The 104061-nt window shown below is 45.5% G+C and overlaps 2 protein-coding genes across 3 annotated transcripts; one reads left to right on the top strand and one right to left on the bottom strand.

The window, feature by feature from the left end:
- Positions 1-2552: 2552 nt before the first annotated feature.
- nompB (intraflagellar transport protein 88-like protein nompB) lies at positions 2553-85649 on the bottom strand. The gene is made up of 25 exons (XM_084587387.1): positions 85485-85649; positions 85182-85244; positions 83487-83531; positions 72207-72324; positions 69685-69766; positions 63571-63661; positions 59405-59509; positions 56407-56509; positions 52945-53059; positions 48554-48803; positions 45662-45732; positions 44652-44738; positions 42382-42481; positions 42188-42274; positions 36891-36960; positions 35803-35919; positions 34453-34561; positions 33260-33298; positions 31378-31489; positions 18625-18740; positions 12289-12407; positions 11321-11427; positions 10429-10507; positions 9598-9723; positions 2553-2757 (listed from the first exon to the last, which is right to left on the bottom strand). Exons 1-25 carry the CDS (start codon positions 85578-85580, stop codon positions 2633-2635), a joined length of 2532 nt encoding a protein of 843 aa, XP_084443513.1. The 5' UTR covers positions 85581-85649; the 3' UTR covers positions 2553-2632.
- A 235-nt stretch (positions 85650-85884) lies between these two features.
- Positions 85885-93571, top strand: LOC146209323 (NADH dehydrogenase [ubiquinone] 1 alpha subcomplex assembly factor 4). Of its 2 annotated transcripts, none has more exons than XM_084599605.1 (3): positions 85885-86151; positions 88324-88409; positions 90873-92593. In XM_084599605.1, exons 1-3 carry the CDS (start codon positions 86001-86003, stop codon positions 91335-91337), a joined length of 702 nt encoding a protein of 233 aa, XP_084455731.1. In that variant the 5' UTR covers positions 85885-86000; the 3' UTR covers positions 91338-92593. The 2 variants fall into 2 exon arrangements, with proteins under 2 accessions (XP_084455731.1, XP_084455740.1); XM_084599614.1 differs by having other exon boundaries at positions 86012-86151; positions 88324-88452; positions 90873-93571.
- The last annotated feature ends 10490 nt before the right edge of the window (positions 93572-104061 follow it).

The raw sequence follows: 104061 nt of genomic DNA, 5'->3' as shown, positions 1-104061 counted from the left end.
AATGACTCTGAAAGTAAAATCGAAAATTCTGCCAGAATACACTGTAGGCTAACTTGCACCAACAATAAACACAGAAACGCACTATCGAGGATGCTTTTCAGTGTCTATAACACACCCCTGCATCCTCCGGAACCCGAAGAGGCGCAGGATAAAGCTTCCACACTCATACGTAAAGCGGGGTACGTGATACAGGTAGCTTCATCCTCCTAACTGCACCAATTTTGCTTTCTTGCGTCGCGAAACTAAGAACACGACGAAGATCAACAGGGTCACTGGAAACTGCTCGTTACAGCGTTCTAACACTGAAGGCATCACGTGCTCGTGGCCTAAATGCTTCCTCATAACCTTATCTGTCCCCATGCTTCCCCAGACCTCTAGATAATGCAGAAAGTTTCTAACAGCTAGAATTCACAGTTGTCAACTCCTGAGTGGGGCGATTAAAGAAAAAACGTTATTCCTTCGGCAAACGCTTTCCTGCATTCCAAAAAAGATAGGATGAGAGCTCTTTATTTTGCTCTTCACACATTTCGCTTCCTTGCTCCCCAGCCACGTTCTCAAAACGTCATTAGCTTAACCACTTTGGAAAAAATCAAGTTTAGTACCTACACTGAACCAGCATTCTGGCATCGGAAAATTCTCTCCTGCACCATTAACCATGCGCAAACATCAAGATGCTCGCTTTTTTAACTGTACGGAAAACTTTTTCACTGCCATGCTTTCCATTCAGTTCTAAAATATCTGCAGAAAACATGTTTTCTTTACGAATTCGGTTATGAGGTTCATGTTACTGAACATGATTCGCGCCACGTGGCCACATGTCACAAGACCCAACCCTGCTTTTCCTATTCATATCACTGCACAAAGCCGCCCAAGCGCTGGACGTTTTTTATTCTGCTTGCATCATCGCCCTGCCGCACAATCTTCTATCATTAATGTGTGTGCGTGTGTGCGTGTGTGCGTGCGCGTGTGTGTGTGTGTGTGTGTGTGTGTGTGTGTGTGTGTGTGTGCGTGCGTGCGTGCGTGTATGTGTGTGTGTGTGTGTGTGTGCGCGTGCGTGCGTGCGTGCGTGCGTGCGTGCGTGCGTGTGTGTGTGTGTGTGTGTGTGTGTGTGTGTGTGTGTGTGAAAAACTCGGAGGGAGAAAGCTTGAGGTAGCTCGTGGGATAAAATTCCTTGTTTGCGCTTGAGTTGTGCGCGAGATTTGTGCTCGAGATCTCAAAATTTCAAATTATTTCAGCAACACTCACTCATAATTATTAGGTTTTCTATCATACAGTAAAATCGACATTATCAATTATGTTACCTACAACGAATTCTAGCCAATCCCCCACTGTATGTATGTGCCATTATAACGAGGGAGAAGAAGAAGAAAATCTGTGCGCGAGATCCGTCATACTCCGAGAAATTAGTTCTTGTCTGACGTTCCTGTCATCTGTAGTCCCACACTTCAAAGCGTGGGCGATGGTGCACCGTCCAAACTCACACTTGCCGAGGAAAGTGTGAGAGGTACTGCGCCTTTCCTTTCCTGCGAACTAGTTATAATTATACGGTAGCACTGCAACGAACGCCAATAAGAGGCAAGCGATGAGAGGCAAATGATAGAAGAGGCGTAGGCTTTCGACGGTTTCTCTGAAACCGATGCCTGCTTGCTTCCCGCTCTGAAACCTGGCAAGAACCAATGTACACAATACGACGCGCTCTAAAATAACTTATTTAGATTTCCCTAGAAATGAGCTGAATGTTGAGAGTGAGAGAGAGCAGCTTCCACCGCTCTACCCCTTCAATACCCACAAGATAAAGGCTGGACCCGTGTGCTGGAATGCAGGCGCGAGGGATCGCCGCCTCCCTGCAGAGTCCACCGCCGAAAACATCCTATGTCATCCAAAATTGTCTTAGGAGTGGCAATCCTGTATTTTTTACGCCAGCAACATGAAACCGACAGAGCGAAAAAGTACACGAATTGCAGAGAGCTGCTCGGAATATCGGGGAATTCGACGATGTACTCCGCCTGAAACTGAAACGCACGAGGTTGCAGATAGGACTACTATTGTGGATTATTTTTTAGCAATTGCACTATTTCACGGGGCTCAGCGGGCCTTCAGAATGTGCGTCACAGATAATGCGTTTTTTCTTTCCTGTAAACCAATTACTAACAAAAGCATTAATAAGGTAATAAAAAAATTGTGATTACGGTAGTTATAACAAATGAGTATAAAATATTATTCATGACAATTAGTGTCATACATGAAAAACAAAGAAAAATATAAAACCTTGCTGCACGACATGGCTGCCAGCATAGGTGCGCCACGCAATTGCTACGGTACGTCAGACCACGCCAGGATGGCGAGTGAGCATGTCATGTTTGGCAGGCTGAGTTGGAACGGGAGAGCATACGCCGTGAACGGGAAAACGTTGCCTAATGTGTGTATATCCTGGAGCGTAACTTTAAACTGAATTAAACCATGTCTCAGCTGAACCTTACTTGAATGCCTGCTATTTTTTTTCTATGTGCCTTACCAAACGTTTATTATGATAATCACAGTACTCGAAACAGTTATGACCATAAGTAAACGCTTTTTATTGCGCCCGTGAGTATTGGACGATTCCTCCCTCTGAGGCATCGGAACAGGCGGTTTACTCCGGCAGAAGGTCGTCGCCGAGCTCCTCGTTGTCGAAATCATCGTCGCCCTGGTTCCTCGCCCTCGCTGCGGTTCGGGGCCTCTCCTCCAAGGGTCCCAGGGGATCCTCGTACGAGGCATCTGCATAGTGGAAGCCAAGTACGCGTCTTTCATATACTGCGCCCGTCTTCACCACAGCAGTTATGTATAACGCGGCATATTGCCCACTAAGGGCACATCCCGATTTACAATTTTATCTCTAGTACAGCATCTAACCTCAGGCGACTTCTGCGTGGCAACAATGTAAGCATCGTATGAAAATTTTTCTGAAACGTGGGCACTTTCCTTACCCGGTGCACCTATATTTTTTTCCTCCTTAACCGTGAGGAGCGCTACAGATTTGCGCATGACGAAGCGCCCTTATTGTAGGTGGCTTACTCTGTTCGTACAATCGTAATACAGTACCTACGCTTCGCACGTAGATACCTCCGTGGGCATGCAGAGATGCTGCCTGGTGATGTCTTCTCATTTTTTCCCACGTGGAATGTTTTATAAAGTATACCCTAGCCTAATCAGTCACTGCATCCAAGCAGCCCTCGTAAACTAGTAGCAGTTGGAAACAAGCATTGCACAAAAAAGCTTGGAGCACAGCACCTTGCTTCTTTCTCCTTTGCATCTTATTTGAGCTCCAGGGTGTATATTTCTAGAAAGAGCCACTCTATCTTCTACGGGCTATTACCAACATTACACACACGTTGACAGCGTTGCGCAGGATCTACGGCACTGTGTAAAGTGTCTATATTTCTGCGATTATCTTGGGACACTGCGGCGAAGCATTTAGAGGTGAAATGTGCCACTGGGCATCGCTGTTCACCCTCTTGTTCCTGGAAGCCTAAGACATGAGGGCACATGTTAACCCAGCTAGTGTCTAAACGGGAGGCGGTAAAGGGGCTTATGAGGCAGTGCTATGAATTCACTTCTTTATGTGCTTAAAAGGCTAATCAGTTATTGGTATGATAAGCATACCACTAAATTTGGATACACATTACGGCACGATCACCATAAGGAAAACGAAACACCGTCTATTTTTGTGTCAATGCTTTCCAGCAATTAGTTCACATCACACCGCTCAGCTTTACTTTCTTTTCTCTATGTTATGAAAGATGCGAGAGGTGAGGGTCCCCCCATAAAGAGCTCCACTGATATCTAAGTAGCCAAACGCTCAGAGCTTCGTACAGTTTGGGAATATTGTTAGTGCAATTTTAATCCAATAAGCCGCACACTCATGTTTGTTTCTCGCCGTCATGGTAAAGTCAGGCACATTCACAATAAGCAAGACAAACGAGATAGCGCAGCGTTAAGGAAAATGATAGTGGACTGCTTGTAAATGAAGCTAGCTTTGATGAATGAAGACATTTTAGCGCTAGCTATTGGTGTAAGATCGCGTGCCTGAAAGCCTGCATACATTCCGATCCGAAGAGCGTGTTGTCGGGCTAGTTGGTTCTGCATAGTATATAAAAAAAAAAGCGCAACAACTTACACAGGACACAGGAAGAAACACACACAACAGTTCACGTTGTGTTTCTGTTATGTGTGTTTCTTCCTGTGTCCTGTTTAAGTTGTTGCGCATTTCTCTTATATATTATTCCGATCAGTCGACTCGCAGTTCTAAGTACCATCAAGGCCCAAAAAAACAATCCCACAGTTTCTTTGTCATGAATACAGTAGCCATACAAACCACCTAGTTAACCTTATAAGCAGGTCAACTGAAAGCATACCCAGCGATACGTGTGGTAACCTGAAGAAGATTTAATGTCCTTGTTACGCATTTCAGATTCGTTACAGATATAGTGACATGCGCCGAATGTGCTTCTGCCTCCGAAGGCCAATGCAGCTGTCGCTTTAATCTGATTTTCTATTTTATACACTCCATTGATCGAGGGTAACTTTCAGTTAAAGGGTACTTGAGTTCGCTGTCCTCCGCGCAAATTTGCTTCCAACGCCACTCTTAAACACATCTCGCAATCATCCTAACATCCCGTGAACTGTAAACTGTAAGGCTAAGTAAGAGTTCATCGCCCCCGCATGCGTCAGCTCTGTTTCCGCTGCACTAGGCATGCGCATACAGGGAGCTCCTGGATGAGTCAAAGGCGACATAACCATACTTTATACACTGTATAAAGATCCAGAACGTTTGCATGGTTGATTAGGCGATTGGTATTGCAGCTGCTTCCGAATTATCTTATCTTGAGCAAGTGCTAAAACTAAGCTCGCTAGCGCCTTAGCGCTATAATACAATATGACGAGCATCCCTGGAGTTTTGTTGTTGCTGTTTGGCGCTTTGGCGACTTCTTAGAAGACTGTATGCATGTAAAAGGCCTTTTACTCTTGTTCCCAGTCATTAAAGTATATAACGAAAGTTCAATGTTTTAATTCCAGTCGTAGCAACTGCATCGGTTGTGTAATGTTAATTCCGCGGGTTTCAGGCACTCCGGGTGGGGACAAAAGAATTCGGAGCCCATGTATGCGACAAACATCATAGACGACTTCGTTGTATTGGCACGTCATAATTTAGGCACAGTTAACTAATCACTTTTTTATGGCTGTTTCGATGCGATCAAGGTCAGAAAGGATATGATCTTCAAATCTTCGTGGCCCTGATTGCGGTATACAAAAATTACAGTTGTCCAAAAGAAGAGCTCGGTAGAGCCCAAACATTTCAGTGTGCCGTACGGTCTCCCCAATTCAACAAGCCGCAATGCGTATTTTTCATTGGTGTCACACACGCCCTCTGCTGACAGAGAACTTGGAAGCACTAGTATGCTCCTTCACTTTTTAAGTTGCGACCATGCAGTATCGTTCACCGGCAAGAAGCAACGCCCTCCCCAACCCATCCACTGTGCCCTGTAGGCGGGTTTCATAGTCCCTTGCTTTCGTTTACGCATTCACACATATGACATCGTTCTCACGCACGGCGCATTTCGGTGTTGTATAGTTGTTTCTTCTCAATATGCTGCCAGATGGTATCATTTTTGAAATCAGCGCTGTCAAAACAAAAAAATAACGTGTTTGTTAATGCAGATAATTCTGATATTATTCTGCTCGAAACCAAAGAAATTTTCGGTTTTGGCTTGTCCCGAACTCTGTTTTGTCCGTGTCTTTTTCCAGACTGCGCGAGCGTCGTCAGAACTACAGCATTGCCTGACATGACAGCCTTGGCGTTGTGACTGTGATTTCTGTGACAGTATGCGCTAGCGAGAGAAGAAGATCAAAGATGACTTATTTCTTAGTTGTGAGGTGGTTACCTCCTTTTGGTTCATTCCATGAGGAATAGGGTCCGCAGACAGAAGGTCTAAAATACCATATAGCGAAACGTGATGGACGACACGAAAGCTTAGGAGGATGGTGGCGATAGGTAAGACGCATATTTCGGCTCACCATGGAAGATTGAAAAGCGAAGTGCGGGCTCTTATAAAGTAACGCTTGCAAAAAAGGCAATATATACAGCGGCCACTGTCGAGCGACTCGTAACCAGCACCCCTACAAGCATGAAATGCACGCGTCAAAATTGCCTCGACATACTGGTGCGGGTCCACAAGGCGACATAGTAGCGCGATGTTAAAGCTGTCATATCCGTCCTATGCGCCGCGAGCTTCTGTTCTCAGTACCCATTGAGTCCTTCATGTGCAGCATTGCGTAGATTACCGCGTTATATTTTTAACACAGAGACTTTTAGTTTACCGCTGCCACGTGCGGAGTCCGCCGGAATTTGACAGGAACGTGACGCCATCTGTTGCCCTTGGGGTGAACTGCGCATGCGCACTGACGCTCGCGCGGTAGCGGTAATTAAATTTGTATGCAGATGACGGACCGCGGACTGGGCCGCGAAACCGGTGACGTGGTGTCGACCGCGCACCGTCGGGCCCGCGACAGCATCCACACGGCTGGCCACAATAGCAGCCGACAGGCCGGACCACGGCCGCTCAAAGCCACAGGGCGGTCCGAATGGATACACTATTGGTCTCGTAGTTTCGTGAAACGCTCGTAGCACACTGCCTCCCATTTTTTAAAGCATTATTTTACAATAGCAAGCTGGGTGTGCATTTGGGCAGTATTCAGATACAGTGCTTCGTCCACATGGACTCTCTTAGAACACTAGCAACGTATCTACGTTTGAAAGCGCTCCTGATCAGGACCACATCAACATAAGCGGCCGAGGCTCGCCAACTTAACCGCAATTATGCGAATAGCAGTTACACTTGCAACCGTTGCCCCTTGGGCGATTGACGCAAAGCGAAGCTTCACTTACAAACATATTTGGTGCTTATAGCCCCATGTGTTGAGTTGCTTCCGACTTGGGTGTCAATAGCGCGCTCAAGCATCGTCCGATGCACAGTCCCTACAAACGCGCCTCCCACAAGCTGTCATTAACGGTACGGCAGCGACGGATATCCCTTCTGCAGCGTGCGTAGTTTCTCTCGAGTATATATAATTAGGCCTGGCACAAGGGCGTATTCGAATTGACCACTTCGTGAGGTTATAATGTTATAGTGTGAAAACAAGTTTTTACTTGCAGCTGCATAGGCGCTGCCGCCGGTGCAGCGCCGGCTCACCTGCCGGTCTTGTATACGCTAGCTCCTCTACTAAGGCCTCGCCGAAGTGAACATATCTTTTTTTTTTTTTTTGTAAGGGACAGTGGGTAGAGCTTTTTTTATTATTATTGGGCAGACCATTTAGTGCAGCGCTGGTGAAATACAGGCTCCATTCGCTGTGACTTCGATACGAAACAATCTAGGCCTAGCGACGCGTAGGGAGTAGTGAGCGGACAGCCGTCGTACACCGCGCTCGCGGCATTCTGTGGGGTACATACGTGTTCGTTTGGGAACTTCTCTACTTTCATAATGTAGCTGTAGCCGATCTTTGTCGAGATTTTTCCCTAAACACGTCGCTGAAAAGACTCATGCGGGACGCAACGGGGCAGCAGTGCTGCAAGGTCCTACCGTCGGGAGGCGCTCGAAGTTTGTATAAAAACGCCGTTGTATGCCCCTCTAGACACTATCGATGTTACTTGGTGCTCTTAATAGCGTGCTCAAAGTGCACTTTGCTGATGTGAACTACCTGATGTGCTCTAATTAGGCGCAAACACGCCTCCTCCGTTCACAGACGCTGCCAGGTTCGTGGTCTGCGGCCCGAGAAAACATTGTGGTGGTTTAAGCATGCGTTGAACCTAGTTGAACCTGCCAGAAGATCAAATCAGTCAATATTGTCGACCATAAACCCTGACGGCTCATTGGAGGGTCAAATTCTAAAGTTAAACTCAGCTACTTTGATCATCCGATGAGAAGAGAGGAGTCGCTGGAGAAAGATTTGATGTTGGGAAAGGTTGCGGGTCACCGGAGAAAGGGTAGGCAGCAAACGCGATGGTTAGATGGCATCCTCGAGGCGCTGCGGATGAAGTTATGTGATGTTAGGAAGATAGTGAGAGACCGCAAAGCGTGGCGTGATATGGTCCATAGGGTCACGAAGAGTCGGACATGACTGAACGACTGAACTGAACTGAACTAAACTGAACTGAACCTAGTGATAGAGCGAAAGCTGTGAGTGTTGCATGAAATTTTTCTGCGGACACCTGGGTTTAATGTGCCGCCGTCACAATGTTCGAACGAACCTTCTGTCCTAGCAACTCGATGTTGTCGTTCGTCTCTATCAACTGCCAAATTATCTTTCTTCTTCTTCCTCTTTTCTTTCTTGTTTTTCTTCTTCATTTCTCCTCCAAGTACCAGCCCAGCTCTCGGTTTATGCACGTGACAGTTGCTAGGCAACGGCGCAAACGGTGCCTTGGTGCCACACCGGCGGCTTGAAAACCTAGCGCAGTGTAGCTTTCGCTACAAAATGCCCAGCCATTTATCACCCACTGCGGCCCGCGGACCTCATAAACCGGAAGCGGAACGTCACGTGACGCTTGGTCCACGGACCAAAACAGGTTCTTGATCCGTCGTCTGGATGCGTCTTTAAGCGGTAGCGCTGAACTAAAAGTCTCTATAGTCAAACACCAGTTTACCAGAAAAGCCGGTGCCGTCGTTGTCAGCGAAAAATCAATACATGTGCCAGGTGACAGTGGCTGGCATGATCACACACTCATTGGTCGGTGGGTTGTCTGATGTCATCATGAGACCGTTTGATATGGCTGAGCTGGCAGGCGCTGCCAACACGGGCTTCTCGATAGCAACTTAACCCTCGAAATTCCTTGCATCCTCCGTTTGACACGCTACTCCCAGCATACGCAGCTCCGTTTGCAAAGCTTGTTTACAGAGGGCTTTTATGCCTATTTCGGGTGGTATATATGTTGCTGACTAAGTGCGAAATGTAGGTCTAAATAATTAAACTATTGGTTTCGTTTGTTTTATGAGGTTCCAAAGCGACTCAGGCAATGAGAGAATCCATAGCAGCGGGCTCCGGAAACTTTGACTACCTGGGGACCTTTACCTGCCATCGAAAAGAAACAGCACACGGGCGCCTTCCATTTCTCCTCCACCGAAAAGCGGCCGCCGCAACCGGAATCCAACTCCGCATCATCGGGCACAGCATTCGAGCGCCTTAACAACTGCGCCACCGCGGTGGATAGAGGGTTATTCATTATGCGAGTAACAAAATGCATATAAATGAGAGTATATACACAAGGAGAGTCAGCTGACGAGAGCTGTTCACACTGTCTCGTCATGCCACTAAAGGCGGAGATAAGGTTTTACCAAGTTTGTTTTTGCACACTTATTTATCCTGCCATTATCGCCTTTTCGCGCCACCTGCAGCAGCCAGTCAGTTGTGTCTCCACGCGCATAGACGAGCCGTGTTCTACAGCGCAGACTTTCTCCTAAAGACACACGCATCGTCAAATTTATCTATCAAAGCTTCAGTCCCTGCTCGAATAGCATGGCTCGAACTGGCCACCATAAACGTTGCAATTCAGTCACTCCACCGTACCAATCTCCCTGTGTGACGCCTGGTACGTCTCCTCGGCCTCGACCAGCGGTATCTGGGGCCTGCTCCGGCCGCTGCTTGCGGACGCTCGACTCTTGGTGGTAGCATGCTCCGACTGTATGCTGGTGCCTGCGACAAGTGGAAAGAAATGCATGATAAATCACCGCTCCAATCCAATCGCTGCGTAGAAGTGGAAGCGATGAACCTGTAGGCGGGTGCTTTCTCATTCCCTGCTATATTAATAGCACGCACTGTCAACTATCAATATCAATACTATCAAAATGAGTCATGCAAGATACAATGCATTACCTTTCAGCACAATATAAAGGAAAAATGCAAACACGGATGGATCTCAATTAACCTGGTTCAAGAAGGAGCAAAACCATTCCTCGGCTTACGCAAGATTATGAAGAGGTATATCAAGTTTAAGGCGCCAACATTAATACAGACAAAATATGTAATCACGCCGACAGCATTTCAAACACTTGCAGAAATGATCTCAGTTCTTCAGCGTACCAGCTGCGGAACCACGAATTAAAATCCAAACCAGACCTGCGGCCATACTGAGTCGTCGCTTTTGATGTCTCCAGTCAGGCAGTAGCTTTTCTCTTTCCACCATAAGCATATTTCAAGCATCCTTACGTCGTTCATCTGAATGCCGTTATTACGCGATACTAGGCACCGCTAAACAAAGGTTCTAGCCAGTGGTTCTACCCTTAGTAGATACCACTGACCAAGTGCTCGTCTCTCACTCTTCTATAATTCACCATTTGAACGAATGGCTTCCTAATAGTTTCACGAAGAAAGAGAGAGCTGCAGCTGATTTGTTCTTACTGCTGCTGGCAGAGCCGTCTCTGGACAGACGACCGCTGCCTCGGTGGCTTCCGCTCCGGCTACCGCTACTGCTGCTTCTCTGCAAGGCAAGGAAACACCGCTGCTCATCTTTTCGAACGTGGGTTACGTAGCAGCCTAAAAAAGCAAACGCTGTTAACAGCATCAAGCTTCGTGTTATCTTATCCTTCAGCGCACCTTTCATTATTCTTTATTACACCTACTCAGGAAAGGACAGAGGGCAAACGGCATGAGTTACAGCCTTTTTCAAAAGTGTAGAGCCCAGGGAGGGGCTTGCTTCTGAGCCGTGTAGTGGCACTCATTTAGCATTAGTGGAGGTCCCTCCCAATGGACACGGCAAGACAAAAATCTTACCATGAAGAGATTCCGAACACTGGAAATGCATTACAAGCCGCACGAAGTTGTTCAGAAGCAGACCCTTTGGGCTCTACACTTTTGGCAAAGACTGGACCTGACAAGAGTCCTCGACATGACTAATGTAGCACAGCGCTGTCATAGCAAATGTAATACATTTATGCATGCCGGATGCATGCCGGAGTTTTCCTTCTATGAACTGATTTTAAAAAGCCCATGAACGGCGCACAAAAAACTCGGGATTGATCGAAGGTGTATCTAATCCCACGAGTAGGAAGTAAAGCCACACTGCGTGTTAGAACAATTAAAACCAACAGAGTAAAGCTGCGAACCACACGTTGCGTCTTTCGAACAAATATCGTCTTCTGATTAGTCTGCGAAATGTGGCGCGTCCACACCAAGACTGCCGAGGGATTACAGATGTAACTTCAAGGGTACCACGGGCAGTAGCCCATTTGAAAAGTATTTCGATTAACAAGCGCGTCGTTCCATTCTGCTCACTGCATATATAGCATCCCACCTGCTCTTTCATCTCCTTGGCCTTCTCAGCCTTCTTCAGCTTGGTAGCGTACTCTGCGGATTCGCTCAGGCCCAGATCACTGGTCAGCCGCACAAGGAACCGCAGGCCTGCAGACCAACAACACACTTGTTTTCAGAAGCCAAAAAAAAACAAACAGCAGCTGAAGAGTGAAGCAGCCAAATAACAAAAAAAAAGAACAGCAGGTGAAGAGTTCAGCAAACGGGCAGCTGTACGTTGCTGATAAGTTCGCCGGTTTTGCTAGAAGCCAAAAATTGTGTTTGTGCAAGATTTCTTTCTATGTACAAGGCAGAACTTGCTTACTCTACCGCACGTAACGAAAAGGCCAGGAGTCGCTAGCCAGCCTGTAAAAGCTGTAGGTTTTTTGGCATGTAGGCCAGTTATTGCATTAACATCGCAACTGTATTCTGATATAAAGTTAGTATCATTAAAGGTACTCCGTACGCTTGTAACTTCTGTCGCTAGTGGTATTGTACCAGCTTTGACACCAATATTACCTACAACGCCCCGCAAAACGTGATCAGCGAAGAAAGACAAAATGGACGCTCTGAGTCCCCATCGGTCTCCCTCTGCTATTACATATATATTCTCATGTCATATCATGAAATGGCATCCGCACTATTCCGTTTCTCATCCAGTCGCATTAGCGGTGAAGATGTCACTGGGGTGCAAACTACATACCGTGAGGTTCCGGTTGATTGTTCTCTTGGGAAATTTGATAAGGTGTTTACTTTTCTATATTTCGGTGTGTTTGATGATTGTCTGTCTCAGCGAAGAATTCCTTACTTTCTAGCATTCCATTTGGCTACGTCCGGAGCGTGATTGGGCATTAGAAGCCCACTAGGGTGCGTTCAGCCTATCTTGGTACACAGGAGCGGCGTATATTCGCTGCGCAATGAGACGTTGCCATAGAATCGCTGTGCTCTTAAAACCAGCCAACAAGCACGTACACTCCACGTTCTCGGGAAACTTTCGGTGCAGGCTCCGGTACGTGTTGAGCGCCTGTTGGTAGTTGCCGCTCTTGTGGTGACAGCTGGCCACCAGGAGGGGCCACTTCACCTGGGTGGGCCTGCATGCACAGCAACCTTCCTCTGAAGTCCCCTCTTACAGGCACTGAATGCAGCCGCTTTAAGCGGCTCACCGGCGCCACTTAAGATGCATGACACTATTGTGCCCGTGCATCAGTTAAAACAAATAACGCACAGGATAGCGAGCAGTGTACAAAGCGAAATCCATCAACAACTGTTGAGTAGTTTTTATTTGAGCATATATAAATATTTTAGTTTTTCACACTTACTACTCAGTTCACACATCATGGCCTCCGAGATCACAGATTACCCCACGTGCGCCTTTCTCTCTACGATTAGAGCTGCTCTCCAGTCAGCCGGTCCAGGTGAGCGGCGCCACCATCGCTAACCTTCGCCACGGGCGGCGTTTTTCGGAGACGGCACTGCTATATCCCATTTTCCCTCTCCTCCTTTCTCGCAAACCATACCTATTCGCATCTTTCCCTTGATAGTCACCTTCCTACAACTCATTCGCCACACTCGCCTTTTTTGCCCATTGTATTTGTGCTTTCAAAAAAAAAAAAGAACTAGGATTAAAAATGAAAAGGAGCTCGGACCATTAAAAGTTTTAACAGGTATAAAGGCAATTAAAAAATAAAAAACAAAAGCTCAAAATATAAAAAAGTAAAAACGATGAAGTCAAATATATTCTCATGTAAAATGACCTTTTTTGGCAAGTTGGTTGTTTAGCTTCCACATAACTATAGCGCGTGCCGTGCGGGTTGTTTTTTCTGCCTTCCTTTGTGTCCGTCCTTTTTTTTTTGCGTTGCAGTTATGTGGAAGCAAAAATATTCGCACTGGTCATATTTCACTTCGTCCGCAGTAAAGTTCACTGATTACAGGTGGTTCCGGAGAAAACTCCTCTCCGGGTATGCATTGCTAAGCTGTCGCCAGGCCCTTACCTTTCAAAGGTAACCGACCTCCGATTGGTGAACCCTCCTAACATACCCTCTGCCTTTCACGGTAACCAAACTCCAGGTAGTTACGGTAAAACTCATCTAAGTTAATAAAGGCAGGATGGATGGATGGAATATAGGAGCGTCCCCTTTTAAACGGGGTGGTAGCAGTTGCTATAATGCTCATTATTTCCCCCTATATCTTAATATATATTTTATGTTGGTTAACTACGCCACCGTTCTATTTATTGAATTTTTGCTTCTACAGTACTAACACTATGTCACTTTTCTGCTTTTTAGCCACCAATTTTCCAATCATTTTTTGTTAGCTTCCACGGCAAGTTCATTCCCCAGGCATCTCTAAACCCCAGAGCTTCAGGAAGAGTGACTGCGCCTGCATCAATGCACATCCTGATGGATACCATTATATTCGAGTATAATATGGTTAATTCTTCCTGCGGATTCACCACATACTGCACATGTTTCATCTTCATTGTTAAATTTCTTTTTTAGCTGCGTGTTCTAAGGCACCCTGATCTAGCTTCAAAAAGTAAGGCACTGCCTCTTGAGTTATCAAAGAAATCTTCCTTCCTGATCTGCATTTTCCACTTTCGGTATAGTTCCACATTCTGTTTCTATTTCATCGAATTTATCCAACTTTTACCTTCTGTGTTTTTCACCTGTTGCTTAATGCTCTTTATTTCTCCGTCCTTGTTAATAGCATATTTACTAGTTAGTGTCCTAGTTTTTGTCCTCCACTGTGAGTCAACGCTTTTTAAGTACATGCATTTAAATACTTTAGCTGCCCATCTGTTACTGTTCAATTTCCTCAGGCGTTCCTCATATAATAGTTTACTCTGAGCATCCCGTACTTAGAAAGATTCCCAGCCCATATCTCCCTGTGCAGCCTCATTTGTGGTTTTGCCATGCGCACCCAGTGCTAATCGTCCGACGGCTCTCTGATTTATTTCTAATGTCGACTGTACCTCAGATTTTAGGCACAAAACCGCATTTCCGAAAGTAAGCCCGGGCATCATAATTACTTTCCAAATACACCTCAACACCTCACACCTTTTGTATCCCCACAATGCCCTATGCTTCATTTTCCCGGTATTTCTTTGCCCTTTGGCCTTCAGTGATTGCTCATGCTTTCCAATGTAAGCCAATCCTTCGTTTGCCCATATCCTGAGATATTTATACTCTGCTACTCTGGGTATTTCATGGCCTTGTATTTTAAGACCCTGATCAGTTGAGCCGTTGGAAATCATCAGACCCGACTTAACTGCGCTAAAACTGAAGCCTAGAGGGTCCCCTTAACCACAGTTTGCAATTCCTCCTGACTCTCTGTTAGCAGCACAATATCGTCTGTATACATTAAACCGGAGAGGCACTGCTCTACCGCCTTTCCGCCTAATCTATATGACAGGTTGAAACCAAGGTTACTTTCTTGTATCCTCCGTTTCATATTTATTATATAAAGCATGAAGAGCAGTGGTGATAGAGGACAACCATTGTCTTAATCATTTGCATACCATGACAGCTTCCGTACTTCTTATCCCTTCCCACGCAATTTCTACTTTGTTATCCCGGTATATTTCCTGTAGGAACTCCGTTATCTCATGACCAATACCCTCTTCTTTTATTAAGTTTCACAGGAGTTCCCTGTTTACGTCGTCGTACGCCTGTTTATGTCCAGGAAGGCCAAATACAAAGGTGTATTTTCCACTCTAGATATTTCGATGCATTGGGTAAGCACGAACCGGCTATCATATAAGCGCCTATCATTTCTAAAGCCGTTCTGACGTTCTCCGAGTATCTTGTTACTTTCTACTCATGCTTGCATCTTTAATTTCACCGCCTGCATGGCCAACCTGCACATAACAGCTGTTATGGTAATCGGTCTGTAGGATTTTATGTGCATCATTTCTCCTTTTCCTTTATAAATCAAATTCATTTTACTCTGCCGCCAGCTATCCGGAATTCGCTTACTACTCATGACTGTTTCCAAAGCTTTCAACAACGTTTACTTACTTCTTGGACCAAGTTCATTAATCAGCTTGATCGGAATTCCATCTATTCCTGTAGATGTGTTTTTAGGAACATTTTTTTCTGCCTTTTTCCAGTTTATATTGGTCAGTTCTAAGCTGCTTTGTATTCTGCTATCTTGTATTTCTTCCCGATTGGCGATTACTCTAACGTCGCTCTTAAATGAGTCGGCTACAACTGATGTAATGCAGTTAACTACGTTATCTCCCTTTACCAATTTCCCTCGTTATCTTGAATCCGGTCCTGCCTTCTTTGATCCTTTTTACCTAGCCAGCTCATATGGCTCCAGAACTTTCTTGGTCCGCCTCTAGTGGCATCGTGTATGTCAGCCATCCAGCGATCGGTGGACTGCCTTATTTATTTTGCTTTGGACGAGGGCCTGTACATCGTTTCTTTTGTCGATATGATTCCCATTTTCGGTCTGTTTCCTCCTGAGATACCCGTGCTTTCTTTGCCTCTCGGTGTTCCCTTGAAGTTGCCAGTCGTTGTTCAATGGCTTCCCTGATTTCCTTATTCCACCAGCTCCGTGGCTTCCTCTTTCCATCCCAGCGGTTTGCTACTTTAACCTCCTTTTTTTTTTTTTCAGCAACAACTACACGAGCGCCCCCTCTAGGGGTCCAAGGTCAGCGGTAGCAGACGACACGCCGCTCTCTTTCGTGCGTAGCGCGTACTCATGAAACCGCGCTCAGTGCACACATAAACCAGTTAATTCCAGCCACCGAAGTTTTATCTGTTGTAGGCCGTCATTGCACCCGCCACCGCTTAGGTGGTGGACGACAGCTGTTGTTGCGGCGCGCGTCTTTATCTCCCTATTCTCTTTCTTTCTTCTTTATTTTCCCTTCTGTCCACACGAGGCAGCGGAGGTGGCTCAGCTACAGAGCCAGTAGCAGGTCCGTGCATTTTCTTTTCCTTCTTCCTACAGCCACAACAACAACAGCAACACCGGGGGACTCTTCTGTTAAACGAATGATGAAATAGCGTTTCAACGCCGCGCCGCCGGAGCCGGTTGCGGAGGTTACGGTTTCATACACAGGAACGTTTTTTCATATATATATATTTATACTCTAAAACCTTTTTTTCCAGACAACCATAATTAGCATAAGCATACATTGGCTTTCCATTCTGAGCATTTTGACGCATTTGTACTCTTTATCCAATATTTAATTTGCAATTATATTGATTAACCGATGAATCGCACAGACTTAATTTTCATAATAAGCATCATCAAGCTTTGGCTTTTCATTCTGAGAATTTGGACGCCTTTATTGCACCTTTTTGTTTTATTAATATTATTTTCATTAAATCAATAATGCTCACATGTTTCTTGGTTAGCATCAGCCAGCATTGGATTTTCATCCTGAGCATTCTAACACCTTTGCAGCTCACTTTCTTTTTTTTTCAAATTTTTTAAAGAATTCATCAAATGGAAGCTAGAAATTTTAGTTAACATCATCAAGCATTGGCATTTCGTTCTGACACCTTTGAAGCCCATTTTTCTCCATTTTTTTATTTAATCAATCATTGATTTATTTAACACGACATGGCGTACCACATACCAATCAACATCACTAGGCCCGCAAATTGTCGTACGATTTTTCTTACGCAGTTCTCAATTATTTCTGAGATGCGGTGCCGACAACTACTACTAGTACGACTCCGACCGCTTTTCGGCTGAACGCGTTGTATAAGATATCGCTTAATAAAGGGTGCCTACTAGCATCAATGACGAACCAATATCACAAAATGTTTTGCCGCTCTCGTCGCCACGAGGAATGGAAAAGATTTTTTTCCTGTCTTCCGCACGGCTCCGGCATAGTCGCAAGCCACGCGTACGCTTGCCATGCCTACGGGGAGGGGGAAGGGGGGGGGGGGGGAGGCGGCTTAACATTTGTTATTCCCTTCACAGATCAGAGGCTGGAGTTAGAAGCTGAGGGTGAGGCAGAGACTGAGTTATTAGCCTTATAGCAACATGAACTTGATCTTCTCCAGGAACAGAGGGTGTATAAGGAGAGCTATTTGCTTGCATGGATAGAGAGACAGATCAGAGGATGCGCTCCTTACGATATGCAGGGCACGTTTCTATCTCATTCTAACGCCAATCTCAATCTACCACACCAAGGGTATGATGACGTCATAGTTGCCATCGGGCCATAGGTTGTGTTCTATGAAGCAAGACGAGCGCAAGTAGAACTTTTCGCTGCGATAGCTGACGCACGTCTAAAAAATAAAGAAGGGCCAACACGAAGACAAGAACGTTACAGTGACAGTCAGTTGTCAATATGCGCTTGTCCGAGTCACTGTATTGTCTTCGTTTGTGTTGGCGCTTCTTTATTTCGTAAGAGGCACACTTTGGAAAGTTTGAGACCTACACCATCGTTCAAATGAAACCTCCAAAAATATTTTATAAGACAAATTCTTTCTGCATATATTGTGCGACTGCCTTGTGATCGGAAAGCTGAAGCCATGCTGAAACCGCGTCGGTAGAACTTTTTTAATTTTTTTTTCTACAGTAAGGGGCAACCGAGGCAAAAGATTAAAAAAATCTGACGAGGCCTCGGCACCCAAGCAAAGTTTGACAGACCAGTGTAAAAATGCATTATCAATCTAGGCATATACTAACACAAATATTAAACACATATGCCGCAAAAAGATTGTTACACACGTGAAACCACAGCAGAAAAAGAACTACACAACAGAAACAAAATAAACCGTATTACAGACATATACAATAGAATTATAATTGGCCATCCAGTCATAAGCTGCTAACATAGGCGATATATTCATTTGATCCAACCAATAAAATTCAACCAAAGTGTTAAGGTCAACATACCGAAATCTTGAAATGTTAGATTGGAGAAAATTCAATATTGCTTGCAATTAGGTATGCTTTAATGCTACGCTTGAGTGAGTTGCTTCTAACAGAGAGGTCAACATTAAGATTGGGCCTGTTAAGAACAGTGGGAACCTGGTAGGTTAGTGTTTGTTTGCCGTAGTTTGTTCGAACTTTAGGGGCAAGTTTCTTGTGGGTTCGAAGTTCATGTCTCGCTAGGCTATGATCTGGTATTGATGCATGTAGCCTGTTCCGATGTATGTGTTTTAACAAGTGGAAATAATAAATTGATTGGCTTTTGACATTTCATGCTTGATGAATAACGGTGCAGTAGACAAATGTTATGGTCTACCATAATACCCTTCAATCACTCTTAGAACCCTATTTTGAAGACCATTAATCTTCCAAGGTTTCTGAAGGTTGTCGTACCCCACAGCACATACTCACTGAAGAATGGCTGCCTTCTCGAAGTACTTTATGGCCTTCTCGTACAGCTGCGATTCGATGTAGTAGGCTCCCAGCCAGTCGATGATCTCTATATTCGATGGAAAGTACCTGTAGGACTGTGCGAATTAACGAATAAATCTCGACGTGCGTGTGACACAAATCACGTGATACGGCATATATACATCTCTATCCTGGCCGCGGCGGCAGCGTTTCAATTGAGCCAAGCGGCAAGATGCAAATGTGATGTGCGACGTCAGTGCACGTCAAGAACCTCGGATGCGCAAAATTATTCCGGAGCCCTTAACTACAGCATCCCTCGCAGCCCGTGTCGTTTTGGAATATTAAAACCACATGTGTACATCGTTTAGAGAGAGTGCGGGTGGTCAGAGACACTCAGGGACACCTACGTCGCATGGACGGCTTTGAATCCACATCTGCCTTTTCAATTATTTCGAGAGTGAATTAAAACTTATTTTTCTTGTAGAACGAGACTTTTGTTTCATTTGTTTTTTCTATATAGGAATGTGAAGGTCTTGTATATTTGTCTAGAAATACGAAAGTATCACTGCTATATGCAACAAGCCTACCAGTGGTTTGCATCGGTCAGTAGAAGTGCTCGGGGAAAAGAGGAGAAGAGGGGACTGCGGTCAAGGATAGTGCACAGGCTATGGGAATGAAAATTCAGGCGTACCAGACTCGTTAGTTCCTCATGTCCGTCACGCATGCTCGCACTACGTCACCCTACGTGTATTCCAGCAACAGAACAATAACCTCGCGCGGCGTAACCATACAATCATTGGAGAACGGAAACAAGATGGTTAAGAAACCGGCCTATTGATTTAATCCATTTCTTTTATTGGCTTTCTTGTCCGCCGTGTCCTGCTCCAGCTCCCATCTCTTCGCTTTTCATTCAAATAACGTATTAGGAATTTGCCGCAACGTTCTCAGTAGCCGCTATAAGGGTACATTCCATTCCTTAGCAGTGAGCATACCGTATCGCACAGTCATGCGCACAGCGTACCATGAGAATACCTGAGCGTCTAAGCAAGCATATAATTGGACGAAAGACCTGCTTTTCGGGAAACCCGTGTAATGGCTCGCCGCTACGTTAGCCTGGTTGCGTCCGTAGCGTTTTTGATTCATCTGCGTTTGAGCACCGATGCTGATAACGTGAGGTCCGTCGGCAGTGCGAAGTCGGCCGAACTCCTATAACAATGCTCATTTTTCTGCTGCCATTTTGGGAAGTTTAAAATGCTTTTATTCTTACATATTACATTTTGAAAGAATGACCAGGAATAACAAACAAAACGTTTTATAGCCTGCCTTAAATCGAATTCAAGCCAAGAGGACAGCCTCTGCAGTAAAACTCAGCTCTTAAGAGACTAGTCACAGCCACAAGATTGTCCAAGCAGTATAGACTTAGTAGACTTTTCGAAGACGGTAGTATATATTTAAACTCTTACACTTTTTCAACATGAACGCACGACCGTCGACATCCGAGTCCAGAGTGCCGTATAAAGGACTACAATGCCGAAATACGGGCGAATACGCGCTTGCTTCAAATGAACAATCCGGCACAAGTGTCCACTGACAGGCTAATTCGAATAACGAACCCGCCGATATATTTTTGAGTCCTCTCGTAATCGATTTCTGTTCTCATTTCCGCACGCCGCTGAGAAGAGGTTACACACTTGATTACGGTTTTCCTTCCTGCAGCAAAATATAGTGCTGTAAGTAGTAAGCCATATTGTCACGTAGGGGTGACCAGGTCGATAACACAAATGAAGGGTCGATGATTGCACTAAAGAAACTTTATTTGGGGCTGACTTGCGCCCGCAAAAGAACTAAGCAACTCGGTGGCGGCGATAGCAAACGTGCTCGTCGGTCGTCGGACAAAGAATGCCCGTCACACTCGGCAACGCTCAATTTAAAGGCTGCACAGAACACTCTAGATAACGTCGCAAACAGCTCCCAGCACGGGCTGGAACATTGTGGAAAGACACCAGAGTGGCCGGAACCTTCGAGACAGATCTCGGTGCATTTTGCGCTACAACAAAACTGATAAAGGTGTGACTCGCGACATCGAGCATTAACAAACAAATATTACGGAACTGATACGCGGTCCAGAATCAGAGTGATAAGCCTGTATGCCGGCGGCTGTTAAAGAACAACAAATACTGTTTTGAAGGTTTCGCGGCATTACCCCCCCCCCCATAAAAAACCATCGCCTAGATGTTCCAAAACAAAGAAACTTAAACATAAACACTGCAAAGTTTAAACACCACGGATTCTTTAACGCGCGTAATATGGCTTCAGTCGTACAACATGTAAAATTTCTGGGCGTGCGCGTCGCCGCTTTGATGCTGACGTTGCGTCGGGAATGACTTCATAGTCCAGTGGCCCGACGCGGCGAAGGATTCTGTATGGCCCAAAGTATCGACGCAACAACTTTTCACTTAATCCGCGACGGCGAATTGGTGTCCAAACCCACACTTGGTCTCCTGGATTGTACTCTGCGTGGCGTCGTCGTAAATTGTATCGTCGGCTGTCGGTGCGCTGTTGGTCTTTAATATGCAGCCGTGCGAGTCGTCGGGCTTCCTCTGCACGCTGCAGGTATGCGGCGACGTCAAGGTTGTCTTCGCTGGTTACGTGCGGTAGCATTGCGTCGAGCGTCGTCGTGGGCTCCCTGCCGTACACAAGCTTAAACGGGGTCGCTCTGGTCGTCTCCTGGACTGCCGTGTTATACGCGAAGATCACGTACGGCAAGATGGCGTCCCAGGTCTTGTGTTCAGCGTCGACGTACATGGCGATCATGTCCGCGATAGTTTTATTCAGGCGCTCCGTAAGGCCATTGGTCTGGGGATGGTACGCAGTTGTTCGTCGATGGCTTGTATGACTGTATTCCAGGATGGCTTGCGTCAACTCTGCCGTAAACGCCGTTCCTCTGTCCGTGATGAGCACTTCTGGGGCGCCATGTCGCAAGAGAATTTGTTCGACAAAACATTTGGCGCGTTCTGCCGCGGTACCATTTGGTAGTGCTCTTGCTTCGGCGTAACGGGTAAGGTAGTCAGTGGCCACGATGATCCACTTGTTACCCATAGACGAAGATGGAAAGGGGCCGAGGAGATCCATCCCAATTTGTTGAAAGGGCAGGATTGGGGGCGGAATCGGCTTTAGTAGTCCTGCTGGTCTGATCGGCGGCGTCTTGCGTCGTTGGCACTCACGACACGTCTTCACGTAGTGGGCAACTTCGGCAGGCAGTCGCGGCCAGTAGTACTTCTCCTGGATTCGACGCAATGTGCGCGCAAATCCGAGGTGGCCTGCTGTGGGCTCATCGTGCAACGCCTGCAGAATTTTTTGCCAAAAGGTTTTAGGCACTACGAAAAGCTGCGCGGTCTTGTTGGGTGCGAAGTTCTTCTTCACAAGGAGGCCATTGCTTAACGCGAAGGATGATATTTGTCGCCTGAACACACCAGGAGGGGAAGCGGTCTTTCCTTCCAAGTAATCGGCTAGCGCTTTCAGCTCAGGGTCTGATCGCTGTTGTTCTGCGAAACTGCTGGCGCTTACCGGTCCCAAAAAGGCGTCGTCGTCATCGTCCTTCGGGGGAGCATCGACGGGAGCGCGGGATAAGCAGTCTGCGTCGGAATGCTTCCGGCCCGACTTATAGACTACAGTCATGACAAATTCTTGAAGTCGTAGGCTCCATCTGGCAAGGCGGCCGGAAGGATCTTTCAAATTAGCCAGCCAGCAGAGCCCGTGATGGTCGCTTACCACCTTGAATGGTCGGCCGTATAGGTATGGACGAAACTTAGAAGTGGCCCAGATGATTGCGAGGCACTCTTTCTCGGTCCTCGAGTAATCGACTTCGGCTTTTGTGAGGGACCTGCTAGCGTAGGCGATTACTTTCTCCTATCCGGCACTCTTCTGGACGAGAACGGCTCCTAGGCCCACACTGCTCGCGTCGGTGTGAATTTCGGTCTCGGCGTTTTCATCAAAGTGGCCAAGTACAGGAGGGCATTGCAGGCGGCGCTTAAGTTCGTCGAAGGCTTCCCCTTGCGGCGCTTCCCATTTAAAAGGTATGTCAGCCTTTGTAAGCTGCGTCAACGGTTCGGCGATGCGCGAAAAGTTTCTGACAAATCGTCGATAATAAGCGCACAACCCAAGGAATTGGCGCACAGCTTTCTTGTCGACAGGCGGTGGGAATTGTGCGATTGCAGCTGTTTTCTCCGGATCTGGGCCAACACCATCCTTACTAACGATGTGACCTAGGAACCGCAGTTCTTCGTAGGCGAAGTAGCACTTCTCTGCTTTTAGCGTTAGTCCCGATGACTTGATGGCTTCCAGCACTGTCTGCAGTCTTTTTAGGTGGTCTTCACAATTTGACGAGAAGACAACAACGTCGTCCAAAAATACCAAACAAATTTGCCACTTCAAGCCTGCCAGGACTGTGTGCATTACTCGTTGAAACGTGGCTGGTACCGGAGCAGAGGCCAAATGGCATCACCTTGAACTCATAAAGGCCGTCCGGTGTGATGAATGCGGTTTTCTCGCGTTCTCTTTCGTCGACCTCAATTTGCCAGTGTCCGCTCTTCAGGTCCATCGATGAGAAGTACATTGCATTGCTGAGCCGGTCGAGCGTGTCGTCGATGCGGGGAAGCGGGTAGACATCCTTCTTCGTTATGCTATTCAAGCGGCGGTTATCAACGCAGAAGCGAAGCGTGCTGTCTTTCTTCTTGACCAAAACGACTGGTGCCGCCCAGGGGCTGTTTGATGGCTGGATTATGTCATCACGCAGCATCTCATCAACTTGATCGCGAATGGCCTGCCGTTCTCGCGGCGATACACGATAAGGGCTTTGGCGCAGAGGTCGGTCATGTTCGTCCGTTATAATGCGGTGCTTGGCCAGTGGTGTTTGTCGTACCTTCGATGATGACGAGAAGCACTCCCTGTAGTTTCGAAGAAGACTGCGAATCTGGTTTTTCCTGCTGTGGGTCAATACTGGGTTGATGTCAAATGTGGGCTGACGGAATTGGTCCTGTGCGTCTTCCAGTGGTTGGTCGTGGAGGGCGAATACGTCTTCGAGGTCCGCTAATTCGTCGAGAAAAGCGATGGTCGTGCCCTTGTTGAGATGCCGGTATTCTTCAGTGAAGTTTGTTACCAGCACCTGAACTTGTCCTCTCCGGAATTTCGCGATGCCTCTTGCGATGCCGATACCTCGTTCCAAGAGCAAATGGATATTTCCTTCGACGATGCCTTCAGCGGCTTCGATGTCTGTGCTACCTACGCTGACGGCGACGCTTGATCGGGGCGGCACGGTCAATTCTCCGTCGAGGACGTTTAGAGCGACGTGTTGCGTCGAAGTCGTTGTAGCAGGTATGGCTTTGTCTGCAGAGAGCTTGACGAGCTTTGATCGGAGGTCGATGATAGCCCTATTTTCATTTAGGAAGTCCATGCCTAAAATCACGTCGCGGGAACACGGTTGCAAGACCACAAAGCTGGTAGCGCAAGTACGCCCATTTACGGTTATTCTTGCAGTACATCGTCCCGATGGAGTAATCAGGTTGCCACCTGCGGTGCGAATCAGCGGGCCATCCCAAGCGGTTGTAACTTTCCTGAGATGGGAGGCTAACGGTCCACTGATGACTGAATAGTCAGCTCCAGTGTCTACAAGGGCAGTGACTCTACGACCGCCGATATCAACTTCAAGGTCACTTGTTCGCGTCCTCGCATTGCACGTGGGCCTTAGTGTCCGATCTCGTCTCCGTCGTTTCTTCAGGTCATGGCCGGGGCATACCGTTGTTACTCCGCTGGGCGGCGGTGTCTGCTTGCACTCTGGTCGTGTCGTCGTCGATGTCGTCGTGTGGAGCGGCGATGAAATGGTTGCGTCGTCGTTAGTGGTCGTCGGCGGCGGAGGATCTTCGTCTTTTCGCCGTTGAGCAACCTCACCTCCAAAGGTTGCTGCCTTTAGTTTCCCCTACGGGGGCTAGGAGACCGTCCTTGCACGTAACCGCGGCCCGGCGACGCAAATCGGGCATTGTACGGTGACGGGGAGCGTGACAGATGCCTTGGCGACGAGTGCTCTCCGCTGCGCAGGAAGTCGATTTCCTGTGGTCGCTCGCCAGGACGGGGTCGTGGGGCGTCGACAGCGAAACCACGGAGGCCGATCCGCCTGTACGGACAGTGACGGAGGATGTGTCCTGCCTCACCACAATGAAAGCAGAGCGGTCGGTTGTTAGCTGTCCTCCAGGCGTCGCACTTTCTGGGGCTTGGGGGTCCCTGGTAGGCTTGGCGGGCGGGGACCAAGGAGCGGCTTTCGGAAGCAGGATGGTAGCGACGAGGGCTTGGGAGGTCGCGTCGGGGTGCAGGACGACATAATGCAGCTGCATAGCCCATCGCTGCTGATTCATGCTCTGGAGCCGTCGGAGTTAGTCGCTGTAGGAACGCCCAGCCCTGCTGAACTTCTTCACGGACCACGTCCGCGAGCGTCGCCACCTGGGGTTGTTGCGATGATGGTAGCATTCGGCGGAGTTCCTCTCGCACGATCTCCCGGATGAGGTCCCGAAGGTTCTCTCCACTTGATCTGGGGTAGTGGCTTGAGTAGTCTGGCTGGAGTGGTCGCTCGCAGTGGCGCATCCGGGTGTACAACGTCTTCTCGATGGCAGACGCTTCCGTTTCAAATTCCGCCACGGTTTTTGGCGGATTTCGGACAAGATTTGCAAAAAGCGATTCTTTGACGCCTCGCATTAAAAATTTGACTCTCTCACCTTCAGTCATGTTAGGGTCGGCGCGGCGAAAGAGGCGCTTCATCTCTTCAACGTACGCCAGGACAGGCTCGTTAGGAAGTTGAAGTCTTCACTGAAGGAGGGCCTGGGCTCTTTCCTTTCGGACGACGCTTGAAAAGGCAGTCAAAAGCGCTTCCTTGAAAATGTCCCAATCCTTCATAGCTGCCTCATGATTTTCGAACCAAACTCGGGCCTGTCCTTGAAGAACAAAGTAGACCTGCCTGAGTTTCGCAGCTTCGTTCCAGCCGTTGAATTCTGCCACACGGTCGAAAAGGTCCATCCAGTCTCCAGCATCTTCATCCGGTCGTCCATGGAAGCAGAAGGGCTCTCGGAGTTGGACGAAAACAACCGGTGCTGTAGGCTGGGCCATTGTCAGCGTCGATGCCTTCCGAGATCGAATGGGGTCAGGCAGCAGACCGTGTTTGGGTTGTAGGCCTTGAAGTCGGCGGTTGGCTCGGTGACCTGTAGGCTGGTCTTCCAGGGCGACAGGAACACGGCTTGGGTCTTCGCTTGAAGGATCAAAGGCAGCACCTCCACCAGATGTCACGTAGGGGTGACCAGGTCGACGACACAAACGAAGGGTCGATGATTGCACTAAAGAAACTCTTTATTTGGGGCTGACTTGCGCCCGCAAAAGAACTAAGCAACTCGGCGGCGGTGATAGCAAACGTGCTCGTCGGTCGTCGGACAAAGAATGCCCGTCACACTCGGCAACGCTCAATTTAAAGGCTGCACAGAACACTCTGGATAACGTCGCAAACAGCTACCAGCATGGGCTGGAACATTGTGGAAAGACACCCGAGTGGCCGGAACCTTCGAGACAGATCTCAGTGCATCTTGCGCTACAACAAAACTGATAAAGGTGTGACTCGCGACATCGAGCATTAACAAACAAAGATTACGGAACTGATACGAGGTCCAGAATCAGAGTGATAAGCCTCTATGCCGGCGGCTGTTAAAGAACAACAAATACTGTTTTGAAGGTTTCGCGGCATTACCCCCCCCCCCCCCCCCCTAAAAAACCATCGCCTAGATGTTCCAAAACAAAGAATCTTAAACATAAACACTGAAAAGTTTAAACACCACAGATTCTTTAACGCGCGTAATATGGCTTCAGTCGTACAACATGTACAATTTCTGGGCGTGCGCGTCGCCGTTGTGATGCTGACGTTCCGTCTGGAATGACTTCATAGTCCAGTGGCCCGACGCGGCGAAGGATTTTGTATAGCCCAAAGTATCGACGCAAAACGGAGAGGGTCACGCGACAACAAGGGCGACGTAAAACCTATGTCACGACTACGTATTGCCATCCTGGTCGTTCTTGCACTCTCAGCATGCTTATTCTTTCTGAACATTTTTCCTCGCCTCTCTGATGACCGGGTGGAGAGAAAATGGGGGAGTGGCGCATATCCTTGCCATCTGCATTATTTTTTTTTTGTGGGGGGGGGGGGGGGGTGACAGCAGACGCTCCGAAACTTGTGCTACTTCTGCATGAGCTTTTGATTTTCCTTTACTTTTTCCCCTCCTTTCCTAGCTGCCGTAGTTCAAGCGTATGGGCAGTCTTGAGTAGCCTTGAGAGGCGGCGAATTTAGGTGGCCGGTGACACGGAGGTATCGCTCGTTTCAGAAACTCGGCTTGACGACCTACCGTTGTAAATGAAAAGCAGAAAATCTTGCCAAAAGTAAATAAGCCCGTAGGCGTGGCCCCTCCTCGAGCTGTGCTTACTACTCGATTTCTACCACTTCTCTCCGCGCGTAGTAAATTCTACGTGGTCTTTCAGTTTGAAAGTGAACGATATCAGTTAGCGCAAAAAGACGATTCCTTTCTTCTCTACTAAAGTTGAAAATTGCTTATCGGCATTACATATTCCAAAAGGATGTAAGTAGAACAGAAAAACCGTCATTACTCCAAGACCAGGGCTTTCGACTGTTGTCAGGCGGAGCAGTTTTTCCGTGATTGTTGTACCGTGATTCTTGTCCTCAACAGCGCTGCAGCAGCTTGCGGAAAGAACGCCACGTCTGCTCGCCTCAGTATCCAGACGACCATTGATGCACGACCGAGGACCGACGGACTCCTTTTTCCGAGGTTCGGATGTCCGACGGAAATCTGTTTATGTTCGACATACGCACTGCGGACGTCCGTCGGACTATCGACTCCGGAACACGTCCCACGGACATCCGACGGAACTCGGAGATAGATATTCAGTCGTTCCCGGAAATTGCACGCAGGCTCCCTGTTGGCAGAAAAAAATTGCTAATAACATTCATGCAAAGCTCAGCAAGCATGCGTCATGGAAATTTCAGTTACATACTAGTGCTTAATGCTTTTGTTTTGAAAGAGTAAAACAGACAAGAGATTATGCAACAGGTATTTAACTTTCCTGTTTTCAGCTGTACTTTCATTAACACAACGAAGTATTGAACAGAAGTGATCAATTAACTCGGCCGCCGAATTGGGACGTCCATCAGGCGTCGTGTGCCGTCTGGGTAAAATCTGTTCACGGCTCTTTTAAAGCATATTTCAATGTGTACTCCAATGAAATTCAAAGCGGACCAGCGAAAACGAAATGAACAATGGAATAAAATATTTGGTCACGTTTCATTCCGCGTATTAGAGCGAAAAGTATGGGCCCATGGCCCAGGAGGGGCAGGCGACGCGGTGGTTGTCATGGAAATAACGTAAAAATTAAAATAACAATCTCAGTGAAGACAAAATGAAAGTTCCTCAGTTGTATTTTTGCAAATTTGAGCGAACAAACTTTAATGATAAATGAAATGCATGAAAGCTTACAAGCGAATATGAACAGAGGGTAACGTAATGGGATAACGCACTGACCGCTCCCGCTTTTTTCATAACTTCTTTCCCACCAAACTTCCCATCTCAAGCAAACGGAATAAACTTTTGCCTAGTAAAGACACCTGTCACCTGCTCGCGAGCACGTCTTTGCGCCGTTTTCTCTTGCGTAGTGTGAACGAGTTCGAGTTATTCAACGTGTACGTGCTGAGCCGCAAACGCAAAGATGAGCGGCACCAAGAAAATGCAGCTTGCTAGTTCCGCGCATACAAAAAAAAACGAAATGAGGATGTGCTATCAACAACGAAAAGTGAGCTTTCCAAAGCGCACAGCCCCTCCGAAACCTTTTCTCCGGTAACTACACACACGCATGCGCATACACACGTGCACACGCAAGCACAGAGAAGAAAAACATTGGAGCAATGAGTGCGCAGCAGTCGTATACGCTTCCTCCGTCAGACACGCGGGAGAAAAAAGTTGAAACAAAAACAAAGCCTGCTGAGAGGGCAACGGGGACCAGGATTACAATACTTAACCGTGACGTAGTTTCTACGTCGCCCTTGTTGTCACGTAATCCTCTACATCCGACGTGCAAAAATTCAGTACAAGCGCTATCATGTGGTCTAAGCTTCTTTATGTCTAGATCGGTGGCAACGCTAATATCTAAGCTTCTTTATGTCTAGATCGGTGGCAACGCTAATAAAAAATGCTAGGTGCACAATCACCCCTAAAATGCGATGAGGCGAAAGCCTTTGTAGCGCGGGGGTCCGAAACCCTCTACTATGGCACCTCTTCTTTTTCTTTCTTTTCTATTTTCTCTTCTATCTGCCCGAGGCAGCGGAGGTGGCACAGCTACAGAGCCACTAGCAGGCCGCCTTTTCATTTCCTTCTTCGCACAGGGAGAGGTGTTGGTGTTCCTGGCCCTACGAGGCTGGGACTGGTAGGTCAACGCCGCTTGCGGCAGGGGCTAGCCTGCCACAGAATTTTTATCTGTTGTAGGCCGTCGTCGCTCCCGCCGCCGCTTAGGTGGTGGACGACGGCTGTTGCGGCGCGCATCTTTCTCTCCCTCTTCTTTTTCTTTCTTATCTACTTTCTCTCTTCTGTCCGCACGAGGCAGCGGAAAAATCCCCAGGTGGTCGAAATTACTCCGCAGCCCTCCACTACGGCTCCTCTTTCTCTCTTTACACTTTCACTCCCACCTTCCTCCCTTCCCTTACGGCGCGGTTGCGGTGTCCATAGAAAACAAGTGAGACAGTTACCGCACCTTTCCCTTCCTATAAAAAAATCAGTTATATAAAGCTCAGCTACAGAACCAATAGCAGGCCCGTGCATTTTGTTTTCCTTCTTCCTACAGCCACATCAACATCGCAACAAAGGCACTTCTTTCACTCCTGCGCCTTCCTCCTTTTCCTTGCGGCTAGATTGAGAAAGGAATGAGACAAGGCTGCATACTGTCACCCTGCCTATTTAACCTATATGCAGAGTGCATCATGAGGAAGGCCGGTCTGGACGAGTCTCTAGCTGGAGTGAAGATGGCTGGAAAACGTATCAACAACCTTAGATATGCGGATGATACAACTTTAATGGCAGAAAGTGAAGTGGAACTCGAGACTTCTGATGCGCGTACAGGAAGAGAGTGAGAGGTTTGGGCTTAAACTGAACATTAAAAAGACAAAGATCATGGCGTCTTGCCCTATGAAGTCCTGGAGCATCAAGGGACAAGAAGAAGCTGTGACAGAATTTCTCTTCTTGGGCTCCAAGATTACCCCGGAAGGAGACTGCAGCCATGAAATTAGGGGACGTCTGCCTCTAGGAAAGAGAGCCACGGTTAGCCTTGACCGCCTAGTAAAGAGCAGAGACATTAGTCTGCCAACCAAGATCCGTATAACTCGTGCTATGGTCTTTCCAGTTGTGATGTATGGATGCGAGAGTTGGACTGTGAAGAAGGCTGACCGCCAAAAAATTGACGCGTTTGAATTGTTGTGCTGGTGGAGTCTCTTGAGAGTTCCTTGAACTGCCAGAAGATCACATCAGTCGATATTGTCGACCATAAACCCTGACTGCTCATTGGAGGGTCAAATTCTAAAGTTAAAGCTCAGCTAATTTGGTCATCTGATGAGAAGAGAGGAGTCGCTGGAGAAAGATTTGATATTGGGAAAGGTAGAGGGTCGCCGGAGAAGGTGTAGGCAGCGAACACGATGGTTAGATGGCATCATCGAGGCGCTGCAGATGAAGTTAGGTGGTGTTAGGAAGGTAGTGAGAGACCGGAAAGCATGGCGTGACATGGTCCATAGGGTGACGAAGAGTCGGACACGACTGAACGACTGAACTGAAATTTAGGTGTCCGCGGAGAATTGGCAGATACGGCGCCTTTTCTTTCATGTAAACCAATTTGAAACGACGTTGATGCCTACTGCACTGTGCCTATTTCTATATGCTGTATGGTGCGGTGTTCATGGAAACGCAAAATGAGAGGCGCCGCACAGACGCCTGGAACGGACACGCGGCGGGATCAGCTTCGTATATGCATGAATTGTCTTGTGGCGTCATGACCATTCGTGACGGCATGACCGGCTGTGCCGTCATTATGACGTAAGTTCCAAATATTATGCATCACCAGACGTGACGTCACGACGACGTCAAGGCCGATGACGTCACCATGTGATGGCGTCATAGTGAGTCACCTCTGTCATTAGTCATGACTAGTCATGACTTATTAGTATTAGAGTGATTAGTACTGGTTAGTGACTAGTTAGTCATTGTTTAATACTGGTTACCTACTAGACGTCACCAAACTAAAGCGTTACGGACCGACGGACAGACACGATCGTGGCCGCGAGCTTGAGCCATTAAAGGCTTTCGCCTTAAAAAAGAGAGGAGGAGGGCACATAGACGTTACAAGAAGAAGCATGAGTTAGGTCTGTTTCCCGGAACAACCCCGCCGAGGTCACCTGCGCTGGACTGTTCACTAGCGGACTGAGGCGCCCCTTCGGCACTTGTTCATTGTTTTATGTTGTCGATGGCCCCACATTCACGCCTTCTGTCTACCGTGGATACTACAGAAAAAAATGTTCTCGAATCCCACGCTTACCTTACTGACTGTACTGTCAGACTCTGTTATAATTCGTTCTGCGGTGCGAGAGAAGACCAGTAAATGACAATGAACAGCGCTACATACGTCCGACTGGTACTGGAAAGCCAGCTGCTTGTCCCCTTGTGCGTCGTATAATTCTCCTATCTTGGAGAGCAGATTCGGATCCGTGGGCACCAGCGTTACGAGCTGCTGGTACCTGCACACAGAAGGCAGTGCTTAAGAAAGAATTAACCAGGCCTATATGTACAGAGGAAAACACTGAAGCAGACAGGAACGAGGTTGGATCCTGGCTCGTTAATTCTTTCTTCATGCAAAGCACCAACTAGCCCAACAAAGTGTTCTACTGAAGGTGGTACTAGTTCCCGGTTTAGCTGATTGCGTTTAAGCGCTTTTCGCATCTTAATATTTCAGCAAATCGATGCCAGGGAGGCGGTAAAGAATGCACTCTGCAAGCGTAACCGTGATACAAAATGGCTTGCCGTCAAATATTACGACAAAAAAGCGCTATCTAAAATTTATTACGAGTAAGACAATTTAGCTCTTAGGAATAGCACAAGGGTATGGAAGCCGAGGGGTGCCTTCAGGGTGAAATATTCGCACACCTATGTATATAGGTACCGTCTGTTGCAGAAGTTTGCAGCCCAACGCGCCGGGCGGAGGAGCAGTATCGCTCCCGAGAGGCGGCGCTGCGCCCGCCGGTGCTGCCTGGTGACGTAGCTATAAAGAGTGAGGAGGCTTGTTCTCTTCCCCTTATCCCGCAATTGATATCGCACATCTTTGCTCTCAACCGCGGGATGAGGGGAAGAGAACAAGCCTCCTCACTCTTTATAGCTACGTCACCAGGCAGCGCCGGCGGGCGCAGCGCCGCCTCTCGGGAGCGATACTGCTCCTTCACCCGGCGCGTTGGGCTGCAAACTTCTGCAACAGACGGTGCGTCCAAATAAAAGGTAAACAGTGCTCGCCATAGGCGACACACTAAGCTTTTATGCCACTTATATTTACTTAGTTGCTCGGTCATAAATTGTTTTGCGAAAGTTCACTATAATGTACAAATTGCGCCATGCTTGTGTAAGGCTAACACCCGGTGTGTGATCTGCTCCGTCATCGTGTTTGCTTCTGGATGGTGCAGCCGCTAGCAGAAAGCTTCATTTAGGGCACCGAAACCTAGAGATGTTGGCGCTAGTGGGCTTGCAGTGTCATATTGTTAATAAATAATAAAGGATCAGTGGTCACATCTGGCACAGGCCCGGCTTTTAACGCAGTAGCATTAAAGGCCCCGTTCTCAGGACATTCTGCCTTCGGCGCTGTCAGCGCTGACAGCAAATAAACATTGGCTGTGGTTTGACCAATGACCATCCCGAGTAGAATTGCGGAAGCAACATCTACGGCGAACGCGGCGGCGGCGGCACCTCAGCAGCGGAGGAGTCGGCGGCGGCTCCGACGCGGCTCTCCAGCTGTGCTCCATGTGACGTCCCTCGCTCGTCGCGCATGCGCGCCTTGGCTCATTGGGGGCTCCGCGAAATAGCTCAGCGGCGAGCGTGTTGCTTCCGAAACAACATCAAGCTCTATGCCAGGTGGCAGATGACATGCACTGACAGGTCATCGGGCTGTGTACCGTCAAGAGACCACATGGCGTGGCCGAATGGGCAGGCACTGCCAATCGAGTGCACTCCATGCCAGGACACGTGGACTGCGACTTCCTGTTTCGTCCGCTTGTTCGTTTCGAGTGCTTGTTTCGTCCTTGTACTGCATTTATTGTGCTGTTCCTCAGTATGAATGCATACCAACTCGCCCAAATTTCAGCTTTACTAAACCTGATCTGGCGGACCAATCAGGAGTCAGAAATAAGCTATGACGACTGCATGAGTGCCCTCGCATTAATATATACCATCTCGTTCTCCATATCTTGTCAATGCTGCGCGAACACTGCGTATTTACTGCCACTGCCTGTGGTGATGGTGCTTACCATTCGAGAGCTTCGTCCACGTTTCCTTGCAGCTCGTAGCTTTATGGCTGTTAAGGAGTTTAACAAATGGCGTGGCATGAGAGAAGCACTGCTTGGAGCTGGTCCAGCGCCTATACTTCACATGATGCGCACTCTTACATTTCCGAGCATGGTTACATGAGGTCTGACAACTGAGCCTTTTGAAAATAAGAGAGAAGAACATGTAACTTTATCGGCTGCGTTCGGTGTTTGCTATGACCCCCTAATCCAAAATGTAACAGGATCATCAAAGGGGCCAATAGAAGCGCCAGTCCCGGAAGACAACGTTTCGACATAAGGACTTACGTTAATTTCAGATGTTAATTTCCTTGACACGATATGTTCCATGGAAACCTTCGTGATGGCAAGGTTGATATATATAGTCTTTGTCAAAAACTCCGAAGGGGTCTGCTTCGGAGCCACTTCCTGCGGCTTGCAATGCATTTCCGGTTTTCCTTATCTCTTGATGGTAAGAAGACATTTTGTCCTATCCTCTACAACTGGAAAAACTCTAAATCAGAACCAGAAGGCTCAGAAGCAAACCCCCTGGGCCGTACAGTTTTTACAAAGGCTGTACCTACCGTTCGACACAGTAATACTCCATAGGGACCAACAAAAGGCGCAGGGGGAAGGTTTTTCTCCTTCATATGTGCTCTTAGTATGCGATAAATTATATATGTGCATGTGCATGCTGAATTCCCTATATGCTTGCGAACTTCAGCGACTGAAAATACGCTTATTACAAACCACAAAAAAAGAGATCCCCCTCGCTAGCCTATGCTTCAACGACCAAGTCTCTCATTTTTCTTTCTCCTTGACATTATCCATGGACTACCTGCGGCTGCTTGGAAGCTTTCATTACAGCCCAGGAGAACCTTGTTGTGTCCCTGAACGACCGGCTGCAGTGTCGGAGAAAAACAATCGCTTAAAGATATAACTGCTGCCCACAAGGCTGCATTAATTACTCAAGACAACTAAGAGGGAAACGATTGGTGTTAATTGTAAATGTGCAGAAAACGGGTCCAGTCGGGTAACGAAAAGCATAACACATAGGGATGATTACGCAGACGAAGCGCGCCCTTGAGTGTCTCGCAAAATGCTGCGTTAGACATTATTTGCCCTGTCTCCAGCCTGAACATACACGGACAGTTCACCTTCAAGGTACTTAAGGATACGTTCGACCGATCTGGTAGACCACTTGCGGGATGGTCTTTACGATTGTCCTGAGCTTGAAGAAGCAGTCTAGGGCCTCTTCCAGGGAGCCGAGCTTCTGGTAGGCAAGCCCTGCAGAGATGAACACCCGTCAAATTAATATTATGCGGCCCAGTTGAGCAAGAGGGAATCGGAAAAGCACATTGGTTGAAGCAAATCGTTATATGAACACACTCTCCCCGACAAACTTTAAGCTAAAATCACAAATTTGTCACTACTCGCTAGGTGGATGTCTGGTGACATGATGTGGCACGCTTGGTACAACTGGGGCCCGACCATTGTCACTCAAGGCGCCTGCGTTGGCACTGTTTTGCAAGGCATTACAGTAACTCAGTTAGCATTGCTTCTCTGCAAAGCTAGGAGAGTGGGGAAGGGGAGGGAGAAGATGAGCGGTGCCAGTTTATAGATTCTGTATCATGGTTCAATAGAACACAGTAATAACTAGGTTACTTTTGTGTTTCAGATACTAAATTTCGGAGCTCTTAACTGACTCCAAAAGAGCACAGGACGCAAGTACATACTTGTTTGATTTAAAATGATTAAAACTTCGTGTAATAAACCTCCGCGCACATGCACACCTCAGTTTCTTTGCACCGCTGATCATAAAGGAGTACTTCCGGAACGTATGCAAATCGCATCTGCCATTCTGTTCAGGTTTCAGCAATGGACCATCCTTGAATTCACCATTTTTGTTTTCTCGAATAAAGTGTTCAACGTGAACGCAGGCCCTCCTCAGATATCCACGTTTAGGGACAAAGTAAAAATAAATGAATAAACTATAATCAGTGCATCTATGTTGGAATATATAGCAAAAATATTTCCCGTAATTGTTAGAAAAAAGCGATAAATTTTTGCTGTATGACCCACTGGGCTGGATCCTGGAGATTTAAGTTGCCTCCAAGGCTATCGATAATACGCCGTAACATGGTCGCATGTTACGGTCACATACGGGACCTGTTTAGCGGCTGTAACAAAGCTTCCCGGCTGGTTCATCAACATTTGGTCTAATGTAATTTATTTTTGAAGCTCTTTCGGGCAATAATACAAAAGCATAACCGGGAGCTATATGCGGAGAGTTTGTAATAATAATGTAGGTAAAGCAACGGCAATGGCTGTCTCTACTCCCCGACATGCACCCCGAATGGTTCATGTGATGAAACACAAAAAAGGACCCTGTCCTTCTCTCTTTACCGATCTACACCAAACTATTACTTCCCGTATAAAAACAAACACACTTATATACGTTTTTTCGCGCGTACCCTTGTCATCAGCTCTAAATTAGACCACCAGTGCCTTCAGCAATGCTTTCTCACCCTGGTTGTAAAGCGCCTCCACGCAGCTGGCTTCGGTAGTTAGGGCCTCCCTGTAGTACTCGACGGCCCGTTCCATGTCGTTGTTTGCGAAGCAGCAGTTACCCTTATTGACGAGCGCTGGGGAATTGCAAAAGACGTACCATGTATTACAATCAGCCACAGAAAGCAGCGCTCGCAATGCGCGGTTTCGTTGAAAGCTATCAAATACGGCGCAACGGCTTGAAACGTATATGTCAAGAGTAAGAAAGACGCGAACGCGTACTTTTTAGACGCGAACCGTAAGTAATAGGTTCAACTTTTGGGCACTTGCTTATTCGTTCTATACGATCCTTGTGCAGTACCACGGAAGGTTATTTGCTTGATTCACTCTTAAGCGCTTACGCGATTTTTCCCGTCCACCTGTAACCCGTCAAAATTGTCCTTCACTGATCGTGGCAAAAAAAGGATTAGCCGAACCCTAAAAGAGGTGTAACACAGTTAAAAGTGACCCGTTATTAGGCGCTGCAGTCCCTGAAAATGCGTTGCTTCGCTCATTGCGAGTGACAGATACTGGAAGGGTTGCGCTATTTTACACGTTGACAGTCAGCCTCTTTCTCAGGTTGCTTCAGCCACTTATATTTGCTACTACCGGAAAAACAACTAAAATTATGTGGTTATTTTACGTAACGCTCGCTTGTTTGTGTTTTCTGGTGCTGTGAACATAGGAAGAGTTTCTCCTAGAGATTTGTTCACTTAGATGGCAAAGGCGCTATACATGTTTAACAAAAACATGTTCAGCTTTCTGTTAATGAGATGAGCGCGCACTTCCGGGCTACACTCTAGCATATGTGAACGTCGTTACTATCAACGAATATAGATTCGTCGCGAGACGTACTATATATCGACTGTGCTGCTGTCACCACGCACTTGACATCAGAGCGCTAACTTTGTTTTGCTTTTAAATGGAAACAAGTGATCAGGTGCTCTGTATTTTTTAATTTTTTTGATGAGCCTCCACAAGAGTTGTTTTTGGGCTAGTTGGCTTGAATCATGTAATGCCATTAAGATGAGCCGATCATTCATGGTTTTGAGTTTCGTTTAGAACGTACCTCCGGCGTTGTATCGGTCTGCTTGCACTGCCTGGTCCGCGTACTTGTCCGCCTGAGTGAGGTCGCTTTGCTGCGAAAGTTTCAAGAAAAGGTGATACAGGACAATGTACCGCTCAACGCGCACAAAAAGATTGATGCTAAAACACGTCACAACTTCAATTTTGTTTCCAAGTAGTTTCCACAGGCACGGTAGTCACTAAGCGCGGAATGTGTGTGATATGTATGTTTCAGTGTAATATGTAATCCCTAATAGGCGCTAAGCGCTTCATCACTACCTCGCACTACTCTACGTGACATGTTTCAGTAGCTGTTGCAGAGCTTGCAGCACATTCTTATTGTCAGTGACTGGATCATGTCAATACTTGTACTGAATATGTGTGAAGCTTTTATAGATTTAATTCGCCGCAAGCAAAGGTTCTCCTCATTTTCACCTAAATGAAGGACCCGGTGACCTACAGGATGAGGCATTTATGCTGCCATACCTTCGCTGGATCATGGAAAAAGCAAGAGAATTCCAGAATCCCATCTACTTCTGCTTTATTGATTATGCGAAAACATTTGACTGCGTAGATCACAGCAGATTGTGGCAAGCTCTCCAAGAGATGGGAGTTCCAATTCACCTCATCTGTTCCTCAGGAGCCTGTATGAAGGGCAAGAAGCCACAGTCAGAACTGGGCATGGTCTTACTGATTGGTTTCCGATCGAGAAAGGAATCAGGCAAGGCTGCATACTGTCGCCCTGCCTATTTAACCTATATGCCGAGTGCATCATGAGGAAGGCCGGTCTGGACGAGTCTTCAGCTGGAGAGAAGATTGCTACAAAACGTATCAACAACCTTAGATATGCGGATGATACCACTTTAATGCCAGAAAGTGAAGTGGAACTCAAGAGACTTCTGATGCGCGTACAAGAGAGTGAGAACTTTGGGCTTAAACTGAACATTAAAAAGACAAAGATCATGGCGTCTTGCCCTATCAAGTCCTAGAGCATATGTGGATAAGAAGTGGAAGCAGTGGCAGATTTTCTGTTCTTGGGCTCCAAGATTACCTCGGAAGGAGACTGCAGCCATGAAATTAGGAGACGCCTGCTTCTGGGAAAGAGAGCCATGGCTAGCCTTGACCGCCTATAGTAAAGAGCAGAGACATCAGACTGCCAACCAAGATCCGTATAACTCGTGCTATGGTCTTTCCAGTTGTAATTTATGGATGGTGCTGGCGGATACTCTTGAGAGTTCCTTGGACTGCCAGAAGATCAAATCTGTCGATATTGTCGACCATAAACCCTGACTGCTCATTGGAGGGTCAAATTCTAAGGTAAAGCTTAGCTACTTTGGTCATCTGATGAGAAGACAGGAGCCGCTGGAGAAAGCTTTAATGTTGGGAAAGGTTGAGGGTTACCGGAGAAGGGGTAGGCAGCAAACGCGATGGTTATATGGCATCATCAAGGCGCTGCAGATGAAGTTATGTGATGTTAGGAAGATAGTGACAGGCCGGAAAGTGTGGCGTGATATGGTCCATAGGGTCACGAAGAGTCGGGCACGACTGAACGACTAAACTGGACTGAACTGACTTGCTGCTAGTGAGCATGTGAGGCACATGCTCAGAGGCGTACATACAGCGGCAACATGCTTAGCATGACACAGGCCTTTAACAGCTGCTCACACGCTGTGTTACAAAAAAAAACCTGCACTTCGACGACGAAAATGTTTTTGTTATTTAATAGAAGCAGTCAAGCACATGCTATCACGAAAACGTTTAAGGTTACGACCAAAACGTGCTTCTCACAACGCTTAACGCTGAGAGCTGAAAGTCGTAGCAGAAAACATTAATGCATCATGAATTCTCCGGATAACCTCGGCTCGTAATAACGACAGCGATTGACTGTGATGGTCGCCATGCTTCTAAACAAAACGCCACTAATTATAATTAGTAGTACTGAATGTTATCTCTACTTGACAAATTATTCAGCCTCTATTCGCAACTTAACGTAAATGAAGCCAAGTTGTTAAGGCACTCGACTGTGCTCCCGAGGCCGCGGGTATGATTTCAGCCGCAGCGGCCACGTTACAGAGGAGACGAAACGCTGGGCACCTGCGCACTGTAAGATCAGTGCGCGGTATCTTCATTGTTTTGTAAAAGAGCTGGTTCAGGAGCAGCTATTCGGCTTACCAGCAATTCAAACAGTACTCCTATTCAGTTGAAGCCATAACGCGATGCCGCGATGCATTCGGAGCTGAATCATTGTGCTTCCGTGGTTTCTTATGTTTCGCTTAGGTTTCGCGTGGACGTTGTCAGGACGGTCATTGCATTTGATGCCCTGGCATGACATCCCCGTGAGCAAAGAGGTGGCCAACCTGTTAGTGGGTTTCAGAATCTAGTGTTTGCGTCTGGGAGGAATCTAGGAGGAGAAGCTTTACTTGGCTTCCGGCAGGGCTTAACGCAACCGGGTCTAGGTCTCCCACGTTGGAGCGTCGAGATCTTGTCTTCGCCGCCACGAGGGCCTGCTGGATGGCCCAGAGTTAAAGCTGGAGCTGCGCAGAGCGGCGGACTACCTCGACGAGAGAGTTTCAGGATTAGTTCCTGTCAGTTGTGCCTTGCACTTTCAGAGTATGTACTTAAGTGTTGCTGTTTGTCTTGCAGATCTTGCATGCGTTGGTGTCGTATATTTCGGGGTAAATCCTGTTCTGCTGCAGCCCGTTCGGGTATGTATTTGTTTTTAATTGGCTCTAGGCGACTGCCTGAGCTCTGTATAGTTCGCTGCTAGGCGGAGGAAAGGTCCGGCGGGCCAGGTAGAAGGCTTTGGTTAAGTCATTAAAGCTCGTCAGCCTCTGTCTCTCTCCCCTTTTTCGTCATGACCCTCTCCGGCACGGTATGCGAGACCTCGTGCGACGGAGTGAGCAACTTCGTTGAGGTTGGTGTGAGGCGGAGAGACGTTCCCCATATGTGCAGGGAACCAAACTAGCTCGACCTTGTTCCGTGAGAGTTTCAAGTGCTTGATTAATCGGCAGGCTTCCACAGATATTCTCTCCTTGGCGTAATTCTTTATGGCCGTGCGGGAGTCATTGACAACGACCCCGCAATCGGGATCAGATATGGCACGTGCGATGGCTAATTCTTCGGCCACTTCAGCGTGTCGGGACTTTACGCTGGCAGTGTCGACGACTGCGACAGCCGCCGGGGCTTAGATTATTGACTCGCAGTGCTCGAGGAGCGCTCCTTTTACTGAAATTACACTCTGTCCACTTTGTCTACAAGTCGGAAACGTAGAAGCGCTGTAGCCCTTATTTAAGTGTATTTGGGCACTGTGATGTGCGGTGCAGGTACTAAAGTCACCGCCGTCAACTGGACAAGGTGACACTTTGGTGGCAGACGTAGAAATACCCCCTTCATTTGAACGTGAAGCAACTTGCTCCTCCGGCATTGCCTCATGCTGCTCGTGGCTGTCCTTGACCTACAGTATGTCTAATTCTTAGTCTTTCGCTTACCGGGCACCTTTCTTCACAGGTACGTATAGAGCATATAGTGCACCACATAAGGTGCGGCATCTTTTCCCCCTCACGGATGTGACCAAGTGAGGCAAAGAATTTTGCCTCCTTTGATATATTTGCAGTTCTGCTCGATAAACTCCTTATCGAAATAGCGCTCACGCACAATAGAGTGTGGCTGCAGCCTCTTTTCCGCACGATGAAGAGAAAGCTCCAACCTTTTGTATAATTCTAGATCCCGTGGCGCAAAAAATAGCAATCCTCTCGGTCCCTTTCTTGTTGACTTGAAGCAAGATTTGCAGAATGTCTTTCTTGTCTTCATTCAGATCCCTTCTCACAAAAAGAGCATCACCACGCAGTTGCGTGTGAACAATGACAAACAGCATTAACAGACGAGAAAAACACAAAACACAACAGTAGCGTTCATTGTTTCAATGCCGGAGTCAATCATCGTCATCAGCGGAACTATACCCACTACAGGGCGACGGCCTCTTCCATAATCATCCAGTACTAGCTGTATCCATTTGACCCCTGAAAATTTATTTACCTCATCCGTCCACCTCACTTTCTGCCGCCCCTTGCTGCGCTATCCTTCCCTTGGAATCCAATTCGTTACCCTAAGCGACCATCGGTTATACTTTCTTCGCTCCATATGGCCAGCCCATGCCCATTTTTTTCTTGCTTTTCACGAAGATGACATTAATTGGAGTAATTTCTTTGACCCATCCTGCATGCTTCATATCTCTTATCTCTTAATTTTTTATTCCATGGGTATGTTGGTGCGTTGTCGTCAACGTAAGTAGACCTTTTTTTGTTAGCTTCCACGTTTCAGCCCCATTGGTAAGTGCTGGTAAGATACTTTCCTCTTGAGCGATACCGGTACGCTGCTGGTAATAATCTGGAAGAGCTTGCCAAATCCGCTTCATTCCAATCTTATTCTCCCAGTTATTTCCCTTTCGTTGTCTGGATCTGCGGTCACTACCTGTCCTAAGTTGACATATTCGCCTACAACTTCCAGTGCTTCGCTACCTCTTGTGTACTGCTGTTCCTTTCGATGTCTCTTAAGAATTCATTTCTTCTACATATTTATTTTCTGCTTTTCTGCTTTTCTGATTTTCCTGCCTATGTCATCAATCATAATTTGCTGTTCGCCCTCTCAATTAATTGGCAAGGCAATGTCAGAGCGAATCGCTGATTGCAATCTGGGAATCGCAATGCCAGAGTGCAAAAGGTTAAGTTTCAAATGCTATTTCGTGCGATAATCCCTGAAACAAACAATGTTTTTGAACAAAATTGAGATTAAAAAAGCTCGCGACGCGACTGAAACAAGTAGAAGATGATGGCTTAGCAGGGAACAGCAGCACTAGTTTTGTCGTCATAAAGCAAAGGCGCACGAGTTACGCTTTGTGCCTTGTCAGTCGGCACGCCAATTCATCTAGACACCGTACAAAAAACATAATTTATGGATGCGTAGTGCAGCCACTGGGCTTCCTTCAAACACGATTAAGTTCACAGCATGAGTACATTGGACAACCTGGGTTGAAAAACTGTTTTAGAGTAGTGCTCATTGCATTATTTTTATTTCATTTTTGGACGGCTTTGATTTCGTTCAGATTGGCTTGCTTTCTAGGATGTAATGCACCGAAGCGACTCAGACTTAGGGACGCCGTCATAGATGACTCCAGAAGCTTCAACCACCTGAGGATATCTTTAAAATGGTCATTGCCTCAAGCGCATCCACGCTCTCGCTTTCACTGGTTTTTTTGGCTTGACTCGCCGGCATGCATCTCGTTGTCAAAATCCGTGTACTTACCAAATAATACAGGAATGATAAATTGGTGGCAGCGGTGCTTGCAACCTTGGTGTCTTTCTTCTCGAACGCCTTCAGGGTTTCTATTGCCTGTAAAATGCGAGTGCATACGTTCACTACGCCGTTGTGCACCGCCACTCCAACTCTGCAGTCGACAGAGGCGGGAACGATGCAGTCATCAAATAATTCCTGCCAACCTGATTGAACTCTCGCTTTCTCAAGTAAGCGACAGCCTTGCTTATTTCCAAGTCATTGGCAATGTACGCGTAAGCAGAAGACTTGATCTGCTCCAAGCACCTGAAAAGAAGGCAAATCTTTTCCAAATGCAATTTTGACATGACGGTCTACGAATACTAGGCATACAAAACGAAGTCTACGTATGATCTCAACCAGTATTTAATTGAAACACCAGTAAAGAAATAGCGTAAGGAGTACGTTGCCAATAAGTGCCCAGCGTGCTAGAAAAAAAAATATATATATGAAGGAAAGAAGCCAACAGTCGGCGAGGCCGAGGAAAGCGTTGAGGATGGTACTTTTATGTCTTTTTTCTTTTTAATGTTTACTTGGGTAATCACAGAAATTATTAATGTAATCTGATTAGGGGAAAGATAAATAAACGCAAAGTAGAAGAAAAAACAACGTGCCGATTGTGGGAACCGAACCCACGACCTCCGAATATCGCGTCCGGTGCTCTTCCAACTGAGCTATACATCGGCCGCTGTCCCCCCTGCTACTTGGGTCTTTATGTTGTCTGTATACGAACCTTGAGAGTGTTCACCAGCTTACGGGGGTCTCGGTTCTGGCAGTCTTGAAGCCATAGGTAGCGAAGAGGGTTCTAGCACAGCTTTCGCCCTCGCTCTTGATCACGTTCTACGTGACGCTGGCGGTAACAAAGGACGTTCCACGTCCGCCGCTATGGTTGAGGGTGGCGCTGGTGAACACTCTCAAGGTTCGTATACAGACAACATAAATACCCAAGAAAGTAGCAGGGAGGACAGCGGCCGATGTAGCTCAGCTGGAAGAGCACCGGACGCGATATTCGGAGGTCGTGGGTTTGGTTCCCACAATCGGCACGTTGTTTTTTCTTCTACTTTGTGTTTAATTATCTTTCCCCTAATCAGATTACATTAATAACTTCTGTGATTATCCAAGTGAAAATTAAAAAAAAAGACAAAAGTACCATCCCCAACGCTTTCCTCGGCCTCGCCGACTGTTGGCTTCTTTCCTTCATGTATTATAACAAGCACCACGAAAACTAACGTATGAAACAATTTATGGACGTTTCGGCTGTGGAACAGCCTTCGTCAGAATGTCAGTACTGAAATGGATGTTACAGTATTTGTAGCGGCAAGATACAAAAAAAAAATCGCACGAAAAAGTGTAGACGCATCGGGCACGACACAACAGGGCGAAATGTGGGTCACTGTAAGAGGTGATAGCGTTTGGAGTATTGTCGATCTTATTACTATTAGAAGCCCAGAATTAACGAATGCACAATCAAGACAATTTTAAACATATGGCGGTTGGCTAGTGTCCTGAATCGGAAACGAAGCTGTTATGCATGCCGCCGCAGGTTTGAATCTGACTCGAGGAAATATTATTAACTCTTTTTCTGCTTCACACCTTCACGACAAAAACTCCTGGGAAGTTTTGAACACGTTGGCCCATGCCTTTCCAGAGCTTTCTGGGTAGTGTTCGAAGTAGAAGCACTACACGCATAAAACGCAAGTGTTCGCGCTGTCACATATGTTCCTTTCTTCGAGGCATCACGCTAACACCCCATCTCAGTATGTTTCAGCTACTCAGTATGCTCGACCAGTAAGAGCTCTGTTCCCAAATGCAGATCATTCGCTGTGATATAATCACTGATATCAACTTCTCCGTATCTCCTATTGTTGCTTCGAATCATGCCGTTAAGCAGTTCTACAGGCAACTTGGTTCGAACTTATTACAGTTAGGCGTTCTTCAATAGCTAGAATACATCGCTTATCATGAAATGTAATAATGCGGTGCGATATATTTGGAATAAAATGAAGGAAATATCACGAGAAATGTTTCGGTTATCGGCAAACATGCGAATTGTTTTTTTTTGTTTTTTTTTTCTTTTAGCGTTGATAAGGGAATTCTGAAGTCATGTTTCTATGCGGCCAATATTCCCGATAAGTGCGATCTGAAGACACCAGGCGTATTCGTCATGCGCTAGTATAACCTATCCATTCTTTGCACCGCGAAGAATTGGTGCCTCGAACTGACACAAATTCTGGCATATAATGAGTTGTCTGCAACATGTCTTCAGTTCCAGACCTTGCACGGTCACTGATTTGCATCAATAATCCGAGTTACATGGCTATAATATTGACTATATGGCTAAACAGGAACCGATGTAAACTTTCAGTGCTCTTCAAAAGCGTTGTATTGAGGTAAACGTGCAAAGACTGTCAATAGGTGTAGTCCTTTCTCTGCTTACCACTCGTAGCCTTCTGAAAATGAACTGCTGATTACGGGGGCTATGAGCTTGGCGGCGGTTGATATGCACCATTCAGCTTCATGTTTCCTGCAGACAGACAAAGCATCATGCAGCACCATTACGGTCTCAAGAAGTGCGGGTCTTAACAAAACTTGTATTACTTCCTTACAACTAGTGAGGAGCTGTTTTTATATCATTGTACGAATTTCTCCAATGTCAGACCTTGCAGCTTAATCAACAAAAATCAAGCTGGCATTATTTGAAGCTCATCAGACAAAGCTGTCATTATGCGGTAATAGTTTGCGGTTGTGACTAGGCTCTGGGATGCAGCTCAGACACTCTCTTGCTGCGAATTACAACGACCATATCAAAAAAGCAAAACGGTACCCTATCACGGCATATCATAGCGTTAGTATAACTGTTATGCTTACGGGCTTATGTGCAGTGCAGAATAGTTGCTAACCGGGAAATAACACAGCGAAGTCCAGACGCCAGCATTTCATCCTACGCTCTTAACACATCGTGAAAGGTTGCTAAATGTATATGCTCAAAGATACCTACTAATGTTATTCCGATGATATTGTTCCGAAGTTTGTGGAAGGCAACTGTTGATAAGGCACGGGCGATCGTGATCGTTTAACTCATGAATATATGTCTACACCTTCATGTGTTGAGAAAAAAATGGGCCGATCAGGATGTCTTGTTAAAAATGTTTTGCCTTGTCGTCCAGTACATGGGCTATATCATGCTTTAATTCATATAAAGTGACGACGAACACGACAGGGGATCAGACACCGCAGAGCGCGCTGTGGCGTCTCATCAGAAAGAAATGCCAAATCGCCCAACAACTGCTTTTAGGTACATTATGGGTCATTCAGTTTCTTATCTTGAACAGATGTTTTTAAAAACTGCACCTGAACCGAGTATCATACGACCAAACCGCATATAGGCCCAACTCCGGTTTGACTATGCTGAAGTTTCATAGAAATCAGTCCCCGGCTCTCGCTCACCTTTCCCGTTCGATCTGCTGGAGCGAGTCGTTCTTGATTTCCTCGTAGTATAGCATCTCAGCCGGGTCATCCTGAAAGCAGGAGACAAGCCACAGTGATGAAAAATGTGTGAAAGATGAGCAACAGCGCTCGTGATCGTCTCCGTATGCTTCCCTGCCTCACACTAAGAGTCACTGAGTAAATTTCCTGGCAGCAGAAAATAAATTCAAATGTAAACCCTATAAGCACTACATAAGCTTCTTCTTTTTATTTATTCCAGAATCAACATTACAGATGCCGAGGACCGTGAACACAATGCCTCTAACTGGGCTTGACGGGGTTCACGGTTCCGAAATTTGCCGTTAACTATAAACGACTGTACAGACACAATGCATCAGACATAGAAGGACCTGGTACAAACATCAAGACATAAGCAAGGACAATTACAAGATAAAGTGTTCAACGAAGTATAGAGTGTGCGGTGCAATGTAAAAGAAGGCAAAATGTGTAAGTATACAAGACCAATATTTTGGCTACGAAACATTTCGGTTGGTTAGAAGCGATGGAAGGATAGCATGTGGCAACCATAGTGCGTGCTCGAGGAATGTGCCAGTTCTTTACAGCGGCTCCTCCGTGCTTGTCGTTTCCGAGTCAGGTTTGCTGCGCCACCTAAAATGGTTTTATTCTGTTTAACCACGTTAGCACAACGGATAATAAGCATTGTTTTAAAATTTCAAGAAGTGTGATAATGTTCAATACTTTGAACAGAGGTCCAGTGTGGTTATCGTATGCAGCGTTTGTTACTATACGAATTGCCTTTTTTGCATGATGTGAAATTTAGCAAAATTTGACAAAGTAGTTGAGCTTCACAGACTAGTTGACAGTAGTTAATATGCAAAATCAACAAGGCATTGAAAATTAGGCGTTTAATGCTAACAGGAGCAAAATGTCACAGTTTGCGCGGGATATCCATAATACCCGAAATTTTAGTTGTAGCGTCATCTGTGTGAGCATCTCATGAAATATTTTTTTTTCCAACACAACATTGATACATTTAACTTGAAACACTGTCTGAATATTTGCAGTGGCGGGATGAAGTATTGGTTGGGTATCTATCTTAAAGTTTACCAGCCCCAAAACACATTGCGTTTGTTTTACTGCGGTTTACGGCAAGCGAGGTAACGATAATCCAATAATATTTTATTTAGCGGGAGATTTGCGCTTGAAATATGCCGGCATATCAACAACGTATATGATATAATTTGCTCTCTTGTTAATGTGAACCAGGTCGCTGATGTAAAAGAAAACCGCAGAGGCATCAAAATAATATCCTGAGGAAGTAACCCTGCTCTAACTACTCTCACATGAGACAATTGGTTTTTGATAACAATTCGAGTGTGAGTTTCCTGCCCCGAATTTGACCACTATTTAATAAAACCGCCATGAAATGTCCGCAATAAACGCTTTTTATTCATGCTTAATGAAAGGAGGTCAGTGCCCTTCCTCCAGCTCACGAACTACAGTAGTCGCATCTCCACCTCCAATACCAAAAAAAAGGATCTAAACAAAAAGAAGCAAGCAGGGTCACAAAGAGAGGGCATCATGCGACGCTTCCGCCTGTTTGTAAGCTCCATCTTCATTTTGCCTACAGCAATTCCAAGGCACACACGGGTAGCGATGTCAACACACATCCTGTTAGTGAATGATGGAGCCACGACCTGTGTTTCGTGACGTCGCCGCTGCAGGCACCACACCTCAATCAGTGATAAGTTAAGCATTGTTCGCATGCTGTGCACACCTGACGCGAGCAAGTCTGTGCTTGCGACGAAAATTCAAAGAGAGGAATGCCGCGCAATAATATATTTCTTGCTTGGAAAAAAAATACGGGAGGTCATGGAGACCCACCTTTGCTAGCCAGCGTACTCTGTTTTTTCTTTAAAAGGCCACGCTACCGCAGCTATGCTTTCACATGAGTGGGAAGCTTGGTGAGGGAGCCGTTGGTTTCGAATGCTGTCTGACACCAGATTCCTCCAAGGGCTCTTCTACCAAGCACGTAACCCAAAGAGAGCCGAGCGTTAGGCCAGAAAGAAACATCGTATTGAAAAGAGGTTCAGATATCAGCGGTAGCATTCAAAACAAGCCCATCCCAAATGCGGGAAGTATCTTCAATATTCACAAGCCCAGCGGTGGTCCAGTAGATGATCTCATAGCACTATATAACATCTACGCCAAAACCAAGTAGTATCTTACGAAGAGTCAAAGCGCCCCGAACGCATACCCTTGCCCATACCAGGCTTCCAAGTAGAGGCTCCGCGTTCATTTTGAGCACACATGACTATGCTGCACTGCGCATCCCAGCATATAAAAGTGTTTTGCATTTTACCTTTTTCGAAATGATGCCGTTCCAGACGAAGAATTTCGGCCCTGCCCATCCTCCTTCCTTCCAAACGACGCGGCCAGAACGCTCAATTTACGACAGCCATTATGATTAAATTTAGTTTCTTCATTAATGACTGACTGCGGTAATATTGTGGTGTAACTGTCTATAGTTCCTGCCACTTTTCTTAACTATGTCTCCTGCTCAATCACCCCACTCTTAGAAGGGCACTTCTTGTTAGGAATAATGTTTAATATTTAACATCCCAGTAAGCTAGACCCTCTGTATTCTCTGCATCTATTTCTTTTGAGTGCTCTTTTGCTTACCAACAATGGTAAAATTTAAATTTTTGCATTCCGCAAAGAACTGGATACGGCCCTCAAACTGCGCCTCGCGTGCATAGAAGTGGCAGAATTTGACTATCCGTAATGACGCCTGTTATCCATTACTACCGGTCGAAGCAAAAACCTTGCGCGATAGACCACCGCGAACCGGTCGCGTCAAACAAGCCAGCCGGCGAACGAGTGGAGGCCCACCTGATGTGGTTCAAACTTTTCGAACTCGTCCACATGGTCGGGCGGCACGTCCAGCAGCTTGAGAAAGCTGCGCCGCACCTTGTCCGCCCCTCCGGCGCCGGCGACTGCCAAGTGGTACTGGCAGGCGACCAGGTGCAGGGCGGTGCGAAAGTCAGCCTTCTCGGCCATGATGTACTCGAGTGAAGTCACCGCGTCCACTAGCTGACCCATACGCACGAAGGCCAGAGCGATATTCTTCATGATCTTCAGCCTGCAAGCGTCGGCATGGCTGAGAGATATACTATGGGGACACTTATCGCATCGTGCTATCTGCTCAAACGGCAATTAATAATTGAGAGGATATTTAATTACGTGTACAACATGCGAAACTAGTTAAAGTCTGGAGTCTACACTGCCTGCTTCTCCACCTCTGTCATTCCTGATCGCCCCACGCAGTCAGCCCGTGTAGGTTCCCATGCTGCATATTCAGCGACATACTACTGCAGTCGTCCTCTCCGCTTGTGGGATCTCCCACTACAGTAGAAACAGGCGGCGTAGGTTCTAGTTCCATTCCAACCTGAGATGTTACACAAGTCTGCACCCAACCATGAGCATTTCTCAACTGACATGGAACTTATCACCATGCCCGGCCGCTTCATCTGATCAGCGCACCTGCCAAGTGCTACCTTTTAGCGCACCTGCTATCTTGGCCATGTCACGTGGTCTCGAGATGTCACAGAAATCTTCGGCCAATCCGCGCTATATTATGTCACATGGAATCATGAATGACGTCACAGCCCATAAATCAATCAGCGTAATATGACATATGCGACGCCACTGGACGCCGCCATGTTTTAAGGCCCGCCAACTCCTCTCAAAATTACGAAATAAGTGCTGTCCAAGTCTAACTTCAACAGTTCTTTTTTCTCCAATGTGGCTGTTATGCTATCGGTTTATAGGAACCACTGCAGCCGATGCTAACAGTACCGCCAAGAGCGCGGGATCTTCATAATACTGTCCGGTCATAAATATTTCGGTGAGAGCTGTATAGTAGCTTCGGTTTATTTTCTGCTATATATACGCTCTCTAGAGGAACGAAGCATGCTGTTTACACGATATTCTATTCTGCGTTCAGCTTCTCGTAAAAAAACTACTGAATCTCGCCAATTTTTTCTGGCTAGCATTCTTACACCAGGCTCGTAAGTAAACAGTAGTTGATAGAAATGTTACTATGTAATTCGTGGAATCTAAAGCACAAAGGCAATCATCATGAGTGGGCACGGTGGATCCGGCACTGCAACGATGCTGACCAGGCAACTGTTCTTCGTTGTGCAGGCTTTGCTGGGAACCGCCGCAGTATCAACGGCTTCGAACTTCAACTGCGCAGATCACCATATCAGCATCGCAAGAGCGAACTCGTGCGAACCATCGAACACTTTGCAGCATCAGCTTCTCGTGGCCCTGATCTTCTGGCGACACCTTTTGGTCAGCGCCGCGTGACGTCATGTGTAGCCATACCTATAAAAGAGACCCTCTGTTGCTTCAGCCTCAGTGGGCACGGTGGACCCGGCACTGCAACGATGCTGACCAGGCAACTGTTCTTCGTTGTGCAGGTTGGTCCTTCTGTGACATTTAGCAGCGTTCGTAGTGACAACCGTTGCATTGTGGTCCTGCCGTGCCCACAGCAGTGTGCCAGTCTTGCTTACGAGTGCTTTCTGGTGTGTAAATTAGTTCTATGCGGCGATGTAGAAACAAATCCAGGACCAACGCAAAAGGAATTGTACGAACAAATATTTGAGGGCCAAAAAACTATTCTTGATGAAGTAAATGAAATTAAAACACACCTATGCAGCATTAACAATGTACTTGCCACCCTGCAAAGTGCAGTAAAAGAAATAGACGCTAAATTACATCAGTCTTCTACAACCGAGTTCCAAGCTGGTCAAGTAGAAACGACGCTGAAATCTTTAGAACAAGTGATGTCCTTTCAGACAAAGAAGCTAACCAATTTGGAGGACTATAGCAGGCGTTCCAATCTGATTTTATATGGAATTAAGGAGTCGGATGATGAAACAGAATCTACGATAAAATAAAAAGTAGTTAATGAGGTATTTCAGGACAAGCTGGGCGTGAAGTGTGAGTCAATTGGCCGAACACACAGGCTAGGAAAAAACAAGGAAAACCGACCAATAATTATCCACCTTCAAGATTACAACGAAAAGAAGGCGATTTTTGCAAACTGCAAGAAACTAAAAGGGTCTAATATTTATGTCCGGAATGATTATTCTCCATCCACATTAAAAAAACGAAAACTTCTCTGGGAGAGTTGTAAACGGGAAAGAGATCTTAAAATAAAAGCTTCACTAATTCATGATAAGCTTAAAGTTGCTAAAAACACTTTTTATTGGGATGAAAGTTTAAACAAACGTGTACAAATGTCCCTAACAACCTCTCCCGGAACGGACGTGTCTAGCGATTCCTCAAACATAAAGGATTGACGGGACACTGAAGGACCTCTTAAGCAGCTCAGGCTTATAAATGTCAATGCCCGCAGTGTGACAAATAAAACTGATGAATTAGAAATGTTATTACTGAAGCATGATCCTCATATTACAGTATTAACGGAGACTTGGCTAAATGAAGAAATAGGTGACGATGTGTTTCCTTCACGCTATACTGTTTTCCGAAAAGATAGAGGCACCAGAGGTGGCGGTGTAGCCATCCTTATCAAAAATAGCATATCTGCCTATCAGCTGGAAGATATCCCTGACCTTGAATGTTTGCGTGTCAAGATAAAGTGTTGGGGACACAACTTTATTGTTTATGCTATCTACAGGCCACCCGATGCCCCTGTTGAATATTTGCAGAATTTGGAAGAAGGAATGGTCAGACATGCGAACAATAATATTGTATTAATGGGAGACTTTAATTTGCCAAATATTGATTGGGAGCGCCTTAATGCAGGGAATGTGCAGAACAAAAACATTAGCCTTACTTTCAACATTGTGCTGCGTTACAACCTAACGCAGGTGGTACATGAACCAACACGTGTGCAAGGAACATGCAGCTCAATTCTGGATTTGGTTTTTGTTAGCTGGGATTTCCCAGAATATTTCGTTTCTATAGAACAAGGACTGTCTGATCACTGCATGGTGAGCGTCACCCTTCCACTTATGCAAATAGCGGAAAACTATTCTTCAGTGCTTTCTTACAAAGATTATTCTCATGCGTTAAAATTGGCGAATGCAGCTCGGCCATTCTTCCAGTCACGTCGGGGGTGCCCCAAGGTAATGTTCTGGGTCCCCTGTTATTCCTGATATATATTAATTACATCGTGAATGTTGTGAGTCCAGGTGTTCAAATCAGACTGTTTGCTGATGATTGTATTTTGTATAAAGATGCAACAACTCCACATGATCACATTGTCCTTCAAAATGATTTAAGCAACATATTAAATTGGTGCAGTGAATGGGGGGTGTTGATAAACGCTGACAAATCAGTATTCCTCCGTGTTACTCGTAAGAAAGCCCCGCTTGTTTTCTCTTACTCCCTTGGTTCTTCAACACTGCGCAGTACTAACAGCTACAAATACTTGGGTGTTACCTTAACTTCTACTCTGTCCTGGAGCTTACATATTAACACTATCTGCTCCTCTGCCTTCCGCAAACTCAGTTTCTTGAGACACAATCTAAAAAATGCACCCTCTTCCGTAAAGTTACTCTCTTACATCTCTTTCATTAGACCTAAGCTAGAGTATGCATGCATAGCATGGGATCCTCACACTAAGTCAGATATCAAGCACCTAGAGAAAATACAAAGAAAATCAGTTCGGTTTATATTTAATAAATTCGCTAGGTTTGACTCACCCTCTCAAACAATGATAGAAAATTTTATTCCCACACTTGAATCCCGCAAAAAACAGCTGAGGCTAGAATTCCTTTCTCTCCTGATAAATAACAAGCTTGCAATAAACCACTCCCCTTATATATCTCCTGCATCAACACGCTATACGAGACATCATCATCCTGACTCACTGACACCCTATTATGCTCGAACTAACACGTTTATGTTTTCCTTTTTCCCTCGCACAATATCAGATTGGAACACTAATTTACAGATGGCTATGCATTGCGATTAATATTGTATAATTTCTTACTACTTTTGTTGTTGTTCTTTGCTCTTTTTTGTACTCAACTATGCCCCTCTGCTTGGACCCAAGGGTCTGCAGTATGTAATAAATAAATAAATCATATTCTCAGTTAAATCCGCTTTACATGGAAATTTTCTTCGCTATACGTAATTCTCTACGCAAGTGCTGCAAATCGAGTTCATGTGCTTTTACACGTAAGAATCGGGCAATTCGGCGTTTCGATGCAGAAAGAGTGATTGCAGATTTCTTTCCCTCTGTTCACCTCATATCCTTGTGGGTATTGGGCACTTGGTCCAGCGCCATGCGAAAGAACTTGATGGCCTTGGTGTAGTTGCCCTGGTAGAAGTAGATGTTGCCCATGTTCAGCTTCAGCCGACCTGTGACCAAAGCAAAGCACCGTTGCCTGGGTAGCGGTTTCAGCATGTACTACCTATACGTTGCCGTACAATCCTGTTGTGTGCTGTGTTCTTGAAGAAGACGAAGCAAAACGAATAATGCTTAAGGGGAAGCCTCGGTGCGATAGTCAATGTTACGGCAAGAGGACGTGGCTCTGGGCACAGAGAATTCAACACTGGCGGGAGTTTAACTGCGACTTGCACTCGGAAGCCTTCGGCAAGGGGAAGGAAGATGTGACACGAGAAGGGTGGTGGTATGGAAAAACGTCCACAGAAAGGGTGGACTTAAACAGTCAACAAGAAAGAGGAAGGGTTTAAAGATTAGAGAGAGTGAACATGGCCTGCAAAGGCTTTGAGTCAAGTGCAGGTAGTGACAGCTGACAGTGCAGCTAGGATTTCAGGGTTGTTTTGTTTAGGTTTCTTTTTTATATAATGTGGCAACGCGAGTTTGGGAAAGTTCACCTGCCGGAATTCAAGAAGGCGTCGATTTCCTTGATATCTCTCTTCAGTTAAAAAATCGCCACCATAAACTAACGCTATCAATACAGACAGCAATACTTACATTTCCCAAGCATCATACGAGAGGCTATAATCTAGGCATATCTTCAGAGCAAGCAGCGCGCCACAGAAGAACATGTAGCGACGATTGCGACTACTTGAAACCCCATACGTTTTTGGCACACACCCTCGTTCAAGGAACCATCTCTCGAACTCTCTGAATAAGGCTTTAGAACAAGCAACCAATCTAAACATTATGTACAACGTTTAAGCCCCGCGGTAGGTTTGGCTACCAGCCCATATAAAGCCCCGATTTAACCAAGCCGTATATGAACGTTCAGCAAGGCTGTTTCTAAGGCTATTTGGTGGAGTTCGCTCATTTTGGAGGAGTCTGAAGTGCAAAGAAAGCCATGTACTTGAGAGAGACGCAGGATAAAACACCATGTCACGCTTCTCTCTCACGTATGTGTCTTTTTCTGCTTGCTTGAGTCTCTGCCGTATATGAACATGCCTGCGTGGTCATATCATTACAGAGGAGGAGGGGTATGATATAGCCGAGGGGAATAGGGTAGAGTAGGCTATCAGCCTAGTGAGTTTTCGCTCACAACGTCAACGCCGACGCCGAATTTTCGGTGAACGGAGCCTTAACACTGTCGCGTTAAAACTAGACGGCACCCTCAAACGATCAAAACTTAACATAGCAGCCCCCTTTACTTGTGAAATATTCAAGCATTCTTTCACACCTAAATATTTTAGAGGAATTATTGCTCTATCTTAAGTATAGCAGCGGCCCGGCCGTCTCAAGAAATTGTTTCTTAGTGCGACGCACAGACGAATTGATAATATCAGAGATAAGCCAGAGCAAGCAAACATCGGTAGCAAACTACGCCAACAAATTCATGCTCCTTGCCTAGATGTAAGAACTGCAAGCATATAGATCAGACACTGCTGTTATAAGCATGGCAAGTGATTTATCTTCGTAATAAATGCCGGCTTTAAGTGCACGTCGTCTAACCGCATATACATGCATCAACGTTCCTTCTACAACAATGCATCCGAGAAAGTAAGAACGTTCCAAAGCCGTATTTAAAAAATATTAATCAACGCGGTCATAACATCGACGGACCTAAGCTTGAACACTAACAACCCTTATCTCCTCGCACCCTCCCCTTTCGCAACGGCTGCCTCCTCGGAGTGAAAGAGCTATTTAAACCACCTCCACTACTCCACTCCACTTCCCTTATTGAAACATTGGCTAACACCTGAGTCTTTTCCTCAACCATTCTTGATTTTGAACGTAAGTATGAACCATGTGGAGACGAGTTCATAATAAATAATGGACATTTATTATGATTATTAAAGTTGGACAAAAAAAAAGAGAAAACTGCTCCTCCCGATTTTATGAGGAAAATGTTTCTGTACTGTCGAGTTCCATCTTGGAGGTCATGTTCTTATTGATTCCTTACGTAGCTAGATTCCCAAAGAAGCCAGTGTTTTAAGGATGCTGCAAATATTCAAAGTTTTCGAGGCGTTACCACAAAAACGACAAATCGCCACCACAAATCAGAGTGAAGTCAATTGCACCTTTCATGGGTGTATTTTCATGTTCATTACTAAGACCACAGTTCCGCAGTGTTCACTCGTCACGAAACGTCTCGGTAATGCTTGGGAGAGCTTCATATACCGCTCGAGACTGTCGCGACGCGTCGCCACTCTACACAGAAGGGCATCGTTAGAGGCGCAGGGCGTTGCCGCGGCCGAGAGGGAAGCCCTTCGGCCGTCCATTTGCCGGAAACAGTCGACGTGTGCTGTATATTTATGCCCTCGGCTAATGTAACTGGTGTGTATGTGACCATGTCGAGCAGTTCTTACAAGTTGGTACGCTGTTCCGGGCTTCAGAGGCGCGACAAAAAAAAAAAGTCTCGCTGGTTCCTTGTCCCAGTCAAACAGAGTCGCCGAGAAGAACGCAGAGGGAATTAGCGGAGCAGAAAGAAGTAGCTTCGCCTCTGCATTGAAATATGTGGGCGTTTTCGAAGAACATTTAATGTTCTCAGGCCAGGATAGCCTGGTACTCTTGGAAAGGAGCCCTGCCCTTTCCGCGACTGGTAGACAATCGAATGGGTTTAGGATTCACGAATGCGATTTTGGTGATTGTTCGGAGCGAATTGAGAACTTTTGTTGAATGAAAATATAAACGCAGTGTGGTACCGCCCTCTGGGACACGGAGGATGCGCATGCAACTCGCAAAGACGCCGCAGTGACCCAATCTGGCAAGCAGTGCTGAAAGCGGCTGTCAGCTCTAGTTCGAGTCTTTTACGAAACACTTGCTTAGAAGCTGCTAGTCATAATCTGTGAGTGCTTGCCAAATGCGCTCAATCCCAACCTTATTCTTCTTGTACATATACACCTTTAAAAGGTGCTTGGAAGTATTATTGTCATTGGCTTGCGAACATTTTTCCCAAAAAGGAAAAAAAGAAATAAAGGCGCTCTTATTATTATTACAGCTCTACGGGTGCATTTTTTACTTACTATGTGTTATACATATAACATGAACCCCAAATATGAAATATCCTTTAACGCCAACAGCCCAGCCCAGCTCAGTTATCAATGATATACAAGGAACCTATACATGCTGCTCAGTGATCATTGCAGAATGCATTATTTCCGAACCATGACTTAAACTCGGCTATAATGTGGCCCAGCAGTTCTTGAGCAGCATTCATAGCCCTCAGAGGGCAACTACTCGTGAGGCTACAAATCATTAGTGTACATGTGTAGCACCCACGTCATATTCTATATAAACGGGACCAGTTCTGAACGGCACACCGTACCTGCGTTCGAGAAAGCCTTGTTCTTGACGATGACCTGGTACGTGCCCAGAGCCTCGGTGTACATCTGGTTGTTGTTGTACTGCACGGCCAGGTTGAACAGCGCCTGCCGAGAATCCATCCAAAGCATTGTTAAGGCAAAGGCCTTTAAAGCCTCTTACTCACGGCCGCGTCCGGCGTGCTGAATTCAGGCAGTTCGGAAGATTCAGAAGGTTTTTATTGTAGCTATTTCCTGAAAGCACTCATTAAAGTAATGTCCAATGGCATTCATATATTTAAATAATCTGTACAAATTAAGCTCCCCTGTCCTTTCATGCTATCGCTGCCGTTTATTTATCCTCGCTATCCTCTTTCGATACTTATTTTTTATCCCCGGCTGCAGCTCAGGTGCTTCATATATTAGACAGCAATTACCGCGGGAGACAATATTCTCTGCTTTCTCTTTTTGTTTGTTTTCTTTAATAAACTATTACACTATCCAACGGCACGTGTCGTCATGAAGCGTATTGTTTCTATTTTCCTACTCAAAGTACTTTGCTTTCAGAGATGATTTGTGTGTGTGTGTGGTAAATGCAAGAAATAAATATACAAAAGTCCAGACCTCTCTCTTTGTTTCGTTGTTTGGTACAGAAAAGGGCTTAGCTATCGAAGATGCAGAATATTATGCAATATTATTATGCAAAATATTATGGTGCCATTCTGGCAATGATGTCACTGCGTGTCTGGTACGCGGACGGGTTGACGGAAACGCACTGCGCGTCCAGTTAACGCGGGGAGTGCCGCGCGGCGGCGCTGGCGATGCGGTCGCTGCTGGCGCCACCACACAGCGCACGGAGCCTATAGACCAACACCGATCTGTGACGTAAGCACGATGCGGCGGCGCTTCTGTCACCAGGCTGAGCCGACTGGGGGTGATAATTAGGGTTAGCGGCCATAGGAATACACGGAAGCGAAATATTTCAAAGCAGTTTTCTCATTTCACGGAGCACCTATGATGTCGTTATTCCGCACAGAGCAATCATGAACATCCTAGAATAGATAAAGAAAGTATGAAATTTTATTACCGAGGCTAAGTATTTTTAAGACACCGCGAAACGTAGGGGGGTGCGAGTTGGGACGGCGAACCATAGAAACACATGTAAACACAACTTGCCGCAACATTTTTCTCGTTTCGCAGAGCGCCAGAAGTGGTAGCTGGTCGTTAAACGTTATCTAGCGCTTTAACGAAGTGTGTGACAAAGTATGCTGCATCATTGCGGTGGCAGCTACTTTTAAAACACCTCGTTGTCTATAATGTGAGTTAGAATTGCATTGCAATAGCGCGGCCCATACAAAATATATGTTGTAAGATGGGGGTTTATTGAGCAGATCACCAGGACTCGATCAGCAGGACTGGGCAGATCAGCGGCGAACACAGCGACAGAGAACACGGGTCCAACGCGCAGCGATCACGATGCCACTGCCTGGAATGTTCCTCGTGCACTTCTTCCTCTTCACAATTACCCGCGGGACGAAGAGGAGACAACCTGGCAACTAACGGCGTGAGCAAGACGGCAGGGCCGTAATAGAGTTTAAAACGGTGGACGTGAATGATCTCGCGTCCGCGACGGCGTAGATCATGAGACGGCGTAAGAGGTTCCACCACATAATTAGCCGGAAAGGTGCGCTCCAGAACTCGGTATGGGCCATGGCATTTAGCAAGAAATTTTGAAGACAGTCCAGGAGCATTGGAAGGTATCCACAGCCACACAAGAGCGCCAGACGAGAAATCCGGTGTCGAGTGTTGGTTGTCATGGCTAGATTTATGGCGGTAGTGGGTGTTAGCCGTGAATGCGCGGGCAATTTGTCGACAGTCTTCCGCATGTTGGGCTGCTTGAGACGCAGAAGTATATTCTGATATATCTGGCTGATACGGGAGTATGGTGTCGATTGTAGCAGAAGGGTGACGGCCGTAGAGGAGAAAAAAAGGAGAGAAGCCAGTGGTAGACTGCGTTGCTGTATTGTAAGCGTAAGTGACATACGGAAGGACGAGGTTCCAATTTGAGTGGTTGGAGGAGACGTACACAGAGAATATGTCCCCAAGGGTACGATTGAAACGCTCAGTGAGGCCATTAGTCTAGAGATGATAGGCGGAGGTGGTTCTATGAAAATTGTTGCACTACCAGTAATGCTGCACTACCGTTTATATCATTAGACGTGTTGGCCGGTACCTATAGAGTGCTGCGTCCTAGCCGCAAAGAGCGAGTCTTTCTTAGAGAAAACTGGTGTTCACTATGGTAGTAAAATATTAAGTACACGTTTCTGCGCGGCCAGCTATTTCGGAAGTAAAATGCGTGTACCGACATCAGTGTTTAGACGCTGATTCCAGAGGCTTTCGGCTACCCCACAGTTCACTTCAAAATAATGGTGATCCCTCCTCCTTAACGTAGAAGTCGAAAGTTTAGAACAAGCGACGGGAAAATTATATTTTTAATTTTTGTCAGCTGCATGAAATGCGTCATTTGCAGCTAGGAAAATGTAAACACTCGGAAAGGGTCAGTAAAGTAGCTTTTATTAAGGACACTAATTTAATACAGGTATCTCACTATCTCTTTAAAGACGACTGTGACTTTATATCCGATGCTAAGAGCAAAGATCGATCCTATTTGCGCATGACATACTTTGAGCTCAATACTGGTATCGAGAAACCTCTGAGAGCTGGAGATGCAAGGACGAGGTAACGTAGTTCAAAGAGAGAGATACGTAAGTCTAGGGATGCGGCTATTCCGCTAGTAGCAGCAGCCGCGGCTTCAGAATTGTGGGATGTCAGTGACGGTCTCCCAGCTTATAGGTGGTTGGTGGTCATGAGGATGACCCAGTGTATCAACGACTACACTATTTCTCGCATTACGTCAATTCGCGCCCTGCAGTGGGTAAGGCCAAGCAGCGCGCTATGTGTACGGAGGATGTGAATTTGTTCATTCGCGCGGCCGAGTGATCTACCGCTAGCAGCTCGACTCACGCAGTACATCAGGTCCAGGTTGGGCGGGACCTCGGAGGCTGTTTGCTCCCTCTGGCGCGACAGGTTCTTTTCTTTGGCCACAGCGTCCTTCGCTTGGTCCAGCGCCTGAAAATGCCAAAATGTGATCATCGGGAAACGTGGTAGAGGACAGACATGAGAACTAACTTCGGAACCAGCCTATAGAAAGTATTCTGCTGGCAGCAAGCATGCTCACAGGGGCAGCAGTCATCACTCTTTTTAATAATCTTTTGAACGCTATCAGCCAAAAAGGACAACGTGTCGAAACGAAGCATGTAATCTTGGATACGAGTGATTGCTACAAAGCAACACTATTACTCCCAAAGGATAATCCGGCTTTTTACTTCGGTCCGTTTTGGTTTACAATGTATACGCTAAAGCGTTGCTTCATTCTACAGAACAAACAAAAAACCTGGCAACGGTTGCGACGAGCGGTACGCTCTCGATTACAGCACGTGGCACAGAGGTGAATGAGAATGGCGTCACACATGTATTCCGGTGTGCTGCGAGGCCTCTGTTAGTGGGCGTGTCCTCTCTGCGCCGGTATTAGAAAAGTATACGCACAGCAGGTTGTTGGATAGCGCAGCTCTACGCTCGTAATATCTTACCATGATTCCTCGTTGGCTCGCTGTCAATCGTGACTGAGTGGGACACAGCCCCTAGCCAACTAGGAATTGATTTCGCTTCGAATAATGAATCGCAGGGAAGTAGAGTGACTTCACTCCCTTCTGTGATCTTGTTTTTCTTCAAATATTTAAACGCGACGAATGACCGACTCTAGCGCCTTAGCCTGCATCACACAACACGCTCTTGAGTTAAAAAACTGACCCCGCCCAGAACATTATTATTTTGACAGCCACTTGGAAGATTCTATTCGACGCAGTAAAACATACATTTACCCAAGTTTCTGATTGTGCACCGGCGTTGCGTTACGAAAATTTCCGAAGAGGGGAGAAGCAAGTCAGCGTCTCGCATATTTCGTGGGAGATTTTGACCAAGGCGCAACACTGAACGATTAAATGCATTTTGCGATATTGATGTTTTAATGCGCGCTCACTTCAGTCCGTCCATCTGCAGCTTCATAGGAGCACGTAGCTGAGGTAAAGGCCAAATTACTCCTGCTCCGAACCTGTGCGCACGCCGAAGGTCGCGTAATGTGTCAACATCCTGTGTACAGCTATAGCGCTATAACACATTGGCTTGAGTCGGAGCTATCTCTACCTACAGTCTCAGTTCACCTCGATGATAGAGGAATACCAGACTACAAGCGTAAACGACAACCTCCAAGATTAGAGGTCCAGCAAACCCACCGAGTTTCATGCAGTGGCGTAGCATGAGCTAGCCTGCAAGCATTTAGAGATGGAATGAGGTCTCTTTAAAATGCAGGCTGCTGAACATCACCCTGTACTCGTCGAGGCTCTGCCTATCGAAAAAGTGGCACATTATATTATAAATATAAACAGCGCGTCTGTATACTAGGTATGATTTTTCACTTTGCCTGACTTGGTGCAGAGTGTTGTTTTGATGAGGTCACAGATTGTCGTGGGACGCTATAGTAATTCGCGGTAAAGACGTCGCGAACCGTGACCGGAAAAGGGATGCCATATCTTAGGGATAGCACAAGAAGGGACGACGGAAAATGCGCGCGAGCTGGCTGCGGCATGTGTATAGTTCAGACACCAGCACGACTGTTCACAAGGCACATCACCGCATTCAAAAGCTGACATTTGCCTTAACGTCACTTGTGCTGAACTGTACTGTGATAGGACCGCAGAGGCACCGTACGTGTATTCCATTTTGACCGATCTCCAGGACACTGCCCGATCGGCTAAGCTTTAAATTATTTCGTATCACCATTACAACTGTTAACGCTGAAATTGCAGAATCTCAGTTGAATTTTTGTTCTCCTCTAATTACCATCTGTCTTGTTGTAACGTTTTCGCTCTCCCCACCAATCTTTCACGGAGATTACAGCATGTCTACGAGCTGAATATACGCTAGTTAAAAAATCCGCTTTTGTTCTAAAAAGCTATCCCTCTCTTTATCAAGAATGGTGCTCTGCAGAACGCAGAAAGCGCTATCTATAAGGAACTTCTGGTTTCCTAAACAGCGCTTGAGCGTAAACGCATCCACAAAATGATGAAACCGATGCGACACCCGTCCAACAAACCCAAAGAGCTGAGCTCCGTGTCGCCTTCCGTGCTTGCGTGGTTTGCTTGCACTGCTAGAGTGTGATAAGGATTTCGCTGCAAATACCAACTGAAAGCTGCAGTAGCCTCCTAATAACGGTAATATTTGCAAGATTCGGGACAATGAGTACTGACCAGCCAAAATCAAAGTGGGCTACAGCGGGATGTCAAGATTTTGCGCTCGATGCAAGGTGACTGCCGCTCCCGGAAAGGCGTGCCCTATTGGCCTCTCGTTTTAGAACAAAACAGTGATTAGCATCGGTCCGCATATCAAAAGTGCGAATGTCGCATTAGGCTCCGCTTGCACGAAACGATCTTAAGACTGTCTTAGCTAAGTCCAGACTTCATCATTATCATCATCAGCCTGACTATACCCACTGCAGGGCGAAGGCCTCTCCCATATTTCTCTAATTAACCCGGTTCTGTGCTATCTGCATCCGCTTGAGCCCTGCGAACTTCTTAACCTCATCCGCCCACCTAACTTTCTGCCGCCCTCAATGCGCTTTCCTTCCCTTGGAATCCAGTTTGTTACCATAAGCGACCATCGGTTATCCTCTCTTCGCACTACATGTCCTGCCCATGCCCATTTCTTCTTCTTAATTTCCACTAGAATGTCGGTAACTTGAGTTATTTCTCTGACCCACTCTGCACGCTTCCTATCTCTTAATGTTAGCCCTACCATTTTTCTTTCCATAGCCCTCTGAGTTGTCCTCAACTTAAGTAGAACCCTCCTGGTTAGCCTCCACGTTTCAGTCCCATAGGTGAGTACAGGTAAGATGCAACTGTTGTATACTTTCCTCTTGAGCGATACCGATAAGCTGCTCCAGTTAAGTCCAGACTTAACTGGAGTCCAAAGGATACACTGCTTAAGACTGGAGTCAAGGCTAGGCGTCCTGACTTGAATAAGTCGCTTGTACGATTACGACTCTAGTGCCGTCTTAGTTAAGACACAAGGACGCCAGGTCCTGTCCCCGCTGTAAGATGTAAGCATTCCGTCAATCTTGCACTCTATAAAATCTATGACATTGCTTTCTGCAGCTAAAGATTGTGTTACGAGGTAAAATGCCCCAAGTGTTCGATGAAGGTGCTCAGGGAAGTCACTCTCGTGAAAACGAGCCGAACCGAAGCATTCGGCGTTCGGAACACAAGCCGTCTTAAAGGTCTTACTACACACCGTTTAAGTCTGGACTTAGCCCTGACTTTATCGTGCAAGCCGGGGTCTGGCAATTACATTTGAGGGCCAAACAAAAGCCGGTTCATGATGCCGAAGAGCCGCATTCACTATGGAAGGGAGTAGTCAGTTAGCACAACAAAGTTATATTTGTTCTCATCTCTGCATTAAATGCGCTTTTAGTACTATTCGCACGGAGTAAGGTTTTTAGAAAAAAAAAAAGAAAAAAAGTTTCTCGCGCATTCTTATGAAGCAATGAGAGGCTACATTTTCAGAAGGTGTTCCCTTTTGTATTGCAGCTGGCTTTATTTTGCAGTATCCGCAGAATGGATAAGGTATCATGCATGACCACCAACACTGTAATTGCAATAGACGTTGCCAGGAACCCATATACGCACAGCACAATGAGCATATCGTCAGGCTTTCCGTCGCGCTAGCCGCGTAAAGAGGAATCCTGAGCGCCATCCACCATTGCGAGTCTTCAAAGTGCGTTACGCGCCTGTCAACCGCACAATGCGGGTGACAGGAAGACAGCACAGCCCTGTTTGTCCTTACTACATGCGCCAGTTTTCAAACTGAGGCCGTCAGATGGCCGCACTGATAGTGAGCTCCTGCTCGCTATGCTGTCCTGGCAGAGTGACGGGCGAGGTGACTGCGCAGATATGCCGTAACACCACCATAAGATTTGAACAAAGGTGCCTGGCACGGCGTGTACACTTTTACTTTTTATTATGTAATCCATTCGAACTTAGTATTCCAACAAGAGGGGCAGTGCCACAACCGCTCACCAGTTTGTATTGCTGCTTGGAGGCGGAGATAGAGCTCTTCTCCACCAGATCCATAACGGCGCCCTCCAGCTGCTTCAGCCTCTCTTCTGGGCTGCGGGCAGAAGAGCAACAGAAAAGTAGCTGCACGACCACTGCATTAGCCAGTTCTCTTCTTCATGAATGACTGTAGGCCTGCAGTATTATAGCTGTTAGTGAAGTACAGTGTTCTGCATCTATAAGCGACATAGAGACAGTGGAACAGATGTCCTTGATTCTTGAAAATGTGCTATCTATAGTCGCATTAATCAATGCCGATAGTTAGGCCGGAGTTAAGTAGGTTAAAGCGATGAACTGTCCAAAAGCAGCCATTACCAACTCCTGAATTTATTCAATGGAACGGAACTTATTTCCGCAGTTCATAAGTTTAAGCACAGCAGATGCAGGGAAAAAAACGTTCTGACGGCTTTTGAAAAGCTAGTACTGTAGAATAAGACAAGGGGTAAACCAAGAACTGCTGACAAAAAGCCTACAAAGTTGCTGTTGTCCCAAAGCCTCCTATATTATCTATGCCCTGTTATAGGTGCCGAAGTCAAAAGATGCCGACCATTGCTTTAAAGGCCTAGGTGGATGAAAAAAGGGCCCCATCTGTGCATCCGCGCTGCGAAAAGAGAGCGCCCACTGGTGAGCATCGCTAGTCGCAGCACGTGTTTAAGAAAATAGGCTTTCCTCGACGCGCACTGAAATTTTGCGACACGTGCAGCAAAGAAACAAAAACCTGAAACATTCAAATGCGCCTATATTCATGTAAATGCCTAACTCGAAGAAATTAGCAGCTTTCATGCCATGTACTACCCAACTCACTTCATTTTAAAACGCAGACACACGCCCAGTCGAGAAAAAAACTACAGAACTGTGTCAAAAATACTACAAAATATTCTGTTCTGTAGTTCTGCCGTAAACGTCTAATTTTTTCTGTAATTCTGTAGTACTCGATCTAGTTCTACAGCTTTTTCAGCAGTATTTTTCTGTTGTCTGTAGTACTTCTCTATTGTAATCACAAACAATTCTGATGTTACTACAGAACGTTCTGTTGTCACAAAGGTTTCCTCTCAAAAACCGCACAGAAATTCTGTCGTACCAGAAAAGTTTTAGTTTTTTTCCGACTGGGACGCGTCATCTGCTCGAGTAGCGATAGGGCATGCACCGCAGGAGCTTCTAGTAGTATGCTGCCTCGTCTGGCCAATTAAAGAACCACGGTTAGTAACTAGATGTCGCCGCGATAATAATCCCTAGTTTTACGATCGGCAACTCAGCTGACAGAGGTATAGCAGTGTGCTGACCCAGTGCTTTCTCACATTTCTTTCGACTGCAACTGCAGATTGGTACCTTGACCCGCTGTCTTAAAAATATTTTTGTGCAGTTAGCTACGGCTTGAAGATGGTAACTGTGCGTTCGCTGGAAAGAAGTTGTTTGGTACGTTGCTGCTGTCGCGACTGCGCGCCCTCTAAGAAGAATGCATCTTTCTCAGCGCTCCAGAATACGGGATTCGGAGCGCAGGGTGTACTAAAGGGACATGCCTCATGCCAAACACGAGATGCTGAAAACTCGGCAACGTGATATATGCATCGAAATGAAGCGCTTGTACCAAGCGCCCCCGTAGAAAACGAGAATAAAGGTTGCCAAAGAAAGCTGCCCTCCCCACCCCCACCTAACCCCCCACCCTCTCCTTCTATCGATTAGTACAGGTGCTGATTCTTGCGGCCATATGTCATGCGTAAAAGCAACATTAACTGGATACGCATCGCAGCACCGTCGGCTCTTAACGTTAGGAAGTCCTACTGAGTGGTTAGAGGGGATGTCTGGGTAGCGAACGCCGCTCAACATCGAGCGCTGCGATGAATGAAAAGGCAGGCGCTTTTCCGCAAAGAGGTGTGCTCGTCGCATAGCAAGAATAGCAAGCGTAGACTGCTACGCAGACCGAAGTGCAGAGCAAGCAATCTTGAGATGCCAGCGTTTAGTTGCAGAAACGTGCCTAACTGCAGCGAGTACCTAATTTTTTGGCAGGTCTCGCGAAACGACGCTGGCATCCGGAAAGCGGCCGACAACATTGGTGAACGACCGCGCCAGAGGGAACAACTGCACATGTATAATAACTGAGTCCTTTATTACTTAGTGCTCCCGGAACGTCTCCGAAACGCTATGAGAGAGCTGCACATACCGCTCCCGTCACTGTGCACTTAAGGGCATCGTTCAAGAAGTAGGGCGCTGTTGCGACCGAGAAGGAAGTCCTTCAGCTGTTCCTTTGACAGATAACTGCGATGTTTTGTGTCTTCGAATAGGCAGGAGACAGTTGAATGGTGTTGCGCCGCGCCTAAGGGGAGCTAAGTGTGCCCTGTAACAGTACAGAGTTCATTAACAGCAGGTTTTAAGTTGCGCAGTTTGTTTCACGGCTGGCGTCTGCTCCGGTGAGGCACTCGAATACCATCAGCGCTGTCCTCGTCTCTCCTAAAACTGCCTATTGGGCAGCACAACCTATCGTCACTCAGTACTACAATATCAAGATATTTCGAGCGTTTAGGTGCAAATGCAGCTCGAAAGATGACTGTGGTCAGTTTTGTGACGAGAAAAAGCACTGAAGAACTCTTGTTCTGCTTTACGCAAGAAAACATGATGGCACACGGCATGATGGCACAATACCGATGCCTGAGGGGTTTTTTTTTTCTTTTTTTTTTTTTTGTCCTAGAAAACTGAGCAGATCGTGTCCACAAGCTCAAAGCAAGGCGGATGGACAGGAGATAAAACTAAAAGCCGCGATAAGCGCTCATCATTGTTTACTCCGTAGCATTGTATAAACTGCCGCTCTCTTCCGGTGATTTGTGTACAAGGCAACCGAAGCTATGCAGACTTGTGAGGCTGCGTGCATATGGACACGAAAATTCGCATAGTGGGGGGCCCTTGGACGTCTACATGAACACTGAGGTGGCTGCATGATAAAAAGTGCGCTCCCTTGTTTCTTTAGAGTGACCATTCCTTTAAACAAAGCGATCAGTTATTGAAGTAAGTTACAGAGGCAAAGGACATACGTGACAGACCGAATGCGCGTATCAGCCGACCTTCACTGGCCTTAGCAGAGAGACCTTTGGGTGTTTCTTTGGAAGGTTGCTCGCTGGTTTATTTTGTCACGGGGACAGTTTTCAACACATATTTTCTACAGCAAACCACAATTGCGTAGCACCTGTCTGTGTTTTATGGTCCGTGCATCGTGTCTCCTTCACGCTGCAACTCATGACGATCTGTGGTCGCATGGACCTTCGACTGAGCACCGGAAGAAGAATAAAAATCTGAGATGTTTTATACTTAAGGATCATGCAAACTCGTTCTGGGGTAAGCAGCGTCGTAGGCTAATACGTAAGAAACGAAAACCCGTTTTCGCTAGCGCAGTCAAATGCACATATTATGAAGGGAGTGTTGGCTATGAGCGCTATGTGAGACCAGTTAGAGGGCGCTTTCATGGGTGCGTCGCCTATGACCACTTGATCGAGACTCGGTGCATATATGTGGGCATACTCGTGATCTAACGAGAAAAAGAGCTACCACTGCCAATTCATCGCATATCATGATGGCAAAATGTTCCGAAGCATTTCAAATCCTTTTCTTATCCACCTTGGCACCGAAAAAATTAAAACAGTTTGTTGGTAGAATGGCCCCCTCACCTGTGCTCATGGCTGCAGTCATTTTCAATTATCAAACTGGTTGAATGCTGCTGTTCAGGGTCATTTATTTAGTGCCGCTACGCTGCGTATTTTTGCACATTTTCCTTTCTAATTGGTAGGCATGGCTACTTTTCGAGCGTTTCAGCCTAATTTATTTTGTTTGCAATGAACCTTACGCATTTAAGAGAAACTCCGGTGTTGTTTTTTATTTTGAGTTTTCTATTGCATTACATTCCTAGATGTGTCCTGACTCCAACACAAAAAAAAGCAGTATTTTTTAAATTCCAAGAAGAATTATATTTAATAAAGAAAAACAGCAAATCGAAACTGAAGCTACTTTCATGGCCAGAAATGACGTTGCAGTTGACTAAACGGTTACATGCAGTATTGGAAAAACACTCGCAATGCGTTGGGTGGTGGAAGTAAAGGATGGAAATCACGACGCAGAGCATAAAATGGTCCAGATAGACTAATTCACTAATATAAATGTTCGTGATCACGAGGGGGCTGCCAGGAACGCGGTTATAATGTTTGTGACCTCACAAACGTAGTGTTGCCCGCTGAAATCGTCTCAACTCAAGGCACGAAAACTGTACGTTTGAAAATCGTGTTGCGCGAATTAATTATAGCACGGCGTCCAAATTTGGTAGATTGCCCAGGAAAACCTACAGTAATTTTTTTTACCACAATATTAGAATGTCTAATAATCTCCGGAGTTTCCTTTTAAAAACCTGAATTTATGTATGGAGACAAAGCTTACACGGTTACGAAATAAACATTTCTGATTGCTATTAGCATAGTTGGTTTTACTATATGCTACTGAGGTTGTAACCCTCTGGCCCTTTGGTTATAGACAAATCGAACGTTGTTTTGCCGGCCAGTACAAGACGGCACAAGAAGGGAATGCAGGGTGCTGCTGTATACAGTCAGCCCAACGCTAGTCGTCGCACTGTAGACAAAGCTAACCTCTAAGTTGCTTGGAACGCATCGAGCGCTGTGCACCTTTGCACGAACGGTATAGGACATTTCTTGTCACAGTCAGCTGCTGACCGAGACTCCGTGGGTCCGAACCACGTGGTGCGAACCTCGCAGCGGTTGTCGGCTTCACGGTCCAAGAAGTTCAGAAAGCGCAAGTACAATACAAGAAAATGAACAGGACAAGGCCCTATCAACACACGGTTGACCGCCAGCGGGTTGTCCTGTCTCCTTGCCTGTTTAGTTTTCATTTGTTGCTTCATGATCTTGAGGGAATGCATGCCGACCGGCGAAAACAACCATCATCCTATCGTGCTTTCGTGGAACTGAATGCGGGTACTCCGAAGTAGCGATACAGTTCGGAGTGCGTCAAGAAACCCGTGCGTAAAATTAAAAAAAAAAAAACATACGAAGCCCTGTCTCCACCGCATCTCACCTTATATTGCGGTGTTGATTTAGCAAGCGAAAAATCGTAAATAAGCGTCGGGCCTCCTGTAGGCTGCCGTATCGGTCCTAAGGTTTTGCACAGTGATGTAATTTACTTCGTTTGCACTACGTCTTCAAAAAGGACGCTTCAAGTTAATCGCCTGATACGCTTAGAGCTTTGAAAATGTTACTGATGCGTTACCCGCCGCATCAGGAATACAGTACGTTGAGAATAAACAAATATATCAGGGCAGTTCAATCGTGACAATGTTTATGGGGTACGAGCGAACTCGACGGAGGGCACTACGAGACCTGCATAAAAAAATGTTAAGGGCAAAAAAAAATAGGGCATCATTTGTGATATTTTTGAACTAATGCATTGAATCTGGCTGAAATATATCGTGCTTATCGAAGTATGGTCACTGGCGTATATCAGCGCGAATCGGCCTTTGTGTACCTATACGTGTTAACCGCGCAGTGAAACACACTGCCCTTGCTCATATTTGTTCATAAGTGATGTTCTGACTTCAGACAACGACCAAAATTTCTTATATACGGTGTCTCCAATAAAAGCGAAAGAATATGGGAGCGGTATAAACGAGAAGTGCGGAGGAAAAGGGTGCTAAGCACAGCATACATATGCCTCAGCTTTTATCTCGGTGCACGTTATAGACAGTTTGCAGTGGTCTGCGATGTTTTCCTATCCCACATGTGCTCTGGTGCCGAGCAAGAGCTGCGTAGCCTGGGCATCGGGTTTGAAACTGTATGGGCCTGTCCGTAAAAAATGGCCGCATCGAAATTTATGACTGGTGACATGCGAACACTTGCTAATGCTCGTTTAGGTCTTTCTCTTCAAGGCAACAACACATAGATTGAAGACCGCGGGCTCCCATTTCATCTCTTATCTAAACTGCTTTTAAATGTTCACGACAGCTTTCGTGTCCCACGCGCCCCTTTTCTGGACGGCTTTTTTGTGATGCGGAAACCAGGAATGTTATACTCAGAATGCGCTGCCACTGACCTGGTGCTCTCCTTGGAACTGCTAAAAGAGGGCGTCGACGTCTTGGCCTGGGCCAAGGGATCGAAAGTGCCGCCTACCGGACCTGCGGGGATGAACAGCACAGAGAAAATGCGAACTTGACAAGAAACAACAGCCGCATTCGTATGCATCACAGTGTATCCTAAGGAGGTGTGGGATGAGATGTTTTATGGTAATGCATTCTCACCGAAAAGTTCGTTCCTCGCACTAACACTGCCCGGCTGCAGCGAACAAGATCAGTGCAACACTCGCACGACCCAAACCTTCATACACACCTTACATCACTGCAGAGCTCTGCCTCCTGTCACCCTGAACGAAGTTGTGTAGCTAAGCAGTTATCTTCTGCTCTGGCGTATACATAAACACTTCTAGAAATTAGAAGACCCTCCAGCCACCCTTTCCATTCTATTTTCAACATTAGGTACCCTTGTTCTCACAACTTACACGAAATTAGGCTGACAGGTCTTAGTTACAATGCAGAAAAGAACAGCGTTTAGCCTATGTAGCATGTAACAGTATTTTGTGTTAAGTGGAGATGGTGCTTGAAGAAGCCGCGGTGAAGATAATGGGCTGGAATCGTTATTTCCTTGCTTTTTTTGCGCGTGCACCATCTGATACAGGCAACAAACAACTGACTATAAATATAATAAGTTAAAACTGCAACCGAAAATCATTAGGTTGTGTTTTTGGATCATTTAGGACGAGAATAAGGAATATTTGTAGCACACATTTCAGTACACTTGGATATAAATTGTCTGAGCTTACGATGTTTAACAAAATATCACTTATGAACTTGTTGCACTCATATCGAGTAAATAAAACTGGCATATGAAACGAATGAATTGCGATTTGAAGCGAAAAGCTTCACTAGGCTATAGTCAACTCCGAGTCTCGCGTGTGCTCCGTCGTTAGAAAAAGCCACAGCCATTGATTGTTAGCGTGACCTTTTATAATACGTGAAAAAATTGCATTCCGAAATTCTTCCCCTGATAATGGCCAAACTTTCGTGGCTTAAACAATTAAAGCCTCCGGAACGCATCAGGCCCTCTGCATGAAAAGGGGTCATAAAAGTCTTGAAAATGCCTTTCTGCTAGTTCCGTTACAGCGTTTTAGAAATAGATATTTGTATTCTCGCAAGTCTGGAACAACAGCATTCGCTATCTTCCGGTGTATTAGCGCGAAAGCATTACTGGCCCCATTGCACGAAAATCCATCTAACGTTATTGTTATTGCTGCAGTTGCTACTAGGGTCAACACTGGATGGTACCTATGAAAATGGAAAATAAAAGAAATTCAAAACTTATTTGACCCTGCAGAAGCTGAATTGGAAGAGTGCGAAAGCATAAGCATTGACTTGGTGGCTACTATTGCACACCTTTCTACATCTGATAACCGTCGCAAAGTCGTACCACTGACACTGGACACATCAGACGATGATCAGTATAACGACGCAGAACCATGCCGCAAGTCGCGGCCGCACAAACAGGCGCTGAGTAACGACGTTCTGTAGCGCAGAGACGGAAATGCGCTCTCGTAAAATGCTGTGGAGGCATGACTCAGCACCTTTTGTCTCATCAGCCATGACTCATATGCGACTCGCGACACGTCTCGTAGATTACTTTTCAACACATTCATGTCCAATGACAAATTATTCGCAATTCGTTGATGATACAGCACTTCCTTATACCGTGACTGACAACTCTCATCCGGCGATTAACTGATGATGTCGCGAAGGGACCAACTACCGGCGACGCATTTCGCGGACACTTCCGTCACCAAAGTAGCCTATCAATGCTTCCGCATTAGTAGTAACTACATTGGTCGGCAGTGGGGTTAGAGCACAAGCTCTCTGCACGCCAAGCAGGCACGCCGCTGGTAAGCCCCGAAAGGTTATCGATTCAAGCGTCTAGAGAGACACCCAGTGAACGCGTTGTGAGCTTGTAGCACGTCTAAATGTGTTTTTGTATAGGTACTGGTGTTAAACACCGTTAATAGACAGTAACAGTCATCGTGACTAATGATTACAGGTCTGGACGCATTGAACTTTGCGTATCAATTGACTGAGATTAAACCTCGAATGCACATTGTCTACGTCTTTCTTGCAGGCTGTACCAAGTCGGATGGTCTTGTGGCTTTGTAACTTCTAGGTCCGAATATTGCACTTAATTCTGGTGCGCAGCAAACACGCTAGACCCATTATGGAACAATATTAATGAATTTACAAACATTTCCAGCGAAATTGAGGCAAATTCTCACACGTAAGCCATCGTAACGGTCTGTACAGCAATTGTTTTGCTCAGGTGAATTTGGCGAAAAACTTGTCGGTCTTTTTATTTCCTGCTTAACTTTACTTGTTTGCATTCTACGAATACTTGGGCCTTCGACATTTTGAAACAAAGGCGTATAGAAGCGGCACACAATAGCGAACTGTTACGCCAACATGCGGGCAAGCTTCCTTTTCCGCACTCACTGCGCGCCTAGTGTGCAGAGGTGTCTACGCTCACCTTGCACCGCTGCTGAAGAGTAGCCAGCTCCTCGCACGGCAGTCATGGGCCGCGAGCTGAAGCTGGTCGCCGCCGTGTTGAGCCTCGATGGAGGCACCACCGACGTCTGGCCGCGGAACTGCGAAGAAAATAGAGGCATGATAAGATTGCTACATTATTTTACTATTCAAATGCAGCTTTCTGGGATGCGCTGTAACTGCCACGCAGCTGCCGGATATTGCAAAATGCTATTATGCGCATGTTGATGAAAATCGTCTAGCTTTTCAATGCGTAGCAAAATTGTAGAGGCACTTGAACCACTAAAGTGCGATGAGGTGAAAGCCTTTATAGCGTGGTTGAAGCGCCAGAAGAGGAGGTATTTTTAATTGCGTCACAGGAAATGAAAGCTAGAGTATCTATCACACTGCTTCTGTGGACGCCTGAACCGCGCCGTAAGTAATGGGAGAGCCCGGCGTGGATAAGTCTGAATGATTGACAGCTATAGTGTGACTGGTATTGCCGACGGGAGGACAACGATGAGCCATTAAAGGGTTGCCTTTAAAATTTGCTTTTAACTTTTTTTCTCCTCTCGCGCCTTATAGTTAAAGCTGCCGTATAGCAAACCAATGGGGTATGCTTTTACATTAACTGTCAAAAAATACCGACCTTCCAAGGGAGGATCTATAGTGCACTTTTCCAACCATTAAAGAAATTATGCTTAAAAATTCCCAAAATTTGTCCAAGTTGCTCCCCGTTGCAGTGGTTGTCGCTTACTTCCAAGAGGTAATAAAAGGGTTGGATTCTGAAGATATAGGGGAAAGGGATTATGGGTCATGCATCAGGAGGCTGAGAACTGCTGATAAGATTGCCCTAGTAAATAACCCATGGCAGAACACTAAGCAAACAAGGAACAACGATAGGACTGAAAATTTTTGCGAAAACTTATGAACCTGAGAACATTAAAAAGCGAGGAACGGTTCGTGATAGGCAGTGCGGTAATAGAGGGTTTACAAAAGTAAGTCTGGCAACCATGAGCGGCACGCTGATCCCGCGCTGGCAGCCATATTTTGTTCGCTCCATCTGTTCGCTTTGGTTCGCTTCGTGTCTGTCCGTCAGCGCCCGACGTTCTGTCCGCGCTTTTCATGTTGTAACCTAGTGTGCTGTGCTTGGACCTCTCTTCTGTCCCTGGCGGTGTCTGTTAGCGAAGCCAAGAAGCGTATTTGACAGCCGAGGCGCAGCGGTTACAAACTGCTCTACGAGTCGTGCATGGGCCCCTCATCGATCCGCGCAGCGTCATCCGTATCCAGGTACAGTATCTAGAGTTTTGTAATGTGCAGATTTTTTTTGTCTGTGTGCCTTTGCTATTTACTTTAACGACTATGAGAGACGATCGCGAGTTTGCTTGGTTTGCGCATCACCGTCGCTGATCCCACTGCCACCAGTGGGATACTTGTTGGTGAAATGAGCTAGGATGCAATTTGTTTTGAGATGAAAGAATCGTGCGTAATTTGACGTAAGTCGGAATGGCGCTTAGCGCTTTCCTGCCTATGCCGTCGACGCAGTTATTGGCACGGGTCTCGGAAATAATCGGGGGCTGCGTAAAAAAAAAAAAAAAGAAAAATGTGTCATGGTAATTTCTGCTTCCAGTGAGTGGATTGATTGGTGTGCAATAGGCGATGATGAGATAATAAAATATTTGTCATTAACTGACGAATTGATGAAAGAAAAGAACAAAAAATGAAAAAAATTGGAAATTGAGGGTTTAAACATGGCAGAATTCTCAGAAGGAAAAACCAGTACTTGGTGATGCTAATGAAGAAAATTTAGAATGTGTAATTGATTAATTGAAATAATTGAAGAATGTATTCGAAGGTGTCCAATTGCTCGAAATGGAAAGGCGATTGTTGCTGACCCTGATTATTGGGGTATGAAAATATAAAACATTAAATAAAATGAACAAATGATCGAAACATAAAATAAATAAAAGCTAAAATATCAAAAAGGGAAGAAAGAAAACGTGTGTGTGAGAGAGAGACGCTATCGCGTCATACCCTTAACGGCGGAGCTTGAGTATCCCCTTAATTTTTTATAACAGTATTACATAAATCTGACTTTATGAACACAGCCAGTTGCACCAAGCACAGACACTTCGCAGTAATGTGAGTTGACTTCAAATTTCTTTTCGTTTCAGCGGAGTACCTCTTCCTCCGAGTTAATTCCTTGAAGCTTCCCATCAACTGAATGCAGGAGGTGGCTGTCAGCGAACCATCGGGTGACTCGACAAAACACACAAAAGTGAAGCGCAAGCTCCGTTATTTTATCGGCCGCGCTGGCAGGTATGAAGGCAGAGAATGCAAACCTGAGCTGCACGCTCTGGACGCGGACCGGACTTCGCATGCATTATCACGTCATAATATCTTTCGAAACGGGCTTGACGTGAGCATATTACAACACACTAGTGGGAATGTCATCTTTTCCTGCTTTACTAGACGCCGCGGGTTTGGCATCCGCTTTCGCAGCGTAAAGCACGACCCTCGGGCGCACTAGACAGCCGTATTGCTCTCTGCACCAAGCACTACCATTTCGTACGACTGTGAAAAGTTGTTTCAGTAATTATGCCCTTGTCTTAAATCAAATACGCAATGGTAAATGCAACCTACGTACAAAAGGTTTCAACGTATTTGAACCATAGCGCTCGTTATACATGCATTGCTTCTTCTCCCGTGTCCTCCATCGAAGCATAAGCTTATCCTTCAAGTTAACAAAGCTCCATAGCACGCGAAACAACCTTGCTGTTTTAGTGATAGCACGTTCTGTGAGCCAGCTCCCAGTCAGAGGGACGTGCAGTAATGTTTTACATGATGCAAGCCGATTAGGATTACAAACGAGCGGTCGCATACACGCGTATACCTTGTTTCCGTGTGCATCTACGACGGTGCGCTTGCTGCAGAAGGGTACGCAGCAACATGCTGGCATCATTCCGAATAAAGCTTGGTGCTAGCAGTGACTGCTGTGATGTTAAAAAATGAAACAATCGCTTGTGATCATTCCAATGTACCTTGCGATGCAAGGACGAGTTCCACGCAGGCGCACGTTGACAGCGTACTCGATGGGAGGCGCGGGCGGACTGAACAAAACATGGCCGCCGCGCACAGTTTCTGTCTTTTTCATTAGATGGCGGTAACTTTTGTAAAGCCTCTATGAAGTCGCGGAGATGTCACCGTAGGTCTGGACAATGAGAAAAGCTAACTAGAGGAATAAAAATTGCGCGGAATATACTTGAAAACTGCCATACTTGCACTGATGCACTGTTGTTTGCCTCCGGACGATGATCAAGTACGCCTTTGCGGCCTTAACGCCAGCTTTTGAATCGGGTGGTGAAAATAAGTTTTTTCATCTAAACTGCAAGCTAGCAAAATCCCTCGAGATATTTGACGAGTGAACGGGAGACTGTGTATAGCTGAATGACTTGAAATTAAAGGGACTCTAGAACGAACTGAGGAGGCCTGTATCGATAGGATATACCACATTCTAATCACAGAGAAACCACTCTCGCAGGAAGCCGAGCTTTTAAAAACTAGACAGCCAATAAAATGAATTGCAAGTGGCTGCCAGCATCGAGCGGCAGTTTTCACAAGCAATCACGTGGTAATGTCAAAAATGGTTTTAGCACGAGAGCGCCTAAGGCTAGGATCTCCGGACGATGATCAAGCAATTTTTTTCGGCCCTAATGCCATCCTTTGAATCGAGTGATGGGAATAACAGTTTTCTCATCAACTAATATTTAGCTGCTCAAATAACATCAAATAGTTACAGAGAACAGTTAAGCTCCACCTATAAGGGTATATGACATGATAGCGTACCGGACGTATAACCGTATAACCCACTTTAGCCGAGCCGTATGAATGTGTCTGCATTGCCTATAGGGATAACGTGAATGCAAGGGTCCTGGCAGGCTGATTATGATATCGCCCTCCCATATGAAAGGAGACGCCCCATAATCGGCAGCTCCTGTATAACGTAACGTCAGGCAACCCAACCTTGATACAGGCCTCCTCGGTTAGTTCTAGAGTAAATAGTGGGTTAAAATAATAAAATAAAAACTAAAAACAAGAAAAATGAATGAAATCAAGAAATAAAAAGGGGAATAAAACTGGAAACCAAAATTTGAACCGCAAAAATGATATAAACGTCGTAGTTGCACTAATGCTTTCTCATTCTCCCGCTGCAGTTTCTGCAGTGACCTCTAAATTCACAGCGAATGCACTATTTTACTAGGTCTAACCGGGCCTTCAGGATGTGCGTGGCTTGACCCTGAGTGTGACCTTGCCAAACCAAGCAGTAACAGCTCACCCGTAGTCAAGCCCCAACTGAGAGGGGAACCGCGGGCAGCCAAAAGAGGCTGCACAAAGGGAGGTGGGGAGGGGGCCGCGTACTCGGCGTCTGTAATAGGCGTGTCGACGGACGCTGACAAAAGTCCCTTCTGTCACGCCTCGGAACAAGGGTCATTATCGTATTAGCCGGACAACAGGATTGTCCGTTCTTGAATGCCACAAGAACCAAATTGAAAAATTGAAAAAAAATTAAAGGACCTCTTAGATATCTCTTAAGACGAAAACGGCGAAAGTCTACCCTTCCTCTCCTATCATTGCCTGTTCCTCTTTCAGTAGTCGTGCTGAATCATGCCTAGTAATTGTAGTCATTACACTCATAACTAAGCATGTTTACTCATCTCCAGTCAGTTTCGACCATTACAAATCGTCGTTTGACATACTGGTCGTTCCGCAGTCATGCTAAGTCATACTTAGTCATTGTAGTCATTACCACTCACAGCCAAGCATATTTGCTCATTTCCAGTCAGTTGCGTCCATTGCAAGTCGTCAAGTCGTCGTTTGACGTGTCGTTCCGTAGTCATGCTGAGTCATCACTAGTCATTGTAGTCATTACTTACGCATGTTTACTCATTTCCAGTCAGTTACGGTAGTTACGGTTATTACAAGTTGTTTGACATATTGGCCGTTCTGTAGTCATTTTATGATCATTTTATTAGTCATTATCATTAATCATTACCTCTATCGATATCTATCGTATAGCTTCTATCATACCAATCACCATCAATCGTTTTCGTTCTCGCTTTCCATCCTCACACACCCGATATTAGCCAGTGAGACATCAGCGCACAGATCCGATACAGATCCGATGCATTTCGATGGAGGAGAAACAGAGAGGCTTCCGTGTGCTGTCAGGTGATTGTGGTGCTGTGCATTGTTAGTGTATGTTAGATCCCAGGTGACCGAAATTATTCCGAAGCCCTCAACAACAGCTCCTCTACGTCTCCCACTTTCTCTCCCATTTTCTTCCCTTCCCGTAAGGCGCAGTTCAGGGGACACGGCCCGTCGGTCTGGTCCAGTGATAAGACGCCCAACTGCTGTGACGGAGTACTCGGGTTCGAACCCGACCTCGGCGGCTGCGTTTCGATGGACGCGAAACGAAGAGGCGTCCGTTTGCTGTGCGATGTCAGCGCACGAAGATCCCCAGGTGGTCGAAATTACTCCGTAGCCCTCCACTACGGCTCCTCTTTCTCTCTTTCCACTTTCACTCCTACTTTCCTCCCTTCCCTTAGCCCCGCCGGGGTGGTGCAGTGGTAAGACGCCCGACTACTGTGCCGGAGTACGCGGGTTCGAACCCGACCTCGGCGGCTGCGTTTCGATGGACGCGAAACGAAGAGGCGTCCGTTTGCTGTGCGATGTCAGCGCACGAAGATCCCCAGGTGGTCGAAATTACTCCGTAGCCCTCCACTACGGCTCCTCTTTCTCTCTTTCCACTTTCACTCCCATCTTCCTCCCTTCCCTTACGGCGCAGTTGCGGTGTCCACAGAAAAACAAGTGAGACAGTTACCGTGCCTTTCCCTTCCTATAAATAAATCAGTTTTTTTCCCTTCCCTTAAGGCGCGGTTGAGGTGTCGACAGAAACACGTGAGACAGTTACCGCGCCTTTCCCTTCCTATAAATCAATCAATCAGTTCAGGGGACACGAAATAAGTGTGACAGATACTGCGCATTTCTTTTCCAATGAGCTTATATTATTATTATTATTATTATTATTATTATTATTATTATTATTATTATTATTATTATTATTATTATTATTATTCCTTCCTGAAAACATATTTGTATTATTTGATATTGTGTCCAAATTATGACGCAGTTGTATTTTGCTCAAGATGCACCTTGAACAAAATAAAGCAAAATGGTATGACACCATGGTGTCATACCATTTCGCTTTCCATTTTAGTACCCATCTTATAATCAAGTTTGAAGCTATTATTATTATTATTATTAATAATATTCCTTCCTGAAAACATATTTTTATTATTTGATTTTGTGTCCAAATTATGACGCAGTTGTATTTTGTTCAAGATGCACCTTGAACAAAATAAAGCGAAATGGTTTGAAGCTATTATTATTATTATTATTATTAATATTCCTTCCTGAAAACATATTTTTATTATTTGATTTTGTGTCCAAATTATGACGCAGTTGTATTTTGTTCAAGATGCACCTTGAACAAAATAAAGCAAAATGGTATGACACCATGGTGTTATACCATTTCGCTTTCCATTTTAGTACCCATTTTATAATCAAGTTTGAAGCTATTATTATTATTATTATTATTAATATTCCTTCCTGAAAACATATTTTTATTATTTGATTTTGTGTCCAAATTATGACGCAATTGTATTTTGTTCAAGATGCACCTTGAACAAAATAAAGCAAAATGGTATGACACCATGGTGTCATACCATTTCGCTTTCCATTTTAGTACCCATCTTATAATCAAGTTTGAAGCTATTATTATTATTATTATTAATAATATTCCTTCCTGAAAACATATTTTTATTATTTGATTTTGTGTCCAAATTATGACGCAGTTGTATTTTGTTCAAGATGCACCTTGAACAAAATAAAGCAAAATGGTATGACACCATGGTGTCATACCATTTCGCTTTCCATTTTAGTACCCATCTTATAATCAAGTTTGAAGCTATTATTATTATTATTATTAATAATATTCCTTCCTGAAAACATATTTTTATTATTTGATTTTGTGTCCAAATTATGACGCAGTTGTATTTTGTTCAAGATGCACCTTGAACAAAATAAAGCAAAATGGTATGACACCATGGTGTCATACCATTTCGCTTTCCATTTTAGTACCCATTTTATAATCAAGTTTGAAGCTATTATTATTATTATTATTATTATTATTATTATTCCTTCCTGAAAACATATTTTTATTATTTGATTTTGTGTCCAAATTATGACGCAGTTGTATTTTGTTCAAGATGCACCTTGAACAAAATAAAGCAAAATGGTATGACACCATGGTGTCATACCATTTCGCTTTCCATTTTAGTACCCATCTTATAATCAAGTTTGAAGCTATTATTATTATTATTATTATTAATAATATTCCTTCCTGAAAACATATTTTTATTATTTGATTTTGTGTCCAAATTATGAGGCAGTTGTATTTTGTTCAAGATGCACCTTGAACAAAATAAAGCAAAATGGTATGACACCATGGTGTCATACCATTTCGCTTTCCATTTTAGTACCCATCTTATAATCAAGTTTGAAGCTATTATTATTATTATTATTATTATTAATATTCCTTCCTGAAAACATATTTTTATTATTTGATTTTGTGTCCAAATTATGACGCAGTTGTATTTTGTTCAAGATGCACCTTGAACAAAATAAAGCGAAATGGTTTGAAGCTATTATTATTATTATTATTATTATTAATATTCCTTCCTGAAAACATATTTTTATTATTTGATTTTGTGTCCAAATTATGACGCAGTTGTATTTTGTTCAAGATGCACTTTGAACAAAATAAAGCAAAATGGTATGACACCATGGTGTCATACCATTTCGCTTTCCATTTTAGTACCCCTCTTATAATCAAGTGAAGCTATTATTATTATTATTATTATTAATATTCCTTCCTGAAAACATATTTTTATTATTTGATTTTGTGTCCAAATTATGACGCAGTTGTATTTTGTTCAAGGTGCACCTTGAACAAAATAAAGCGAAATGGTTTGAAGCTATTATTATTATTATTATTATTATTAATATTCCTTCCTGAAAACATATTTTTATTATTTGATTTTGTGTCCAAATTATGACGCAGTTGTATTTTGTTCAAGATGCACTTTGAACAAAATAAAGCAAAATGGTATGACACCATGGTGTCATACCATTTCGCTTTCCATTTTAGTACCCCTCTTATAATCAAGTGAAGCTATTATTATTATTATTATTATTAATATTCCTTCCTGAAAACATATTTTTATTATTTGATTTTGTGTCCAAATTATGACGCAGTTGTATTTTGTTCAAGGTGCATCTTGAACAAAATAAAGCGAAATGGTTTGAAGCTATTATTATTATTATTATTATTATTATTATTATTATTATTATTATTATTATTATTATTATTATTATTATTATTATTATTATTATTATTATTATTATTATTATTATTATTATTCCTTCCTGAAAACATATTTTTATTATTTGATTTTGTGTCCAAATTATGACGCAGTTGTATTTTGTTCAAGATGCACCTTGAACAAAATAAAGCGAAATGGTATGACACCATGGTGTCATACCATTTCGCTTTCCATTTTAGTACCCATCTTATAATCAAGTTTGAATCGAACCAACAACATATGCATCTCTAGCAAGGGTAGGTGCGCTTCCCCTGATGGGGCTGGGACAGGTAGGTAACCGCCCCTTGCGGCGGGGACTGACCTGTCATTGAATTTTTATCTGTTGTAGGCCGTCATTGCACCCTCCACCGCTTCGGTGGTCGTGGACGACGACCATTGTCTATTTTCTCTTCTGTCTGCATGAGACAGCCACGAAACAACTGATCGCACAGTACACGGATGCCACTTCGTTTCGCCTCCATTGAAACACACGTAAATGATCCCCACGTGGTCGAAATTGCTCCGCAGCCCTCCACTACGGCACCTTTTTTGTCTCTTTCTGCTTTCACTCCCACTTCCTTCCCTTCCCTTACGACGCGGTTGAGGTGTCCACAGAGTAGGTTTGGCGATACAGCGCCTTTCCTTGCCTATAAAACAAATTTTATTGCATAAGTATTAAGAAGGTATGTTGAAAGTTTTGGCAAGGTCAATGGTTTTGACGTGTCCTGTACTGATCTGCGACAAGAGAAATATTTTGTATAGCGGAAAACAATAGGGTGTCATCATCGGATAGAGCATCAAACAACGGTGCACCGGAATTAAGAAGGTCAATTTAGGTCAATTATTCAATGAATTAGAGCTAATTAAGTGCAAAAAATGGATCCAAGATGACCGCTAAAATAGATGGATGAACGTCAAAATAGCCTGAATGGGCAATGTCGATGCTCAAAGGGTGGAGGCGTTGGTCGGAGGCGTTGGTCGGAGGCGTTGGTCGCACTCAAATGCCTATTACAAGCCCAACTTCCGGTAGTGGGAAATTTGAAATGTTTGCTTCTGAACGAGCAGAAAAGGGCTCTATTTGCGTGCACAAATTGGTGAGAATGGTTAGAAAGTGTGTAAAGAGCGGGAGTCAACCAACTGCAGTCTTGAAAACTCCGAGTGCACCACAGAATCTACAGTGCAGAAATGCGAAATCCTGAGCGTTGCTGCTGCACGCGGTTGATCGCGCGCCCCTTGTCGAAAACAACCAGCGTTTTGTTGAACGCATCAAAGTCCACCAGCGTTCTACAACTGGTTTACAGGAAAGGAAAGGCGCAGTATCACTCGCGGAATCCCGCTGACACATCTCGCGGACAACACAGCAACGCTCAGGCTTACGCATTTCTGTAGTGCAAATTCTGCAGTTATCTAAGACAAAATAGCCCCGCAGCGGTGGTGCAGTGGTTAAGGCGCCCGGCTACTGTGCCGGAGTACCCATTCGATCCCGACCGCCGGAAGATGGCGTCCGTGTGCTGTGCGATGTCAGCGCACGTTAAAGATCCCCATGTGGTCGAAATTACTCCGTAGCCCTCCACTACGGCTCCCTTTTCTTTCTTTCCACTTTCACTCCCACCTTCCTCCCTTCCCTTACGGCGCGGTCCAGGCGACCACAGAGCAAGTGTGGCAGATACTACGCCTTTCCCTTCCTGTGAACCAAAAACCCGACCGCCGGCGGCTGCGTTTCGGTGGAGACGAAAAGGAGAGGCGCGTCCGTGTGCGTGTATGCGATGTCAGACTGTAGACATTAACGGTCCCCAGGGTGCCGAAAGCCCCTTACTCTCTCTACCCACTTCTCTACTTCTCTTCCACCTTCCTCCCTTTGCTTGCGGCGCGGTTCAGGTGTCCCGGGTTCGAACCCGACCTCGGCGGCTGCGTTTCGATGGAGGCGAAACGAAGAGGCGTCCGTGTGCTGTGAGATGTCAGCGCACGTTAAAGATCCCCAGGTGGTCGAAATTACTCCGTAGCCCTCCACTACGGCTCCTCTTTCTCTCTTTCCACTTTCACTCCAGCCTTCCTCCCTTCCCTTACGGCGCGGTTGCGGTGTTCACAGAAAACAAGTGAGACAGTTACCGTGCCTTTCCTTTCCTACAAATAAATCAGTTTTATAAATCAGTTTACAGAACAAGTGACAGATACTGCGCCCTCCTTTTCATGTAACCCAATTATCATTATTGCTATTATTACTATTATTTAATTAAAGGCTGTAGTTGGTTTGGTTTTCGGGAAAGGAAAGACGCAGTATCTATGAACCACTACGCTTCCAGTTAACGTCATAGAGGTAATATGTAATCGGTTCGAATACCTTATCGGAAACTAGACTCCAACTTCGCAAGCATATAAATTCAAAGTGCGAAGCAAAACGGTATGACACCATCCTGAACGCTGCACAATTCAAACGGTTGCGTCATAATTTTGTACGAAATCACCTTATATCTTTTGCACCAATTCCATCTCATATTCAGGTGTCCACGGAGCAAGTGTGAACCATTCCTGTGAACCAATTATTAATTATTATTATTATTATTATTATTATTATTATTATTATTATTATTATTATTATTATTATTATTATTATTATTATTATTATTATTATTATTATTATTATACTCCTGCTCCCGCCGCTGATAAAAATAGTAAGGCTTTCGCCTTAAAAAAATATGCGTCGATATATGAGAAACAGCATCGCCCGAAAAAAAATTATTTCCTGGCTTCTTTAAAATAAACCTTCTTCACGCTGTCTCAAAACAACCCAGAACACTTACGCCCGTACTGGTGCTTGGCATTCCTGCGTGGAATCCGGAACTGGTCTGAAACAAGTATAGGAAACACTGTGTTAGTATGGTTGGCTTGTGCGCCTCTTTCTTCAGCTAGAATTATGGTGAAGCCATGTAAACATAAGCAGTATTCTCACCATCTGGCGACAATATAACAATCATGCCTTTCCCCTTCTATAAATCAATCTCGCTCGAGCAGTCAATTTGCATTCACATATAGATTTCTAGTTTCTTGATAACTTGCTTCTTCGCGGATTCGGAGCCTGTATGGACGGCCGGTCGGAATTATCTCAGCGGTTCTCGCAGCAGTTTATTAATTACTGCAGAGGTCAGTGATTTGGCACAGTTCCGCATTGTGGACTCATGAAAAGGGCTGCCTGAATTAACAGAGTGCAAATTTTGAGGGCTATAAATGGTGAAGTGAAGTATGCGTAGTTTAACGAAAGCAACGTAGAAGAATAATTTCAGAACGCTGTTTCACAGCGTCCTAAAGCACTTCCTGCAATGCCACACTAAATGTGGCAAACTGAGCCAATCTTCTGATTTATATAGGGACAGATTACCTAATACCTTAATTATTACCTATGTGCATGCATAATACCAGTGCTCACGTTGTCTTTGAAACCAATTGTCTAGTCCGAGTTCCAGAATAAACAAGTGCCTTCGTTGTGCTGTAGATCGTTTCGAAACAGTAATCTCTTAAACACTACGAACGGCACTTTTTCACTTTCACTTGATTAGTCAGCATATACAGGCGCGTTCCCCATTTATATGCTCCAGGTTTAATTTTTTCGTAGCGCACCATCAAGCACTTTTTTTCTCTGAGCGCACATTTATAAATCGCTTTGTGTAACTCGTTTTCTTGGCAGTCGATGGTTCAATGACCAGCGTATGCGCCCCTCATTTTATGTCTCCGCCTGTCTGGCACTAGCTGCTACGGGGTTGAGTTCAGCGCAGTAAAATGAGAGATGATATATGGGAGTAAGGCAAAACCGTATCGCGCGCAAAGCTGTGTGTTGGTTCAGAAACAATGACGAAAAAAAACAACAGCTATGTTGCATGCGTACGTCGTTCTTTCTGTGAATTATTTTGCTTATTGTCACTGCGAAAAGAATGGAAAGCTGAAAATTAACTTCTCCTTGACACGCGCAGTGGTGTACTGCAGTGTTTGTAATCATACTCTGACCGTTTCTCTTTAAAAAGAACAAGTTAATGTATAGTTTGTCTCTTTAGCGCTTTGATGAAGAAAAAAGTATCGAGATTATAAGGCATCCACTGAGTCCTACAGCCATTTAAACGTTTAAAAATGGGATGTGAATTATATACGACGTTTATTTACATTTTTTTTTCGTTCTGATCGAGCTGAACGTAAATAAGAACTGCGAATTTCAGTTCTGCACAAAGAACAGTTTCAATTAGAAGAAACTAGGAAAATGAGTATATATAGTTTGAAATTAGGTTTGGTTTGGTTTGGTTTGGCTTGCAGGGTTTAACGTCCCAAAGCAACTCAGGCTATGAGAGACGCCGTTAGGACTCCGGAAATTTTGACCACCTGGGGTTCTTTAGGTTATCAGAGATCTGGGAAAAGTTGGAAAAAAGAAAATGAACAGAGCTAGTCCATATGGGTTAATGCTTCATTGCTTAAGTCCTCGTTTTTCAAGAAAGTTTAATTAATACTCTTACCGGAGGTCGACGGCTGTAACTTGTCCTAGTAGTTTGCTGGAATCCATCGTCTCGTGTAAAACCCTGCAAGCCAGTTTAAAGATATTTTCAGCGAAGCGATCGAGAGGAATAAAATTGATATGTCGCGCTGTGACCACAGAGCAAGATCCACGCAGCTTTTTAACCTAAAGCACTATTTAATGCGTCAGGAGTCCTCCACGCAAACTGTCATGAATTGTTTATTATTTCGCTTGGACAGCGCTATTACATAAAATGAATTCAGTGAACCTGCCCTGATTTGGGTACGCCGCCTTGGCAACTTACATCTGCGTCTAGTGACGGATCAAACTCGTTGTAGCCCGAATATAGATCGTCGTCATCTGACGGCACCAAATGTACCCGCTCCATGGTCACAGCCATCCCTAAACGAATAAAACAGTCTGACTGCGAAAGTAACAGTCGCGCACAAAGATTTTGTAGATTTGGAATGCGGACGCAGCGCGACGAACGAGGCGGCAGTTTTGTTTCGGTATGACCGTTGCCTAACGACGGACGCTGGTTGCAAGGCAACCGCAAATTTAAAGTAGTCGTCTCATGTTACAATTAAAATGTTTTAGTGTTTAGCTGAAAAGAATAAAAGAAATTAAAACTTTGATTACAGCCTAAATAAAGGATGTTAAGAAGAAAAAAACGTCCTAAGGTCGCTTCAATCCGAGTCAATCCATGCAGTGCCAGCGGTGCGGCTAACGCAGCGCTTAATAACTTTATTGGGAAATCCCATGTGGTGCATGTGGTATTGCAAAGTGAGCTTACACAGATGAGATCGCTTGAACCCTGGACATGGGCAACCGGCTAGCATATTTCGCTAGCAAACCCGTGAGGGACTTCAACATCGAGAACCGTGTTCGGAAGGTTATCAGTGCTGAGAAACCGAAGCCGGCCCCACGCCACCCGAGTGATGCCAAGCATGAAACCGAGATGGGACTAGCCGGTAAGGACGTTTTGAGCCTCAGTTGGTGCTTCTTATTTATACGTAATCTTCCCAATCATAATGCCAACTGAAGGCTGAAAATTTTAAGGTTTCTGATGTTCCTGCCGTACTGGTGTGAAGTTGACCTTCAAACGAACTATGCGCTTTGCTGTGCGTGTTTCATAGCGCCTTTGCTCCCTAAAAATCGTAGCGAAAGCCCTTCAGTCGGATGTGTGTGTGTGTGTGTGTGTGTGTGTGTGTGTGTGTGTGTGTGTGTGTGTGTGTGTGTGTGTGTGTGTGTGTGTGTGTGTGTGTGTGTGTGTGTGTGTGTGTGTGTGTGTGTGTGTGTGTGTGTGTGTGTGTGTGTGTGTGTGTGTGTGTGTGTGTGCGCGCGCGCGCGCGCGTGTGCGTGTGTGTGTGTGTGGGCGCGCGCGCGCGCGTGTGTGTGAGAGAGAGAGAGAGATACACAGCAAATCATGAACTTCTCACTTCTCGCAACTTAAAAGAAAAAGAAAAAGCACGCAGAGGCTCCTGGTCTTGTAAGAAAGGTCCTCTATTTGAAAGGCAGTTATGAAGAATAGAACAAGAAAAAAAAAAAAAGAATTTGAAGTGTATTTTAAAGTGTTAATTTAGGCAAAAAGCGCACATACAAGCTCGCCCTCTGCCCCAGTGAATGGTTTTGAGCTGTTATCATTGTGCAATCTACATTAATGACCTTCTTAACTATATCTCTGATTCATACTTGTATCTAGTTGGTATAACAAACGTCTGATGAATCTTAACAATACTAGGATGCAAAATTATGCGTGTTTCTTGCCGCTCTGCCGCTTTTGATATTCTCTCATATTCTATTGATGGTGCTGTACTGTCAGTTGCTAACTGCTATCAGTATCTTGGCCAGCATATTGCTAGCAATCGTTTATGGAACGTTCATGTTGTGAATATCACTAGCAATGCTAACCAAACATTAGGCTATCTAAAGCGCAACTTTGCAACAGCAGCCACCTCAATAAAGCTTACACTATCCGTATTTTGGAGCATGCTTGTGTCATATGGGGCCCGGCCTGCTTGAGTTTGCATGAGTACTTTGAATGGAGCGGACGCATGGACTACTTTTAGTATACCATTTGTCTGAATAAATCCTAGTTGTCAGCGTGTGCTTGTTTTGTGCATCTCATTTGTGTTCTCTTCCCTAGTGTAGCATGCTAATTCCATAAACAAATTACGACTAACTGGCCCCATTGCGACTTTGCAATCAAGAGCATGCCTCTTATTTTATTTCCTGTTATTACTCATGCGATTCTAGCATCAGAGACCGGAAAAAAATGAAAAAAAAAAACACTAGATCTCTCTGACCTTTTGCAACATAGTAATTACTGTTGCCTCTGTCTTTTTCATAAAGTATGCTACCTTACTCTTTTCCTGGTAGAAAATATTTTCACCACACCTAGTTACATCTCACATTGCATTGACTGTCAGCACGAAATTGAAGTGCCATTCTGCCACAATAATTTGTACCATTCGTTCTTTTTACTGAGAACTGCCACTGCATAAAAATGCCTTCCCGCTCCCCGAGATTCCATTTGTGGCACCACTAATTTCAAGATCGTTGTCCAAAGTGCTGTATACTTTCATTATTTATTTATGTTCTGTAGTGGAAATAATGTGATAATAATACCACTCTTTCCTATGGGCCTTGAAAGTATGCGGAATAACTAAAAAAGTTAGTTGTGGTGCAGCCCTGGTTAACCCTAGTTGAATTGCGAAAGCAATGATGGAAGCTTATTTTGCATGCTTCATTATTCCCCTATCATCCCCTATCAGTGTAAGGTGCTATATTATTGGGGACACTTAAGCTCATCCTTTAACAGTATGACGCGAGAGCGTAAGCTACCAGCCTACATATAAAGTCACACTTCAACCAAGCCGTATGGACATGCCTTCATGTTGTAGGGGTAACAAGAATGCAAATGGTTCTGGCAGGCTGATTCTGATATCACCCTCCCATATGAAAGGAGCGAGCGAAGTTGGCAGCTCCTGTCCGTGGCATAGGGGTAACGTGAATTCGAATGTCATGGCAGGATGATCTTTTTATGAGATGACCGTAGCTGCGGCCACCCGAGGACTCGCTTTGGTTGTCGGAGTATTGCTTTTGCAATAATAACTGATTTCGACATTCTTGGAATCCTGCAGATGCAAGCAAGGTGCTGGAAAAGCGGGAGGACCTCTTGGAGCGGCTGCGGAGCGTTAAGGTGGTCTCTTCGGATCCACAGGCACAGGTGTGTATGCTCATATGTGGTCTCTTCGGATCCACAGGCACAGGTGTGTATGCTCATATGTTGCTATTCACACATGATGTAGACAAGTCTGATGGAATTCTGGGATTAAAAAAAAAAAAGGCCTCAAAGCAGAAGCATTGCTTATGAACTTGTCAGTTGCAACCTCACTCGCTCCCTGCCTGTAAGCGCTATTTATGGTTGTTTTGATGTCTTGCCCTGCCGTGGTGGCGCAGTGGTTAAGATGCCCGACTACTGTACCGGAGTACCCAAGTTCGAACCCGGCCAACTGCGGCCACATTTCGATAGAGGTTAATCGGAGAGGTGTCCATTTGCTGTGTGAGGTCAATACACGTTAATGATCCCCAGGTGGTCGAAATTACTCCGTAGCACTCCACTAAGGCACCACTGCTTTCAGTACCACTTTTCTCCTTTCTCTTACAATGCGGTCCACAGAAAAATTGTGACAGACACTGCACCTTTCCTGTGCTGTAAAGCAGTTAATATTATTTATGTTTCCAAAGCTGCTGAGAAATATTTTCATTAAGCTAGCTGCATTCTCAAATGCTTCTGCTGCTTCATCAAAATGAATGACTGTAGAGGGCAGATTAATAGCAAATTCAGTTTTTATTGCGTAAGCAATACTACACTAGGTTTCAGCCTGTCGCGTAAACTCGGCCGTTAGCCACATTTGACCTTTAGAGCAACCGCAAATGGGGCCCTTCTTCAAGCCGTCAGGTAAACCCAGTCGGTAGCCACGCCGCGCTGCAGAAGAAGAAGAAAGAAAGAACAAAAAGAAAGGCTACGTCAGCTTTGCTTACGCAACCTACCGGGTTTAACTAAAGCTAAACCCCAGCTAAGTTTTGTGGCTTGCACTGCGCCTTAAGGCATTGTGTGTATCTGAAACAGAAGTGCTTGTTGACTTGTGAACAGCGACTGTCAACAGGAGGCGGGCTATCAACATTGTGGTGGAGGCTGAGAAGTGACAGCTTTGAAATGTTCCTTTCCACGTTGCTTAGAGGCACTTCGCCATCATAGACAGTGTTTGCATATTGAGAAAGCTGTTAAAGCACAACCAAAGCAGCTCATACCTACTCACCCTTGCAGGTACCCGCAGTTGACTGAAATGATTTTCATGATGCAAGCAACAGACATGAACTAGAATGTGGCAGGATTGGCATAAAATATAGAACAAAGGTACACTCAACACCAGAGAACAGACATGTGGTAATCATTGTGAAACATAAAAGTTGGAATTCATTTATGTAGGAAAACTAGGATTGCGTTACATGTTCAGAACCCCTCAATGTATAGAATGCTTCCAACACTTTCTAAGTATATTAATGTCTGCGCATCTCCAGCCCAATTTCTTTTTTGTGCATACCAGTGTGTATGATGCCAAGGGCTCCTCTCAGGGGGTTGCTTCCAGTTTTCTTATCTCTATGCACTTGTTTAGGTTCAGAATTTACCACTGATAGCATGCTTGATTTTACTTGTTTTGCAAATATCTTTTTGTTAGCATCATAATTTCATCATGCATTTTGGTTAGTTATCTTTCTTCAGAATGACCCTTAATGGTTTTATATGTCATGATGATTTAACTTCACGTCCATCAGACGCCAACTGCAAAAAACTCGTGTTGTGCTTCTTTTTGTAAGTGGAAAAAGAAAAATATAAGCGTTGCATTTTAGATGTGTTCTTGCTGTGTGCAATTGTACATACTTTTACACAGGTGTATACTGCAGTATTGCTGGTGCTGCCGCTTAATATACGGTCTAACTTAACTTTGCATATGAGTTTACGAATAGTGGTGAATGTGATGCTTTAGGTGCTAATTCCAGCATACATCCTGTCAAAAGCCTTCTCTGTTCGTGTATCTTGTCTCAAAAGAAAAAAATATAAAATTGATTAAATAAATATCCTACTTGTACAGAGAGTTGGCCATTGATTCTTGTGACTTGTACTGTTTCTCTACCCCAGGCAGGAGCACAGTTAACTACCTTTCTCACTGTGAATACCCTTAGTTAAGTGTGCATCGTCTTTTGTGCATGGTATTTGTGCAGGAGTGTAATTTTCTGTTTCCACCTAATAGGGAGTAGCTTGGTAGCTGCAGGTGCTTGCAATAAAGTCTTCTGGTCATGGAAGCCATTGCTAAATGAATTACTGCACTGAGGCATAAAGAAAAAAAGGAATTGGGACAAACGTGTGCACAATCTATAGAGTGGTTTTTTACTTCAATGCACTAACACTGGAGAAACATTACTGATAGGTATCGGAGAAATGTTGAAAATGACAAGTGTTATACAAATTTTCTGGGCTCAGTTGATGCATGTGAGCCAAGGAAGCATTTTTTTATTTTTGTCTAGAAGTTAAGCTTTTACGTGGCGTCCATGCTCCAGGAGGTTCTGTGGTTATCAGAGGAGCGTCTCCAGTCACCACTAAAGAGTCCTACGTTGCATGACACAGGTCCAGGATGCTCCACCGCCGTCCAAGTCTGAGCGACCGCTTCCACAGAGCCGAACCACACCGAAGCAGCGAAAGTTTGGCTTCTTTGAGCCAAGTGTGGTGCCACGGGGCAAACTGACACTGGGCCAGGCGACGCAGCTGCTCGCCGATGCGCAGGATAACCCTGCCAAGTTTACGCCGCAAGCCCTGGCCACACAGTATAACCTCAGCGAGCAGGATGTGCGTAATGTGATCAAGTACTTTGGAGTGTTCACCGTGCTACAACCATCCAAGGAGGCTCTCAAAGGTTATGACTTCCTGAAGCTTGCAGAAGCTAAATCTGAAATAATGCCATGGAACTATGTCAAGAAAGCCAAGGAAGATGCAGAGAGTGCGGAGAAAAAGGACACCTTGACAGAAGGTGATAAAAAGAGTGCTGCACAGGAGGAAAGGACGCTTGACGGCGGCACTAAGGGACAAACGTGAGCAAAATAGGACTGCTAGCTTATAGTACATCTGTAATTAAGGTCAGTGTGTTTGAGCAAGAGTGTGATTGCAGTGAACATTAAATAAATGGTGCTCTGCCTGTGGATATTATGGGCAGAGGAAATAAATGCAGCTGTGTGGAAAGCAAGGGTGCCAGAGAGGTATTGGTGTCTCTGTTCTATGGCTAGCTGCTGCGTGAAGTTGAGGGGTGTGATTCACTCAGTGTAGAAACACATGTATATAAAAATATCTGTTAGGACAACTAAAGACTGAAGCTCAGTAATAGTGGTAATATCACGTGCAGTTATAGAAAATGTTCAAAGTCACTAGTTGGTTCATTAATAGGACTGATTTGAGCAAACATATATAAGTTACAGTTGGTTATGAAAAAAAGTAAGCAGTAATAAATATTTCAGTCAGGGTGGACAGCCAAATCACACCTTGAGGGAAGCAGCGAAGAAGGGAATAAATTTGAAGGAAACGGAACCATAATTGAGCACTTCATAATAATCGTGACCACTTGAAGTTTTTTCACATCAGCTGAGGTCTACTCAAACATTGCCATCACGAGGAAGATTTTATTCTGCGTTCTTGAGAGATCGGCAGCAGAGCTGCCCTATCCAGAGATTCAGGAGAGGCCGGCACAGGACAAAAAGACGTTTATTCGTTCTGACCCGTTTTTGTAGTGAGCAGTTGCTAATCCGCTGCTTCTATCTGTTCACATGATGCGCAAGTAGCGAGTCATGTACTCGGCGCTATCACAGTTTACAACTGCAGAGTGGAATATATTGGATTTGGAAACAGATCACTGATCAGGCAGATGTTTAGATCGAACACTCTGGTACAAATTTGCTACGCTCAGTTGATGCTCACTTGGAAAGGATGCAGCAGCCAGTGAGTGGACAAGTGTTGGAAGAGTAGTGCAGGCTGTGCTGTTAAAGGGCCACTGTCCAGGGAAGGACCTTTTAGGCGAAGGAGCCCAGTGTTTCAATCAGGTACCGGAGATAGTCTGTGCAAAATGTTACAGTGACAAGCGCGCCGCAAAGCAACGAAAATACAAATCAAAGCTCTCTCATGCTCTTCTTCGGGAAGCCAGCTTCCCCATTTCCTGCGCTAGCCCATTGAGCCACAGTAATGACGTACTTCTCGCGAACTACGTTTATTGGTCCGTCTCACTTTCTGAGGGTGAAGGATGGGTGTCTACCGCTCGCTGCGCGCTTTTCCCTCGCCACGGCCCGACTGAATCCAGAGGCGCGCTCCCTCGCCCGTTTTCTTTTCTTTTTTTTTTCTCGCAGGCGGAGTGCCGCGCCACACCTCCCGCCAAACGCGGAGGAGGAAGGGGAATTTGTCTTGCGGAGGCTAGACGACCGGGTAGGAGAGTGAAAAACCTTTGCGAGGGAACGGAAGGAGAGAAACACGACAGAATCGGGTAATTGGGGTGGCTGTAACTGCGTTATTAGCTACTGTTTTCAAAAAATTTTGCGGCCTTGCGTTCCAGGGGCGAAGTCTCACAGTCACCGGGGAAGAAAATATTTTCAACCGGAGGGTGGACGCCTTTAAGCGGTACGACGAAAAAACAGTGAGGAAAATGTTGTGTCAAAATAGTAGCTGGTCATCTCAACATATGATGCCAAAATTAAGCACTGAGCCATGAGTGAATAATGTCGCATCTGCAGGTGTGGAAACGTAGACCAGTGAGCGGACAAAGTGTTGGAAAGGTAGTGCAGTCTGTGCTGTTGAGTGGTACAAGGAAACAAAACTGAGGAAAATGTGTCCAAAATTAAACACTGAGCCATGAGTGAATAAAGTCGCGTCTGCAGATGTGAAAACATAGACTACACTGAGAAGTTCCTGGCTACAAAAAACACTTCATCAAGAGCATTCATTAAAAGTACACTAAATAGCATTGTGGAAACTTTTGTTGCTTTTTTTTTTTTGTATTTTGGATTTTCATTAATGAATAGCTTTAGTTGCAGACAACATACAGTACACTCTCTTTAAGACGAACTCCAAGGGACTATGAAAATTGTTCATCTTATCAGAAGTTCGTCTAATCAGGAGTGGTTCAGAAATTTGTTTTTGAGGATGCAGAGTGTTCAGATACCTCATAGATGACAACAAATGAATGAAGTAACCTTTCAGGGGAAAAACAACTGCAATTATAGGCATTTACTGAATACTGAGTGGGGACACTGCACACACTTCAATTGCGTGCATTAGGCACTGTTAACTGTTACAAAGCGTTATTTTTCTTTTAGTCTGCCATGAAAATTGACTGGCCAGTACAAACGCACTTAACTTTTTAGATATTTTTCACTGCCCTTACATTGTTCAAAAAACTGCGTGAAAGTGTCCAGACAGGCATCGGCTTGATCGCATGTGACCGGCGCAGATACATATAGGCATCAACCATGTCGTCATCATCATCAGCAGCAGCTTCGGATGGCAGGTCGACCACTTGTTCTCTTACACCTTCCAGAGTGTTAGCTATGCATGTTTCCACAGTTTCATCAATGCTGACATATGCAGTCATGTCAACAGAAACACGTTTACTGATCAACGCAGAAACAATCTTCTCTCATTCAAATTCTCAGTGCAGTCCTCACTAACAGAAATGTTCAAATATCGATGCACTCTTGAAAAACAGACATAGAAGATGATACGAGACACTGGAGCACAAACTATCAACTGAAATTTTATTGCAGAGAACAGACATATGAACGCTTTACACATAAAAACTTCACAAAAACCGACAGCTCAGCTATCAAGTCAGCTATGTTGCTATCATATCATTGGGTAAACGTAATACATCTGTCACAAAAGATCATTTATCTCTTTTTTTTATTTTTCTGAAAATTATTTTTCTTCTTTCGATGGCGTAACCGAAGGGTCGCTTAAACATATCCCTTTTGCCGATTCGATACAGTAAGTCTGCCACAGTTCCCTGGCTAGCCTGTGTCTGGATTTTAGAAGAACCGCCGTCTCATGAAAATGTGGTGTGCAATCTTTGCATCTAGCCCAGTGTGGCGCCAGATTTCCAGTTACACTAATCTGACTACAGTTGTGTCTGTGCTGTCTGAGCCTTTCATTGGGGCATCTTCCTGTTTGCCCCACATATGCATGACCGCATGAGAGCAGGATCTTGTAAACTACTCCTTGGCAGCACTCGACAAACCTTGTTTTGTGCCTAACGCCACAAGACGCCTCTGCTACTGGCTTACGCTCTTCATTTACTTTCGTGCACATTCCTTTTAATTTTCTTGGTGCAGAAAAAACTACATGCAGCTACCTTTGAGCTACCTTCTTCAGTCTGTGCGATAGGGCATGAATGTATGGGAGTACCACAGGCCTCTTTTTTTTTTTTTTTACCTTCTTCTTTCTTCTTTTACTAACAGAATCATAGTCACTCTGCACTGAGCAGTCACTTGGCACCGCAAACCTCGCATGGCAGAAGGCATTGGCAACGGTGGCTGGATTAACTTGCACCCAGGCACTTGTTAGTAGGGGCACAGCACTTAGCAGGTCCACTGAGTATTCCTTATTACTCTCCATGCAAATTAGCATCAATTAGCAAATTAGCAGCAGAGATGGCAGAGAGCGACGATAGTGCCTCTTCGAACTGCTGGTCACTCCTTTATCCATAGGCTGGATACTGTGTTTGCTGGTAGGAATTCCAGATGAATGACAGAAAGTCCGGTGACGTGACCATGCCCGGGAAAATTGTAAACTATCAAGAGAACTTTTCTCTTCTCTCTCTAGAACTGACGATCCCTCTCTTGAATCCACTACTCGAAAAGTGCCTGTGTAATCCACGCTTTCGAATTAGCCATGTACGTGACCAGCAGTGTTTTTATGTTTTTGACTGCTTTTGACTTCCCAATCACCAGCAACCTTAGTTTGTCAGTGCCAGTCACATTTGTGCTCACGAGGACCGTTACCCAAAGCTTGCTGTACTTGCCTGCCATGCAGTTATCACCAGCAGATGCAAGCGTTTTCTCCAGAAGCAGCTGGTAGAAACGGGCAGTTTGATCTACATTATATATAGTATCTTGTGTGTCACATTCCTCCATGAGGTCATTCAGCTTATTCTGCCTTCAATCGCTGCAGACCGTTTTGTCCACGGCAGCGGTCTCACCAACAACAGAAAAGGCCAGTCCAAGCCTTTTCCGAAAACGGTCAACCCAACCATCGCTGCACGCGAACTTGACATTCAGTCGCAGCGTGATTTTTTCTGCTTTTGCTTTTAGTATTACTCCATTCACTGGCGAATTCGCACTGTGCGCTCTCTTCATCCAGGCAAGCGGCAAGTTTTCTAGGTCTTTGTGCATAGCTGTGCGCATCCTTTTTCGCTTCGGCGCAACCTCACCCTCTTCTAAAGCACTGGTAATCCGGGCTTTGTCTTTCACACTATCGCTCACAGTGCTTTTTGCGATACTGAACTTGCATGCTATTTCAGTTTTTGAAAGCCGACCAGCGCGAACTTCGGTCAAAACTTCGACCTTCTCACGAAGCTCAAGCGGCTTTTTCTGAGTTTTTGGCCGACTAGCCATACTAGCAACACGACGAACAGGGCGCGCACTAAAAAGAACAACTTACACCATGAGGTGATAGCGAGCTTAGTCGGAGGTGGCGGCACATGGGACGTGCGCACGTCACGAGGATTAATTGAATTGATTAAATAACTTTATTCGGTCGGATGCAGCAGAGATAGCAGAGGCGTGGAGGCTGGTACCACTGGCATAATGACACTATTGCAAGATCACTATTGAGGAAACTGCATTGGCTGCTTTTTCTTTTTGCCTTTCTTTCTTGCACTTTTTTTGTCGGGTTTGGCTGGCAGTTTAGGGGTGGGTAGGGGTGAGGGAGGGAAGAGGAGTAAGCGAGAAAAGGGTAAGAGAGGATGAGCGGCAGCCCATTCCTCCCTTCCCAAAGTCTCATTTCCGACGCCGAAGTGTTCACTGTTCCACGCGTTGGTGGCACGGATGGTCGGTGGCGCCGGAAAACTTTTTTTTTTTTGTTCTTTCTGCTTAAGTACTGCTCGGACGGTTGAGTAAAGCTGCACAGGTGAGGCGCGATCGGCCGTGAAAGTTCATCTTAACCGATTAGCGTACGCGATGTGTTCATTTTAAGCAGATTTTTTTTACATTGATTCTGTGAGAAACCTCCACGGTTCATCTTAAGCGAGTTCATCTTAACGGGAGTTCATTGTAGTTGAAAATTAAGCCCACGAAAGCGAACATGTTGTCTTTTGCGAGACTCAATCTCATCATTGTGCAGTGGCCAATAAAAATACTACAATCCGTAAAGACATCCAAAGTGTTTTATATTAATGCTTTTTGGACAAAACGTAAATAACATTTTGATAACTCCACTACATATTTGTGGTTCAGAGAGCATATCATTGAAACAATAAGGCTGAAGCAACAGTTATGTTTTCAGCGATCACTCCACAAACTATTTCGCTGACGACAGAGCAGCATGATTGCCTGAAAGGCACTTTATGTGTTGACTCTTCCTGGCCTCTCTGGGAAGTTCAGAAATAGGAAAGGGCAGGAATCAGCATGTTTAATTTGATTTTAATGGGCAAATCAGCTTTGCAGGACAATAAAGGTCAAAGTTTATAAGAACACTCGAAGCATGCAGATCGAGTTCCTGTAATAAAAAGACAAGCTCAAAATTCTCTTTTGTTCGACTTCAACTCTTGTATCACACTAATGACTCATCAAGAGAAGATAGAGCCAGAAGTGTGAAGATAGATCGCAAATTGTTTAAGCAAATTACTTTTAGTAAGTGTTTACTAATGGTCGTTAAGAAAATATAAGTGAAGTAACGGAAAGTATAGATCTTGCACTGCTGGTGCTGTTAAACTTTAGCTCCTGGTTGCAGCCATAAGAGCACGGGTGAATATTGTCTGCCCACAGCCACACGTGGGCACAAAAAGAAAAAATATAAAATGCAAAGGACAGTCTAAAGAGGCATGTAAATATGAAAATGTTTGGTTTAGGTTTGGTTTATGAGGTTTTATGTCCCAAAACGACTCAAGGCTATGAGAGAGGCTGCAGTGGAAAGCTCCAGAAACTTCTACCGCTCCCATCATGCAACGCACGGGCGCCTTGCCTTTTGTCTCCAGTCTCGTACTGTGAATAGAGTGAGAGTAAGCCTAATGTGGACGATCGGAGGGAGTGCATATCAAATCCAGATTAAGTGAAAGCACATGTACTGATATGCAGAAAAATGCTGGAACCCATCCAGTCTTTTCAAATCGTGCATGTTGCGAGAATAAAAAGAGAAGCAATCGGAAAGCTAATAGTATTAATTTCCTGACCCATTACTTTATTAAGCTGGTAACATAGGTGTACAAAAGGTTGCAATAAAAATGAAAAGCATCAAGAAATTATGTACAGTGGTGTGCTTAGTCATTTAAGAGGCCCCAAATTTCCTTTGTTTCAATGGAAGCAAGAAGCAAGGCGCCCATGTGCTGTGCGATATCAGTGCACGTTAAAGAACCTCGGGTGGTCGAAATTTCCGGAGCCCTCCACTACGGCATCTCTCATAGCCTGAGTCACTTTGGGACATTAAACCAAACCAAACCAAATCACCTTTGGTCAAAACTCTTAGCATTTCAAATGCACAGCAGCCTGCATGCAGCACTCGCTGTACTTCTGACATCTTCCAACACACCACTCTGTACATATCTTCATCTTCTTTTACTTAACTTTTACTTTAACGCTATCGTGTTAAAGCCCCGTTCACCGAAAATCCGGTGTGAGTGCTGGCACTGGTGCTGTCAGCAAAAAGCCATGAGCATGGCACTGCCAAGCGGTAGCTGGCACAGTTTACATAGCCGCGCACTGACTAGACATAGGGGAGCACATTACATTTGGCAGGAGCCGCCAACTCTGGGGTCTCCTTTTCTTCCCATACAATGAAAACAGTTGTCAGAATTTTAATCATGCAAAATCCTTGTGAGAAATTGAAATCGAGCTCATCAATTAATACATTCAGGCTTTTAGAATGCAATCGCTTGCTACCTGTTGCCATCAGACTAACAGAATGATTCAGGACACGAGTGCATAGAATTCGATAAAGTAGAATGAATGTGAGTCATTTGTACAGGGGCATTAAAGGAGGCATTGAAAAGTTTAGGCAAACAATATCTTGCGACATGGCTTAGACCGAGGTTAATGTGTAAAAAAACTAAGTTAACTGTGGAAACAGTCCAGGTGACACAATTCAATTTTGCCCATGCTTGCTGCTGTCATGGTATTGAAGAAACTGCTGTAGGAGAAAATTTTCTCCACATAAATAAAGAATATTGTGGAACTTGTGATACATTGCTTTTCTTTCTTGCAGCAAATAAATATTTCCCAATGTAGTTCTTTGGGACATTCATTTTACAGACGGATGGCGCTACGATCATCATCATTCTTTTTCGATGCTTCCGAACCTGGCCACAAATTCACGAATCTCTCAAATGAATACAGTTGAGCCCAGTCATGTGGAAGCCAGATATATAGAATTACTGGCTATACTGAAATTTACAGATTTGTCTATGGAAACTCCTGCATGAAAATATAGAGAAGTCAAAGCAGATATAGAACTGAAATTTTGCCGGTTCTATATATTGGAACTGGCAAGATATTGTCACGCTAATGACGACGATGAGGGATGGTGATGGTGAGGCTGAAGAAGAAGACGAAGCGTTGGTGCCTGGGGCTAGTAGGCTTCACCTTATCCCACTGCCATATCACTGTAAATAAACACCCCTTTTCTATTTCATCGTAACAACTTGGTGGAGGTGCTCCGTTCGATCCCCAAGTACGGCGCAGCAAGAACCACTGGAGTTTCGACGTAGTCGCCGCCTTGCTGGACTGCCACCGCTTCCAAACATCATGGACCACAGCGATTCTAACCGCGCCGGCCGCGACGCTGCAAGCCAGGCTGGTGACAGGCCTGCCCCCTCCAGCTCTATTCCCTGCCAGCCTTACCGGGAACCACGACCTTTTGCAGGAGAGGAAGGTGAGGACGTTGAGAAGTGGCTACTTCATTATGAACGAGTTAGTCGGTACAACCGGTGGGACCCTATCACCATGCTCACAAATGTCGTCTTCTTTCTAACTCACACGGCGATGACATGGTTCGAGAATAACGAGGACAATTTGACAACTTGGGAACGGTTTGCCACCGAGATCAAACAGCGTTTTGGTGACTCTGTACCGAGCAAAAAACGGGCTGAGCAGACCCTTGCCCAAAGAGCTCAGTTGCCGGATGAAACTTGTACCACTTATACAGAAGAGATCCTCCGATTGTGCAGATGTGTCAATTCCAACATGCCCGAAGAAGATAGAGTCGGCCACATTTTGAAGGGTATCGCGGCTGACGTATACAACTTTTTAATCGCCAAAGACAGCCTTGAAACCGTCTCCGATGTCATTAAACACATCCGCGCTTTTCAAGCTCTGAGAACGCGTCGTATTGTGCCAAAATTTGGGCGGCTGGCCAACGTGCCTACCGTGGCCAGCCTTGATGACCACGCCCAACTAGATCTTCCGTCGACGATCCGGCAAATCGTGCGGGAAGAACTCCTGCGGCTCAACCCACTTCCCTTGCACGAATCTGCTGAGGTCTCTGTCCAGAGGGTATCTAGACGGCCGGCTCCACCACCACAAGCGATTACCGTTCAGCCTTTCCCACAAGCTCCTGAAGTTGCAGCTTCCATTGACTATCCTCCTATGCATTTCGCCAACCGGAATGCGTCGGTGCCTGACGCCCCAAGGTATGACGTCGCCTCAAGTGCCCATAGATCTTCCATTCGATCTACCAGGATTCCTGAGCAGTATGAGTATTCAGACAGACCTACGACGCACCCAGCTGTTCCCTGCTCTTATTCGCAACAGCATTTTCTACCTTCTCCGCCGATATGCTACCGCTGCGGCGTCGAAGGTCACATCGCCAGATACTGCCGCAGTAGGTTCCCACCTCGCTATAACCGTCCGGCGCTTCCAACAGTACCCAACAATCGGCAATACAATCCCGTTTTTCAACAATCAAATACTCAGCGTGGGTATTACCGCAACATCCATAACCAGAATATCCGCGACCACTCCCCTGCATCTGACAGAAGTGTTACTCCACCACCCGCCTTCCGTGCGCGTCGTTCTCCATCACCACGACGGCGCCCCATGTCGCCTCAGCATCATCAGCAGGAAAACTAACCAGCGCGACCAATGGGGGTGAGGCCGCTGGAAATGTGCTGTGTGCCAACATCCCTCCAACTATAATGCTCAAAAACAAAATTCGTGTGTTTATTGATGGTGTGTATACATTAGCTTTGGTGGATACGGGTGCGACTGTGTCTGTGATGAGTAATCAGTTTCGGCGCTTGTTGGGACGCAAAGTGATGTTTGAATATGACCGTGCTTCAACGTTTTGTGGTGTGAGTGGAGAGGCGTTGCGGCCACTGGGTGTGTGTAGTGCGCAAGTGTCTGTGGGTGGTGCAATTTTTCAAGCCGAATTCGTAGTCTTACCCCACTCTACGCATGACATCATTTTAGGAATGGACTTCTTGAAGTTTTGTGGCGCTACCATGGACTGCCGAAGTCAAGAGGTTCATTTTGATGGCTCGCATCTGCCGACACTTTTTGAAAGTGGCCGTGATGAAGAAACAGTTTTTAGTATTACCGAAGACACAGTAGTTCCACCCTTGTCTGCCATGTTCGTCCCCGTGTCCGTTCCACTTCTTGAGAAGGTTTCATTCCAGGCCATGGTGCACCCAGTTCACTCAGCATGCCTGAAGAAAAATGTAATTATCCCTCACTGTATGATATCCGTGCATCATGGTAGTGCCTCGTTATGGACCATCAACCCATCGTCCGAGCCCGCAGTTTTACCAACGGGATTGAAGCTTGCCTCTTGTGGACCCGATGCGCCCCACGTCGTTGCTTTGGTCACAGATGCTACGAGTGCCATCGTACCTTTGCCTGCTGATGAAACTTCAATCTCCCGCATGATCAGCGCCGATCTCAGCTCACCTCAACGCCGTACTCTTGTGGATATTCTTCTACCTTTTTCGCCTATGTTTGACTTTTCTGAAACAGATGGACCAACCTCTCGCCCTGCACATCGGACCCATCATAGCATCGACACTGGTTCGGCTCGTCCCATTCGTCAAAAGCCATATCGCGTGTCCCCATCTGAGCGCAAAGTCATTCATGAGCAAGTGGAGGACATGCTACAGAAAAAGGTGATACAGGAGTCATCTAGCCCCTGGGCTGCCCCTGTTATTCTTGTACGCAAGAAAGACGGTTCGTGGCGATTCTGCGTCGATTATCGGCGTTTAAATTCTGTTACGAAAAAGGACGTCTATCCTCTTCCTCGCATAGACGATGCCCTCGACTGCCTCTCTGGTGCGTCCTATTTTTCTTGTCTTGATCTCAGATCTGGCTACTGGCAAATTCCAATGGACCCTGCAGATAAGAAAAAAACAGCCTTCGTAACGCCAGATGGCCTTTATGAGTTTAATGTTATGCCATTCGGGCTGTGTAATGCGCCAGCTACATTCGAACGCTTTATGGACACAGTTTTGCGCGGCTTAAAATGGGACATTTGTCTTTGCTATCTGGACGATGTCGTGATATTTGGGAAATCCTTCCAAGAACACAATGACCGTCTAGTACGTGTCTTGAATTGCCTGCACAACGCCGCCCTAATTCTGAACTCCAAAAAGTGCCGCTTTGGAGAGCGCCAAGCGCTGGTGCTTGGACACCTTGTCAATGGTGATGGTGTAATGCCGGATCCCCAGAAAACTGCCGCTGTTGAGTCTTTTAAACCCCCGCAGACAGTGAAGGAGTTGCGCAGTTTTCTAGGGTTGTGCTCGTATTTTAGACGCTTTATACATCGCTTTGCTGACGTTGCTTACCCATTGACGTGCCTTCTCCACAAAAACTCTACTTTTAACTGGACACCAGACTGCGACGCGTCATTCCGTCAACTGAAGTTTCTTTTAATATCAAAACCCATCTTACGTCACTTCGATCCTACTGCAATGACAGAAGTACACACGGACGCTAGTGGAATCGGTCTTGGTGCAGTCCTTGTCCAACGGCACAATGAACGAGAGCATGTTATCGCGTACGCAAGTCGTACCCTGAGCAAGCCGGAGCGAAACTACACAGTCACCGAACAGGAATGCCTAGCTGTAGTTTTCGCTGTGCAGCGTTTCCGTTCATATTTGTACGGACGTTCGTTTACTATCGTAACTGACCATCATTCACTCTGTTGGCTGCGGAACCTTCGAGACCCATGTGGTCGCCTCGCACGCTGGGCCCTCCGGTTACAGGAATATGACTTTGCCGTGGTTTACAAAAGCGGGAGGCGTCATGCAGACGCACATTGTCTTTCTAGGATGCCAATGGCCACGACTGGACCTGAAAGCGACGATTTCGACAATTATATATCGACCCTCGAGCCAGCGTTCCCCGACACGAATGTTTTCAAAACGGAACAGCAAAATGATACCAGTCTGCAGCCTCTCTTTGCCCAAGCCAACGTACCTACAAGCCGTTTTTGTGTGCATGATGGCCTCCTATGGAAAAAGAGTTATTCGCCTGTCGGCCAGCGATACCTACTCGTAGTTCCCAAAACGTTGTGCACGGACGTATTGCGTGTTATGCATGATAATCCAACTTCTGGGCATTTGGGATCGGTTAGAACACTCCACCGTGCTCAAGAAAGATTTTACTGGCCCAGAATGCGCTCGACGGTTGAACAATACGTTGCCAGTTGCAAGCAATGTCAACGCCACAAACGTCCAACTGCAACTCCGTCTGGCTTGCTGCACCCTGTGAAGACCCCGACAGCACCGTTTGATCAAGTAGGCATTGACCTCGTAGGTCCGTTTCCGAAGTCCGTGGATGGAAATCGCTGGATTGTAATCTGCGTGGACTATCTCACACGTTACTGTGAAACCGCCGCTCTTCCATCTGCTACGGCGCATCAGGTGTCGCTGTTCTTGCTGCACTCAGTCATCTTACGACACGGGCCGCCACGAATTGTCATCACTGACCGGGGCCGACAATTCACTGCTGATGTTGTTGAAGAGCTCATGCGTTTATGCGCCGTAACTTTCCGACACTCGACGCCATACCATCCCCAGACAAATGGCTTGACTGAGCGCGTCAACAGAACGCTTATCAACATGCTAGCCATGTATGTGGACGCAGGGCATAAGAACTGGGACACCATACTGCCCTTCATCACGTATGCGTTTAATACCGCCACGCATGAGACGACTGGATACAGTCCATTTTTTCTGCTTTACGCCAGACCGCCACGCTACTCTCTGGATACTATCCTGCCCTTCACAAGCCGTGAAGACCCCTGCCTGGCTGAGACCCTCTGTCTCGCCGAAGAAGCTCGGAGAATCGCCCGATTACGGTCTGGTGCTTCACAAGAACGTTCCAAAGTGCGATACGATTCCAGTCACCGGCGGGTCACGTACTCTCTAGGTGATTTAGTCTGGCTATGGCGTCCAATTCGGCGCCGTGGCCTACATCAAAAACTCTTGGCCCATTATGACGGCCCATATGTGGTTATCAAACGCCTTAGTGATTTAACTTATGGGATAGCCCGCCTGACAGCATCGGGTCGCCGGTCTGCCAAAACCGAACTGTGTCATGTTGCCCGCTTGAAGCCGTGTCAGCCTCGCACGACTCACGAACACGCC

This window comes from Amblyomma maculatum, chromosome 1 (genome assembly GCF_055883805.1).
Source record: "Amblyomma maculatum isolate TAMU_Amacu chromosome 1, ASM5588380v1, whole genome shotgun sequence".
In the NCBI taxonomy this organism is placed as follows: domain Eukaryota; kingdom Metazoa; phylum Arthropoda; class Arachnida; order Ixodida; family Ixodidae; genus Amblyomma; species Amblyomma maculatum.
Note: the sequence above shows the minus strand (reverse complement) of the source record. Positions and strands in the feature narration are given on the sequence as shown.

What these genes read in the sequence shown, in the direction of transcription:
- LOC146209323 (XM_084599605.1), top strand. Translation starts at nt 86,001, where the DNA reads ATGGGCAACCGGCTAGCATATTTCGCTAGCAAACCCGTGAGGGACTTC. An exon ending in AACCGAGATGGGACTAGCCG is followed by an intron (nt 86,152 to 88,323) that starts GTAAGGACGTTT and finishes GGAATCCTGCAG; the next exon opens with ATGCAAGCAAGGTGCTGGAA. An exon ending in CTTCGGATCCACAGGCACAG is followed by an intron (nt 88,410 to 90,872) that starts GTGTGTATGCTC and finishes TGCATGACACAG; the next exon opens with GTCCAGGATGCTCCACCGCC.
- nompB (XM_084587387.1), bottom strand. Translation starts at nt 85,580, where the DNA reads ATGGCTGTGACCATGGAGCGGGTACATTTGGTGCCGTCAGATGACGAC. An exon ending in AAAAGTTTGAACCACATCAG is followed by an intron (nt 45,733 to 48,553) that starts GTGGGCCTCCAC and finishes TCCTGCTTTCAG; the next exon opens with GATGACCCGGCTGAGATGCT. An exon ending in CCAAGGAGATGAAAGAGCAG is followed by an intron (nt 10,508 to 11,320) that starts GTGGGATGCTAT and finishes CTTGCCTTGCAG; the next exon opens with AGAAGCAGCAGTAGCGGTAG.